The 112261-nt window shown below is 43.1% G+C and overlaps 1 protein-coding gene across 1 annotated transcript; it reads left to right on the forward strand.

Annotated features, from left to right (window-relative positions):
• The first annotated feature begins 19209 nt into the window (after positions 1-19209).
• Positions 19210-89063, forward strand: NXPH2 (neurexophilin 2). Its single transcript, XM_090045833.1, has 2 exons — positions 19210-19663; positions 83701-89063. Exons 1-2 carry the CDS (start codon positions 19610-19612, stop codon positions 84442-84444), a joined length of 798 nt encoding a protein of 265 aa, XP_089901959.1. The 5' UTR covers positions 19210-19609; the 3' UTR covers positions 84445-89063.
• The last annotated feature ends 23198 nt before the right edge of the window (positions 89064-112261 follow it).

The raw sequence follows: 112261 nt of genomic DNA on the forward strand, positions 1-112261 counted from the left end.
TGTGAGCCTAGCCCACTGGTTATACTGGGATGAAGTCTGTCTCCCTGGCTTTTCAGACATAGTTTAGGAGCCTAACTCCAAAAAAATGATTCACAGCTCAGGATGCAAAGTGAAGTACAATGCTTGTCTCTAGTCAGTCTGCCTCCGGAGCACCTAAACGTTTATACCTTTCCTGCTTTTTACTTCTGTGTAACATAGATAATGGCCTGATCTTCCCTCAGTTTCAGAGGTCACCTTTCTTAAGTTAATTCCCACTTTCCCTGTGTATACAGAGCAGAGAGGCCAAATTTATAGCTCAAGATGCTATTGCATGATAGTGCATCTAGAAATTAAGCATGGCAAGGATTAAAGACTATATCCCACAAAGGATATAGGTGCAGAACCCTTCAACTAGGATCTAGAACCCTATGTTAAATGATTAGGTTCATTATACAGAGAGTAGGGGTGTGCCTACATCAGGGTGGGCAATTATTTCAGGCAGAAGGCCGCATACTGAGTTTTAGCAAGCCATCGAGGGCCACATGACCGGCAGCAATGGATAGACAAATTTAATTTTCTAAATTTTTTAGGGGCACCATGGGCTGAAAAGAATGAGCTGGCAGGCCACATCTGGCCCTGTTCTACATTGTAACAGCAACATGCTTACCTACCCACACTCACTCATGTGCCAAATCCAGAAACCTGGCAATATGACCCTCAGGGTCATCAATTTGCAACCACTCCCAATACCTTGTTCTCTGACATGTCTGAGAGCAGCTGCTGGGATAATTTAGAAATATCCTGACTGGTGCATTTCCAAGTTTGCTATCTATGAGCAGAAGTGGGTGGATGGGCCACGACTGGGGACATCTGGGCAGGGGCACAGTGCTGCCACAGTGTCCACATTAAGTACTTCAGAATGTGATCCAAATTAGCCAACAGGCTGAGCAGAGAGCCACCTCAAATGCAGTAACAGACAACACTGAGCACAAGGGTGTGCCCGGAGTCCTGCCTTCTCTCAAACCTGGGCAGCTTGCTCCAGGTTGCAGAAAGGCACTTCCAACCAACGTGCATCCTCTCCTGAGAGCAAGTGCTGACAACCATTCTTTCAAAGAATTAGGGTTCACTATTTTCTCTTAACACATAGGTGAAGGAGAAGAAGGTACCTTTTGTTTATTTTACAAGGACTAGAGCCCAGCAATGTCTTCTCCCAGGTCACTGCTCTAACTACTAGGCTACAGAGACATGCTCTGGGCTTGTGCCTTCTCTCTGGTCCAATGTATCCTGAGTTCTTTGCTCTGCAGTGTCATACATTTCACAGGAAAGGTGGGCAGGACCCCTATCAAGAATGGTCCATAGCCTGGTATTTGGGTTTCTCTTGGAATATGGGAGCTGCGGGTCTGAATTCCCTCAGGCTGAGAAGACCATTGAATCCAGGACTCTCACTTCCTAGGTGAATACTTCAACCACTATTGTACTATATGAAATGTGGGTGGCACTACTACTGTCTCTTCTTGCTTTAAAGGAAAATAACAACAACTTCATCGTGGGACCCAATCTCATTAGTATGTGTTCTCATACCATGCCGAGCAGATTGAGCCTTGCAGACAAGTTTAGTGGAGGAATGTCTAATGGGTCCTAGCTGGGCCTGGCCAGGAGACGGGTAATGAGTCTGGGAAATCCTGAGCGTATGCAGAAACACGACTCTGGGGACAGAAACTTTAAAATCAAACACGGAGGTTTCTAAGAATACTTAGGCACCCGCTGGGTTAGAAAAGCTGAACAGACAACGTTTAGACATAGGCACCTCAATTCTACTGCTTTGGATACACAAGTTCTTTACTGGGTATAGGCCTAACTACTTTTGAGGATGAAGGTCATAAGGGCTGATCTGTTAGCCATTAAAGTAACTGGCAAAACTCCAGTTGACTTAAATAGTGTAGAATTTGACCAATACTGATTTGGACATAAGGCACTCTACAGTCTAATATGAGCAGAAAAAGCAGTGTAGAAGAACTGCTTTGAACTGAAGAAAATTGATTCTGTCAGTGTCCCTTTTAAATCCCTGTACTTTGTTTTCTCTGATGTTGCTTTTGCTTCAAACTGTGATTATTTCACCTTCCTGTTTTTCTCTGAATCCATTCAGTATTGGCTGAGTGTTCCTTTGCACAAATTAGGTAAGTTCAGATGTAAGCATCTCTTAATATGAATAACATCCCTTATTTTAAAACCCAGTTTACCTCTCTCCTACATAAACCAAATATCTCATTTTTACTATAAAGACTACATAGGAAGAATGTTATGATATGCATACTTAGGAGAATGCCAAATTTACAGATGCCTAACCAACCTTAAGTCTGTTTCTCTTGCGTATCTGTTCTGTGCACTGAATGGGGTTTTCTGGAAAAAAAGAGTATGTGATTATCAGCGACCCAGGTTTTCTGTTTCCTGCAGAAAAACACAGATTTTCTCCTTTGGGGAAAACAAGAAGAAAGCAGCAAGGAGCTGCTGTGGAGGGTGGTCCTGGTCCTCTCTCTTGCCACAGCTGGGGCCAGGGGTGCAGGGCAGTGTGTGGTGCTTCAGCCACTGCTTGTGCTTCCACATGAGGTGCACTGCAGGTTGGCAGTGAGAGACAGCAGCAGGGGAGGAGGGAGCTGTGACTTGGGAGTGAGGGGCACCGGTATATCCCGGCTGCCTCGCCTCACAAAGCAGCAGGGGAGACAGGGGAAGCTGGATCCGCATCCCGGTTAGTGAAGGGAACTGGAGGAGCTCTGACTTTCCTTGATTAAAAAAAAAATGAAATCAAATGCCAAATATATATGGGTACTTAGAATTTATTTTTTTATAATGATTGAAGTTTCCAAATTCCAAAACTTTACCTCCCTGTCTGACATCAGACACCTCCAGGGAAGAAGCCTGCTTAACCTTCACATCACAGAGCAACTCTCACAAAAGGACTCTGAGGAACCCAGGGGCAAAAACATTTACTCTCTACCTCCCCTGTGCAAAAATAAGTTTATTTTCTACCTGGGAGAACTTGTACAATCTTTGAATTCTCCTCAGCCTGACTAATACTCTTTGGACCCATAAGCTTACAAATAAATAATTTTTTGCCCCTATTTAGTTGGTCTAATAAAAGATATCACCTCTAAACGTTTTGTTGTCTCTATTTCTTAGACCAACACAGCTACAACATATATCCCAGACATCAACCATCTACCATCCACCTAAAGTATTGACTATATCAATGTGTGGCAAAAGAATGCTCTTATTCCATAGTTCCAGGAGGCAGAGAGGGGCAATGAGCATTGTTTAGAAAGGCATGTGCTGGGTTTAGGAGAGATCATGAAGAGTCCAATCTGTTTCTCTCATCCTTTAGATATCCCCACTCTAGTGTTGTTTAGTTAATAACATTATTCCCCAGATAGCTTTCCAAACATTGATCTTAAAAAAGGCTATATATGAAAAGAATTAATGCCACTTTGAACTCATGTCCTTTATATCCCATATAATATAGTTTCACACATCTTCAAATTATTAGATAATGTGAAACTATAACCATTTCAAACCCTTCTCCTAACCAGTGTCCTTTAATCTGTAACAACCACCTTGGATTATATATTTCTTTTCTATAAATTAAGTCATAATCTTCATGAATATTGTTCTAATCTTTTAAAACCATGTTGCAATTTCTTTCTGTCCTTCTGTGTTTACTTAGTACTCCTAATTAAGCATTGCATGAAAAATGTGATTGATGTTCAACATTGAGTATTCTAATCCAATCCTATTCTTTTATGAAGATGTTAAAAAGTAATGAGACCAGAGGGTTGATACAGCTATTCATTCTAATGTTTTCCTTTCTCTGTTTATGCTTTATCATCCAGTGGTGTACCCACACTACTCTATTTTTATTCATATTCATATTGTCCTACATTCTCAAAGATGGTCTACGTGCAGTTTTTGTACTGATTAATCTAAATTAATTTTTGACTAGTATAGTTCAATCAGAAGAACACTTTGTATAGAGTAGTCCTTACACTCTGACAGAAATGTGTGCAGCCATTATATGCAAGATATTAGATTAGACATATCTTTATGTATGACTTTCGTGGTTATTGCTGTGATCGCAGTTCAGGAAAGCACCTCTACCAAAGCAACCCCTTACGAACATAGTTCATTTTAGTTTTAATCAGTTTAAGTCCCAATGAAATTAATAAAATTAATGACCTACCTAAGTGCTTTCTTGAATACACAGCACTTAAACATGTACATATGTGTTTTCCTGAACTGAGGGACTAAATAACTAAAATCTTAATATATTAGGTCCCCTATTAAATATAAGTACTATGTAATAATACCTTTTTTTTGCCTATTAAGACTCAGATCCTGAAAACACCTATGCATGTTATTCAATAACACTACTAAGATGAATTAAGTTTACTCACTTGAGCTAAGGCTAAATTTTTGAAGTTGCATTTGTAGTAAAGAAAACTGATTTCTGTAGCATGGCTTCTTCTTCATGAAAGCAGACTTCATGTAGTCATCAAATTATCTTCTAGGCACCTGCACATCAATTCCTTTATTAGTTACTTAGATATTGTACTTGGATTTGACTAGTGAATTGCTAATTACTTGAATATACCTTCTTCTTCTTAAGTCTTACATGTTCATAAGAATTTTTTAATGTATTGATTACCATTATTGCATGCACCTTACTTAATTAGTAATCTATTAGCACCATGCTATTTAAAGTTGTGGCAGCACATCTATTATGAATCCTCTGTTTTCAAAGGTTTTTATTTGCCCATAAAATTTGATCTGGGTTATAGATTTGAAATCACAGGCAAGTTTTATCTTCTCTTTTTTAAAAGGAGTTCAAGATTTATCGGCAATGTACAATTTATTTAAAACGTTTCTCAAGCACAAGGTTTAATTTTCATTTTTACAAGTTAAGGCTTGATTCTGTAAGGCAGCGGTGCTCAACCTTTTCGTCCAGTGGGCTGGATGGGGAGTTCCTGAACCCTCCATGGTCTGGATCTAGGTAGTGGACCCAATCCAGAGCCTGGGACAGGCACAGTGGGGCCCCAAGTGGCCACGCAGAGGGGCAGTGGGGGGCAGCCCAGCCCTGATCCAACCATGTAAGGGAAAGAAGCTTGGCCTGGCCCCAACCTGGCCCCATGGGGAGGGAGTGGGTTTGGGAATGTGCATGACTAAGCTCTAATCTGGCTCCTTGGGGGGGAAAGGGTATGACCTGACTGCACAGGAGGAAGGGGGCATGGTCCAGCCCCAGCCTGGCTGGGAGTGTGGCCCAGCCCCACAGAGGGAAGGGGGAATGGCCTGGACCTGATCTGGCTGTGCAGGGGGAAGGTTGTGACCCAGCTTCAACACACTGCTCAGGGCTTCAGATTGTGGCAGCATGGAGGTGGCAGCATTGCTTCCCCTCTGCCAGATTTCTCCACCCTTGGGGAGCCCCATGGGCCAGATTTCAAGGCTCAACAAGTACCATTTGGCCCACAGGTCAGAAGCTGAGCACCCCTGCTGTAAGGCATTAAGTGTCCTCAGCTAATTTTGAAATAAAAGGAAGTTAAGGACTACCAATATCACCCAGGAAGCATCCAATATCTTTTAAAATTGGGCTTTAAATCTGAACATGTAATGAACAACAGGGCATAAGTTTAGGCTTGTCAGTGCTGCACCACAGACCTCTATCACTTCAGCTAAAGGAGTAATCCTATTAGCTGGTAATAGTAGACCATCATTCTCTACTAGACTAGTCACTAGAAGGAAGCACAATGCACACACACTGGGCCCTCCTTGGGAAAATAAATAATGTGTTCTTAACTCAGGATAGCTAAATGAAGATAACAACCACTCACTTGAGATAAAAATTCTAGTATGGATAAGACAGTTTGTTGTTTTCATGAGTTAGGAGGTCTAATTAAAGACAGCTTAATAATTGCCATATTCAAAATAAGGCAAATGAGGATATTATACTGGATAAAGGAATGCCAGAAGGTAGAAGGATGAAAAACAAAGAGAAAGAAAGTACTACTATAGATGACAGCTGTAGGAAAATGGATGTCACCACTGAGAAATTACTAAGATGTTTGTATACTGATGTAAAGAGTTTTGGAAACAATATGGGGTAAACTAGAACTACTGGTCTGAGGTTTTAAATGAGATATATAACTGGGATAAGAGAATTGTGTGGAATAGTTATCATAACTTGGACAGCAATTTAAAAGAGTATGTATTGTTTGGGAAAGAGAAAAATAAATCTAAAGGTGGTTGGGCAATGCTGGGCACATCTACATGTGCACTTCAATGTGCATTAGCCTATTTTAATGCACATTAATGCATCACAAAAAATCGTGCTCTTCAGCTTAAACACATTAAAATAAGCTAATGTGCATTTTTCTAGTTCCTCACAATGGAGGGCACTTTTACATATGCTTTGTAAGTGGGAGGGTGGCATTTTAATTAGAGTATCTCCAAAATAAGCTTTAATTAAAGTGCTCCCACCACCATTTTTAAGTAGAGGAACACTGATACATAAGGCACAGGAGGCTTTTGGAGCACACCAATTGCCATGCTCCAACACGCTGGAATTCCAATACATTGAAGCAGCCACCACACTCATGTATAGACACTCCTAAGTACTAGATTTAATGCGTATAACCTAAAGCACATTACTGAATGTATAAACATGCCCACTGTGTGTTAATGTTAAAGACTACAGAACTATGAAGAGATAGCATAATTAAAACACAATCCATTTCAGTCAAATCCACTTTCAGAAGATGATTAAGGAAGCACCAGTGGGCTTGAAACGGGGGGTCTCCTATGAGCCTGTGTGATTGGGTTTGGATATGGATAGAGATCTCTGTAATGTCCTTGGACTGGTGTTATTTAATATCTTCATCAGCAATTTGGATGAGGGTGTGGAGAGTACCCTCTCCAAGTTCACAGATGATACCAAGTTATGGAGCAAAGTTAAAACACCAGAGGGAAGGGAGCAGTGACAGGCTGATCTGGACAGTTGGATCAAAGGGCAGAATGAAATAGGATGCAATTCAACAAAGATCGTGTAGCTAAAAGGGGTGGGGCTGTAGCTTTCTATGTTAAGGAAAGCTACACGTCCCTGCAAGCTGATCTTGGCGGCCAGGGTGGACAGCTGGAGACCCTCTGGGTTAAAATCCGTGGGGAACACGGCACAGGGGACACAACAGTGGGAGTCTACTACGGACCTCCCACCCAAAGTCCTGAGCTTGACCAGGAGTTTACCCAGGAACTGGCTGAGGCCGCATGCTCCAGGACCATGGTTGTCATGGGTGACTTCAATTACCCGGACATCTCCTGGGAGGATCATTCAGCAAAAACTGAGTGGTTGCAAAGCTTCCTCGCATGCATGGATGACTTCTACTGGACTCAAGAAGTCTATGGGCCAACGAGAGGCAAAGCGCTGCTCGACCTGGTACTGGCTACTGGGGATGACCTAATCGGCAACCTAGTGATCGATGGGAAGCTGGGTGACAGCGACCATGAGCTGATCACCTTCACCATCCGCCGAAAAGCTGGCAAGTCAGTCAGCAACACAGAAGTCCTTGACTTCAGAAAAGTCGACTTTAACAAGCTCAGGAGGTTGGTCAGTGAGGCCCTAAGGGACCACGACCCCAGGGAGAGGGGAGTTTAAGAAGAGTGGTTGTTCCTCAAGGGAGCAATCCTCAATGCACAAGCTAAGTCTATTCCATCTTGGAGGAAAGGCAGCAAGAGGACACAGCAGCCCCCCTGGCTCTCCAGGGACCTAGTAGACCTCCTAAGGCTAAAAAGAAAGGCCTACAAAGGATGGAGGATGGGATTCACCTCCAAGGAGGATTATTCTGCACTGGTCCGGTCCTGCAGGGAGCAAACCAGGAAAGCCAAGGCTGCAACTGAACTCCAACTAGCTTTGAGCATCAAGGACAATAAAAAGTCCTTTTTCAGATATGTGAGGAGCCGGAGGAAAAGCAAGGGCAACATTGGACCCCTGCTGAACCAGATGGGGCAGCTGACAACTGACCCCCAGGAAAAAGCCAACCTATTAAATGGGTACTTTGCATCAGTTTTTCATCAGTCCCATGGGACGCCCATGCCCACTAAAAGACAGGAAGGTCCGAGTGAGGGAGATCCCCTGCCCTCCATTAATGCTGACCTCATGAAGGAACACCTTGAGAAGTTGGATACCTTCAAGTCAGCTGGCCCTGACAATCTACACCCCAGGGTACTCAAGGAGCTGGCTTGAGTAGCTCATAGCTCAGCCTCTGGCACGGATCTTTGAAAACTCCTGGTGGTCTGATGTAGTTCCTTAAGACTGGAAAAACACCAGTGTGGTGCCTGTCTTCAAGAAAGGGAGGAAAGTGGATCCGGCTAACTATAGGTCTATCAGCCTGACTTCTATCCTGGGGAAGATCTTAGAAAAGTTTATTAAAGAGGCATCCTTAATGGACTGGCCAACACCAACATCCTAAGGGATAGCCAGCACAGGTTGCTTGACCAATCTCATTTCCTTTTATGACCAGGTGACCTATCACCTGGACAAGGGAGAAGAGATTGATGTCATATATCTTGACTTCAAAAAAACCTTCGATCTGGTATCCTGTGATCACCTCTTGGTGAAACTGGCCAATTGTGGCCTTGGGTCCACCACGATTCACTGGCTGGAAATTTGGCTATGTGGTTGGACCCAGAGAGTAGTAATAGATGGAAGTCACTCATCATGGTGCCCTGTGACCAGTGGGGTCCCTCAAGGCTCTGTCCTTGGACCCATATTATTCAACATCTTCATTAATGATGTGGACATTGGAGTCAGAAGCAGACTGGCCAAGTTCGCCGATGACATCAAACTTTGGGGCAAAGCATCCACACCTGAAGACAGACGGGCGATCCAGGCTGATCTGGACATGCTCAGCAAATGGGCGGACAAGACCCTGATGGTGTTCCTGAGAACAAGAACCTGAAAAATGCAAGGCTCTCCACCATGGGGAAAAAAAACCCTGCAGTATCCTTATAGGCTCGGCAGTGCTACGCTGGCTAGCACTACGGAAGAAAGAGACTTGGCCACAGTCATTGACCACAAGATGAACATGAGCCTGTAGTGTGATGCTGCAGCTAGTAAAGTGACCAAAACGCTGGCTTGCATCCATAGATGCTTCTCGAGCAAATCCCGGGACGTCATTCTCCCCTTGTACTCGGCCTTGGTGATGTTGCAGCTGAACTGCATCCAGTTTTGAGCTTCACAATTCAAAAAGGATGTGGAGAAGCTTGAGAGAGTCCAGAGGAGAGCCACGTGCATGATCAGAGGTCAGGAAAACAGACCTTACGATGATAGGCTGAGAGCCATGGGGCTCTTTAGCCTGGAAAAGTGCAGGCTCAGGGGTGATCTGATGGCCACCTTTAAGTTTATCGGGGTGACCACCAGGATCTGGGGGAACATTTGTTCACCAGAGCGCCCCAAGGGATGATGAGCTGTAACGGTCATAAACTACTGCAAGACCGTTTCAGGCTCGGCATAAGGAAGAACTTCTTTACTGTCCAAGCCCCCAAGGTGTGGAACAGTCTGCCAGCGGAGGTGGTTCAAGCACCTACATTGAGCACCTTCAAGAGTAAATTGGATGCTTATCTTGCTGGGAGTCTATGACCCCAGCTGACTTCCTGCCCTTTGGGTGGGGGCTGGACTCGATGATCTCCCAAGGTCCCTTCCAGCCCTAATGTCCATGAAATCTATGAAAGATAAATGCAAGGTACTCCACCTAGGGAGGAAGAATCCCCAGTACACCTATAGGTTGGGGGAAGACCTTCTCAGCAGCTCAGTGGCTGAGAGGGATCTTGGAGTCATAACTGACTCCAAGATGAACATAAGCTGGTGGTGTAATGAGGCCATTAACAAGGCCAATCACACCTTATTGTCCATTAGCAGATGCATGACTAACAGATGGAGGGAGGTGATGCTCCCCCTCTTTGCAGCATTGGTCAGGCCACAGTTGGAGTACTCCGTCCAGTTTTGGGGGCCACATTTCAAGAGGGACGTGGAAAATCTGGAGTCGGTTCAGAGGAGGGCCACTCACATGATTAGTGGCCTCCATGAAAGATCCTATGAGGGGAGATTGAGGGATCTGAATCTCTTCAGCCTTCACAAGAGACAGCTGAGGGGAGACCTTGTAGCCACCTATAAGTTTATGAAGGGAGGACAACAGGGAATTGGAGAACCACAATTTACCAGAGTGCCCCTAGGAGTAACTAGGAATAATGAATACAAACTAGTGGAGAGTAGATTCAGGTTAGACATTAGGAAGAATTTTTTTACAATAAGGGTGGCCAGAATCTGGAATGAGCTTCCAAGAGAGGTGGTACTATCATCTAACTTGGAGGTCCTCAAGAGGTGACTAGATAGTCACCTGGCTGGGGTCATCTGACCTCAGTCCTCTTTCCTGTGAGGGGCAGGGGGTTGGACACGATGATCCTCTGTGGTCCCTTCTGACTCTACAATCTATGAATCTATGAATTAGAGATATAAATGCTAACAGGAGATTTCTACTTTCCAGATATAGATTGGAGAATAGTTTTTGTAATAATGGTAAGTTCCAGATACTCCTGGAAATAACAGCTGAGAAGGTCTTTATCTGAACCCAAAACAGCTGCTATTTTACACTTGGTTTTGGGAAATATCAAGGACATAACAGAAGAAGTGATCATAAAAAGTCAATTTGTGATCACTTGATCCAAGGTTATTCAGTTTAAATTGAATGGAAAGATAAACAAAGGTATGTCTGCAACAAAGTTTCTCAATTTTTCATGGAAATTTTGGAGAAAATAAGTGGAGTTGTTAAGGAAGTTAACTGGAGTGGAGAATTCAAGGATTTGAATGTGGAGGAGGCTTGGATTTTTTTAAAGTTTAAAATGCAAAAATCACATCTTCAACAATCCCTTAGTCAAAGTTGATTGTCTTTCATGATTGTCTTATCTGTGGGTCTAAAGATGGCTTACGACGTTGACCCAGGATCAATAGAGTCTGCTTCAACTCAAGAATCCAGGGTGGGTACCTCCAGATTCTGAATTTGGTCTGCAACAATTTGTATCTGCCGCTCCTGCTTTTCCATCTCATGTTATCGCCATAAGGTTTCAAGTACTGACACCCTTGCAACAAATTCTTCCTCCATTTGCAGTGGTCCTTGCCGATAGTCTCCCACAAGTTGATGTTACATTTTTCAGTTGGCCTTGAGGACATCCTTAAAGCACTTTCTCTGCCTTTCCCTTGAACATATGCTTTGACTGAGCTGGGAAAATAAAACTTGCTTTGTGAGTCTGGAGTCATACATTTGGATATGGATGCATGTCGCAGGGCATTAAGGTGCCTGCTTCATTAAGGGCAGAAACTGCCTAGAGAGAGGGCCCTAGCAGCCAAGCAGAAACCCCACAAGTGCAGGTTACTGGGGCAGCAGGCTGAGGAAATTAGCCTGCACCTGCATCTGGTCAGTTCACCAGAAGAAGGCAGGGCCCTGGGCACATATAACCCCCAGGGTTGGGACTAGAGGGTTAGTTCTCTGGCAGCAGACAAAGGGGAAGGATCTCTCATAGAGGAAGCTACTTGGAGATGCCTGACTGCCTGTTCTGCTTCTGGTAGGTTTAAGAGGCTCATAAGTGCTGAGAGAGTGCTGGTGGGGAGGAGGCCCATTAAGCTGAGAGAGGGATAGAGTGTGGACCCTGTGTTATTGCTGTGTTGTAGCCCAGTGGCTTGTGTTCTATGTTGTTATTTAAACCAGTGGACCAGGCTGAGGCTGTTGGGGAGGAGGCAGCCTCACTGGGGCACACTACAGTGTGGAGAGCCCAGCACCAGATTAGCCTCCTGTTGTTGTGCCCTATCTAGGTGGAGGTCTCATAGAAAGGGAAAATGTTTAATTGCCACCTGCAAGGCATGGGGCATGGTAAAGGGAAGGTTTTGGAGCCACATATCTAACTCATAAGGCTTGAGGGTATCATAAGACACCTTTTGAGTGTGGGACCCAATAACGGGTCCAACAACCCACAAGGTTTAGAGGAGTCTGCCAGAACTGTGACCAAGCAGCAACTCAAGGTCAGCCTCCCAATTCATCATCTAAACCAGCAAGACGTGGCTGGCAAGATTAGTAGGTGCTCATTGGGCGGAGCAGGCATGATCATGGTGCTCTAGGGACATCAGGCCATCCCTGGGGAGGTCATATCTTCACAATACAAAAAATCTAAGCTTAACTAGAATCTCAAATTAGGTTTGGAGACCTCCACTACTATTACTCTCCTAACTGGGTGAATAAACTCATCAAAAGTGGTTAAAAACAGAAAGTCTAAAAGCAATGGGGGAAAAAAAAGAATTGATCAACAAAAAGCTAAATCTGAGGGGTCACAAAATGTAGGGATAAAGTGAGAAGTGCCAGAAGTCAAGCTGGGTTAAGCCTTCCAAAGGAAATTAAAACAAACAGCAAAAGGTTATTCAGTTTTATAAATAAAAAAAGAACAAGGAAAGAAAATGTGGGACTACTGTCTGGTGAGGCTAGATTAACACTCAAAAATGATTTGTATACATACCCCAAACTAACTAAACACCTTGTTCTAATTTTCAATATGGCTAATAATATAGAACAAGGTAGCAATGGCAGGATAGTTAATAGTAATGGAAGCAAGTAAAAGGAAATTACTGAATCTAAAGTGGAAGCAAAACTCAAAATGTTCAATGTGCTTAAACAGGAGGAATGGAATAAGCTCTGTAAGAAATGACACATGAAATTACAGGTCTAGTAACAAGGATGGTTAATGAATCTGTGGACTGATATGTTTGGAGAATGGCAAGTGCATTCTTTCTTCAAGAAAAAGAAAACTGTGTGATCTAGGAAGTTAGAGGCAGGTTGCCCTGCCCTAAGTAATATATAAAGCTCGAAGGAGAAAGTGGTAATGCTGCTTTCAATCAGATCTTCAATCTGAGGCATTTGATGCCTACCCTATTTTGCTATCTTGTTTATTTTTTGGAAATCCAGGCAGGGGTGCATTGTTTGACAGATCTTTGGGATCATCACTGAGAAGCTTTGCCACTCGCTTCACATTTATTTGAACAATGCCCTGATCCAACATTTGATGCATTTCCTCTTTCACCAGTCCCTAGAGCCACCTCCAGCCTTCCCTTATGATTCTGTTAGGAGTCACCTCTCTGTTGTTTGATTAGCCAGGCAATCCCAAGCTCTTCCATAAAGACCTTGAAGAACTCCCACACTCTCTCTGCCCCAGCTGAGTTCATTGGGCATCTGATAGGCCTAGGGTCACTGAGGCCCCAGTCTCCTACTCCCCAGCCTGGTGAGCCAGCGGCAGTGTTGGTGGCAGGGCATGGGGTGGCATGAGGGGCCATGTTGGTGGTGGGGTAGGGTGGGATGGTGAGCGGTGAGTGCCTGCAGAAGCTGGCAGCAACCAATCTTCGGGGGGGGGGCACATGCCCCCCCATGCCTGCCTTACACATCACCTATGAGCATAGGGCCTCCCTTTTATTACCTCAGTTAATAGTTCATGGAATAGTGGCCAGTCCTAGCCCAGAAGCATGGGGTAAGGCAGCTTACAAGCCACACACACCAACAAGATGTGGGTATGTCCTGCTATAGTCATGCACACATTCACCTGATCATAACTTTCTGGCTTGCTGTGTAGGCACACCAGTGTTCATTGATCTATCACCTGTCCTGCCCCCACCCCCACCCCACCAACAGCCTCTGTTATACCAAGGTTTGCTCAGATTCAGAATCTGACGGCCAGGACCTGCTTCCCCTTCACCTAAGGCTCTGCTATGAGGCAGGCCCCATCACATATCTTGGATCCTCCTTGCTCTAAGGAGCCATCTAGTCTACAGTAGAGGGTTCCATCTTGCCTCCCACATTCTCCACCAGATTCATGGACCTGACTTTATCCTGTCCACCCCGGGGGCAGCTCCAGGTGAAACAATCCAGATGGCCACACTGCAAACATGCCCACCTAGGGCTGCCTAGCACAAGCAGCTTTTTATCCATGACCTCTTTTCACTCCAGTCAAAGTCTCCCCCTAGCTTAGCTACCTTGGCTCCTCTGTTCCTGACCCAATTCATTTTCTGCCATTACAACGTTTTCCACCAACCTGATTGCTTGCTCCAGGGTCTGGGGTTGGTAACTGTTTATCCAGTCCTTGACCCTTCTAGGTTCTAGACAAAACTTCAAGGTCCCAGACAAACTGTTCTAGGACTACCTGTTCCAGTAGTCCCTCCAGTGACCTTTCTTTGGAACACAGCACAGAGGAGCTGGCCTAGTCCACTAGGGCTGAGGACATCTGTCCCTTTTTTTTTTTTTTTTTTTTTTGCCCAGAACTGCTGCCTGTGGGTCTCCTCATACATTTCTAATCTCAACATGGCCTCTTTCACTTCACCATCGTTGGCAGCTTCCTCCCTAGGCAAAGCCCAATAGGTAGCTTAGGCTTCTCCAGCTAGCAACATTCCTAGACCCAGGGCCCATGTTTGTTTCTCCCACTGGGAGACTATGGCATACCTTTCAAATGCCTCCAGGTCATCCTCTCTTTAGTTATTTTCACTAAAGTGAACAGGGGGAGCCTGATTCCCAGACCCCCTGTGTTACATATGAATGCTTTTCACATTTCTTTCCAGTTTTCCAGGACTAGCATTTGCAGAGTTTCAGTGTGGTGAAACTGCAAATATATTGTATCTTTTATCTTCTCTTCCTGCTTCATTAGCCATAGCTTGTTAATGGGCTAGCAGCCATAACAACTGTTCCATTTCCATGCTTTTACATTGCTGAGCTTGATGGCTCATGTTTGGGTCCAAGGGTCCTTTACAATTGGTACAGCAAACTGAATCACCTACTAATCACACTTCCCAGCTAATACACCACTTGTAATGTACACAGCACTGGAGCAGCAAAGTCTCCACTCCTGACCACCACCTGGACCCTACCTCTTTATCTCCTCTGGAATCTCAGAAGGAGGTTAAGAGGCGTTTCTTTCCTGCCACACCTTGATGTTATAATTTAATAGGGAGGCTGCACCTAGAACGTAAAAAGTGAGTTTGGGAAAATTTGTCTGAACTGAGGCCCTCCCTAGCCATGGCCCACTTCAATCTCACTGAAGTGCCCAAGGTCCACTACACCAAGATGTCAGGCTCTCAGACCCCAGCTTGCCCCTTATGGGCTCTGAGCCCCTTGGCCCCCTGGTCTCACCTTCATAGGCTCATGGCTTGCAGTCTTTGCTGCCAGGTACTTAGTCCTGTGATACACAACTATCCTGTCTGCAGTGTTTGGGTTTTTGCCTTCATACAGCCCACTAGGCTTCAGGCCCTGGAAGTGCTCTTTGTTGTGTGCCCCTGCAGGACCCCAGTGGCTGTTAATCCTCCCCTTACAGCCACAACCAATCCTCCAGTTTAAATGCAAACCATGAACATCAGCTCTCACAACAAGAAGCTCCCTGCCTGGGGTTAATCTTACTCTTCAATAGCACTAGTCTGTTTCTGCCCATGGTGCAGGGTCTTCTCTGGCTCCCCTACAGCTCACAGCCTTTCTCTGCCAGCAGCTCACACTGGATCCTCCCTGAAGCTCTGCTCCTACAGCCAAACTCCATCCTCTGGGTCAGGCCCTGGGTTTATGAGCCTCTCCCAGAGCCACTTGACCCACTATTTCCATCACAGTCCTGTCAACCACTGCCTGCACCTGGCATAAGTGGCCACTTTACTGAAGTCCCCTTTGCGAGCCTATTGGAGGGGCTGAGGCTGGCACTGGGGCTGGCCCTGGCCATTTGACCCGGGGGCTCCCTCTCCCCCACAGTAATCGGGTGGAGGCCCAATTATGGAAGCATACCAACAATATCAAATTTGAAGCAATTATTAGAGGATGACTGGAAGATCATACAGAGAGAAACGAATAATTTTCAGAACAGGAATAGCAGAAACAGCACAAATGGCAATGTCATGCAGTTAGGGATCAATAACAAGTATTTCTACTTTAAACTGGAAGTTCCTCAATTGGAAACAACAAAGAAGGGAAAGCTTATATATCAATCTCAGAGGCTGCAACAGTGCAACCAGCTGCCAGTTGTGACAGCAACTATTGTGCACCTCTCCCTCCTCCCTCCCGCGCCAAAGGCAGTGCTTAGTGCTGCTACCCCAGTTGCCCTCTATTCCCCCAGTTACTTTACTGTCCCTGACTAGTTTTAAGATGTAAATCCATTTTTATCTACTGTTCTAGCTACAAGCAGGGACTGAACTTGCTGACTTCCAGGCTTGTATTCCTAACATTAGGAAGCAGAGTGGGAAAATGGGATAAGGCTGAGACCAATATTTTAAAACCAAAAGAAATGCATTTTGAGACTGTCACAATCTCACTCTTCAAGTACTGATTGGTTTAGGGTTAAATACATGTTCTAGTTGCTTGTGATCCTTGATGGAGAAACAAGACAACTACTGAGTGTTTTACTAAAGCTAGAAATGAGCAGTTAATCAGCTTTGTCCTCACCTGATAGTTGGAGTGGAGATGATTTAGGTCCATAAATCCTACTCTGGATAGTCCACTACCAAATTGTCTCTATCAGTTAGCCAGGAGAGGATTGCTCCCTGGAATACATGAATGTTTTAGTGTTGGATATAACCTTTGTTGTTGTATTTTCTTTAAAGCCCAATCAGAATATTAACACCTATGCCTTCAAATAACGTTTAAATATAACGTTAACACACCGAAGCAAAGGAATGCAAAGCTGAGACCTTGCTTGCTGTTCTTAACTAACATCAGAGTGAATTTTCTGGGAAGCAATATAAATAACACTTAATACTTGCTGTGTATAGTAGTTTCATCTTAAAAGCGCTTTATAAACATTTACTGCCGGTTAATTTAGGAGATTATGATTTAAGGCGAGCTTCTCATAGCTTGTGTGACAAAGTTAATGTCATTTAAATTGAGTCTGTTTGTATTTAATAGGATAGAACTACAGTACTTTAAATTCTATTGTTCCATTAAAAGCCAATTACAGAAATTCAGCTTTCCTTGAATTTATAGCACACAGCTTTTCCTCTAAAAAGATCTATCTAAATACTTCATCTGAGTTTAGTCTTTGTAATTCTAACTAATTGCATAACATTCTTTTCACCCTCCTGCATAATGTAACCCTCATGTGGAAATAAAATTTTTGCATTGTACTTGCTGGTAGTACTGCCTTTGAGCAGTAGATAGCGCTCCTGATGTTTCCATTTATTCAATGGAAGAGAGACCCTCCTTTTCATCCCTGTTCTGATAGCCACTGGGCAAATTCACACCTATCTAGCTCATGGGGGAATAGGATGCTACGTATATGAGCCATTGCCAGGCTAGAAATAGGTACTGTCTCATTGTTAATCAATTTACTAGATAATTTAACTTTTTTTTTTTTTTTATTTGTCTGTGCCTAAATATAATTTCAGTGTGGTGAAACTAGCATTCAAAATCCCCAAACAAATATGCAGTATTATTTATTTAAACTCAGAATGTGGAAATAATTTTCAGGTTCAAATCCTAATACTTAGATTACCTATTAGGTTACCTATCGTTTAAGTTGACTATTCCGTATTTTAAAAACATATACAAACACACTGGAGATCTGCTAAAATGAGCATACAATGGGGGGAAAAAATGAAAATATTCTGCATCTGTCATAAACATGATATTCGCATCCTGACTGAATTTTAAAATATCATCTCAACAAGCCTTTTTGAAAGTGTTTGTTTGGAATATTTCTTTTGTGTGTTCTTGTAATTATGAAGAAAATAAATTCATTCCACTCATTTTAGAGTTGACGAGTTAATCTTTTGCTGCTTGTTTACATGGATCTGGTGTGTGTTAAGACCCAAATGAGTAAGTGAGATTGATGCCCAGAACACAATTCGGTCTAGGATACAACTCCAGAGGACCAGGCTGAGGACCTGAGGGATACAACTACACTTATTGCAGTCATTACCTGATAAGATCCTGCCTGCCCTCACGTATAATAAAAGGATTTTCAAGGCTGTTTTGGTTTTTTTGTTTTTTTTTTCCTGAGGATTTTTAAAACTTGAAAATATTGGGCTGTTCAGAATGTAACTGGAACATGCACCTGAGTAATGAGAGGAGACAAGGCAACAGAGAATTAGGCGGAAACTAATCTGCAAATGACAGGCAGGGTTTGAAAAATGAAACCACTGCCTTCATCCCAACTCCAGCCTTGTAGCAGAGGTCACATATCATATCACATGCAAATCACCGATTAGAAAAATGTGGCACTGCCAAGCCTAAAACAAAAGCATCAATTAAAAATAAAGGCACTGCCAGCTCATGTCCCTGCAGCGCGGAAGGGCTGGGTTCTTAAACTGTTATTTCTTCTGTTCAGGGATAAATTAAAGAGCCCTTCCTTTGGGGGCATGGAGGAGGGGTGGGGAGCCCTTACTTGGGGGCACGTGGGTTGTGTAGCATCGGTTCCTACCCGCTGTCCTTTACAGATTGGTCCACCAGACAAGGTGAAATAGTTTCAGATCATCGGTCCGGCCCCCCAGCACGGAGGCAGGAAAGACTGCAGGGATCAAATGATCCCAGCAAGACGGGCATCAAGACGTTCTTTGGGTAGATGTGATATCTTTGATTAGCCCAACGACATTGTTGGGAAAACTGTTCTTTGCGAACTTTTGAGCACAGACACCCTTGCCCCACTTGTGTCCCGCTGCCCGCTCACTGGATCCTGCTGCCCCCTGTAACACGGACTTTTTTCCCCTGAAGGCTGAAGACCTGTGTGAACAAGGTGCCCTCGCCCTCCCTTTGTAGGCCCTGTCCTGGCTCCCAGAGGCGACTTCTCCAGCAGTTCACCACCGCTGGCTGTGCGCGCTGGCCCGGTGGAGAAAGTGGGAAGGGTGACTCGAGAGGATGGACCTTGTCTGTGCTGGGACCACTGGTGCAGCCACCTGCCCCCGGCCTCCCCGGCCCCGTGGAGCTGCGTGAGCGCCTGGCCACCCAGTCTTGCCGGGCCTCTCGCATCCCCCGGGGCCGAGGGAAACCTCCGTTTGCTAGCCCTGCTTCTGAGGGCCTGCCACCCTAGAAACCAGGGGGCGGGGGGGGCTCGCCGGTCTCCAGAAGCGAGCTGGAGCTGCAGGCAGGGCTGTGCTCCGGCAACGTGGCAGGGAAACCGAAAAAGGAGGCGATGAGGGAGCCGCACGGAAGGCAGGAGCCTTGCTCCTCGTCCCCCGCGGGAGGAGGGAGGGACTTTCGGAGCTGCGGGAGGAGGGAGAAGGGGTTGAAATAGCGGCTTCTTTTAAACCCCCGCTGCCCTCCGCCGCCTCTCCCCCGAAGGAGCTGGTGCAGGGGAGGCGGGGTGGGTGCGGGGCCGCGCGCACCGGCAGCCATGCGGCCGCTCGCCGCCCTCCCCCGGGGCGCGGGGCGCGGCGGGGCGCGGCGGGGCGCGGGCTGACGGCCGCGCTGAGGGGCCCGGGGCCCCGGGCGGGATGCGCGCGGGGCTGGGCTGGGCGGCAGGTGGTCGGAGCCGCGCAGTCCTGCCCCCCGACGTGGAGATGCGCGGCAGGCGAGGCCGGGAGCTCCGCGCCTAGACGGCCGCCACCATGCGGTCCCTGCAGCCCCTGCCCCTGCTCGCCGTGCACGGCCTCCTGCAGCTCGTAAGTCCGCGCCGGGGCCGGGCGGGCGGGCGGCTGAGGGAGCGGGGCGCGCGGCTCCAGGCTGGCGCGGGGCAACTTTCCTCACGAGCCGCGCCGGGCGAGCTGTCGGCGCGGGGGGCCGGCTTCGCCTCCCGACTTCGGCGGGCTTTGCTCCGAGTTGCCGAGCGCGGCTGCGGGCTGAATGCCCCCGGGGCTGGGGCGCCTCGAGCCCCGCGCACCGCGCGGAACATAGACACCTATTTTCATGTTTTGAAGCTCTTGTGGTGCTTTAAATGACCGTGATGCAGGGGTGGAGTTTGTTGCTAGAGTCGGCACGGGGCTTTCTGTAAGTTGGGTGTGTGTTTGCGTTTTAACCGGGGGGCAGAAATAGACACCTGTGTGGAGGACAGTCCGGTCCCCGCTACAGCAAGCGGAGCAGGGCGTGGAGGGGACTTCGGTATCAAATGTGACAGGACAAAGGATGGATTCAAGCAGGGCGCACTCTGCGTGCGGGATGTCTAGAACATAGAAATTTAAAAAAAAAAAATGAACCATGCTCTTGGGACATGAATGGTAGGAAATCAACAACCTGCTTTTTTCAGGCTAGGGAGGTAAGAGAAACAGAAAACGGTTGACAGGAGTTCGCCAGCCTTACCTAGCCTCGTGTTATGCTAATTGCATCCCCAAACGCTGCCTTTTCAGGAGCTGCTCCGTAATTCTCCCTCGTTCATGCTCCAGAAGTTCTGCTTCTCCTCCTCAGCTGCCTTGGATCTGCAAGTTTGTCACTGCAGTCAATAGGGAATGTGTAATAAACCTTGAAGGGATTAAACACCCTCCTTAAGAACTGGATTCTAGTATTACAGCAGGAGTTGATTGATTAGTTTTTGAGGAAGCTTATGTCAAATTCTAATCCGTTTTTGGATTGTGCTCGTCTTGTAATGTTTTTTTGCTCCAGCACTTTATCATAGCAATGAAGCACGGAGCTGCAGCCCTGCGATAAGGCACACATTTCTTTCACACTGCTCTCCTTTTGGACAATAAAAGGCTGTTTACATTCTTCACATTCTTACAGCACAGTTTCCAGCTAAACAACACACAGGGGTTAGGGATGTGAATGGAAAGCAGTAAATGGATTACAAAGTTGCTGAGCTGGAGAGAAGTAAATTGAAACACTTCCCTCCGCACAGCTCACCATGCCCTTTTCTTTTTCGTCTTCTTTTATTTTAAACCAAATATCAAAGAAAGTGATTAAACCTTATCCCAGCAGACAGCATTTGTGTTGCACATGATTATGGACGTTGTTGCAAACTTATTTGCTGCGTTCTTACAATGGTTTGTGTGAAGGCTCATCACTCTGAGAGAATCAAAAGGTGCTTTCTTTGATGTTACTGAAATCTTACTCAGTTAATACCTATTCTCAGATGATATAACCCATATAACTGGGGGGTGGGGTTCATTTTTCTGTTTTTTTTATTTACATCCTAAGCAAGTGACGTTTTAGAGGCACTTGGCCCTATAGTGTTTACTAAAAACTTACTAAGAACCTAAATCAGAACAAAATGAGGCTGTCTTTGATTTTTAAGCATAATTTAAGGGCGTGCTTTAAACTGAATACATTGTGGAGATATATAAAAAATAACTGTGCCAATACATTTTTCCGTGCTACTTATACCGCCACGTACCTTTAACCTTTGTATTCAGTTACTGTGAATAACTAAGCTAACCATAACTAAGCTACAGTTTCTTATGAACAGAATCCCAAACTGGCATTTGTAAACGTTTGGTTTCCATGGCCATGTATAGAATAGGTGTCCCTGTGCTACTGTTTGGCTTGGTGGTCAATTTTCCAATGACTAATAGCTTCTTGGAATCTAATTAGGACAGTATTAACAAGCTGGTGGTAGTTGTATTTTATTAGGTCTTACCTCTCTTTTGAAAACTAAAGATCAGCATAAAAATACTAATACTACACAAGAGGTTCAATCTTACAGCTCACGCAGAAAAATACAATTTTTAGAGTTACAATATAACAAAATGCTTCTAAGAAATTCTGTATAATCAGCAAACCTTTGTCATTAACTAGGTAATTTTCATTTTTAAAGGGAACAGAGGTGCTAGAATGCAAGAAGATTATAGTACCAGTGAGAATGCCAGATTCTTAAGGAAGTTTAAACTCCTTTCAAACCAGCTCCAATTCAAAGTTGATATTTGTTTTACTAAGACAAGTAGATGCGGGTGTATGTTATGCATACACATGCCTTATGTGCAAATATTAGGGGAACTTTACAGCTTGGAGAAACACTAGTGATTCTGACAGGTTTCACATTCCACTTGGTTAAATAGTGCTAGGCAGATATTTGTGCGCCATATCCATTTGTTTACAGTATGTATGAGTTGCGCTTCTAATACTTTGCTGTATTTTTCTTTACTAATATCAGGGTGCGTAGATTTATCTGCACATACCTACTTCCTGCATTACTCTGTATATTCAAGTATGTTAAATAAAAGAATGCACGCCACTGTATAAGATTACTAAATTTGCTAACTCATTACTCTTTGAATTTATAAATCAGTTTACTCTGTACCACGCCAGTCAATATACATCAAAACGATAATTTGCTATGTGCAATCAATACTCATCTGGGCAGTTATTGGATAAATAGCAACAAGGCAAAAAAAAGCGCTACTACAGATTATGGCTAATACTTACTTTTGGCTTATGTTGAGTATTATGTCAGTTAGATGCTGAATTGTGAAGTAATTTTTCAGTGCCACGTTAATTATATTTTTATGGAAAATGGAATTGTACATACTGAAAGTGGAAAAGACCTCATGTATTAGGGTTATCTAGCCTATCCTTTGTCATCACTGAATTGTTTCCTAAGTACATATGCCAAAATTTTTTAATTCAGGGTTTTAAGTGATGGAGTTTCCACATTGCATGTGAGATATTATTTTTCATTCTAGCAAATCTTGCTGCTGGGAAGTTTTCCTGAAATTCAGCATATTTTTTCTAAACTTCATAACATTTCATTATATTCCCCCACTTATATTTGCTGCTTAAAAATGTGTATTTATTTCACAGTATTTGCATAAGTCCCTAAGTTAAAATGCATTGAAAATCAGAAAGAAAAGAAAATCAACCACAAAGGAACGTATGCTGCTTTTGAACCAAAGTCTGATATTTTTTCTTTATCCCTGTAGAAATGGGAGAGTACTTACACTTCATTTCATTGTTTTACATTTATAGACAAATAAAAGTAAAAGGTAACTTAGTTTTTTTTCCCCTGAAGCCTTCCAGAGTAATAGTTTTAAAAGAATTATAGCAGCACTTGTTAGTCCCAATAGTTAAACTTGTGTCAGCATTACTATTTAAAAAAATAATAATTTCTAACCTAGCCATAAACATTATCATTTGGAAAACCATTACCAGGCCTCGTGTACACCTAAACGGGAATAACTTTACAGAAAATTTAAAGCAGTTAAGTAACTTTTAAGGTGTATTTGAGGAAGGACAAGTGATTATTTATTTAGGAACATCTAGTAGGACTAGGTAACAAAGCTTTCGTTTAGATAAACTCAGAAAGAAAGTTAGGTCATTTATGTTTATAGATTAATACTTCGGATTTAACGTTAAGAACATCAGTAGAATCCTCTAGTGTCACAAGACTCCCCACAAACACAAATGTCTTGAAAGCTAGAACAGTCCAAGTTAAGTCTGCAATTAAAATTTGTATTTGGGCAGTATGGAAATGCAGAGCCAAGATCCCTGAGACAATTTTCCGTCTCCCATATCTCTGTTAACCTGTGTCTCTTCTGCATAAATTAATGTGCACCTGAGTGTCATGTCAAAAACCATATTTACGTGCAGTAAAATTAGGCTGCTGCACATTAAGCATCACTAAAAGAGCATGTGCCTTTGCTGCTTCACATTAGAGGAACCTAATGCACATTTATTTAGTACTTTACATTAGAAGTACTAAATTTAATGTGCAGTAGCAAAAGTGCATTAATGAACATGTAGACATGTCCACTGAGTTCTAAATGTTACCTAAATTCAGATGTTCTAGCCTTGTGAAAGAGATGCATCGTATAATTTACATTGAACAGATACATACCTATGGAACAGGAAGGTTGTAGAATCTTTAAAAAAATGAAATAGGTGGCTAATAGAGTGGTACCGAAGCAACATATTCTAATTTGATGCCTATGCCTAATCCATTAGATCAAAATGCACTGCTTGCTTTCCTAAGCAAGCCATGCAACCTCTGTGCATCTTAATGTTTGCCTTGCTTTGTAAAGTGCTTTGAGATCTACACACAAAAATGTGCTAAAAGTTTTATTAACTAATAACCTAAATTGAGGAAGGAGAACCTGAAGTACAGTTAAAGTGAAAGAGTCTGTTTTTCAGAAGTGACTTGGGCACATAACCTGCCTAGGCCCTTCCGACATCTAACTAGAAACCTGTCATTAGAAACTAAATAGCTTTGAGAATCTGGTCCTTGGCATCGCTACTGACTTCTTCCCAAGTTACACAAGTGCTTTTGAAAAATGTACCCTAAATGCATAGCAGAGGTTTGGCAGTAAGAACTGTTGTGGTCTAGTGGAATGGATATGAACCTAGTATTCCCAAAACTACTTTTTTTATTCATGCATGATTCTGCATAATAATGTATAATCCTTCATACATAATAATGAAAATCTGATGCATATACGTCTTTAAAGGGTCCAGATACCCATAGGTACTGAATGTAAGCCCTTAAAAACTCTAATTAAGGTCATATGTGTACCAGCTGAATAACAAGCTTTTGTAAAGCATACATGCTGAGAAGATAACTAACCTTTCTTGTTCAGCCATTTAAGTCCATCAGGTCAATAAAAATTGCCTGTGTGTAAATATGTAGATTTTTATATTCAAGAATTATTTGGATGTTGCTGGTCAATAAACCACATTTTACATGTCTATAAATCTGTTTTCACATCAGCCGTATTTTAAAAGCCCATATATTTACCACAAAAGGTAAGGCTAAGGACTGAATTCTTGAGCACTGACATGAGAGATATTTCTGCTTTTTCCCAATGTAAGCTAGTTGATAGTTAACAACAAAAAGAGATTTTTACAAAAAAGATACATGCCATGCATTTAGATTAAAAGAGAACTGTATGTGCACGTCTCTTTCTTTTTTCCTTCCTAAAACTTGTTTTGCTATGAAGCAAAAGAGTTTACCTGGGATCAATATATGAGGAGCTGAGAAAAAAAGAAAAGTGTGAAAGCTCTCATGCTGACCTGGCCAGGAGCAATTAAAGCTTAGTTTAACTTTGAGACAAGTTAATTTCCTCATCCTTTTTCTCTCCTTACTCCGATGCCAGAGTAGCCTATTTATATTTTGAAATACTTCTAAAATGTCTGTATTATTCCCTCTGTCATCTTTACATTTAATTTCCAGTTATTGAGTCCAGTTGTTTAATATAACATAAAATATCTTTAGGGAATTTATGGACTCATGCCAGTTAAAAAAGAAAAGTTACCAACATGGTCTGTGTTTTCGCTAGTACAGTATTGCTTTCTACAGTATATTTTCCATTACTTTGTCTACTCTAGGATTAAATAACTCAAGAAATACAATGCCAGCCATATTTCTTAGAAAACCTTGTTCCACATATTAACAAAGGCTATATTTGCAAGTTTTCCCTGATAGTCAGCCTAAATCCTGATCTCCAGCCACTTTCTTCTAATTTCATCCCCTGACCGTTGTTTTACTCTAGATCAGGGATGGCCAACCTGTGGCACAGGGGCCAGAACCGGCGTAGGCAGCCTCTGTGTGTGGTGCATGGCAGATTATGGCAGCATTTCCCAACCGGTGTGCTGTGGCATTTGGGGCTGGAGCCACGCCCCCAACCTGCTGCTGCTGTGGACACAGACAGATGGGGAGCATGGCTCCAGCCAGGCAGGGGGCATGGCTCCAGCCCAAAACGCAGTCCGGCTGGCCGTGCACCACCACTCCCCATCGATGTCCAACTGGCCTCATGCCACCTTTCCCCTCCCCCTCCCCCCCGGTCAGTGTCTGACTGGCCACGTGCCACTCCTCCCCTCTCCCCACCTCCCCCGCCCCCCCACTCTGCGTCCGGTGTGCGGCCGTGCTTTTTTCTTTAGGTAAGTATGCCCTGGGGCGAAAAAGGTTGGTAAATGCTGGATTAGGGAGGGGACATGCAGCACAATGGCAGATAGGGCAGGGGGCAGAAAGCAAAGAATCACATCAGACAGGGAGCAGAAAGCTACTGCTTAGTTAGGGAGCACAGGGTAGCAAGCAGAGCAGCAGATCAGATAAGGGATTGGCGTGGCACTCAAGAAGGGAGGGTATGGGACTAATTTGTAACACGCCTGCAAAAAAGTTTGGTTCCCACTGCCCTAGAACATTCAAACAATGTATCACTGTGTTTGGTATTTACTGCAAATTCTTTTACTATTTAGTTTATAGTAATACCCTATAGGAAGTGGCTACATGACTGCCTGCTGTTGTTGCTGGCATACACACCTGAGCATGCCCCATCTACCCGCTTCTACTCACCCATGCCAAACCCTACCATGAAAGTTTAAAACAGAGATCTTGACAATAGCCACAGAGGAGTGTGAGAAGAAATATAGCAGACACTTGATACAGACACCCCTAAAATGTGCTGAGATCTCTGTGAGACTAAAAAGACAGTCCCTTTCTCAAAGAGCCTATGATTAAATGTCCCAAGACCTGAACCCTGTAAAGAAGTGCATTTGGCCAGATGCTATAGCTAAGTACAGATATTCAAGAAGTCTGAGCCTGAATTGATTCAATCTTTGCAGGCTAGTCTAACCTGTGTGGCTTGAACTGATTTGCAAGTGAATAGACATTCACTTTTGATTCTGGAAATGCAGGCACATGCCTGCAGTGGCTCAGTATAGAAGCCAGGGGGTGCTCGAGCAGCCCTCCCTTCCTTTTCAGCAGCAGCTGTAAGGCTGGAGGGAAGCTGACCGGGGGGGCGTGGGCAGGCCCCGGCAGGCTTCTGAGTATGATTAGGGAGGGGTTTAAAGCCCTACCCTGGCTTGCAGGGACTCCAGCCAGGGTGTGTGTCTGGAGGGGGAAGGGGGAGCAGCCCCTTGCAGGCTTGCCACCAATGAGGGGTGGGGGCATGACCAGACACCAGCCCAGGCAGTGCGTCAGGTAAAGGGGGGCTGGGGGAGGAATTATACTCCTCAGTCTCCTCTCTTTCCCACCAGCACAGGGACCCTAGCCATGGCCTGCCTGGCTTTCTGCCATGCCAGCAGCTCATGCAGTGGGAGACGTGGCCAGAGTCAGCCTGGGTATCACCTTACTGCTCCCTAATCCCCTCTCCCGTCTCGCAGGGGATCGTTCAGGAATTACCCATCTGCCAATGACACGTTATCAACACGTTGGATTGCCTGGCACTTGCTGGCTCCCTGGGACGGGAGCTGGGAGAGGTTTGTTGGGAGATGAGGATGACTCTGTGCCCTGGGGGTCTGCTCCAAACAGATCCCTTTGCTGCTTGGGCAGCTGCTTGTGTTTACCAGCTTTGTTCATGCAGCCAGGAGACTTGGGGCTGGTAGGGGCCAGTGCTGGCTCACTGTGAGCAGGACTGGTAGGGGCCAGTGCTGCCTGCTCACAGTGAGCCGACACTGGCCCCTACCAGTTAGCAGGCAGCTCTGGCTCCTACCAGCCCCAGATCTCCTGGCTACACAAAGTTGGCACAGACAAGCAGCTGCCCGAACAGCAAAGGGATCTGTTTGGAGAAGAACCCCATGGCACGGAGTCACCCTTGTGTCCCAACAGGCACTCCCAGCTTCCATCCCAGGGAGCCAGCAAGCGCTAAGCAATGCAACATGCTCATAGTGCACCATCAGCAGATGGGTAATTCCTGAATGACCCCCTGTGAAACAGGAGAGGAAATTAGGGAGCAGTAATGAAGTGTTCCCTGGGCTGGCTCTGGCCACGCCCCCTGCCAAGTGAGCAGCCAGTGGGGCAGAAAGCTGGGCAGACCCTGGCTGGGGTCCCCATGCTGGTGGGAGCGAGGGGAGATGGGGGAGTTAATTCCCCACTTCCCTCCCTTTGCATGAGGCTGCTGCCCGGGCTGGCACTGGCCACACCCCAGCTGCACAACCAGAGAGCAGGGGGGAAAGCCGGGCGGACGCGGCCTGTGGTTCCAGACGGGTGGGAGAAGGGAAACAGGTGGGTTTTATCCTTCTCCCTCCACCTAAGCCTGTTGGCCCATGCCTGCCACCCCCTCTACTTCAGCAGGGAAAACTCTGGCAGGGGCTGCTCTGCCCCTATCATGCAGACCAGGCTGTGCTAGTTGGGCTTCCCATCCCCATCACTGGTCATGCCAGGGAGCGGAGGAGTGGGACCAGTCCTGCCCTGCTGTAGCGACAGCATAGACCAGCCTAGGGCTGGGCATGCTGGAGGACTCTGATTTAACTTGAACCAGACAGGGGTCTGGACAGACTGGTTTGTCCTAAAATCAGTTAAGTCTGATACTATATTCAACCAGGTTTATCTTAAACGAGTTCCAGCCATTTTGAAACCAGTTTATGTGCACTGAACTTCTTTTCTGTTACAGGTTTAAACCAGTTTCTCATCACTTAAACCAGTTTATGTGTAACTTCTGTTCCTAGCCCATGTCTACATGGAGCCAGCTGATGTAAACGTAGAGCTTTTGGCAGGATTGAAACTTATAAGGCAAGAAAACAAATGAAGAGTAGAAGAAAAAGCGAAAACAAGAAAACCTTGCTTATGGATGCACAGTTAAGGCTAAGGAGTTTTGCACTAAAAGGAAGGCTTTAAGGACTTGTTATGTCTAGAGTACATTCTATTTTTCCCAGCATTATAATGCTTACTGTTTGAGTTAAGGGTTTACTTTCTATTAATTTAGGAGTAAATCAGTTAATTAGTTTGACTTAAATTAAAAACCTCTCAAAATACATTTTATCACCTGATCATCATCACAAATTGTTCTTAATAGCAGATGTCACTTATAGCAATTTGAGAAATCCAGTGAGAAGGCAAAAGGAAAAAAAAATAACAGGGATATCTCTAAAATCAGCTTTATCCAGTTTGGGACCATGGACACCAAACTCCCGAGTCATAGTAATTGTGCCATTACATGGCAAAGCATGTAAATTCTGCATTTCTATACTAAACATATTTGGATTTCATTGACCTTTATAAATTCAGGAAATTTAGCATTCAGTATTAATGTTTGATTTGGAGATGTCTTCCAATTTGTTTTATTTTAAATTACTGATATGTGATAGTTTGATGCATCTGTTGTCTGGAAATTTAAACACATGGCTGGACATTTGTTAGGCTTGCGTATTTTTTATTTTGTTTCTATAATTGCTTTATCATTATAAATATTTAGTTTTTGGGAGAAGCTGAGTACAGTCAGTGTCGAACTGAGGGAAAGGAAGGCTGGGGGAGAGTGGGGGGAAAAGGGCTGGGTCTAGTCCCCGAGATGTGTTCCTCCTGTTTGGTGGGGAGAAAACAGGAGTAAGGGATCTAGAGTCCCTATCTAGCCTCAGTCATAAAAAGGTGCAAGGGCTAGAATGCAAAGAATTTGGGGATTCCCATAGTGTTATGGATACTGCTTCTGTTTATCCCTTGGGGGAGCAGTCAGTAGGCTTAACAGTCCAGGTGTGTCCCTCTGGGTTTGGGTTAGGGTGGACAGAGAGTAATGAAAGCTCTTATCTTTCCTCTGCACATTTGGCTGTGAAAGGCTGCAGAAGGCTGCATTCTTAAAGGTGAAAGATTCCCTACAATTGGGGAATTTACATTCTTCCTCTCTCGATGGCTGTTAGTGATCCCCATGTGGAACAGAGGGGAAGATTGTTGCCTACACGGCAGGAGACTTCTGATTTATCCCCTGTGCTTTAGATGTGGCTGCCAGTAGTGGCCGTGTATAGATGAAATGAGGAGCATGTGTGCACAACACTTTAAAGAGGGTAAATGCTTTTGCACTGTTTTAATGATGTCAGTGTTTGCATGCCTCGGCAATGTATTCTGCATTAATTCCAGCCACTCTGGGAAATTCGGTGGCATAATGTGCTTTAAATGACTCAGGATGCAGCTTCTATAGCCACGGAGTAAAGCACTAAGCTCCATGCAGCTCCGTGGCTCTGCAGGAAGCCCTGCAGGCAGCCTGGCAGCAGCCCGTGAAGGCAGGCTGTGCCCCAGAAAAGTGGCAAGCCTGATCTTTTTTTCTTTTTCCCCCTGCCCTGGAGTCTGCCTGCCTACCTGAGCTGCACAGGGGCCTGGTGCTTCCCTGCACGGCTGAAGTGCTTTCCGGGACCCCCTGAGCTGGGTGCCTGCTGGTGGGTGAGGGTGCTGCCACTGCCACAGAGGGAAGCACCAGCCCCCGAACTGCTCCACCCACCAGCAGCTTGCTCTCCCCTCCCCCCCACTGGAGAAGCAGGTAAGTTGGCTGCTAAGTCGGTCCTAAACTGAAGCGGTGTTTTTTAAAAACCTCACCACTTCAATTTAGGGCTCTTGTTTCATATACACATGCCCAGTAAGAGCAAAAGTTAGGTTCCTTCTTTATTGCCAATACTGTGGCGAGGTAAAGACCTTACTTTTATCAGTATAAGTGATTAGAAACTGGTCTATACCCATTACAGAACAGAAGTTTTGAATGTAAAATTTTCCCAAATCGAATTTTCTTCCTAACTCAAGCAATTATCTGCCTACCAGTAAAGGCAGAAGTCCTGTCAGCACACAGTGGGAATCTGTGCCTTGTGACATAAATATTTTAACTAATATTTTTTCTGTTTATTATATACCTCGTTTGAGTCAAGGTATCTTTGGAGTCCCCCGGGCCACAGCCACCTCTAGGAGCCTCAACATAAAAGAGCATACAGACTCAGGATTGATTATCTTTCATCTTCCCCTTTGGCAGACTAGAGCAGAATGCTGTACAGCTCATCCACTCTTCCCATCGGAAGAACAGGATAGTGGAACATTGCCAAGGGGGAGGTTCACTTCCCTACTGAGTATACAACTGTGTATGTAGGGAGACAATCAAAGCCAATGACACTGCACCATTCCAAGTATAGCAGTTGTCCCTTCACTAATACACTGCTCTTTAATAATACCTGTTGCTTCTTCAGCCACTTCTAGTTCATTTGATACTGTCTATGTACATTTTAATTAACATTTCTAGTAGGATTTAAAATTAGATAGCCTTGTGATACGCTTTCCAAAACTAAGTTCTATTATGCACTAAAGAATAATAAATAGTTTGATATTTACTGTATTCAAAGACAAAAATAAATAGGTTTGAATAGAGCTAAAGTTGAATAGAGCTAAATTTTAAGTAAAAACCATTAATATCAGAACCACTTATTTAGAAATCCAGAAAAATCAGAGTTAAGGTACCACTGAAAATAAATCCAAACTTGTCATGCATGGAAATGCACATGTGGGGAACTAACAGCCTTAAATCTCCCCTGAAGTAACACCAGGAGGGGAAAATGTGGGGAACACAGCGTGAATGCCTTTAAAATTTCTTTTAACCCAATCTTGGACCAACTTCTTTACTGCCTTCTCATAGCATATACTAGAGAGCAAAGCTTACATTATTTGAATGCATTTTCTTACCTCAACATGCTTAATTTCATTTAAATGTAACCTTAAGTGTGAATGTCTGCAGCTTCTAATATTTGATAATATTATTGATGTCCTTTTTGGAGTTATAATATTTCTTCTTTCACTATTCAAATATTATACATGATCACTTAATAAACAAAGACAGTGGTGCCATATGATATTACTAATGAGCTGAAGGTATTAAATATCATCCCTAAGACTTTTTTTTTTCTTTTAAGGCTGGGTATACCCATATACCATAGCAGCACAGCTGCAGAAAAGTAGTGGTGAATTTGGCCTTTAATTTGTATTTTAATTTGTGGCTTAAAGGTCTGTATTTTCTAGAGAAAAGGTACTAATTGATTGAGCTATTTCTGTACAATGGCACCAAACACAAGTTGTCTGAGCTGTTGACCTGGCTCTGTCAGTAGCTTAAGTGGCATCACATAGTCAGCTCAACACTTACTAAGTATAGCTAAAATGCATGTGGAGGCATGTTCGAGTAGTTTAGCACATGTTAAGTGCCCTTGTGGTGCTGTTCCCTTTCAGGCAAGGGTCATCTCATAACACATACCAACTTTAATAGTCGGCTGCATTCCAATGACTTGCAATTGTTGCAAGTGAATCTGACACACCACTGGAACAATCACCAAGTTTAATATGTCCCAGCCTTAAAATGATTGCAGCTGTTGCAGGTAAACATGTGACAAGGCCCTAAGATAACCCAAACAGCTGCAGTAACTGTTCAAAACTTAATTTCTTCTAAAATAGTTTGTGGAATATAGTTCAATAATTATATAGTGGACTATATCAATGTTTTCTATCTTTATTTTCTTTAGTTCTTTACAGAAATCATTCAGGACAAGAAAGAGATGGACACAGATTCTAAATTTCTTATTGGATTGATCTTTAATTTTAACACAAACTTAACAGATTCACCTGGAAAATTCTCAGAAAGTTCATGCTGGGTACATTTACACATGTAAGTAATAGGATGCAATAAACTCCAGCACGTATTGCACTAGAGTTTATTGCTCCTGGGTGCACTGTTTAAATGTGCACCAGAGATTGCAGCACATTGAGCTGGGTCAGAGCAGCCCTGGCTGGCAAGGCACTTGGAGAAGAGCTTGCCAGCCCAGGGCTGCTCCAACCCAGCTCAGTATGCTGCAGAGGAGCTGGATGGGGCACAAGGGTGCTTCAGTGCAGGGCTAGCTGGCACTGAAGCACCCTTGTGTCCTGCTACCCTGTCAGCATCTAAACATTTATTGCTGCATGCTAAAGAATGCCACCGTAGGATAGTAACTTATTTAGAGCAGAGTTGATTAGTTTGCCTAACCTATGGCAGAGTGTCACGGCATTGGGTCCCCAGGGATGGCAGTGATGCCCCTAGGGCTCCACGACAGTGCCAGTCTTGCCCAATGGGCACCCGTTTTCTCTCCTTCCATGTCTTGCTGGTAATTATAAGAAATAGGGAGAATCATATCATAGAATCATAGAATAGGGTCGGAAGGGACCTTGTAGATCTTAAACTCCGACCCCCTGCCTAGGCAGGAGAAAAAACTGGGCTCAAATGATCCCAGCTAGATAGGCATCACCACTTAAAGACCCCCAGGGTAGGAGCCAGCACCACTTCCCTTGGAAGTTGGTTCCAGATCCTAGCCGCCCTGACTATGAAGTAGTTCTTACGGATGTCTAATCTAAACCTACTCTCCAACAATTTATGGCCATTATTCCTTATTATGCCAAGGGGCGCTAGGTGAAACAAGGTTTCTCCCAAAACCTTCTGGTCCCCCCTAGTGAGTTTATAGATGGTCACCAGGTCCCCCTCTCAGCCTTCTCTTGTGAAGGCTGAACAGATTCAGGTCCCGCAGTCTCTCATTGTAGGGTCTGCCCTGTTGTCCCCGGATCATGCGGGTGGCCCTCCTCTGGACCCCCTCAATGTTGTCCACATCCCTCCTGAAGTGGGACACACAGAACTGGACAAATTAATCCAGCTGTGGCCTGACCAGTGTTGCATACAGGGGGAGGATCACCTCCTTGGCCCTGCTTGAGATGCATCTGTGGATACACGACAAGGTCCAGTTAGCCCTGCCAACCATGACCTCCCATTGTTGGCCCATGTTCATCTTAGAGTCAGTAATGACTCCAAGATCCCTTTCTGCCTCCGTGCTCTCAAGAAGGGAGTTTCTCATCTTATAAGTGTGCTGCTGGTTACTACTGCCCAAGTGCAGCACCCTGCACTTGTCAGTATTGAAATCCATCCTGTTTTTGTTAGACCACCCCTGTAACCTATCTAGGTCTTGCTGCAGTCTTTCCCTCCCTACTAGCGTGCTAACCTCACCCCAAATTTTGGTATCATCAGCAAATTTAAACAGGTTGCTTTTCACCCTGCTGTCCAAATCGCTGATAAAGACATTGAACAGCGCGGGCCCAAGGACCGAGCCCTGGGGGAATCCGCTGCCAGATTCCCCCCAGGTCGAATATGACCCATCCACCACCACCCTCTGAGTACCTTCAGCCAATCTGCAATCCATCTGACTGTGTAGGCATCAATGCCACAGTCACCTAGTTTTTTTTAAATGAGGATGGGGTGGGAGAAGGTGTCAAAGGCCTTGCTGAAATCCAGAAAGACTACGTCCACGGCGACACCTGCATCCAATGCTTTTGTGACCTGATCATAAAAGGCAATCAGGTTGGTCTGACATGACCTACCCCTAATGAAACCACGCTGGTTGCCCTTGAGCATCATCTCTGAAGCTGGCCCATTGCAGATGTGCTCCTTGATGATCTTATCAAAGGAATTTCCCTAGGATTGAGTAAGGCTGACGGGCCTATAGTTGCCCAGGTCCTCCCTCCTCCCTTTTTTAAAAATGGGGACCACGTTGGCCATTTTCCAATCATCTGGCATCTGGCTCAAGCACCATGAGTGCTCGTAAAGCCATGCCAAGGGCCCTGCAATAACCCCTGCTAGCTCCCTCAACACTGTGGGGTGGAGAGCATCTGGACCTGCTGATTTGAACACGTCCAGCCCCTCCAGAAGCTCTCTAACCTGGTCCTCCCCAACCTGAGGTCTGGAGGCATTCCCCTTGAGTCTGTCTTGCATCACGGTGGGGAAGTCTCGGTCCCCACACAAGAAAACGGAGGTGAAGAATTGGTTAAAGAGGTCTGCTTTCTCCTCTGGCGCAACCACCAGATTGCCCAGAGGATCTTGCAGTGGCCCCACATTTCCCGGTGTTTTCTTCATCCTCCCTATATATTTGAAAAAGGACTTTTTATTATCTTTGACCTTGGATGCTAGTCCTAACTCTATGTCTGCCTTAGCTTTACTGGCAGCTCCCCTCCAGGCCCGAGCATTCTTAGAGATATGCTCCTCTTTGGAGGTAGCCCCCCACTTCCACCGGTTATATGTCACTTTTTTGGCAGTCAGGCATTCCTGGATGCCCTTGGTGAGCCAGGGGGGTTTTCAGGCATTCTTGCCCCGCTTGCTTCTTGTTGGGATGGTCACCCCATGGGCCCTGAATATTGTCTCCTTAAGGAACAACCACTCATCTTGGGCAGTGAGTTCCCCTGCTCTCAGGAACCCCAGCACCTCTCCCACTAATCTCAACTGGTTGAAGTTGGCCCTCTTGAAGTCTAGGGCTACTGCCTTACTGCAGGCCCTCGACACCCTGTACTGGATGGTGAATTCCAACAAGCAATGATCACTATCACCCAGGTGGTTAAGAACCTGGAGGCCCCTTACCAGGTCGTCACCTCTGGCCAGGACCAGGTCCAACAAGGCATTTCCTCTGGTGGGACTGTGCACCTCCTGAATTAAGTGGAGGTCCTGTATCTCGGCCAGAAACCTCCTGGAACAGTTCGACCTGGCTGACTGTTCCTCCCAGCAGATGTCATGGGAAATTTAAATTACCCGTGACAACTACATCCCTTGCCTTAAGTGCCTCTGCAAGCTGGCCTGAAAATTCCTGGTCCAGCTCCTCCCCTTGGTTGGGGGGTCTGTAGTAGACCCCCAGCATTAGATCCCTCTCCCCACGGCCCCCTTGTATCTTGACTCAGAGCACTTCAGCTTGCCCTTCCTCTGACCCCATTCTGCTGCCAGAGGATGTGTATTACTCCTTGACATAGAGCACCACACCCCCACCCTTCCTTCCTTCTCTATCCCACCTGTAAAGCCTATAGCCCGTAATGCTAACTGCCCAGTCGTGGGATGAATCCCATCACGTTTCTATGAGCCCTATTATGTCTGTGTCTGAAGTTGCTATTCTGAGGGCAAGTTCTTCCTGTTTGTTCCCCATACTACAAGCATTGGTATATAGGCATTTAAGGCCTTGCCTAGCTGCATGTGGTACCCCCCAATTTGGAAGACTGTCTGGACCCCCGTTTCTTACCTGGGCACTCCTTGCATTTGTCACCTGTCTTGCTCGGGTGGTGTCTCCTCATCTTCCTGTGTCCCCCTCCCCCGGCAAGGCTAGTTTAAAGCTCACCATACGAGATCAGCCAACCTGGAAGAGAAGACACACTTGCCTTTAGGAGAGGTGAAGCCCATCCCACCCCAGCAAGTCCCCTGCCCAAAAGCATGGATCATTATCTAGGAACCCAAGGCCTGCCTGGTGGCACCAACTGCGTAAGCGCCAGTTGACCTCACCAATGCAGGCCTCGTGTCACCATTGTCACCTACTCACTGGAAGGAAAGAGGAGAATACCACCTGTGCCCCCATCTCCTTAAGCTTGTCCCCCAGAGCCTTGAATTCCTTCATATTGGGGTTAGGGTTGCCCCTGGCTGCGTCATTCGTTTCCACATGGATGACAACCACGGGGTACTGGTCTGCAGGTCGGATGTAGGCCGAGATCCTCTCTGTGATGTCCCTAACCCCAGCCCCAGGCATGAAGCAGACCTCTTGCATCATGGGGTCAGGCCGGCAGATGGGACCTTCCAGTCCTCGTAGGATGGAGTCTCCGATGACGAGGACCCCGCCTATCTTCCTGCTGATGTTCGCTCTCTGCCCATTCTTTGTCATGTGCAGAGTGGCATCGTCCCCGCTGGAGGCAATTTCTCTGTCTTTCTCTGTCACAGCTGCCAGGGCATTGAACCTGTTCCCCAGGTGAACCTGGGGAGCTTCCACCACTCTAGGCCTAGGAGCTCTAGATTTGGACACCTTCTGCCACTCGTGCGTTGGATGCATCTCCTGTGGGGGCTGTACAGTGGGTGACTGGGCCTGCAGAGAACAGAGATAGGCATCAATTTCATCCTCTGCATCCCTGATCCCCCTCAGCCTGCTCACCTCAGCCTGGAGCTCCCTCACCTGCTCCTCCAGGGCCCCAAGTCATGCACAAGAGGGACAGGTAAGGGACTACCAACGCCCCCCACCAGGACCCCACCAAGCCCCCCTCCCCACAGACAGGGGGGCAAGGGGCCACCGAGCCCACCATGAGTTCTGTCTGGGTGGAGGCCTCAGAAGAGCCCATGGCAGGTGGCAGCACCAGGATGGGGCCACTGGCAGTCGCACTCTGCGTCTGCACCATGTACCAGAGCTGAGCCTACAGCTTATGCTTGCTGGAGGTGCCGCTTTTGGCAGCTACCTTGTGCCCACCTTACGTGAATGCTGGGAAAAATGCCGGCATGCCCTTACAGAGTGCGCCTGTTTGCGGACACGCAGCTCCCTGTTGGGCAACCTAAGAGGGCTCTGAAGGGCTTCCCCTCCAGATCCACCTCAGCTGCGCTGTGCCCTCTGTCCCACTTACTTTAGGGGGAATCAGCTATTGCTGCCCCCGCCACTGTCTCCTCCACAGCTGCTGCCTTTGCCGCTGAGGTAAGGGGGTACACGTGTGGCACACGTGTGCCCTGCTCCCTCTGCTCCTGCTCCCCAACAGGGGAGGTTGCCCTTGAGTTTGTTTGGACACGGTCCTGATGGACCCCACTGAACCCTGTGGGTTTTTGGACCCCTTTTTGGGTCCCACCCAAAATGGATGCCTCATGGGACATCCTCAGCCTTATGGGCTAGACGCATGGCTCCAAAACCACCCCTTTACCACACCCCATGCCTTGCAGATTGTAGTCAATCATTATCCCTCTGAGGCCTTGATATAGCTCAGGCTCTTCTCTGTCACTGGGCTCTCCACAGCGCTGTCTCTGCACCCAGACTGGAGCTGGGCTGTCCACACTGTAGTGTGCCCCAATGAGGCCTCTTCCTCCCCAATCATCTCAGCCTGGTCCACCAATTTAAATGACAATAGGTAACACAAGCCCCTGGGCTGTAAGGTAATACAACCAGTGCAGGGTGCACTCTGTCCTTTTAAAAGAGTCAAACTTCTCCCCAAGCATTAAGTGCCTTGTAGCCCAGGGTACCTGGTGAGCTCCTGGAGCCCCACTAGTCCTGTAAACAGCACATCAGGCAACCACAGCATCTCCAGGCAGTTCTTCTCTGCAGGCTCCTTCCCCTGGCTGCTGCCAGAGAAGTAACCCTTGCTGGCCTCAGCCCTGGGGTTTATATGTGCCCGGGGCCCTGCCTTCTTCTGTACCACTGACTGGGTGCAGGTGCAGGCTAATTTCCTCATTGGCCTGCTGCCCCAGTAACCTGCACCTGTGGGGTTTCTGCCTGGCTCCTAGGGTCCTCTCCCTAGGCAGTTTCTGCCCTTAAAGGTGACACAGAGTTAAGTAGTTTACTACAGCCTAACAGGGCTGCAGGTTGGGTTCACACTTACAGGTTAGGTTGCAGGCTGTAAGCTCCACACTTACAATTTTTTTTCTCTCCACAAGGGGAGAAAAAAATTTTCCCTCAAAGAAATGGGCAATAACCATGGATTCAGCAAGATAGCCTGGAGACGAGACTGGGCACCACCTAGACAACATAGCTATTTCAGCAGGAACTTTGTGGGCTAATGATCTGACTGCTAGCTGAAAACTGGTCCCCACAGAAATAACGGAGAGAGGCTCTCTAGCCTGCTCCTTCAGCCTCTCCCTGGGTGCATCTACACATGCACTTTACTGCAGCATTGTCTAATAAGATCCATAGTAAAATGTCACCATCTAGATGTGTGCCAACATTAGAGCACAGTAAGCTAATTAACTCTGCTGTAATATAGTAATGTCGCAGTGTGTAGACTCTGCACCCGGTAGCAGCTCACTCTGGCTCAAACTGTTCCTGAGTTTATTGTGTGGTGTTAGTGTCATGTGTAGATGCACCCCCCGTGAAGGTCTCCTTGCTGTGGTAGTGAGCTTGGGTGTGTAAAAGTCAGGGCAAAACTAAGTGATACAGCAAACTGTACTTCCACTGCAATGCACATATGCAATGCACATATTTCCTCTCTCAAAAAATAGCTTTTTGTTACAGCAATCCTGGTAAAACTACTCCTTTGCTCCTAACAGAGATTTTTCCACAGATTTCTGAGGTCTGGTCTCATCTACTCCATTCTTCTTCAATCTCTTAATTATTTTCATCTGTTAAGACTAAATGCACAGTTGAGTGTACCAATCTCAAGTCATCTTAAAATAATACTAATACATTCTGAATGTGTGTCATTATCTTCCCTTTTAAAATTCATCAGTGAGAGTCATTTCTGAGACTATTCTATTTAAAACAAAATGTGTTTAGAAATAAGCATCAGTAAATGTAAGACTAAAAGAAAAATATTGGCATGTTTTGTGCTCATATCCATATTATGATATGGATCTCTTAATCTGTTTATGCAGAATTTCATGAGTTATCTGTTAGTAATAATGGATAGTCTGACATTGCCAGGGCTAGGGAATTTAACCTAATAGTTTATTTACTAACACCTTTTCTGTGTATTAGAAGGGGATCTGGTACCGTGTACTTGCTTAGTCCATTCAAACTCCATGTTATCATTTTTAATAATCATAATGTTACATACTTAACTAGTCAGAAGGAAACAAGAGCCTTTGATATTTCCCAAGTAATATACATGAAGATATTGCTACTAGCCTACTGAAATTTACCTTCTCATGCCATTTTAATTCTAAATGAACATGATACTTTTATTTCTTGGCGGGGTAACAAGATTAATGTGGTCACTATCATAGTTTTGGTTTGGTGGTTTGGGTTGTCTCAAATTCAGATTAGCTTCCAGATTTTTAATTGGGTTTAACAAAGCTGACAACTATGAAGGAGACTTAAGTTTAAACCGTATATGAATTTTAAAGATGGAGTCCTTCTACTGCAAATAAGTAGCCGATTTAACTGATCTCTCCTTTGCTATTTATGCACTCAAATAAAATTAACAACAGCATAAAAGTGGAAATGGGTCTAACACATAAATACAAACAAGAACAGAATCTCACCTGAGATCTTGGACTTTGGTTTAGTCTCTTCTAGAGAGTGGAGGTCAAAACAATATTGATATCTAGACTCAGACTTTACCAAGATACAGTCTATTCAGTTCTGGGGTTTGGGTTCATGCCCCACTTCAATCAAATATTCAGTGGGAACAGGAAGGAAGGATTTTAATGGAATAAAAATGATCTTTGCATATAAACAACAGTCACTTTTTTCGTTTGAACTGTTCCACTTTCAAATGACCTCCTAATTAGAGGGGGGTTGACATTTTTTATAGAAAAACCTGTATCCATAAAACAAAAAGCTTCCCAGACTCCCAGGTACAAGATTAGAGGCCAAACGCCCAGCCTTTTGGTTAGTCTTCAGGGGAGGGAGCCTCTCTCACTCTTTGTGAAAACTTTGAAGGGTCCTGGTTTTGTTCCAATGGGAACAAGAACATATTTTGAACATGGAAGTTTTTTGGGAAGGATAAACAGCTTCCCATCTGTCTTATCCCTGGTGTTCTGGTCACATATTCCTGTTCCCAAGTATGGAATCACTATGTCGTACATGTTAGGCTTTTATCTAAACTAAAAAGTAAAAACATTCATTCGCACCTGACACAAAAATGTGGCCTGACAGAATCAGTCTGGTCTGGAAGTTGATTGTTTTAGCTGATTCTTGGTGAGCTGGGGGTAAAATAGTGGCTGCTCTGTTTTATGCTGAGAACTCTATCATGCATCAAAAAGTAGGCAATTTAGGATCTAAGCCAAGAAGTTTGTCATGTAGAGGAAGTTTACAGAATATACTGATCTCAGACAAGACAGAGAAAATAGAGGCATGGACACATGTCTGGTTTACACCGGTGTAATCTACCTTGAAAACAGCAACCTGAAAAAAGACCAATGTGTGACACACAGCCCTGTGCCAGTGTCACTTGCTTGAATTATCCCGGGGAAAATTAGAATAAAATTACAAAGGTTTAAGAGTCATGATGCCAGGGTAGCCATTTATTCAAAGCAGCCATTCTATTACTTGTTCTCCCTCTCCAAACACTATAATGCCTGTCTTTTCTGTGTAACTGTCCTGGGATACCTACTGATATAAGTTGCACCCACTGAGTCATTTGGGACTACATCCATGAAGAAATTTCACTATCACAATGGTGAGCATTACTACACCTAACTTTAGGAATCTGTATAGCCCTGAGTTAGGTTCCTTACTCCATGCATAGGGAACATTAAGTGCCTAAAAAGTGGCATCCACAAAACACAGAACACTAAACAAGAGCTGCCTGAACTAGTCACTAGGAAATGCTGAGAGCAGAGGCCTGCCTCAGACTTAAATGCTGTACTTTGATCCGCTCGGGTCAAATCTACATTACAAAGCTTCTGCCAGCAGCTCTGCTAGCTTTGCCATAAGGACATGGAGGCTTCTTGCCAACTTGGGAAAAACAAAACAAAACAAAACAGCACTTTATTTTAAACTCGGTGCACTCCTACGCCAAGCCCAGCTCATGCCCAGAAGAGGCATTGCATTACTTGGACCCAACTTTCTGAACTTCTGTATAGATCGGACACTTCAGTGCTTTTATCTAACAGCTGATTGAATCAGTTATTAGGTAAAAGTGCCCCAAAGCCCCTCTGAAGCACCTGATCTATACAGATGCTGTAGAGCCAGGTCAAAGTAATGTGCCACTGCTTCCAGTAAAGTGCGTTTGTGTTTTTTTCCCCCACATCTCTCAACGCCTGAAGTGTATCCTGAGAGGCACCAACTTCTAAAGGGACTGCAGCAGTCAGCCAAAGTTGGAGCGTGTCTACATGCATCTTTGTTTGGTGTCCAAGTGATGCCAGAAGCTTTTTGTCTTTATGGAGGTAGTCTTATGCTGCTGGCAGAGGAGCTATAGCTGAAGACACACTCACTGTTGTACCAGCAGAATCTGACTTCTGCTGGAAAAACCATGTTGTATAGACCAGACCTCAAAGTCTTGCACCCTCTCCTTGAGTAAGATGTATAAACCTTTTCTTCCAAGGACCAAGGAAAAAGAGAATGGGTCACCCCCATTTTATACAATAGCTCAGAGGTTAGAACATTAATTTATCAAGTAGGAGACATGGACTGCATTTCACTGTCTTTATGATGGGGGGTTGACCCCCCACATAGTGCCTTAATCACCAAGGTATATGGTATCCTGATGATCTTAGTCCCTCCCACTGAAGCTGTTCCAGTTTGCATTGGTGGTGGGGGAAAGAAAGAAAAAGAGGGGGAGGTAGAAGGGCAGGAGATGCATCTTTTAGTCTCCTGGGCAGAGTAGGGACCTCTGGTCTCTCAGGTGACGGATGAGTACTGTTACCAGTGAGCTGCTCACTGTGCCCTGCAAACATCTCCTTTGTGTTTGGGGCCTGCAGGTATAATATGCAAAGAATATCTAGTTTTGTATGCAGACAGTTATCTGTTTGTCAAGATGGAGAAGCAAGTCTTTAGACCTCTTAGGGAACTTTACTTTCGGAAACCTAAGTTGCTGTGGACTTCAAGTACCTTCAAGAAGATGAGTGGGGGTTCAGGACTTGTACATCTAAGGGTGTGCACACATGTACTAAGTCAACTTAAAATAAATCAACTTAACTAAGTTGACTTAAAATAAGCCATGTCAGAGTGTACACACATACAGCTCTTTGACATGGTGGCAGCCATCTTGTCAGTTAAGTCAGCTTAACTAATGCAACTCAAGATAATACTCCGCAAAGGTGTATTATCTTGCACTGCATTAAAGTCGACTCTGCTCCACATAAGTGTGTACTCTCTGACAGTTAGGTTGACTTAAAGTTAAGGTAGCTTAACTTTCAGAAAGTTAGTTTGTGTAGGCGTCCTAAAGTAGCAGGTGGGTGTCGTAAGTCCTTTTCCAGCTCTAGCCCTCAATGTCCTAACCATTCCTACAGCTCAGGGTGGTCTTATCAGTTTTCAGAATTAGTTCAGTTTCAAGTAATACTGGTGATGAAAATTATTCCTGTAAAATCTGCTTTCTCCCAAGTCATACAGCTCACCATAGAAGGAAGATATGGAAAAAAATATATCCAGTATCTTCCTGCAAATGCAGAATTGTTCCCTTTAATACACTATCAAGTAGTTTCCCCTGGCTTGTTTTAAAAGAACCAAATAATGGTCCCTATGAAACTATTCCATGACAGACTCTATCTCATTGTTGGTAAGTTTTCCCTAATATTATGCCTAAAGTTTCCCCTTTTTTAATTTCTTCTCATTATGCTTCACTGTCTCCTTTTATATCACTCTTGAGACAGTTTTGCTTTAGGCAGGATTATTTGCCTGCTTCTGGGAACCTATTCTTCAAAGAGCTGTGATGTGAACACTGTGACTCATGTCATATTCTGTCTCCCTTCCCCACTGATCTTTCTAGTGTCTCTCACACACATTTGGTGTGAGCTAGTCTTTTTTTCCCCGGTTTGTTTTTGCAGAACATCCTAAGAGAAAGGTATCCAAAATGCTAATTGAAACTATATTAAAACAGTGTGTCATTATTAGAAGACATCATCTGAACTGAGATTGTTAAAGAACTTGGAAAGGTGGCAGGTGAAAAGAATGGCTTGGATTCAAAAGAAGGGGGGAACGATGTTCTAAATGCTATATTTTACCAGTTCTCTTTTGGAGAAAGCAACCACTCATCATGACTAACTGTAGTGATATAGGCTATCTTGCACTCTGCGCTTGCTTTTTTGTTGACCTGATGGAGCATTCTCTTTCTGGCATGAGCGTATCACCATCTTATTTTGTATATCCCTGTTTGGAGCACACTTCTTCCATGCCTTCTCTTGGCCTTAATTTACCAATAAGCAATGATTCCATTCAGCCCAACACAACAAACAGTAATGCATTGTCTTACATCTTCAATTATCAGCTTTTTAGGGCAAGGCTGTAGCTACCCCATGTTCTGTATAGGCCCTGTCAATGCCCAAGAAATTAACAAATACAATGAATAGTAAATAAAAATGACTTAAAAAGACAAATAGAATCTAGGATTATATATATGTGCCCTATGACACCAAGACTGTTTTGTTCGTGCCTTCAACAGTTTTTTTAACATCAGCTCCTCAGAGCCACTTCTCTTTGTAAATAATGACAACTTTCAGCAGCTGTCAACGTATACAAAAAGCCTTTCTTGAGAAGTGTGGTAGAAAAAGACCATATGTTCTCTTGACAGAGGCCAGATATTACTGCAAATATCCCATTCTTGAAGAAAATAAATCTAGACAAATCTGTAAAATAATCCTCCCATACGACACTGCAACCTGCTTCTCTTACAAGTCATCACCTCTAATAAACAAACGTCCTATACAGAGCTAGACAAAGCTGTTCTTCTGGTTTTACTGCTTGTAACCAGAAATGAGATCAATAAATGAGTGGAGAGAGATTCATCAATTTGGCTAGAAATATCAAGGTATATGTCTGCTTGATATATACAGTCTGTGGAAGTGCCATCCTCTCAAAGAAAAAGCCTCAAGTATAAAATTATTGACCTTGGAGGAGAATGTACAGTAGAATCTTGCTAATCTGCACTTTGTTAAACTATTCACCAGGTAAATGGCGCTTAAAATTTACAGTCTCATCCTCCTTAGCAAAGATTTAATAGCAGATGTTGTAGAAAAATCTATTACTAAAATTTCATTAGTTTTATAAAATATACTATAGTAACAGTATATTTATGACTATATTGTGAAGTATTATATATAGCTACAATTAGCTACAGTTGACATGAGTGATTAAGTATATTTTAAAGTGCATTTATCTCCTTCAGGGTTGTACTTGGTAGCCGTGTTGGTCTGAGACAAAAAGACATACAAAAAAACTAGAACTCTTGGTGTCAAAATGATACCTTTTATTAGACCAACTGGAAAATGGCAAGAAAATTGTCTTTTTCTGCAAGCTTTCAGGGTCGAAGTCCCTTCTTCAGGCTGTGGGAAAAGTGTAGCAGGTACAAGATGGTAAAAAGTTCCCATAGGTAGGAAATAAACTTCATTTTTGCACAGAGGGAGCTGAAGTTGGAAGGTTGTCCATTTGGGTCTGTGAGGGTGTCTTTGTGAGCTGTGTTGAGTAGCTCTTTGATGTCTTGATCAGGTAGAAGTTTTATTTCTTCCCAATTTCTTTGCTTACTTTTTCACTATAGCCCTGAATCTAGAGGATCAACTAATTCAAATCTCTGCACCTATTCAGGATGTCCCTTTAGTCCTTGAAATATCTGCATAAGATGTGCACTAGCAGACCAAGTACAGGATCAAGGTTTCATAGATTCATAGATGTAGGGTCAGAAGGGACCTAAATAGATCTTCAAGTCCTACCCCCTGCCCTGGGCAGGAGAGAATACTGGGCTTATATGACCCCAGCTAGGTAATTGTCAAGCCTCCTCTTAAAGACCCCCAAGCAAAGAGCTAGCACCACTTCCCTTGGAAGTTGGTTTCAGATCCTAACCACCCTGACTGTGAAGTAGTGCCTTCTAATGTCCAACCTGAACCTACTCTCAAGCAACTTATGGCCATTTTTCCTTGTTACTTCGGGAGGTGCTTGGGTGAACAGGGTCTCTCCCATTCCCTCCTGGTCCCCCCTGGTGAGTTTATAGACAGCCACCACGTCCCCCCTCAGCCTTCTTTTGTGGAGGCTGAACAGGTTTGGGTCCTGTAGCCTCTCTTCATAGGGCCTGCCTTGCTGCGCCTTAACCATGCAGGTGGCCCTCCTCTGGACCGTCTCAATGCTGTCCACATCCCTCCTAAAGTGCGGCGCCCAGAACTGGACACAGTACTCCAACTGTGGCCTGACCAGTGTTGCATAGAGGGGAAGGATCACCTCCTTGGCCCTGCTTGTGATGCATCTGTGGATGCATGACAAGGTTTAATTCACCTGGGATCACTCTTCAGCCTCATAAGGCACTTATACATGAGCATGGAGTCTGCTCCGATGTGCTGAAATTCCAGCGAGTCTGCTGGACTGTGGCAATTACTGCGCTCCAGCAGCCTTCTGCATCTTGTGTATCAGCATCTGTGCTTAAAAATGGCAGCAGGGGTGCTTTATCTAAAGCTCATTGAATCAGTTTTAGTTCAAGTGCCCCCACCACCATTTTGAAGTGCGAGTACACTGATATATGAAACACAGTGACACTTGAATCAGAACAGTTCTCAAAGCGACTCTAATTAAAGTGGCATGCCCACACCTTCAGAGCACATGTAAAAGTGCCCATCATGACTGAGAAATGCTACTATATTTCTTGAAAAGCTGAATTCTTCATGGCATGTTGTTCTTCCTTTTCATGGTTCTGTCTTGTAACAAAACCCATATATATAGGCATCAAGATCTTCTCCTTCGGTATAAGCACAGACTAACTCCCTGTTTGGTCTTGATTGTTCTTTCCATTATATTCAAGACAGATAAGGTACGTTAAAAGGATCATTTAAGTGGCAAGATGCCAGTATCTTGTTTCCCAAAGGAACTTATCAAGGCTCAAATGATTAGTTAAAATTTCTGCCAGAATTTGAGTATTTAATTTAAAATCACCTTAATTATATTAGTTTTATTTGGATTGCAACCAACAAAAGGACATTTCTGAAATAGCGTACTTAGACCAGTGAGTGCAGTTTATTTCTCTAGGTGCTGTACTGTCCTCAGAAACCGAAACATGAAGTAACCAGTTCAAAACAAACAGCTTACAAAGCAAGAAAGAAAGATCTCATCCTACAGCACATTTACCATATATCAGCAAAACAGCTGCCTTGGAAGTTGACATGTTAAAATTATTCCATAAAATAGATAGTATCTACTACACACCAACCTGAGATTTATTAAGATATGTGTAAAATTGAACCCATCAAGAAGAGGTTTTTTCCCCCAAAAGATGTTGCTGTTCTGTGGCCATGGATTATATGGCTTGGAGTCAGAAAGAGTTTTATATCATATCCATAACATACAAGAAGATCTCATGCAGAAGTGATTGGAATGTGATGAACTGTTTTCAATAAAGGAGCCATAGGCCTTGCCCACATGAATTCATATTATGGGTTATGATAGGGACAAGAACAAGCTACAGAAATACTAAAAGCAAGAACTTAAATTCAATACTGAGTACTCTTTGTGTCCATAAAACTTAATTATTTTATGCCCTGGAATTTTATTTTACTAAATTAACTTTCGTGAATTTAAATTTCAACTTGTTTATAGACCCTAACTCATTTTTTTCCAAATCTGATACTAAGATTTCAACCAGAGAGTTTGATAGCAATTTTAAATAGGTAGATATATTTCATGTAATTTTCTTCATTTTGGAAAAACCTTTCTTGAAACCATCATTCCTAATAATTAGTATTTATAGCATGCCTTTGATTCAGTGATCTTGAAGCATTTGACAGCTAATAATAATTCAAGAAAAAAGTCTCATAAAGTCTGCCTATATGTTGTTGTTATTTTATCAGTTTCACAAAAGGCCATGTGGGGTGCTGGGAGGTCCAATGATAACTGGGGTCATGCAATAAGCCAGTGCTAATTAAAGAGTGAAATTCACAAGTACAAACACTTCAGATAACTGAATTTTGTTATATCAGGGCCAAATAAATCCTTCATTTTTAGTGTTGTATCACTGAGCTAGATGTTAGATTCTGCATAAGTTTTTTTAGTGGAAGATAATACAAAACCTAAGTCTTTGCATGAAAAGATAGTAGTAGTAGTCAAGACAAAATTCATAAAACTCGCTGCAAATGAGAAGTCTGCAGAACTCTTAGTCTAAAAACAATAGGCTAGCAAATGTATAGTGATCATTAAAAAGGGGCTTTCCAATGAGTCAAGGCAATTTTGTTTCCTTAAGGGAAATTTAAATTATGGAAGGCACATATGGTCATTGGGGTGGATCAAGAGGGGGGTGTGCACTGGTGCACTTGAGTTCCCCATTGGTTCCTGTTCTACCCAAAGTTCAAAAGCAACTGCCTAGTAGTAGCAGCATTTTTAGTCAGTAATGAGGTAATCAATTAACTTCATGGTTCATTATAATCTACCTGATCCCATCTAAATTCTTCATTCCATTGGTGTTAACAACACTTTCTTCTTCTAAATGGTCTTGATGTTCCACCAATCAAGCTATCCTTTGTTCTGCAGTCTCTTAGCCATCCCTGGTAATTAAGCTCTTATTTCACAGCCCTGCAGATTGTTTTTAATTCATTCCAATGACGTTACCTTTATATTTGCTTCAATCTTAAACTGAATAAGAGAGCCCTGGGCCTCTAGCATATTAGCAAAGCTTGTAGTTTTCTTCTGAACTTGATAAAAATGTGTTTTATAAGCGGTGATGCACCTCACCATCTGCACCCTCCTTTTCAAAATTCTAAATCTGCCCATGTACGAGTATGGTGCTCTAATATTGTTGGAAAGGCTAACTTGATAGACAGAAGGATTTGTTGTGATCTTTGAATTGAGTGCGATGCCCAAGAATGGGTTACCATTGAAAGGGAACAATCGTATTCATTCTCTAAGTGTATTTGAAAAAAATGTTCTTGAAGGGACTGTTCCCTTCACCAAGTCAACTTGTATGTGGCACATAGATTTACAATAATATAGTATAAGTGTATGATTCATGAAGCATGTCATAAAGTAGCATAAATTTGGGCTTCTGAGCCCAAGTAAATGAATGTATTCAATCAAGACAAATTTAAATATTATTATAATCTTTATTTGTATTCTATAGAGCCATACCCTTAGGTATAGACTTATTGGTGCTTATACTAACAACAGAAAAATATTTTGTGATTCTTACTAACCCAGTCATAGTCAATTTAACTGGCCTTATATATACTGCACTCCAGAGTTAACATAGTCCGACTGTCCTTAAAGTCAGACTGATTGTTTTTATTCTTGTAAAACTGATGCTAGTTTTTAGTTATGGGTTAATTTGTGTGTTATGTATCAAAAGCTTTTAGATGAAATATTAAACAGGGAAATTGTAGATGGTCAAACAGAAGATAGAATAATCTTAGAACTAAAAATGGATCCTGCATTTTACTGTTTTGCAGATGTTTAGGAAATTGTCTTTAACTACTGTTGAGTAGTTAAGATATCCTACTTCAGGAAAAGTCAATTTTACCCACAGTTTGTTAGTTTATCTAGTGACAAGTTGGTCAATTTAGGTAAGGATTTGGAAATCAGATTTAGCTAAGGATTTGGAACTTGAAACACCTTAGAGGTGTCATGCATTCAAAAATAGGATATGTTGTAAAACCTATTGCTCCTTTGATGTCCAAACATAACCTGATGGTGTTCTCACCTGTTGTCCAGCATGATGTTGCCCTCAATCATAGTCCAAGATAAATGTATAAAGTAAGGATTATTATTTTGACAGTGTCCCAAAATGAACAGTAAAAATAAAGCCAGGCTTTACACAGGGCAGCTGGAAAAGCTAAAAAAAAAACCACTTCCATCCTCCAACTTAGTCCCTGATGGTCTGAATTCCTGAGGGATGATGGGTATTAGTGTTTACTGCCAGTTTCTTGAAAAAAACACTTTCCTACCCATCCATGCTGTTTAACAGAGTGCAGAACTGATTGTCTGAGGAAGTCTTTAACTCTCTCTCTTCCAGACTTTAGGTAAAGCCCCCCATGTTATATACTAAAAACCCAGTAATACATTAGACTTTTCCTAGCAGAGACGTTTGTGCTAGGGTTTGTACTAATGCATCTTAATGGACGTCTGGGTCTATTTCTGATATTGCTAAAGAGCTGTATTAAAATGCATTTTAAAGAAAGAATTGCCAGTATCCATAAATGTTTTTTGCTCTACATTTAAATTGTTCTTTATTCCACTCCACTGTGTCTCAATGTTGCATCAAACACTGGCATAAGAACTATGAAAGATCAATAAGATCTTTATTGTGATGATTTAAGATGCTATAGGAAGTACAGTGAATACTGCAAATACTGGAATTATCTAACTGAAAATCCTTATTTAGTTACCAAGGGGAATTAGAGAGCTTTATGGACCATGACTGCACAAAAAAGACAGCATATGTGTACTTCCCAGCTGCAGAAGTATTTAAAAAATACAGGGATCATGCATCTCATTTTCCCCAATTTAAAAAATAAACAAACATTTTGAAAATTTGACAACAGCTTGATTAATTTATCTTCCCAGTTAGGTTTTTTTTTTTAATTGGAAGGTTAAAACAATGGAGCTGTGGAGTGAAAGACAAGCAGAGAAAGCCAAGTGAAAAATTAATGCAAGAAGACAGAAAAGTGAGCAGAACAGTGCAGAGATAAAATTATAATAAAATAATGTATTCATTGTATACCGATTATATATAGAAACATCCCTTCGTGCTGGCTTACCTTTGAACAGCAGGGGATAGTTCAGTTTCTAAAACAGCGGAGCATTTTTCCGTATAAGACCCATGCTTTTTCTAATTTAAATCTCATTTAAAACATACATGGGCTTGAATTTAAAGAGACTCCCTGGTTCAACACTCCCTTTCTATGAATTATACAGTCATACTGGATCTTTTCTCCCTGTAATCTTCACTACAGTAAAGAAAATCTAAAATCCAAGATGAAAGGGTTAAAAACGTGCACACACCCCTCCCCCCACCATCATTTAGTTACATTTGTGTGTTATGCATTTGTCTAAAGGAGTCAGCATACTGACTATACCATAAGGACACCCCTACTTTACATCTCTTCATACTGCACCTTAAAAGCCACATCAAAACTATGGTAGTTGCCTTTATTGGAAGAGAGACTAGACGGACATCTCAGATTCCACTGCTTTTACAGCAAGAGGAGTTGCAGTTGATTTACAGAGCTCGCTATTTCCTCTATAGGGCTGAGTAAAAATACATTTGTAGCACCCTCCCTGGCAAATGTGAGCTGGAAAATAAATCCATGTCAACTCCCTTGTGCTACAGCGAAGTGTTAATCTTTAGCATATGCTTTGCCTTTAAACATGTTTGTCTTCAAGGATCTCAGGTCGTACCTTTACACCGGATGCGTTTCTCTTTATCCCTCTTTCCTCTTAGAATTTTTATCAGAAATAGAAAAATAAAACTGGCAAAGCTGCTTAATTGAATTTTGTTATTGATGGCAATGTTTTGAGGTGGAAAGCAGAAAGAGAGCAATACTTAGCTCTTGCACTGTGTTCCCACTAGTGATCTAATTTCTGTTTGTGGATGAGAAACACAGAAAGCTACTTTATACTGAGATAAGAATTAACATTTTACATGATAAAAGTTATTACACATGAATGGGTTGCTTCTTGAAATCAATGAAAGAAATTAGACTCCCTGCTTAGAAGCATCTGGCACCCTTAGAACCGAGTTCCTATAATTATATCTCTGTTTATTAAAAAGAATTATGTAACAATATGGTTGATTTATTCTGATGTGATTGGCTTAGCAATTTAATTGAACTATGCAACATACCAGAGCAAAAAAAAAAAGTAATTTAATTAGCTGATTCATTTGAGGATGACTGAAGGCACTACATGCTATGCTTAACTTCTTTAAAGGTGTGCTATGGTTTAATCCTGTAAAATGCTGAGACTCTTTGTGTCCAGCATCTCACAGGACTGCTCAGGGCCATACAGAATCAAGTCTTTGGACCCCAAACCAAAGCCAGCGAGTGTCTTTCCCTTCACTCCAGAGAGCGCTAAAGGCTAAGAGGGGGCAAAAGAAACCTGCAGTATGGAACAACAGGACAAGCATTTGGGTAGAAAGAAATCAAGAAACCCACCTGGGTGATTCTCCCCCTGTAAACTAGTAAACAAACCCCACATTTCCTCTATCAAATACAGATATCCTCCGTGGTTTGGTAGCAATGAAGCAACATTGCAGCCATTATGGTCCAGGAAATATTCAAGAGGCAAAGATTTTTGTGAGGGATACTTTTTATTGGACAAACTGCATGCTTGGGATAGACTTAGACAAGCTTAAATAATCATTTTAGACAACCACTGAAAAACAGATTCACTGCCAGAGGACTGAAGGGTTGCCAGTGTGACTCCAATATTTTAAAAAAGGCTCTAGGGGGATGCAGGGAAATACAGACTAGTGAGCCTAACTTCTGTTCCTAGAAAACCGTTAGAAACACAGTCATTGAAAAAAAAAATCTTCAGCATATGGATGAACATGACCTCCTGGGAAGGAACGTACGTGGCTTGTCAAAGGGAAATAATGCCCCTCCAACCTATAATGCCTAGCTAATGAGTTCTTTGAGGGTGTCAATAAGCAGGTGGATCAGGGTGATGATACAGCTGACGTAGTCTAGTTGGACTTCCGAAAAGCCTTTGACAAGGTTCTTAATTGAGGTAGGTAGTCATGGGATTACAGGGAATATCCATTTATGGATTAGAAATTAGTATAAAGATAGAAAGCAAAGAGTAAATATAAATGGTCAGTTTTCAAGTTTTCAGGAGGGATAGAAGAAAACAGCAGGTTCCCCAGGGATCTGCACATGGACCAGAGCTGTTTAATATACTCATAAATGATCTGGAAAAGGGGATGAGTAGCAAGGTGGCCAAATTTGCGGATGACACAAAATTATTCAAAGTGGCAAAGACCAAGATAAACTATCAGGAACTGCAGAAGGATCGGACATGACTGAGTGAATGGGCAACTAAATGGCAAATGAAATTCAATGTAGATAATGTAGACTAAAGAGGCTAGGTTTATTCAGTGTAGTAAAGGGATACTGGAGGGGGGGCATGTTAAGGGTTTCAAAAAAGTAAATGGCAGGGAAAAAGGAAATAGGGATTTATTATTTACTAAATCCACAATACTCACAAGAACTGGGAGTCACAAAATGAAACTAGTAGGTAAACTAACAAAAGGCAGTTCTTTCTCACACAGCGTGTAATTAAAGTGTGGAACTCATTGGCACCATGTGTTGTGGAAGCTGACAGTTTAGGCACATGCAAAAAGGAATTGGACAAATCACTGGAGGAAAGGGGCATCAGTAGCTATTGAGCATGGGAGTCAGGGATCCAGCCTCTGAATCAGAACTTCCTGTACCTCAAATGCTGGAGGCTGAGAGAGGAACAGTGGAGGGGTGGGGGGGGAAGCCCCTGGATATACCCAGTTCACTCTCCCTTTCAGCACCCACTCTCTGCCCCTGTGCAACACAGGATGCTGGGCAAGATGGACCTACGGTCTGATCCACTAAATGGCACTTCTTAGGTTCTTAAGTTTAGATACCTTCCTTGGGGTGTGATATCCAAAAGCTTGTCTAAGCCTATCCCAATCATGCACTTGCTCCAATAAAAGAAATCACCAACAAAAATACTTGCCTTTAGTAAATATCATATTCCTTTCAATATGAGATACCCTACCATTTAAGACACTCTAATTTTTCTGACTCACAACTTAAAATGTACATAGATACAACATTTGTGATGCATAAAAGACCTTTTATCCTTTTTTTTCTTTTTATTGTAAGAAGTGCATCTTCTGTTTAAAGGAATACAGCACCCTTTTATCCAATATACCAGAAAAGCAACATCTTTTAAACTTATTCTGTACTGGGGCAGATTTTGTTATGACTGTGTGCTGGAGTGACTTCTTGTTCCTGAAACATATGCACATTGCTCCTATTGCTGAGCTTGAAAGTTTACTTCCTAACTAAATAGACATGTCTGATAATTCCATTGCATTTGACCATTCTTGTTTTTGGAACAGTATTAATATTGGCTCAAAATGGACTTTCTGAGTTTCCCCATTGCACACACCACTTCCATATGCCTCTCATTGCAAAGACTCCGAGAACTGATTTGGGGTTAAATTCTGATGTCACCTATGCTGATAACTAACACCACCAAAGATGTTTCAGTGCTCTGGATTTATACAACCTCCAATGATATTGGGAATCTGACTGCTGGTTTCTCTAATTGTTGCTGAATTAACAAAATCCTCCAGTCCCAGTTTCCATAATTAAGCATCCAGGAGAACCTAACCCAAAAACCTAATAAAAATTCATGGTAAGGATTTGACTTAAACCAAAAAAGAAATAAAGCTGAAACACTCAATGTATAGCACCCTATTGTATCTAGAATTTGCAGTACATTTGGTCCATGAGATAACGCACTGGTTTGAGAATGAAATCTGAAAGCAGCAAATATAAAATGAGTGTCTACATACCTTTAATGTTGGGAGCGTAGGCAGATCCTGTTTTACATTTGATTGTAGGGTCTTTTATTCAAAATCTTCTGTTTGTTTGCTATAGAATAGTATGAGGTTTAGGAGATAAAAAAGGGAATGGCTCTGTAATAGGTATTTTACAAAGGCCCTTCTCAGATTTGCTTCAGTAATTCCTGAAGTGTTTATGAAATACTCAGTTGTGACTGTGATATTCAGCCAAATATTAAAAAATGTGTTTGGGAGGGGATCAACCTGCATCTGCCACTGGAATATATTCACTAGGGGAATATATTCACCACTGTTGGACATTCACACATGGTCAAATACTGGATTTGAAGAAGTCTGACTGGTACTTTACAAACATGGGAACAAGACACATGACATTTTTGAAGTTTTTCCAGTCTATCTGGGTTTATTTAACTCCTACTGAAGTTCATGGGAATCCTCAAAAGCCTGATTTTGCAATACATATTTCCTACAATATGACTTTCCCCCATGTATAGTGGCTGGAAAACTCAGGTCTATTTTACAATAAAGAAACTGCCACAAGTAGGACGTTTTGTAATACTTAGATTGAGTCTTGGTATCTTTAAAGACATAATTATTTTTAAGTGTGTCCAGGGATTTGTGATTACAAAAGCAAAAAGGAATTGTAGTACATGCCTAACATTTGCCACAACTGAGAGTTATTCCTGTTTCCTATATTTGACATTTTGGCATTTAAAAAAAAAAGAATTAGCTTCTTGTGAATTTTCTTTTAAGTTTCTTAAATGAAAGTGGAGTATTACTCTATCAGTGTCCTTTTACTGATGCTCTTAAACTATCAGAGCTACAATGCCAAGCCAGTCCACAGTACATGATGATGTTCAGATATACCTCTTTTAAGCTAAGCTTGATGACAGTGGCAAATAGTATTTTAAGATATTGATTGCAAGACTGAAGAATCAGACAGGCTGAGAAGCTAAAAACACATGCAAGAATTTCAAGGCCCTTGAGTTAGTTTTTAAGCTAGAAGAGGTAGCTTACTGCAGAAGTAATGGGGGAAACAGCAGCGGAAGAATCACCGTGAGGAAGAGAAACATCAGCTGATGCCAGGAGGGGAAGAAAAAAGGTAGTAAAGCAAAGTCCTCTTACAAGCTGTCCTATGCCCCACAGTCAAATGTACTAACCAGAGGTGGATTAAGGTGTATTGGGGCCCTGGGCAAACAAAACAGGAGCTGGGCTGCAAGAGGGGGAGAGGGGCCTCTTCCCCTCCTGGTGCTGGTGGGGGAGGCTGGGTGGACCCTGCTGTGCTGGGGGGGGCACATGCCCCCCTCTTCTCCCTGCTACCTGCCAGAGCCAAATGTACACGCTCAGGCACACACACAGACACAGGCACTCAATCCACTCTCTTTCACTCTCTGCACATGGACACACAGACACAAACACACGCTTCCTGTCATGAACACAGATACACACGCACACATTCATGGGCACACACTCAAATAGGTACGGTGCATGGACACACACACACACACACAGATGGACACACAGAGACGGACACACGCTTTCCCTTCACAGGACCTCCCCGACTCTCAGTCATTGAGGCAGCCCCACACCCCCGCTATAAGGTCCCCACACCTCCATCTGGCTCACTGCCTGGCACCTATTAGACTTACCTGCAGGGAACTGCTGCCCAGCTGAGTCCCATACGTCCTTGCAGATGTGAGGCCGGGAGCGCCGCATCACAGTGCTCCCAGCCCGGTCCTGGCCACCCCTCCACCCTCCACCTGGCATGGCACTCCCAGCCAGCCCAGCCCCAGCCCTACCCTGTCTGAGCCACATTGGTGGAGGGGCTCCCAGAGAACAAAATGTGAAAGCCACTCTTTTAAACTTGGCGCCATTTTTGTCTCCCTGCTGGGAAACAAAAAATGGTGCCAAACTAACACTGTGGCTTTTGTTTCCCTGCTGATGAGGATCCCTGGGGCTCTGAATTGGCAGTGGCCCCTGGGCCCAGATCCAGCTGGCCCATCTGTTAATCTGCCTATGGTACTAACCACAAAAAAGGGTGAGGAAAAAGTTAAGCCATCTATAGTGCAGGCAGTCTGGAAAACAGCTAATATTTCCTCCTAAATATTGATCTTCATGCACTTTGAAAACTGTTAAGACAATTTTCAGATACTAGAATTTTTGCCAAAATTCACTAGATCCCCAAGGCACCTGCCAGATGTGAATGTGAAGGGGTGATGGGACCTGATGCTCAATCCACACAAATGTGTTCCACCATGACACACATGCTTGGCAGGAGGAGTGATTGTGGGATTGAGCATCAGATCCCATTTTCCTTGCACCAGCAATAAGATGAAGCCCAGGATCATGATCCCTGCACTGGCAAGTAGCAAATTTCCAAGGCTGGAGTCCACAGCTGATGGGGCTCTAGCCATGGGGATGTACTATGAACTCCTGCGGCTGGGAGCCACATCAGCTGATCTGGGCTCCCAGCCACAGGAGAACATGGTGCCCCCACAGCTGGGAGCCTGGATCAGCTGATGGGACTCCCAGCCACAGGAGCTCACCTGGCCACATGTTCAATTAATGGTGTGATAGGAACCAGCCACAGTTATGACTCATTTTTTTGTGAAATAACTTTGTGGCTTATTCCTTATTTTATTAATTCATTATTTGCTTTAATATGCAGTTGGGTCACAACTTAAGATGTGAATAACTGGCTAATCATATCTTAGGTGTAATACTTTAGGAAGAGCCACTTTGTGCTGGCCCCATGCTGACTGGAAGATCTTGGTTCTGTCCCTGTTTAGAACAGGGACAAGCGAAGGTGGTTATTTAGAAAGTATATTCAAGTGCCGTTCCATGAACAGAAGTGGTAACAAGATAATTAACCTTCCTTGAACATGCTTTCTAGGTTCTCCTCTGTCTTATCCACAAAACATCAGAAACTGTTATATATGGGTAGCTGCTCATACTTTTAGTTCTGAAGGTTCCTGTTTCAATGCACAGCTCCCGCTCCTCACACCTCTTTCTTGTGCAAGGTGAAGCAAGTTAGTTTTATTTTTAAATCAAATTGTATGAAACTCAAAAGAAATAATACTCCCTCCACCCGTTATGTGGTGACTATATATTCTTTTCCTGACCTGGTATTTTAACTATCTCACTTTCTCAAGATCACCATCCTGGTGCATTCCTGTCCTCAGCCACTCAGTAACCATCACAAATCATTGGACGTGCTGCAAGATAGCCTGCATTATGCAGATCATACTAAATGATTCTAACAACCACCCAAACCTAAACATCAGTGATTCATGCAGCCAATACTGTACGTCTCAGACTGGTATCTCTTTGCATTGCCCCCAGTCTGTCTGCTCCAGCCTTAGGACTCTCCTTTCCCTCAGAAAAGTCTACCCTACATTACCCCTTACCTTTGAGAAGCCCTCCCTGAGCTTGTTTGCAAAGCTCCAACTGCTTGCCTCTTCCAAGTCCCTCCTAAAAAGACTTTTTTTTACAAAGAGTATTTTTAAAAAAAAGAGAGGGCAAAAGAGAGGGTTTTGCCTAGACCTCCACTCACCTGAGTTATAGATTTGCCTTATCACCATCATGCTTGTCCCTCCATAACCTTCCCCACCAGACAGGTGTTGGTGTTCTGTACTTTGTTGGGCCATATCAAGTTTTGTCTGGGAGCTTTCTGGACTCAGGAAGTGTGAACCTGAATTGCAGAAGGGGTGAGTTCCCAAAGCCTTCATTTAGCACTTTTGAAAGCATGAAGCCAGCTGTCTCTCCTTGTTTGGGAAGATGACACAAATATATTTGGTACAGGTGCACCAGTACATTGGTCCATAACATATTGGCATAAAAGGATAATTGACATTTCCGTCAATCGGCTTTTTTTGGCTGATGTGGCTGATAATGCCGCTGATAAATGCCGCATGCAGGGGCACTGCTGCAGCATGCACACAGCTGGGGTACAGCCCAGCAGCTTGGAGACCAGCATCCAACCAGTAAGTCTGGGGCAGAAAGGATAGGGGGGCAGATTGAGGCCCCCATTGTGAGGGAGGGAGTAGGGCTGGGGCAGGAGCAGGGGCAGGGGTGGGTGCTGCACAGCTGGGGCAGGGCACCGGATAGAGCCAGCAGTTCATCTGGGGAGGGGTAGCTTCTGCCACTGTGCACACCCCCAGGCAGAGCATGTGCCCCCAAGATCTGTGCATAGGGCAAGGGCAGGCTGCCCACTGTGGGCTGGGGGCAGCGCCAGGCTCTTCCCGGCAGGGGGGATTGGGCCAGGGCTCCACTCGGGGTGGGCAGTACTGGCACTGGGAAGAGGGGCTATGAGGAGGAGGACTACAGCCACTCCAGAATTTATCATAGCCCTCTCCACTCCTACAGCCACCACTGCCTGCCCCAGTCCAGTCTCCTCTGCCAGGAAGAGCCTGGCACCACTCCCAGCCCACAGTGGCATCCTGCCCTCACCCTGTGCACACATCTGGAGGGCATGTGCTCCCCATGCCCCCCCAGGGGTGTGTGCAGCAGCTGGAGCTGCCCCCCTATACTCCCCAGACAAGCCACCAGCTCTGTCCCACACCTCACACCCCAGCTGGCAAGTGCCTACCCCTGCCCCAGCCCCAATCTTTTCCTCACCATGTGGGCCTCGACCCCTTCCTCCCCCAACAGACTTACCAGCTGGATGCTGCTCTCCTAGCTGCCAGGCTGCATACTGGTGATTGGATTGGTACTGGCCGATATAGCTCGTTAATAATCAGCCATCAGTATCAACCCAAAAAATCTTTATTAGTGTACCCCTAATATTTGGGTGCCTAAAATATCAAAAGTTACATTAATAGTATTAACAACATTAAGCAAAGTTTGTGTGTGACCTGGGCTATCATTTAAACAACAACAACAAACTCACCAGGGGGACCAGTGAAAAATAGGTGAGGCTCTGTTCCCCCCAGCACCACCTGGGGTAACAAAGAATAATGGCCACAAATTGATTGAGAGCAGGTTCAGGCTTGATATCAGGGGCATTATTTTATGGTTAGGACTTCCAGGCTCTGGAATGGGCTCCCAAGGGAGGTGGTGATCTCCCCTACCTTGGGGGTCTTCAAGAGGAGGTTGGATATATATCTGGCTGGGGTATTATGATCCCAGCACTCATTCCTGCCCAGGGCAGGAGATCGGACTTGATCTGTTCAGGTCCCTTCCAACCCTAGAAACTATGAAACAAAAAAACTGAGTTTATGGTCTTTTTAACACGTTCATGCCCACTCTTCTGCTCCCTGCTACACAATACTCTTGCACTCCCTACAGTTTTTCCACTTAGTCTCAAACATCCAGATGATTTTTGCTTTTCTCAGCACTCTTTACTAACAGCCTTCTTTCCTGGATTCTGCCTCCTTAATAATTATAGCTGTTAAACGATAATCCGATGAGATGGACAAAGGAGGCTTTGCCCAGTTAGAGCCTACATTTATTAGTTAACAAGGTTTTCTTACAACAGAGATTATTGACTCAGTTGTAGAGTTGAGATTTATAAGATTGTGTCTTTATTCACTATTGGCCTAGTCATGCATATACGTATTTACAGACTTAAAAATATCTCTCTTATTGATCAAGAAGAATGTTTTGTTCGATATTAGTAAATGAATAAAAAAATTCCCGATAAAAACTCCATCTGTATACAGAGGAGGAGATTTCAAACATTAACAAAGCCACTGCTTCTTTGACCATCACATGGATCAAAATCATCACGATAGACAGTTGGTTTGGATCTTCATTACATTAGGTTTTTTGAGGTTTGCCACACCTCTGACTCTGCTGCCAAGCAAATAAACCACAAACAAGAGGGAACAGATGAATTCCTGACTTTCCTCATTTGTTTCTGTTTATCTAATTGGCTTTCTTCACCTGGATGTCCCAGGGTCAAAAAAAACCCCTTACTGGAAAGTAGTGCGAGGAATGCCTGCGTGTTCAGTGTGTGGTGCCACAGATGGGTCTGTGGCACCAAATACTGCATGTCTGCATTTATCTGTTTGCACACCTAACAGTACAATTGTTGCACTATTAGACTGTTAGTGCTATTACACTATTATTAAAAGCTGCAGCACACCGGTTGAGAATTACTGGTTTGTAGGATAGAGGCCCTGGCTCTAGCACGTTCTCCATCCAGAATGTGACAAGTATTGTGTTGGCAACTCCTGTGATTTTTTTTTTTTTTTTTATGTTTTCATGAAAGCCTTTGCTCCAGGAGTCAGATGATTATGTGAGAGATGGAGCATTTTTTTAATATCAAATGTTTCACTTACATTTTCATATTTTTAAATTTTAACTATATTTCATAGCTATATACATGATATTTAGATGTTGTTTTACTTGAATGGTTCTACATTAAAAAGGAATTTGAGGTTTTGTTTCATGGGAAATTTCTAAATGTTGGCCATTTGTTACAAATGTTTTTGGAAGTGTTGAAATTTCCCAGATAGCAGAGAGCTGGCTGGAAAATAGAGGTTAACAGGGAGATTCTTGTTGCTTAGCCAGTATGCCGCGTAGGATATTTTCACAACTCATAGAAAAGGGGAAGAAGCCAGGCATGCTGGAGTCTTTCCAGGAGTTTGACCAGTGAATCTGTAAGGGATGGAGGATTAGAGACAGCATGTTTAAACCACTAATCTACATACTCAACAATAAAGCAGTGACCCAGATGTTTCAAATGGCTTAACCCTACTTCCACATGCAGATTAATAATTCTGTTCTCCTAATTCTTTGCCATAGACAAATGTTTTTTGCTTAGGCTTTGCTTGTCAACTCAGGATCTGACCCTTTGTGAAATAAGTGCATTTCCTACATGTGCCATCCTGTACACAATGGTGTGTACTGAGCAGTGAAATGAAAATCATTTGGATTCTTCCAAACTGGTACAATCAGATTTTAGAAACAAGGAAAATAATTACTGCAGAATGGGTATTTTTAGATGAGCAAATTCCATGTCTGAAGTTGGTATAATATATGGCAAAAAGCCCTGCACACAGAGTGACAGGAAAGAAATGCAAGAGGAGAGTTTAACTCTAAGTCAGTAGAACACCGATTCCCAAAGGATGGGCTGTGGAAGACTGTTACTTCATCAGTATCAGATCCAGCTCACAGTCATGCCATAGAGCCCACAAGGCACCCCACTGATTTGGAAATTTGGTGGTGGAGGAGCAGTGGCAATTAATACGTTTTTGGTTCCAACCATTTCTTGAGGATAGAAGTGTTTTCACCATTCTTGGGCAGTATTTCCCAAACTTTTGATACTTGGGGCAGACCTCTTTTCTGGATTAAAATTGGTGATATGCTTCACTGGTGCTTAATACTGCCACTGCTCCCCAGCCCCCCCACCAAAAATCCAAGCTCTGTACGGAGGGATCAGGTCTCAACCCTGTCAGCCCCTCACAGTAAGATTGAGCCCTAGCAACACCAACCCTGCAGCCAAGATCCAGTCCACAAACTGACCCAGCACTACTCATCCTGTGTGTGGGTGTATGTATGCATGCATGTGTCTGCATGGATTTCATAGACATTAGGGATGGAAGGAACCTCAGAAAATCATTGAGTCCAACCCCCCGTCCAAAGAGCAGGAAGTCACCTGGGGTTGTAGGATCCCAGCAACATTAGCATCCAATTTACTCTTGAAGGTGTTCAATGTAGGTGCCTGAACCACCTCCGATGGCAGGCTGTTCCAGACCTTGGGGGCTCGGACAGTAAAGAAATTCTTCCTTATGTCCATCCAGAAAATGGTCTTGCAGTAGTTTATGACCGTTCAACCTCATCATCCCTTGGGGCGCTCTGGTGAACAAATGTTCCCCCAGATCCTGGTGGTCACCCCTGATAAACTTATAGGTGGCCATCACATCACCCCTGAGCCTGCGCTTTTCCAGGCTAAAGAGCACCATGGCTCTCAGCCTGTCTTCGTACGGTCTGTTTTCCTGACCTCTGATCATGCGCGTGGCTGTTCTCTGGGCTCTCTCAAGCTTCTCCACATCTTTTTTGAATTGTGGAGCTCAAAACTGGATGCAGTACTCCAGCTGCGGCCACACCAAGGCCGAGTACAAGGGGAGAATGACATCCCGGGATTTGCTTGAGAAGCATCTATGGATGCAAGCCAGCGTTTTGGCCATTTTACTAACCACAGCATCACATTGCAGGCTCATGTTCATCTTGTGGTCAATGATGACCCCCAAGTCTCTTTCTTCTGTAGTGCTAGCCAGCATAGCACTGCCGAGCCTATAAGGGTGTTGCAGGTTTTGCCTCCCAAGGTGGAGAAGCTTGCATTTTTTGGTGTTAAACACCATCAGGTTCTCGTCCCCCATTTGCTGAGCCTGTCCAGGTCAGCCTGGATCACCCGCCTGTCTTCAGGTGTGGATGCTTTGCCCCAGAGTTTCGTGTGATCAGCGAACTTGGCCAGTCTGCTTCTGACTCCAACGTCCACATTATTAATGAAGATGTTGAACAATGTGGGTCCAAGGACAGAGCCTTGGGGGACCCCACTGGTCACAGGGCACCATGACCATTGACTTCCATCAACCACCACCCTCTGGGTCCATCCACAGAGCCAGTTTCCCAGCTAGTGGATCATGGTGGACCTAAGGCTACAATTGGCCAGTTTCACCAACAGAATCATGGGATACCAGTTCGAAGGCTTTTTTGAAGTCAAGATATATAACATCAATGTCTTCTCCCTTGTCCAGGTGATAGATCATCTGGTTGCAGAAGGAAATGAGATTGGTCAAGCAAGACCTACCCGCAACAAACCTGTGCTGGCTATCCCTCAGGATGTTGGCATCGGCCAGTCCATTAAGGATGGCCTCTTTAATAACCTTTTCTAAGATTTTCCCTGGGATAGCGGTCAGGCTGGTGGGTCTGTAGTTTGCCGGATCCACTTTTCTCCCTTTCTTGAAGATAGACACCACATTGGCCTTCTTCCAGTCTTTGGGCACTACACCAGAGCGCCAGGAGTTTTCAAATTCCATGCTAGAGGCTGGACTATGATGTGGGTATGCAAGTGTGTACATACACACACCTTTTCAAGTATAAGAGTAAGGCATGCCACTAATTTTATTCCATAAAAAAAGTTTGCCCAGGTATCAAAAGTTTGGTAACACTGTACTAGAATGGTGAAACTACTTTTATCCTCAGAAAGTGGTTGGAACCAAAACTGAAGAATCTCAAAAATCACTGATGATGAAGAATGTGGATGAGCATCTAAACTTGTAGTAGACTGAAACCCTCCCCTGAGTGATGGAAATAGCAAAAAGTCTCCTTTACCTCAGCAGGGGCCAGTTTATCCAAATTCTCCTCAATTTTTATCTTGGAGGCTTTGCAATCAGGGATACGTGCAGAACAGAGGCAGAGGATATTAAAATACAATGCATCCAATTGACTGTACTGTCCACTTTGACATAGGAGTACTATTGGTAACCAATAACCCTAGGAAAGTTCTCGCCTTTTAAATTTTTTCTTTATTATGAATCTTAAGCAATTGCTACCCGCAAACTTGTGTCTAAGATTATGTCATTTCCTGCATGAGGACATAAATGTTAATTCCCAGTGACTTTAAAACAAATAGAGATTCTCCTCTTCTTGATGATTATCTGTCTCCTGTGCTTATTTCACTGACTGCAAATATATTGCTAGTGCAGTTCTTTTACACAATTTGAAAGTGTTGCACTCAATAGAAATATGCCAATAAAAGAAGAAATGCATGCTATGAAAAGATTGAATCAGGACCTGGGGTTATACAGAGATACAGTATGTACTTAATTCCAAACCAAGTTTTATTCCTCATCTAAGACATGGCAGGGGTGGGGGAGAGTCACTTGTCTTGGAATCAGTTCAAGGTGTCACGGATGTAGGCAGTTCCCATGCCTCTGGCTCTGGCTACAACTCTTGAGTCAGTTGGAGCTGCAGCTGCCACCTGTCCCCCTGCTGCCTCTGCATGGCCTGCCTTGCCCACTGGCACCCCTTCCCCCGACACCACTTCTGCCTCCCTTGACCCTTGCTCCAGTGCAAACAAGCTCTGTCGTCACTAGAGCCTGCAGCATGGATCATGGCCCAGGCTGGTCCTGTAGCAGTGGTGCCAGCTCCATGCTGCTGCTATGGGCACTGGACTGGGGCTGTGCTCTGTGCTCCAGGCTGCAGTAGGGCAGAAGCATGCCAGGGCAGAAGCAAGGGTAAGCGGTGGAGGAATAAGTAGGGTACAGAGGCTTCAGTGGCAGAGATGAGGGGAAGGGAAACAGGGGTCCGAGGCTGCGGGGGAGAGGGGGGACAAGTAAAAGTGGGGGCAGGCAGCAGGGGGCAAGCTACCTGCTCCCCACCACCTGTATTTCCCCCTCCTTTATCACCTGTCCCCCACTGCCTGCAGTGTTTTAAATTTGTCCCCTCTGCCAATCCTCCAATAATAATAGATTCTATGCATGGAAGATTATACCTAATTGATACATTTTCCACATATAGAATGTAAGTATTGGGGGGGTTGTCTTGGATTTCAGTAAATGCAGCATTCTCAATAGAAATAGGAAGGTATGATATCAAACCAGCTAGATTCCCCTTTTTTGGCTTGATACAGTTTCTGTGGAACAAGCCAATGTGAAATTATCCTTTCATAAAACTGTGCTGTTGGGTCATATAAAAATCGTATTGTGTTCGGCATAGGTCTTGTCACAGGTGTAATGCTTACATCAAGGGGCAGATCCAGAGGAGGTTCAGTGGTGTGTCTTCACTCCCTTTCTGACCAGACATCAGGAGCAAAGTCCCAAAGAAGGTAATTCTCCCTTCTAGTTCCCCTCCATGCTCAGAGGAACATTCCCTCCCCAACATACCCCTTGCCCTTGTGCCTCTGCCAGTGTTCCCGGTGAGCTCCTGTCCCTCTCCAGCCAAGCTGTGCAGAGCATAAATTCAGCCCAAGACACTGGTGGTGATGGTGGGCAGATGGGTTCCCACTCCCTGCCAACTCATCCTCTCCCTCCTGCTCCCCACCCCCCGATGTTCCTCCTAGCTCAGAAGCAGGCACAGGGGAGGGGAACCTGCCTACCCACTCACCACCTCCACAGCTGTCCCATGCTGAGCCCAGCCTCTGTGCAACCTGGCTGGAGTGTGATAGAAGCTCACTTTGCTTCCCAAACAGTACAGACAGAGGGAATACCAGCAGCAGAAGGTAGGGGAGATGGAAGGGGAAAGGATGGGGCAGGAAGGGGAGGAGGCTTGGCTCTGAGCTTGGAGGGGAAGGGAGAGTGGGAATGCTTACCTTCTTTGGGACTTAAAATCCTTAGCTGTTGCTCCTGGGGCAGGGTCTACATCATGCTTCTGGCTTAAATTAGGTGCCGGTATTCCCTGAAAGCACATAATACTAATGTATGGCAATATGTCTAGGCACATTCAAGAAAGTCAAGGCCTGACAAAAGTTTCAGTACCATCACTTTGAAAGGTTTCACTTGTCATATTGGAATTAGCAGTACCTGTTCCTGGCACTAATATTCAGTGGGAATAATAATATGCAAAATTTTTCCAGTTAGAGATTGAGCATTTAGATTGATGACTAGATTTTGAAATGTTAGGGAAATGTCTCTCAATTTTAGAATCTACTAATTTGAGAACAACTTGACCAATTAATCTCCAACTTGGTCTTCCTGTGACATAAGGCTAAGCATATGGAACTGAACCCAGTGAACTTCCCACTTTGGTTGGGTGCATGTGTATAATAGGGGAGGGTAAAAAATTGAAAGGGATTAAAATGTGGTTTATAATGAAACTCTCTCACAAGCTTAAATATCCTACTGCACAGTAGTTCAAGTAAAAGCAATACATAATAGCTACAGAGGCAACTGGCTGCTGATAATAAAAAGGTAATGTTGTTTTGCTTTTAGACTTAAAAAGAAGACTCCTCGGTCAACTATTTTTTTCTTCTTTAAAAACGTAATTCATTTAAGAAAACAGCAGGCATGCGTGGATGGAGCCAGCGACAAGATAGCTAGAAATGCCCCAGTATGCTACCTCATGCTAAGTGATCTGAAAAGGAAAGGGTTTTAATTTAATTTTGAAAACTGCCATGGTCGTTCATGCATAATACAAAGAGAATAGTAACTGAGAGGCAGCATACCAGGCTACTGCACACAAGGTCAACAGAAGAACCTGAGCAGTACGTGTGCATGTAAGCAACAGTGTAATTGTTCCAAGTACTTATTTCTTCTTTTAAACTCAGTGAAAAGGGAAAAAAGTCCCTCATCCTTATCCCTGTGCAGTGGTGCCATCTTTGCTGTGACAGGCGAGAAGGGCAGGAAGCAGAATTGTACTTTGTATGCCTTGGTAAAGAAAAGGCAGCATAAGCTGCCATTAAGGTAAGTACTGTTACTAAGCATATTTAGCACTCTGGCTAAGTACAAACAGTTAAAAAGCCTGAGGCTGAACTGATTCAGTCTTTGCAGGTTAGTCTAAACCAGGGGTGGGCAAAATGCCGCCCGCCGGGCCATTCTATCTGGCCCACAGGGCCCCTAAAAATTTAGAAAATTAATAGTTATCTGTCCCTGGGCTGCTGTTATACAGCCCTCAATGGCTTGCCAAAACTCAGTAAGTGGCCCTCCGGCCAAAATAATTGCCTACCCCTGGTCTAAACTGCAGAGATTAAACTGAAACAGAAGTGAACAGAAATGCAGTTACATGCCTGCAGTGGCTCAGGCCAGAAGCTGGGAAGCACTAGAGCATGCCTCTCTTGCACTTAGCCAGCATGGGCTGTGTGTTCATTTCTTCTGCCTGCTGGCCCCAAGGACTCTGAGATTTGAAGTCCAAAATTACAGCAGCAGGACTCTGCAGGGTTGCTCATCACTTTTTCCTGCATCCAGGTGTCTCTGGGATTTGTAGTCCACAGTCACATCCAGCAGTAAGTTTGAGCAGGGGAAGGGGTGTATAATCCCCCTCCCTGGTCTCAGACTCCACTGGGGGTTTGCAGGGGAAGGGAGGGGTAGACCCCCTGCAAACTGGGCTGCATCCCCAGACAGGCTTGCCCTCCTTTTCAGCCAGTCCTTACCTCTCCAGCTAGGGAGCAGAGGGGCAGAGCCAGCCCTGGTGTCTGGAGCAGACAGCCCAGCCCAGCACAGGGCTGCAAAGTATGCTGGGATACTCTGATTTAACTTCAACTAGGAAGACGGCTGGGACAGAAGTTTCATAAACCAGTTAAGTCTAATGCTACATTCAACCAGATTTATCTTAAACCAGTTTCAGCCAGTTTGAAACTGGTTTATCTGCACTGAGCTTCTGTTTTGTTACAAATGTAAACCAGTTTGTGATCACTTAAATGGGTTTATGTGTAGCTTCTGCTCCTAGCTTATACGATCAAGAATCCATTCCACTTGCTGAAAGGAACCAAACAGCAACACAAATGGGCAGCAGCTGCTTGATTATCCTCTTCAACAGCAGATTCAGCTTTTTTAGAGAGACCCAGGGTATTAGATCCTTTTTCTGGATCTAGCAATGCTTTTGTCATAAAGGGACCAAATCTCTTGAATTTCAGGGCTGTGTCTCAGTGTCCCTGAAAAGCCCCTGAAATAGGCTTTTGGACCCAAATTTGACAAATTAATCCCAAATTGCCTGACCTGCATACCCCAAAACATTGCAATGGTACCAGACAGCATCATGATGCATATGTATAGGATGCAGCACAATATTGCCGACCCCCACATGAAGTTAGACTATTTCTGCTTCAAGAGGTAAATGCTCCTGAATGCAGCTATACTAATTAGTTCTGCTAAGTAGCAAAGTTAATTTGTCTGGGTACATGAATGCTGAAAAGCAGAGCTAATTGGTTGGGTGCAGGACTATGTGACTATGGCTATACTGCTTTCACCTTGGGAGGTAACAGTTACCCCCTGAGCCTAAGCAGTATAACCACATGTATGCAATGCTGTTCTTGAGTAATTAGCTCTGCCCTTCAGTACCACACTGAGGTAGCTACTCTAACCAGAGCCAGAAATAGTATACACTACCATATTTTCTTCACATAACACTCCCCACCCCCGTATGACACACTCCTTGTTTTTGGATCACAGAATAAGGCGGGGTGGGGGAGGGAGGGATTTTTCCAGAATCATGGCTAAAGTGACAAAGTCCTCCTAGAAACATATTGAAATTCCCTTGACTATTCCTTTCTCGTTTTGCAATGAATTGGCTCGGACTGTGTTCACCCCACTTTTGTGATCCAGAACAGGGGTGTCAAACTCCATAGGCTGGATGAGTGGTGTGAGGTTGGTCAGCAGGCCATGCCTTTGATATATCTAGTCCAGAACTCTTTCTAAGTGAAGACATTTGCCAGCAGGAGCGTTCCCTGAAACAGCAATTTTCAATAAACATTGGAGAATGCTTACTGAAAGCACGTTTGAATTTATGAATGATAATGGCCCTCATCTTTTCAGAAAGTGAGGCTGAAAGCATCACCAAGAGTAAATGAGCATGAAATTGTTGTAGTTAACAAAGCTTCAACAGCTGGAACTCCTGCAGATGCTTGGGATGACCAAAGTGTACCTCAGTGGTTAACCAGAGAAGGCAGCTCAGATCAGTATAAATCTTTGCATGCTAAGTCCTATAGACTTTATAACATATCTTTACCACTTACTGGGTACCTTTACCATTTTTTGTGTTACCTTACATTGAATTAAACTGACGTGAATTGAGCAATAATGTCCTACTATGGACACTCCAGGGCTCAGCATGTTCCATCTTAATCCAGTTTGTCAGGTTCATTCAAGTAACAGGAATTGGATAAGATCCCTATGACAATCAGCTTGGAGTAAAATGAAATATTTTAGAGCAGGATCATCTAAACATCTGGCTTTTTATTGTATATATATTATATTTTCCAAACTTAACACATGGTGATATGCCATGAAGTAAGATGCACCTAGCAAATGGAATTGAAATAAAGTGCAGGAAGCTTGCATTTCATTTTTCATTGTCTCTTTCATCACTACATGTATTACTGATACAGCCAACAGAGTTTGAGAGCACATGGTACCTAAAGGTACTTGGAATGTGTTCTTAATTATATCTTTCACTTCGGTGACATGCTGTTATGAGCTTGCAATGGGGCAACAGAAAAAGCTTATGTCTTATTTAAATAATGGTGTTCATTGCCAAATAAAATGTAACTACCTGTCTTAAAATAGGATTAATTAAAGTGTACAGGAAAAAAAAATGAAGTTCATTTATATTTTATGCTTGAACCCCAATGCAGACATTTCATAGCATCCCCAAAAGTAAGATTTGGGTCAGCCTGGTATCCTCAATATTGCTATCAAAAGCAGAGATGAATATAAAACCTGCTCTTTTCAAAAGCTTGGCTTAAGTATTGCCATTGTGAGACTCTCATAACATATTACTTTTGTCATTACTGTTTTGCAAGATAATTGTATCAGTGATCTAACTTTTGACGGCATCCAAAGTGGCTGGAAATGGTTTGCTCTAGCACCTTTGTCTTTTAAAGGCCATTTGGGGCTTGTTATTTTAATCCTTGTGCAGCCTGATTTATCACTTCAAACATCTGTCAGATGTGCTTTGTCTTGAAATTGATAGTGATAGTGTTACTGATTTTTCAACAGCAGCTGTTAGAGGTTCATTAGTTAGACTCTCAAAGGGTGTAGATAACTGTAATATTTTTCTTTGTTAATTATCTCTTATGCATTAAGGATTCTGGAATCCACCAGAAATTTGTAGCATCTCTGTTTCTAGTTCGCCAAGGCCCGCCATTTCCTTTATTTAGCCATATTATTAAAACCCTCTTCTTTACATAATGCAATACAACTGGAAACAAGTGACATGCTGGTGAGTTAAATAGGAATTCAGGGCAATATTTGATGTTCCGTATTTATGGCAAAGAAAATCAGGCAGGGCCACAAAGTTATGAACTGAACTCAAACTGATTTCAAAGTTCTGACACTTGAAGATTGAATCTATTCAGGCCCCTTTGAAGTTTAAATTTTCAAGCATAGAGCACACAGCTGACTACTAACAATAGGACAGATTGAGATTAGGTATAACCAATTTCCCATCTCTATAAACTTTTCTCAGTTGTTAGCTTTGCTGTTGTTGTTAAAATGCATTCCCTAAAAAAATATTCAAAGGTTGCTTCTATCCAAGTAACTCCTGCCAGAAACTCCCAGGGTCTGAAATATCTGTGAACTCTCCAGCAGTTAGGAATGCATGGACACTATTGCTAGTTCAACTAGCAATGCTAACCAACAGATAATTACAGTTTGAAATTAGTTTTTTAATAACTGATCTTAGCAAATGTAAATTCAAATCTCTCAGGTTTTAAGGCTAGGGACAGACACTCAAAAAGCCTGAGCCTGAACTTACTCAATCTCTGCAGGTCATTCTAACCTTAACTTGAACTGATCTGGAGGTGGATAGACATTCCCTTTTCATTCCAGAAATGCAGGCATATGCCTGCAGTGGCTCAGGCTAGAAGCCAGGGGGCACTAGAGAAGCCCTCCCTTCCCTTCTTCAGTGCTGATGGGGGGGGGCATGGTCATCCCCCCACAGGATGCCCTGATTAGGGAGGGGTCTCTCCACCCCCAGCACCCCATCAGGGAGTTGATAACACAGTGTTTATCAGTCCATTAAGGAAACACGAGCTTCTCTCATTAGTTCCAGCTCTTTTTAAACAACTTTTTCCAAGGAAGGAATGGAGGGATGCTACCAGCTGACCTGTTGATTAGCTCCAAAAAGCCCTAAGTCAACACTGTGCTGCCTGGCTTTGTCCTGTCTGCCACAGCACAAACTGTAGCCAGCATACGGTATGCTAGCTAGTGCTGAGAAGTGTCTGTGTAAGGCAGAGGGGAGGGGGGAAATCTCTGCTGCAGCAGGGAGTGGTGGGGGGGAAAGCAGGAGAAGCTGGGCAGAAGCCCTGTATGTGCAGTCTCTGCCAGAGCTGCAGCCAGAGAGCAGAGGGGAGGGTCAAGCCCGGAGAGCATGCCAGGATGCCGAGGTTCTCTGATTTAGCTTAAACCAGGATGGGGTCTGGGACAGACATTGCATAAACCGGTTTGACTCAAATCAGTTAAGTCTGATACTATGTTCAACCAAGTTTATCTCAAACCAGATTTGGTCATTTTCAAACTGGCTTATGTTCACTGAGCATCTGTTCTGTCACAGGCTTAAACCCATTTCTGATCACTTAAACCAGTTGATGTGTAAAGTCTATCCGTAGCCTAAAGGAATAAGCAGGAGGGAGAATTATTAACTAGATCAACAGATGTCTAGTCAGCAAGTGCTAGCATAGCAGGTAGGGTTCAAATTGCATGTTGACTGTTGTGGGGGGATCTGCAAAAGCAACTGGAATGCCTATCATGATGCCCTAATAAAATCAGAGACCCCTCCCCCCCTTAATGATTTTCAAATTTTACAGGGGGGCGCTCAACTTTTATGGGGGGAGGGGGACTCAGCACCCCCCCCCCCAGTTCCCCTCTAATTTGAACCTTGCTGGCAGGGAGAGTTTAGTGCCCCTGTTTCAGTCCACAATGTGGGAAGCTCATTTAGGAGCTAGCCCTGTAAGTTGTGGAGCAGCTTTTGCAAGTGGCACTGTGACTGCACCGCAGGCATCCTGGCATCTCAGAGGATCAAGGCCATAGAGGTGAATTGAAATGACTTGGAAAATTCAGCTAAATGTATTTTTCTCTTGAGGGACCAGTCCTGCAATTGATCCATAGGCAGGTACTTACATGTATGCAGAGCCCTGCCAAATCCCCCGCAGAATCCATAGCAGATGCAGACAACTCAAAAAGTATCGGAAAAATCAATTCCTCTTTATGTATCTGTCATAGTTCTGAGTGCTGTTTCCAGGGTATTGGCTAATGATACAGCTAGTTCCGAGTCCTGGGAAGTAAATTGCCTTTGATTAGTTCCCTCCTGAAATGTCTTAGTGGGTAATTTTACACAGATGGCCCTGGTAAAGTTTTCTGATCTTTCACAGAAGCCCAGACATATAGTAGCAAATGTATGCACACACACACACACCCATTGTTCCTATTTCCTTTATTTTTAATTGCAATAAACAATAGAACTTCAGTTGTCAACATTTTTTTTTTTAACTGAAAGAGAGGGGTTGCGGGGGGGAAAAGTGAGCCACCACATGATAATTTACAAAGAGCTTTTGGTCAAGGATTTTCACAGGGGACTTTGTACCGATTTAGAAGAGCAGCCTCCTTTGGAGTGAAAAATGGGGCCTGTTTTCCTCTGCACAGGAATACTGCATAGCAGGTTTGGACCAAAAAAAGTGTGAAGAACTGGTTTCCAACAGACAAATGAGTAAAACTCATTTTCTTTCAGTCCAAAGGGGAAAAAACCACCAAGAAAGGACAAAGATAAAGTTCCTAGAAAAGACTCAGTGTGCCTCTCCTTCAAAAGAAGCAGGAGCAGAATTAAATGGTGGTTGACTCTACACACAAAGAGACTAATTTAAAATAAAAAAACACATTTACAAGCTACACACTATAAACAATTTATCTAACTGAGCCCTTAGACATTTAAAAATATAACTGACTACTACAGCTCACTAGAAACTGTAATTACTTTCCAAAATTCATGTAATTTTTCCCCCCCAGAAACGATCTTTTTTTTAAATAGGAAACAAGTTTGTTTAAAATGCTTCTAAAATATATTCTTGTAAATATTTTCTTTTAGGAGAAAAAAACCACTGTTTTCAATTGAAAAAAGTTCTCAGACCTGGAGTAATTACTCATCTAGGACCCTAGCAAGGGCATCAGAGCTCATATCCGTGAAAAGGGCCATTAAATCATTAACGATCCTAAACACTGGCGTCCTGAGTTTTCATTACATCCAAAAGGCAGCACCTCCAGCAGCGGCATCCTTTATGCTGCAGCTCTGATTTGCTAATGACTCCTAAGATGAACGAATGCCGTGTCCCGAACAGCTGAGACCACGTTCTGAAACACACTGAAGTTTCTTTTGAGATTTCCTAGCCATGCAGGCCTAAACTCAGTTTAGTTTAGGAAGTGCAGTGAGATCACAGCTTAAATTGGCATGTCTACACACATATTTCCTGTATGTTGTAGCTTGATATTTTTATTCTTGGGCTGCTTGAAAGCTACTTTGTGTTACCATCAAAAGTAGAAAAATGCTTCCTTAACCCTTAACTATATACGTATACAAATAATAGACAGAGACACATTTCCTCTCTTAGATCTCTGAGGAAAAAGGGCAAAGTGCCTTTCCACAGTGCTCATAGAGACATGCTTCATTAGGTTTTCAAATTACTGGCAGAGATAGAGACAGAATTTGCCATGTTCCACATTAGCAGCAACAACGGTGCTGAGCCTATAGATTTGCTTTTATGCTTCCAATTTATATTTGTTGTGTTAGCTTCTGTGTTAGTTTGGCAACTTTTGAAAGATATCTGTAAAAGGCTAACTGTTAAATAAAGTTTCAGGCAAACTGTGCAAGGTTTGCAATTGTTTTTATGCTTCCTTCAGATGTTTGAGTTTGAGTTTGTACTTATCTGTGTTACTAGGTTTTCAGACAATGATGCATTACAGCAGGAAATACTAATACCCACAATTAATTCCTTGATGTATAGCTTGATTCTGTCATTCTTCATTCCCACTCTGTCACTTTCCTATTATACTGTTCTGACAATTCCCCAAAGATTCAGAAGAGAGATGGCTTTGGGGGAAGTCATGCCACTAATCATTGATAGCAATATGTTGTGCAGCAAAGATTGGTTTCAGTTTTGTCAGCAGGGTTGATACTCAGGTGCATCTCTACAGGGAAGGAAGTTCTTTGTGAGACTCATTTACAAGCAGAAAATTTAATGGGCTGCAAGGTTCGATCATGAGGGTTTTCTGCTGAAGCAAGCTTGTCATTTTAGTTTTAACTACAGGAGACAGGACAAAACGGTTAAAGCAATCCAATTATATAACCTATTGAACAGAACAGGGGATTTCTGGCTACCTTTCATTAGAGAAGCAAAGTTGCACTGGCTGTAGCTGCTTTAAAACTCTCAGGTGCAAAGGAATTTGCAGACCCCAAATACAGTAAGGGGGCTGATTTGTATTGTTGCTGGACACCCACTCTTTCACTGGCTTCAGCTGAAATTCTGGATGCTCAGCAGTTCTGAAAAATCACGTCCTAGATTTCGGTGTTCTGCTCATGAGATGAATCCCTCTGCTGAAACAGGTATTACTAACAATAATAATTTGTAGGAATTTTTAAAAAATGAGACTGCTAATCAGGCAAATGAACCCTAAAACTGGTGACTACTGTTAGTTTTTAACAATGCAGAAGGAGTAACTCAAAACTACTATAATCACCAGATGGATGTGGAAAGGCATCATGGTGGCTAGCTGTTTGCGTTTACAATTTAAGGGGTGAATGACAACGCTAAAATGAAAATGGTTGAAGCTTAGGAAGGTGAACAGAGTGCCCTTGCTAACCAGATTGCGAAGGGCATTTAGAGGGATAAATGCCAACCTCTTGTTCTACCATTCTCCACCCCCCACCTCTGATTAGTATGGGTGAATTGTGGCAGCAATTTGTGTGCAATCTACACCGAGGAAATAATTAGTTCAAAGATTTTGACAGATGTTTAACAAAACTCAGATTTCTCTGCTAATCAAGGTAAACAGAAAGGGTCTTTTGTGTTACTAGGGTCTAACTGATACTGTATCAGCCAATACAGGGCTTACTCCCTGAAATCAGAAATAATGGGGTTTGTTCAACAATTACAGCAGAGGTGTCAGACTTCCCACCAAAGGTATGTTTTATGTTAATGAAAAATCCTCATCTTTGCAAGTGGAATTATCTAGAAAACAGTGATGGGAAGTAAGTCAATATGGTTTGCTCTTTATAGCTAGAAGTATTGCCAGAGGTGTTGTTTCAAGGGTAGTTGGATTAATAATAGCTTTGTCATAATTAATGGGCAGCATGGCTCTATTTGCTTCCTGGTAATTCTTTGTAAAATGTGCTTTAAAAAGGAGAGCTTGAAATAAAGAAATGTGCAACTATAGAAAGACTGATAAGCAAAGGCAAAGCAAAACATTGCTGAAAGGAGGACATAGTGAGAAAGGGTGACCATTTTCAACCTCTGTCTCCAAAATAGAACCAAACTTTATTTAATGTTCCCAGTAGCTTTGATAAGTGACCTTTTGCTTTCTAATCAGCCTGTCCCTCTGCTGAAGGTTACCCTGTGCCAAGTCCATAGATCTCTAGCCAGGGAGCGAGCTGTGTCTGTGCTCACTGACAGGCTGTGACGTGCTCCCTGCTCTGCCTAGTGCACAGAAGTAGAGAAACATTCTTGTGTTGCAGATATAGCTCTCTGCTTTCCACACATGCATCAAGCAGAGGAAGGCGTTTGGTCCGTAGACCCTGCGAATTAAGGAGCAAAACTGTGACGGGAGAACAAAAGCCGCTGTAATCCCTGAAGGGGCAGGTGGGAGAAAGTGTTGCAGTTTCTGTTCTCTCAGTATCAGTAGGAAAAGATACCTTATAAAATGTGCAGAGGGAGGAGGCGGCAAGTATGGGCTAAAGGCAAAGGGGAAAGGGGAGGCAGGCAGGGCACAGGCTCTGGGCACTGACTTGGGGAAGGGGAGGCACAAAAACATCAGCCACTTCCACAACCGGTCCAGCACCACTGCCATCAGGGATCCAGCTGCTTCTATTGCCCCCACATTGCCACCACTATTCGGGGGGGCAAAACTACGCAACTACACCTCTGGTTAAAGGCCCCTGACTTTTCTCTCTGGGAGGTTTTTGGTAATTTTTTAAATCCTGACCAAACGTGCGTCCTTGTTCTTTTCATTCTTTTGACCAATTTAGTTCAAATGAGAGAAATGCTTACATTTGTGAACCTGTGTTGTTTGCCCCGTACATCTGTAAATGGTCTAATGTCATAAATCAATCTCATACCTTCTCCACAAACTAGGGCCAGAGCTTTGTTTTACTCCTCTGCAACATCTTCTTCCCCACCTCTGCCCCCATGCCTTTTTAAATAAATACAGAAGCTAAATGACCTGTTTTCAGTCTCTGACACTTAACCCCCGATTCAGAAACATCAAAATTCATTGCCAATAGTCAACCTGTAGTTATTTCATGCTAAGTAGATCTAAGGAGGGAAACATGGGGATGAATTCTGACAAGTGCTCAATGTCCCCTACAAGCGCTTTATGTCCTGAACTTTCATTGGCTCCAGCTACAGTTAACTTAAAGGGCGCTGACAGATGTACAGCTTCCCACTGTAACTCATGGTGCTTTGTAGGAAGTGCCATGAGTTACAGCATTCCCTGCAACCAACAAACCCCCCAGCCAATGAGAGGGGCGGGAGTTTATCTGGGTTTGCCCAGCTTGGGCTGGAGGGTGGGATGGGTGAATTGGAGCCCCCCTTCCCCAAGGTTACCCCCCTCCTATTCTGAAGACAGCACTAGGGGTAGGGCTGAGCTGTTTCAATCCAGCCCTCCTCCCAGCATGCACTGACAGACATTAATGAAGGTGCTTTGATTTGAAGCACCTTCATCTGAATGCTCATGTAATGAGGGTTCAGATTGTTGTGCTACTGGGTACTTTTAAAGAGCTCTGCAGCCATGCACTTCTGTAAGAGCACGGATGTAGAGCATGTTCAAGGAGCTGATTGCACGATAAATGTAACTTAGGTCTTCACCCACAATTTCCAGTGGGCAGTTGGCTGGGAACTAGAGTTTATTGAAAAATCAGAATTTCTATGCTGTGAGAGAGCCAGACATTTTGACATTTGTTTTGGTCCAGCCAGAATTAAACCTAAATTTGAAATATCAAAATGTTTCATAGAACAGAAAATGTAAAAAACTTCAGTTTCAATACAAAACTATGTCTGTCTAAGCTTCCTCTTCCTCTACATAGACCAGACTTTCTATTTGATTATATCTTCCCATCATGCACCATAGGATTTCAATTGGAGTGGAACTGTGCTCTATAGAGGGAGATATAGATCTACATGAGAAATCATGTGCTATAAGAGAACAGGGCCACAGGGTGTCTGATCTAGCATGTCTGTTGCGTCTCATGACCGTTGATGAAGATATGAAACATTTCAGTGCAGTTACACAAATGAAAGCGTCTGAATTTTGGTCGACCTGAATAATAATTTGCTTTGATTCTCTCAATGGAAAACAAAAACTTTCCAAAGGACTACTGAAAAATGTATTTTGCTAGGTAGGTACAATGACATATTTCAAACTACTGCTAATCATGTCAGGCCAACCGTACCCTGTCATGCATCCACAGATGCATCTCGAGCAGGTCCAGGGAGGTGATCCTCCCCCTCTATGCGGCACTGGTCAGGCCGCAGCTGGAGTACTGTGTCCACTTCTGGGCGCCACACTTCAAGAGGGACGTGGATGATATGGAAAGAGTCCAGAGGAGGGCCACTCGTATGATCAGGGGTCAGCAGGGCAGGCCTTATGAGGAGAGGCTACGGGACCTGAACCTGTTTAGCCTCCACAAGAGAAGGTTAAGGGGGGACCTTGTGGCCTGCTACAAACTGGTCAGGGGGGGATCAGCAGGTATTGGGGGAGTCCCTGTTCCCCCGTGCGCTGCCAGGAGTGACCAGGAATAACGGTCACAAGCTGGCGGAGGGTAGGTTTAGACTAGATATTAGGAGGCGCTACTTCACAGTCAGGGCGGCTAGGGCCTGGAACCGGCTTCCAGGGGAAGTGGTGCAGGCTCCTAGCCTGGGGATTTTTAAAAGGAAGTTAGATGAGCACCTTGCCGGGGTCATCTGACCCCGGTGCTCTTTCCTGCCAAGGCAGGGGGTCGGACTAGATAATCTACCTAGGTCCCTTCCGACTCTAGCTACTATGAAACTATATCAAATTAAGATTGCAGTTTGATACAAATATAGAAACATAAACCAGCCTGTTACATGCGACAAAAACAGATGAAAAATTCCTGATGTGATCTGTTGGTAATCCATACCTTCAAACAATGTAAATAATAGGCACTGATCTTTGCTAACTGGTATAATCCAATAATCCAACAATACCTAGTAGTAGTGCAAAGATTATGCACTAGTTGGTTAATTATCCACTCCATAGGCTTCTGCAAAGCGCTGAACCTCTTTTAACACTACATTTGAGTCTACCTGATATGTTATTAAGAGTTTAAGCTTTGATTGAGAAAAGCCCATAAACGTATTTTGCTAAGCAGGAATAGATTTAATCAAATGAACGAAGGTAAGCATGTGTTTAACTGTTCACCTGAATCAGGGACTTCTTTCCCACTATTGGTAAATGCAAATTAAATGGTCCTTATTATAATGAAAGCATGTGGGTTCACAGCAAATTTTGAAAAATACGCCTGTGCCTAGACAGAACTGAATATAGCTTTTCTGTATAGTCCAGCTAAAAGATGCTGCTTAATTTCTGAGTTCCTTACAGCATTCCTGACAGCAATCACATCTGCTACCATAAAACCCATCACAGCCTCTGCCTTTGGGAAAAACACATTTAATTATCAGTAAAGTTCAAGCTCAGCTTGTTATGATGAATTATTAGAACCTGTCATCATTTTCTTACAAAAAAAGGCTATAATGGAATACAATTTTATGTTTTTCCATTTAATTGATGAAGGTCTGAGTTTTTATTATTCTTGCTGGACTCAAGTGTAAGATGCTGAAAAAGCTAATATGATATCATTGTATCTAGCTAATGTGTACTCTCTGCAAAATTGATAAGCCTGTCAAGACATAAATTATTTAAAATTTGATAAATGTGTTGGAAATCATTGAATGTTCAAACAGATAAAGCAGAGCAATTTCTCTTTTTCCCCTTCTTCAAGCTTAGTTTTTTGTTCCCGCAGTTCGGCGATTCTGCATTATTATTGCTATATACGGCATAAAAGACAGTAGAAATACTGAAATTAGTGTGAAAAAGCCAGAGAAGTACTATACAGTTATAGTAGGGACTTGAATATATTCTTGTAAGATAACATCTCTTGAGCTTTATCACCAACCCATGGGAAATGGCCGTGTTCTAAGCAAGCTTGCGCAAGGAGCTATTTCCAGACATTAACTTCCCAGGCTGGTGGAGGTATAATGAACACAATTACCAAAAGAAGTAGTGGATTCTCCCTCTCTTGGCATCTTCAAGACTGGATACTTTTCTGGATGATATGCTCTAGGCAAACTCAAGCTATTGGGCTCAGGACAGAAGTAACTGGATCAAGTTCTGAGGCATTAAAGAGATCAGAAGAAATCATCTGATGTTCTTTTCTGGCCTAAAAATCTATGGCTTTGGAGAAATGGATAAAAGCACTTGTAATAAGAATGGGCCACTGAAAAAAAAATCAAACCAATTGAAGTGCACAAGTTCTCTTTCTTGACTAAACAAGTATTTTTCAAATGTGAAAGAACTGTTCTTTACTAGAAAACAGGCACTACAGCAGCATGGTGAGATACTGAGCAAGTCACAGTTTTCCAGCATGTGCTTCGTTCTTTTATTGCAGATTTTTTAATTTCCTGTAAATTGCTAACCAAAGTGAATAAACAACCTAACAAAAGGCATAGGACCATGCTTGCTAATAGCAAAAAAGCTGTCATCAAACAAGGAGCATTTACAATGTATGGAGGAAAATGGATCCTCAGAGGGTTCAGTTCTCTTACACTGTAAAACCTTTTGACTTAAAATAAAAGAATCTGTACACTAAAAATGCATTGTACTTTGAAAAGCACAGAAATTATTCCTTTTTCTAACAATCTCACCACATTTCAGCTCCCTGAGTTCCTCTAGTGTAAGCTCTGTGCATTGAGCATTCAATTCCAGAATCAAGTCATTCTTTGTTAAAAACAGTTTAAAAATGTTAAACACTTGTAAAACATAAAGCATTTCTTTATCAAGAGCTTGCATAGCTCATCTTCAAGCAACTGATTCACCTTAGCACTTCTGCAGCTCTTAAGCCTGGCTCTCTCAATGCAAGTGGGACAAGATAGCAATAGGAATTAGGTAGAGTCAGATATTAAGGGTTACACTAGATTCAAGAGGACTTAAGTCTGCAAACATTATAAATTTGGTAAAGTCTTTTTTTTTTTTTTTTTAGTGTAAAGTTTAACTCACCACTTACAAAAACATTTATTCCTCCAACTCAAAAAAAATATTCTTTGTACAGAAATATTCACTCATAATAAAATGATTTGTATAACCATGTGTTCACATGTTATGCAAAGCTAAATGGAAGATTGTCAGATGCAGTAATCGGTGAATGCTTGCTGCTGACATATATTTGATTATCCTATATGTATGCTGAGGTGCTTATTACCATGGAATAACCATGTTATAAAACAGGATATGTTATGTACCATGAGTCAATATAGATTTTGCTTAGCATGGTTTGGTGCTGTGGTCCAACCCCTCCCTCCAGCATGATAGTAATATTTTGATTTTAAAGACCCCATCAACTGTGTACAAAGTCATTATGCTCATTTAACTGCTGCATACACAGTTGCCCACGCCACAACATTTTGCATTTCCGTACCATGTTTGGACCAGCATATTCATGCTTGTACCCTCATTTCCTACTGCCTCATTTTGAGGTGAAGTGCCTTGAATAGGCATATACCAAGTGCTACCAGTTAGACAATGCTCTCTTACGATTTCTTACTTCCAAGGCCAGAACTGGTGCTGCCAGCAAAATTCACACTCAAAGCTGCACCGTGGCACCAGACTCTTTCTGCTGGCAGAGTTACACTACGTCTCTGAATGAAAGATGGCTTCTGCCACTGCCCAGCAGCTGGTAGAGAGCACGTGTACACACACTTGTACCTTCTGCCAGCTGCTGTGGTCTGATCAGCTGCCGTGCCCTCCACTCCATGCCCTGTCAGCACAGCTGATGAAGTGGAGCTACATGGATGCACTGGGAGCTGCATGGGGCTGCCACAAAGCCGTGGGTGCTTGTGCACTGGTTCCGGTAGCTGCTGTCTTTTGCAAGCTAAAGCTTGCAGTGTAGACAAGGCCAAGGAGAACTGGGAGGAAAGAGGACCAGGCATCTAACACAAGCATGGGAGCTCCAACACAGTGCCAAAAAAAACAGAAAACCCAGCAAAACAAGTGTGCTGAGGACAAGAAGATAAGGGTGTGCAAGCCCAGTTCTCAGCAAAGGGCAAATACCATTAGCTGGGCTTAACTTAATCAACTGTAAATACACTTGGTGTTAAGAGACACTCATGTCACAGATCCTTTCTAAGCCTCTTTTCTCAGCATTTCCCACTGTTGCTACCACCAGCGCAGCTTCCATTCATGGTCGCAACAGCACAAGCTTAAACTGGCCACCAACACATTTAATCAGCAAGTCCGTGAACCTTGCTGAAAACAAGTGGGGAGAACAGGTTCTGAATGTCTGCTTCTGGCCAGGCAGGAAACAAGGTTTAAAAAACACATATCACCCATTGGTAAATAGAGAAAATAGTTAGATTATTTATGCCTCTGAAAAGGTGTGGGTCAAGTTTTTACTCCAGGGATAGGTGAGGGTTTGCATCAATTCTTGTTTAATCCAAGCAATATTGCTTTTTCTGCAGCACGGGAGATAAGTTATTTTCTTAGCAGTGGTTATGGCCGGCTGCGCCATGAAGTCCTATTCCCAACATCACCCAGCTGCTTTTTAACTAGTGAACAAGATTGAAAGTGGCTGAAGAGCTATACATAAACATGATGTTGTTTCACGCAGGCTTTTCTATCATATTGACGGTTTTCCATAGTATCATTACAGCAATGCTGTTTGTGCTGTTACAGATAAGCATCTGTCAGTGTTTCCATTAAAATCCCCTATTTTTACGAGTTTTAACTCAGCCATGAAAAATTTAGTCCACAGGCAGAAACTTGACATACAAGGTCTCCATTTAGGAATGATCTTTATTGTCTTTTTTCTCCTTCTGCATCCAAAGAAGAGAAGAATTTATACAAGTTGAATTAGAGATATGAGCCTGACTACTAAATCCAGATCCAGCCCTCAAGGCTGGCAAGTGCAGTGTTTTTGGTTTAGGAAGTCAGATGGTAGTTTCAGTTCTAATTACAAATTCATATTGGGAATGCTTGCAGATATGATTGAGGGTTTCCATTCAAGTTTCTCTCAGCATTTACATGGCATGAGCAGCCTCCACATGCAAAGCAGATCAGGGAAGGAGCAGAAAGCACAGCAGGAGATCGGCCAGAGGAACGGGATCAGAGTGGTACTCAGAGGGTTCAGGGCTAATTTGTGGCATTGCCTGCCAGAAAGGTTGTCCCTCATAGATCTGTGTTATTAAGAGACCATGAATAGTAATTTCATGGGGTTAGGTTATGTTTTTTAGTTTTATTACTGTAACCAATGGCTTTATTTCTAAAAAGAATATTATAGTATAGACTAAGTTGTCTTAATTTTCTGTTTTACAAAGTGAGGCAGTTAAAGATTAAAAATAAAGCAGTGTACTGTACAGTCACAACACCAGTTACTGATCAAACTTAAGAAATAGCAGACCTACAAGTTAACACTATTGAAAACAACATTTTAGTCTGGTCTGACTTTAAGCATTGCCCCTAAATGATAAAAATAGCACAAAAAATCTATATTTATGAATCAAGTGTCATTTGGACTATTCTGAAGGAGAGTATACAGAACAGAGAGTATATAGAAATGAAAAATTAGCCCTTCATGCTAAACCTGCCAAAGTTATAAATTCTAACAGCTGTCCTCTGTATGTATATGCATAATGATATAGTCTATATCAGTGTTTCTCAACCCTCGAGTTGCAAGAATATATGAAAGGGTCGTGAACAAATTTAAAAAAAGGATCAACAAACTTTAAAAATAGATTCTCCTTTAACGGCGAAAAATGTGTGAAGCCGTGCCTTTCCCTTTGCAGACTGGCAGCCCCACACACCCCTCTTACCCCACACACCCACCCCCTGCCCCACACACTGCGGGGGTGGGACCTGGGGGCAGCAGGTTGGGAATGAGGAGCACTGGTTTGGGACTGGCCATCGATGGTTAGAAATGGGTCCTGGTACAGAAAAGGTTGAAAACCACTGATCTATATGATCACATAATGATTACATGCACAATTCACAGGCTCCCTTCCACACACAGCTCCAAGAGTGGATGCACAAAAGTGCAGAAAAGCTAGAAATCTAAATGTACTACTTTCACACATTTGACTTTTACAACCTAAAGTTCTCAGTTTCATCAACATTTAACAATAAAGTTATTAAAAGCAATGTTTTTGCTTTACACTCAGCTTTTCCTAGTTAACATTTTGAAATGAAGTCAGTGATTTTCTGAGCTGAAGACCTAAGCATGACCCAAGTCTCAGTGGATGAATTGCTTAATAGTCCTTGAAAGTCAGATAGTCAGATCCCCTGTAAGGTAGTAAAACTGGAGCATCCAAAATCATGGTTATTCTTACTTGTGTATCAAGTTGTTATTTAACATCTATCAACTTTAAAAATTACTTTTATATTGTATCTGCAGCTGTAGGTAGCGTTTTATTCATGGCAACAGAGTAAGGTTTCCTCTCGAACAGTTACAAGGTATGAACAAGTACAGCACAGCTAAAGGTTAAGACTGTCATGTGGACATTGTAATAAGCAGGCTTCAGGGAACAGCTGAAATGTGAGAAACGATTTCAAAGGGAAGGGTTAGAAAAAAAGATTAGATTGGAGGTTTTTAAGTGGGGAAAAATCCCAGACAATTTTGCTTCTTCCTTTCACTCTACTTTTCAGACACTATGCTCTTTGGCCGAGAAACAGACCTTTTTCCTCTTAGTCCCAGTCCAATAAAATCCTTAGCCTAAACTAGTAGTAGTCGTCTAAAATTAGTCTAAACTAATTAAAGTAGTCCCCTTGAATGAATTTTTTGTGTAAAGAATAATCAGGTAAGGATGGGACCCGATTTGTATAAAAATGAATGCTATTAATGCTGACTTAGTTATCTTTCCATTTTCATTTTCACTTTCTATAATCCTGTCTCTCTCTCTCGAAACAGATACTTTGTGACACTAAGCAAGTAGTGCATGCCACAGATGTTTTGGATTGGGAAGACAAAGATGCTGCAGAGACATTGGTCGACAATGTTGTCCATTCCAGGATCATTAATCCTTTACGTCTATTTGTTAAGCCATCACCAGTGTTGAAACATGGCCAGGTGTCATATTCAGACAGCATAGACAACTTTTGGGATTGGCTATCCAACATCACTGAGGTTCAGGAGTCTCTTGCACGAACTAAACGCAGACCAATTGTAAAAACTGGGAAATTCAAGAAGATGTTTGGCTGGGGAGACTTCCACTCCAACATCAAAACTGTTAAACTTAATCTGCTCATCACAGGGAAAATTGTTGACCACGGCAATGGAACCTTCAGCGTTTACTTCCGACATAACTCAACGGGTCTGGGAAACGTTTCTGTAAGCCTGGTGCCACCTTCCAAAGTGGTGGAATTTGAATCATCGCCACAGTCAACACTGGAGACCAAGGAATCCAAGTCCTTCAACTGTCGAATTGAGTATGAAAAAACAGATCGTGCTAAGAAAACTGCATTGTGCAATTTTGACCCTTCAAAGATCTGCTACCAGGAGCAGACCCAAAGCCATGTTTCTTGGTTGTGCTCTAAACCATTTAAAGTTATCTGTATTTACATTGCTTTTTACAGTGTAGATTACAAACTGGTGCAAAAGGTCTGCCCTGATTATAATTACCATAGCGAGACTCCATACTTGTCCTCTGGCTGATGTGATCCATGTTCTGAATAACTGTAGAAATTCAGCATTGGTCATAAACATAAGAGTTTCCTTTAATCTATGAGGACAATGCTTTCATATCAGGTTAAGGTCTTTCAAAACTTGTGGCTGTGTTTGTGCTGTATCGTAAATATTCAAACCTGTTTATGTAAAAACCATTTTCATTTGACAAAGTTGCATTCCTGCTACGTTGTCATTAATAAGGGAAGTGTCAAGCAGATGCAGGATAAGAAGAAACAAAATTATGCATGTCACAAACACTGATCTTGAAAATTATTGAAGCAGGTTGGAGGGCTGCTTGAGTTAGCAGATGCATTGATGACTTTTAGTTGATTTGTACAGCACTTACACATTAAGTTCTCAACACGGAGTGGGAACTGGAGACACAAACAATGAACAATGACAACTAACACTGCTACAGGATGTCCATATGAAACCCCCAGTAACTATTAACCCTCCCATTGATTTTGATGGTTATATAGGCTTGAAGAATCTAATCCTAACATTTGAAGAAAATGGTATTTCTATAAAAGAAATGAAAGGAATTTGGTTCTTCCTGGGCATTTCTAAAAGTAGGTGTAGGCATTGACACGAAAGAGTTCTTTCTTCAGCTTTCTTACCTCTGGATATGCAATGATATAATCAGACATTGCTAACCCTGTGAGACCCTGTCAGTACAGGTTTGGTGTAGATTTCTCCCGCCTGTGGTTGCCATTGCTTTGCTTTATTCTCAGGTGTTTACATATATACCAGTACTAGTTTTACAGTAGAACACGTGCACCTTGATCTGTGTTCAGTGAGTCCCAGAGCAACAACAACGAGTAGATGTTTCATTTAGAAGTAAGCATTTATCTTTATGTCTCGCCGTAGAGCCCCATCCCTATATTACATTCCTAGCTAACAGAAAAATATCATAAATTAAAGCCAATATCCCAAAAGGACACGTTTTCTTTTTCACGAGTCCCAGTTAAAATGGCTGTTTTCAAATTAATAAAAAACAAAACATAAAATCACTGAAAAACAGAAGGTCAACACCCATCTGACTATTGAGACCCTATGCAGATATCCAAATGCTATGGCCAAAGTCCAGCTGGCCTCAAACAATATGGCTGTACTGAAGCCAACAGCAGAATTTACTCCTGTGGCGCAGAAGTAAGCATAAACATCACATGGGCTTTCTTAAGTAAAAAGGCATGTAAAAAAAATGAAAGCCAACACTTTTTCATTTCTGATGTCACAGATTCTTGCCAAGATTTGTGGAAAGGAATTAGCTGGGAAAGGGGGGATCTTGTTACATGTAAGTGAACACTGATGAGTGCTGGCAGAAAAGTACATTAACATGAAAATTAAGTTGTGCTAACATGTACTTGTAAAGATATGGCAGTGCCTCTAAACAGACAAGGAGACAGACTAATGTCAAGGCAAAATGGACCTCACTTGCTGACTTTTTTTTTGTTCGTTTGCTTGTAAAGCGTCATACTGAAAAAGAAAAAGTTGAATTTGTTTTTGTCTTAAGGTTACAAATTTAGAAACGTGGTTTGGTTTTATTGAGAATCTAAAGGTTTCTGCTCACATCGTGCATATAGTCTCCCATTCTCAATAATAGAGTTTTCCATTTTTTAGTCTATGACTGCTAATGCCTTCATAATGTTTTATGTTCGGTAGGGCGTGCTCTAGATCAGGGGGGCCAACCCACAACAGACATGCCACAAGTGGTATGCACAGCCCATTTTTGTGGCATGTGAATGATCAGAAAGTGGGTAGGAAGGAGAGCAACGGCAGGCAGAGAACAAGTTGGGGAAGGAGTGAGAAGTGGATCAGATCAGGGAGGAGGTGAGAGGCAAAGCATGATCAGACTGGGAGGAAAACCAGTTAGGAAGGGAGGGAGAAGCAAGAGGGGAAGGAAGCAAAAGGCAAGCTAACAAGAGAGGGCTGGGAGCAAAGCAGCAAGCAAAGGTTGGGGGGTGGTAAGAAACAAGATCAGGCTAGAAGCAAAGCAGCAAGTGGAGAGGTTGCAAGAAACAGGTAAGATCTGGCGAAGTGGAATGGGGCTGGCAGCAAGGCAGCAAGTAGGGGAGGGAGTGAGATGGCTTATGCAGGAAGATCCAGTGAGGGAGAGCCTTTCTTCATTTACTCCCACAAAGCAAATAAACCTCATGTTTTGTGCACAATTCTTGTAATTTATTTAGTTTTAATTTTCTACAATGCTTAGTAATGTTGTAAAAGAAGATAAAACAATTATCACTCACCTCAATGCTTTTAAAACAACACCTGAGTAGATTTTCATCTCATTTTTTTGTCACGATACCTCAATGTCATGAAACGTTCCTTTTTTTATGAGCCTCCACAGCTGTGGGCCCATTGACTAGCCATGGGCTCTGCATTCAAATGCTACTCCCTGAAGCTGATGAAACATCCTTAAGTTCCACTGATTTAAGAGAATAAAAAGCACACAGTTCACATCATTGCTGAATTTGGCACAAATTGATAAACAGCCACAGTGATGTCTGCTACATTCTGTATCTGTCCTCATAGCAGGCTCATATTATTCCTTGCACCTTATTTTGATGCACAGGGTGAGGACATTTCAAAGATCATTTCCCATTTCCTGCTTGTTTTCACCTATGCACACAAACTGCTCTTTGAAATTCAGAGACTGATCTCTGGCAGACAAGGTTCTTTGGGTAAATCCAATATTTTTTATTAGACAAACTCAAATAGTTGAAAAAATTCTTCTTAGCAAGCTTTCAGGTACAAACACCCTTCATCCGGCAAGTCTGGGGTCTTTTCTGCCTGGAGTGTCCGTAACATGGAAGCAAGTGCTGCCAGGAGTCTACAGCCATGCAGATGCATGACTAAGGCCCCATATGCACATTACACTTGAGGCATGATTAACCAGTTAATCGCATCTTCTATTGTGACCCAGACACATTCAATCAATGAATAGCATGATAAAACAAGGAATAAGCCACAACGTTATTCTACAAAAAGAAAAAAAGTGTAATAAAACGTTGTGGCTTGTTCTCATCACACCATGAATTGAATGAACTTGGGAGCCCCATCAGCTGCCAAGGCTCCCATCTGTAGGGGTGCATCACCTACTGCCCTGGCTGTGAGCCTCATCAGCTGCATGGGAGCTTGCTACTTGCTGGTGCAGGGGGAGCCAGGGACTGTAATTATGGGCTCCCCTACACTGGCAATAAGGCACGATCGGCAAGCGTCTCTGTCATGGTAAGAGGTGCGATTGTGTGGGTTGTGCATCAGCTCCTATCGCACTTTTGCCTGAACGCCTAGAAGGGCTCCACGGTTAAGAGTGGTTTTCCACTAAGGCTGCCCAGCGGCATCTGAAAACAAAACAACAACAGTACATATTGTGATCCCTGGCCCTGCCAGAGGTGTGGAGAGCAGGGGGTCATTCAAATGTGAAGAGGAAGGCTGTTCCTGGGTTTTGCTTGCCTTTCCTTCATTCCTTCAAAAGCAAATAGGCGCTTCCAGCTGTTCAGTCAGAATCAGCGAGGCTCCTTGCCAGTTTGCCCACCGATCCCTCAGGGACTGGCTCCCGATCGCAAGGAGCCAGCAATCGCACCCTGTACCACGATGGTTCCCCAGCACCTGCTGCCACTTACTCTGCACACATGTGGGAGGGCAGGAGGTTTCTTTCTCCACTTTCCCTGCTGCTCCTGACTTGTCCTATAACTGCTGCTTCCTAACACTAGTCACACACTTTGCCAAGGTCTTTTCATAGGAATCTGACCCTCTTCTTCACCTGCTCAGAGGGAGATAAGCAGTGGGGAGGCAGTTGTTAGAAATCATGGTTTCTTGCTCAATATGTTCATCAGACTTCAAGAAAGGAGCTTATTTGTTTGACTTCCATGTTTGTAGTTAGTTTTCTGCTTTTTGAAACCATGCAATCCCAGGCAGTTGAGGAATCTTGAACTGCACAAGCCTTGTCACTTATTCCAGACCTTGCATACCTGGTATTGGTGATGTATAGTCTAAAGACATAATTATCTGCAGTATTCGCTTGCAGATACGCAGTGAAGTTATTATGAAAAAGTTTGTCATTCAGCAGCAGCAATTTTGGTTGCAGAGCGCAGTGGTCTCACTGGGCATTTAATATCTTCCCTTTAGAATCATCATGTTCCTGCAATAACACTTTTTATTGGTCACTAGTTGTTTCTCAATTGTATTAACAGAAACAAAATAAACCAGAGGTGATCAACCCATGGCATGGGCGGCCTCTGTGTGGCACACAGCGCAGAGGAAGGGGAGCAGAGTGGCACTCTGGTAGGGTGCAGAGCTAATCTTGTGGGCATGCCCTGCTGAAAAAAGGCTGGTTACCACTGATCTAGATTTAGGTGTATATTAGCTAGAAGTTATTGCTATATTCTCTGAGTTCAACGTTTGGTGCTTTTGTAACTTAGTCGTAAGCCATGACTTTATTGCCATGTATTTTTACCCAGCACTATAGAAAACTTAATAACAAACAAAACTACAAGGTATTTATTGTAGAGTATGTGAAAACCATAAATGTATATACACAAATATATGTGTACATGTAGAGAATATATGTGTACACTTATTTCTATGTAAATAAAGAGAGTTTGCTAAATCTGTCACTTGTTTGTTGCATCCTTTAATTTTAAAAAAAGATTTTGTTTCTTCTTAAATATTTTCCAGCTTGATTATTCACATGCCTACAAGTTTTGTTTTGTGTAGAACGTGTTCTTTTTCCAGAAGTACATCTTATGCAGCAGAATCAAGGAGGCTATACACCCAAGAAAACAGAGCACTATTAAGGTTTTGTAGCATTCACTTTGTTAGGCCTAACATGATACCAAACTGATTTTTATGCAAGGTAACAGTTCTTACCGTGACCTGTTTAAAAAGGTGTGCTTGTTACAAAGATTATTTTTAAAAATACATTTTGAGACTATTTTAAAATATGAGACAAACCCGGAAGTCCTAAATCAGATCTTAGTTCTATGAGGACCTCCCAGGTCCACTTCTCGGGTAAAACTTGTAGAAGGAACAGAGGCCTCACTGTTTATTCAGTTCTTGCTTAAACACCGTCCCAGTGAGACACTAATATGTGGATCATGGTCTCAGACAAATCACATCATGGTGGCCTGGGACAAAAGCACAGTTGCTTCAAAAGTAGCTAAACCTCTGTGTAGCCCTACCCAGGATATATGGGAGGTCCTGCATAAAGGGTCCCTCCATGCAGAAAATATTGACCAGACCATCTCACTCAATTGAGACCTCAGGATCTGGCTCCCTATTAGAAAAATCTCACAAATACTGTGCAAGATTGTGACATCCTTGAACATCTAGACAATATTTTGTGCATTATAGCACATTGGGATCTTCAGCAGCTTAAATTTACTGCTGAGATCTATTGGGTTAGAGTGCTAAAGTTTTTCATAGATTTCAGAGACTTCATAGACATTAGGGCTGGAGGGGACCTAAGAAGATCATCGAGTCCAGCCCCCCGCCCGAAGGGCAGGAAGTCAGCTGGGGTCATAGGATCCCAGCAAAATAAGCACCCAGTTTGCTCTTGAAGGTGTTCAATGTAGGTGCTTGAACCACCTCCGCTGGCACACTGTTCCAGACCTTGGGGGCTCGGACAGTAAAGAAATTCTTCCTTATGTCCAGCCTGAAATGTTCTTGCAGGAGTTTATGACTGTTCAATGTCATCATCCCTTGGGGCGCTCTGGGGAACAAACGTTCCCCCAGATCCTAGTGGTCACCCCGATAAACTTATAGCTGGTCACCAGATCACCCCGAGCCTGCACTTTTCCAGGCTAACGAGTCCCATGTCTCTCAGCCTGTCGTCGTAAGGTCTGTTTTCCTGATCGTGCACGTGGCTCTTCTCTGGACTCTCTCAAGCTTCTCCACATCCTTATTGAATTGTGGAGCCCAAAACTGGACGCAGTACTCCAGCTGCGGCCTCACAAAGGCCGAGTACAAGGGGAGAATGATGTCCCGGGATTTGCTTGAGAAGCATCTATGGATGCAAGCCAGCATTTTGGTCACTTTACTAGCTGCAGCATCGCATTGCAGGCTCATGTTCACCTCGTGGTCAATGATGACCCCCAAGTCTCTTTCTTCTATAGTGCTAGCCAGCGTAGTACTGCCAAGCCTATAAGGATGCTGCAGGTTTTTTTCCCCCCCCCATGGTGGAGAAGCTTGCATTTTTCGGTGTTAAACACCATCAGGCTCTTGTCCACCCATTTGCTGAGCATGTCCAGATCATCCTGGATAGCCCGTCTGTCTTCAGGTGTGGATGCTTTGCCCCAAAGTTTGATGTCATCGGCAAACTTGGCCAGTCTGCTTCTGACTCCAATGTCCACATCATTAATGAAGATGTTGAACAGTATGGGTCCAAGGACAAAGCCTTGGGGGACCTCACTGGTCAAAGGACACCACGATGAGTGACTGCCATCAATTACAACCCTCTGGGTCCGACCACAGAGGCAGTTTCCCAGCCAGTGGATCGTGGTGGAGCCAAGGCCACAACTGGGCAGTTTGGCCAAGAGGTGATCATGGGATACCAGATCAAAAGCTTTTTTGAAGTCAAGATATATGACATCAATCTCTTCTCCCTTATCCAGGTGATAGGTCACCTGGTCATAGAAGGAAATGAGATTGGTCAAACAAGACCTACCCGCAACAAACCTGTGCTGGCTGTCCCTTAGAATGTTAGCCTGGGCCAGTCCCTCAAGGATGGCCTCCTTAATAAACTTTTCTAAGATCTTCCCGAGGATAGAAGTCAGGCTAATGGGCCTGTAGTTAGCCGGATCCACTCTCCTCCCTTTCTTGAAGATCGGCACCACATTGGCCTTCTTCCAGTCTTCGGGCACTACACCAGAGCGCCAGGAGTTTTCAAAGATCCGTGCCAGGGGCTGGGCTATGACGCTCGCCAGCTCCTTGAGTACCCCGGGGTGCAGATTGTCAGGGCCGGCTGACTTGAAGGTATCCAACTTCTCAAGGTGTTCCTTCATGAGGTCAGCATTTATGGAGGGTAGGGGATCCCCATCACCCGGATCTCCCTGTCCCATAGCAGGCATGGGCATCCCATAGGACTGATGAAAGACTGACGCAAAGTACCTATTTCATAGGCTGGCTTTTTCCTGGGCATCAGTTGTCAGTTGCCCCATCTGGTTTAGCAGGGGTACAACATTGCCCTTGCTTTTCCTCCGGCTCCCCACATAGCTGAAAAAGGACTTTTTGTTGTCCTTGATGCTTGGAGCTAGTTGGAGTTCAGTTGCAGCCTTGGCTTTCCTGGTTTGCTCCCTGCAGGACCGGAACAGCGCAGAATAATTCTCCTTGGAGGCGAATCCCATCCCTCATCCTCTGTAGGCTTTCCTTTTTAGCCGCAGGAGGTCCGCTAGGTCCCTGGAGAGCCAGGGGGGCTGCTGTGCCTTCTTGCTGCCTTTCCTCCGTGTTGGAATAGATTTGGCTTGTGCATTGAGGATCGCTTCCTTGAGAAGCAACCACTCTTCTTGAACTCCCATCTCCCTGGGGTCATGGTCCCTTAGGGCTTGACCGACTAGCCTCTTGAGCTTGTCAAAGTCGGCTTTTCTGAAGTCAAGGACTTCTGTGTTGCTGACTGACTTGCCAGCTTTACGGCGGATGGTGAAGGTGATCAGCTCGTGGTCGCTGTTACCCAGCTTCCCATCCATCACTAGTTCGCCGATTAAGTTGTCCCCCATAGCCAGTACCAGATCGAGCAGTGTTTTGCCTCTCATTGGCTCGCAGACTTCTTGAATCAGGTAGAGGTCATCCACGCACGACAGAAAGCTTTGCGACCGCTCAGATTTTGCTGAGTGATCTTCCCAGGAGATGTCCGGGTAATTGAAGTCACCCATGACAACCAAGGTCCTGGAGCAAGCGGCCTCAGTCAGTTCCCGGGAGAACTCCTGGTCAAGCTCAGGACTTTGAGTGGGAGGTCTGTAGTAGACTCCCACCGTTGTGTCCCCTGTGCCATTTTTCCCACAAATTTTTACCCAGAGGGTCTCTAGCTGTCGATGCTGGTCGCCAACATAAGCTTGCAGGGACATGTAACTTTCCTTCACATAGACAGCTACACCCCCGCCCCTTTTGTTCAACACGATCCCGTCTGTACAGGGTATAGCCCTCTATACCCATGGTCCAGTCATGGGTGGAGTCCCACCAGGTCTCCGTTATCCCAATGATGTCATAATTCTTTGCACTGAGCAGGAGGATGAGCTCCTCCTGCTTGTTGCCCAGGCTCCTGGCATTAGTGTACAGGCAGGCAAGTGTGCCCTTGGGGGCTCTTGGCTTGCCCACAGATTGTGCCAGGGCTGGGGCAGGGGTGGGCTCCCTTAAGTGCCTTGGTCTGCTGGCTTTGCAAGGGTTGCTCAGCGGGCCAGCAGTGGCAGTAGTCCCCCCATCCCCCAGCGGGCTTAGTTTAAAGCCCGGTGGAGCAGGTCAGCCAGCCTGGCTGAGAAGAGCCTCCTCCCCAGGGGAGAGAGGTGGAGGCCATCTCTTCCCAGCAGCTCGCTGCCTCTCTCGCCAAAGAGCGGGCTGTGGTCATGGAAGCCAAAGCCTTCCTGATGACACCAGCGCCGCAGTCTTTGGTTCACTGCGTGGATCCTCCTCTCCCTCCTCAGCCCATAGCCTGAGACTGGGAGGATCGACGAAAACACCACCTGAGCTCCCAGACCCCTAAGCCCCGCTCCCAACTCCTTGTAGCGCCTCATGACCTGGCTGGGGGTGCTCTGAGCCGTGTCATTGGTGCCCACGTGAATAAGGAGCATGGGGTGTGGTCTGTGGGCCGGAGGAGCTGCGGGATCCTCTCCGCAATGTCTCGGATGCAGGCCCCCGGGAAGCAGCAGAGTTCCCGGGCTAAGGGGTCGGGGTGGCAGATTGCCCCCTCAGTGCCCCGCAGGATTAGCTTTAAAATAACGTCATACTGTACCTGAATGTAATATAGGCTATAATATGAGTTTAAAAGCAGATGTTTTAAAATGGCAAGCTAGGTATTAATACTAATTGCATCTATTGTAAATCTGATTTAAATCCATATTGGAAGAAATTCATGCTTTGTTCAGACCAGCAGAGACTCCCTATGCCTGCAGAAGGGTGACTGCAGCCTAAAACTTTTTTTCCAGCTACTCAGTTGGTCTAATAAAAGATATCACTCAAAGAGCCTTGCATGCTTTGTTCATACTTTCATTAAAATAAGATTTCACGGACGTTTGGTAAAATCAAAATAAATACGCAGTAGTTTTCAAATAGTAGAAGCAAATATCTCTTTACCTATAACTTTAAAAAATCCTAGTGAATGCCCATTTTCATTTTAATGAAAAAAACAATACAATGGGTTTATTCCAAATTATATCATTACAAGGAATTCCCTTTTTTTTTTTTTTTTTTTTTTTTTTTTTAACTAAAAGTGCATAATACAACTTTGCCTTCATTTTAAATAAAGGTCTGCAGAGATGTGAAATTCCTTTTCAAGATGATAAGAGCCCAATATACGTGTGCATACGGAGACAATCGGGTTTTCTTGCGTTTTCCTTTCGATAATGCAAGATCCATCTGTACTGGCACCAGTGGTCACTCGGACTCCTCTTCGCTGACCTTTTCAAAACAAATCTGTGAGCCGTTCCATGCATTTTCCTTTTCTTGTGTAGGAATTTCATCGTTCAGAACCAGATTTGTTTTCTGTATAGTTACATACTGTATTTTCTTGCATACAACCAGTTCCAGGGTATAATATGCACCTTGTTTTTGAAAGGCAGAATGAAGAAGAAAAATATTTTTTCCAGTTTTGGCTGCCAAGAGCAGGGACAGAACCTAATCTTCAGCTGACTCACCCTCCTATTCCTGCTTAGGCTAATAGGAACAGCTAGCAAACAGTAAAATTGCCCTAAAAAAAGAAATTGTGGATTAGTGGAACATCGAGACCATTAAAAAGGAGAGATGATTGTTAACACCTGCAGAGAGAAGAACCTGTGGAGTGCCATGCAGTCTATTCAGGCAGCTGAAGGCATCAATAAGTAATGTCACTACACTGCAGAGCAGGAATTAAAGCAGAGCACCAAAATCAGCTCCCCCACTTTAAACACATACCCCAATTTTCTGTGGGCTACTTTTGAGGGGAAAAGTGCTTGATGTAGGCAGACAAGGTACTTTGGGTAAATGCGATATCTTTTATTAGACCAACTAAATAGTTGGAAAAATTGTTCTTTGCAAGCTTGCACGTACAAAACACCCTTCTTCAGGCACAGGGAGAGTTGCATGTAATATGGCTATATGGTATTTGGTGGCCTAATCCTGCAGGGTGTCATAACCAGGAGGGTAGCATAACATCGATGATGAAAAAACCATAACTTTGTTTAAGGGATTAGACCAAGGCTCAGGATGTCAGCAGTCCCTCCCTACCTCTGACAGACTTCCAGTGTATCACTGTATACGAGGGCAAGTCAGTTAAGGCCAAATCACCACAAGGTCTTTAGGCAATTCAGTTCCTACTTATCAATGAGAGTTTGGGTGCCAAAATACCTCTTGGGGGTCTGGCCTTTGCTGTCCCTGTATCTTATCTATCAGATTGGGATGCTACATTCCTACATCACAGAAGTCTTGTAAGGAAAGATTCATTCATTAAGCCAAAGATGCTCAGATATGAAAATTAGTGTTACAGCCATGCCTACAAGTGAGCAGCTTGAGGTTCCTTGAGCCGTACGTTTTTCCTTAGACCTGAATAAGCTTACTTGGAAGTGGACCCCAACATATAACCCCTACTCCAGCTGCAAGAAATTTCATATTAATGGAATAGACCTCTTGAACACGGATCAGTGTGCCCATAGCTCAGCCTAACTCCATTTGTTTTTAAACTCTGCAAGATCAAGGATGCTAGAATTCCCCAGATTTTATTAGCTGTAATGTAAACTTGCACAATCTGGTTCACAATATTTTCTTGATAGCATAAATGCAGTTTCCCATTCTTACTAATCCATCTTCTGTTATGCAAAACTAGAAAGACCTGCAAGCATAAGTCACGCATCTCAAATAGCTCAAGGAAAGGCACCCAATCAAGTAGTGTTAGCCGCAGGATTCCTCATTCCTGAAATCCAGGCTATGTCATATCTCTCTTTCTCTCCATGGGTAATCATTACCTCCTAGGTACATTTAGTATAAGCAGTTTCCATTCTGTTGTTCTCACACATCATGTTGTGAACGTACTTAATAAAATGACACTTCTAATATACTGGCAACTTGCTTTGAATTACACTTCAAGAATATCGCCTACCCTGTATTTGTCACTGATAAGATCTAGGAATTAGTGTAATCCATTCTTGGGTTTATGGAAACAGTCATTCAAGAAATGCCACAAATTCATATAATGTCCCTGAGCGCTGGATTTAGGTCTCTGGAGTTTGCTAAAAGATGTTAAATCACATGTCAAACAGCTCCCTTCTGACTATGCATTTCAGGCAGCTCAAGTGCATTTGTTATTCTGCACATGCATGGAATACATTGAATCCAAAACCTGTGTGCTTCTGATATGCTAGCTTTAGATGGGATTTTGCATTGTGAGTGGTTGAAACAGTCAATTTAACAGTCATTTTAACAGTTTTCCAACACAACTGTTGATCCATTTTAAATACCTATACATTGTAGAGGATTTAGCAGATGCAGTATGTCCTGGTGGAGTGTGGCAGCAGTGCAGCACTGCAACAGCTTAGTGCAGAGCCTGCTGCTGGATTTTCAACTGCGTAAGATTTCTGTCCCTCTTATCAGCTAAATACTGATAGATTTAGGATCAGGAATGAGTCTCAAGCTTTTATCACCTCTAAGTGAGAGGCCCAGTAAATTGGACTAAGCATTAAAACTACAAAGAAAAGTCAACAAGAATTCAAAGACAAATTCAGGCACTTACTCAGCACAAATCCAATACCAGCTGTAGCCCAATTAAAAAACAATTAGGTGCATGCAAAAACACAGTTTATTCAGAACTGATCTACCCACATTAACATTTAGAGGCGGCAGCACAGGAGCCAAGTGTTCTGGGGTGGTAAAAGAGCATCATGTCCCTTCCAGTCTAATGATAAAACAATAGCTACATAGGTCAAATGGAATAATTTACTAAAATGAAAGACATTTTCTTCCACATTAAGAAAGGCCTTCCTGTTAAGAAACGTGTTTGAAGAGATCTTTGTTGGTATTTTATTTCCTTCAGTGTATTGAAAGCGCCTGTTCTTCCCTTCAGGGGCTTTCACAATAATTAGATTATGTAAATAAAACCACAACAAAGAAAAAAAGTCAATGAATTGTCTAGCTAGGGCCACGCAAATAAGCCCATGTGCAGCAAACCACTTAGTGCTACAACTAACACCCACTGTGTATGAACTAACTGCTGGTATGCTATGGGGAGAAAATCCAGTATCTGAGGCAGAAGGGACCTTGAAATGTTTGTTGCATGTGACTGTGAATATAAAGGACCACCCTCTCGGAGGCAGGAGAAATATTTATTCAGTGAAAAGAGGTTTAGGTTTACAGGTAGGGGAATGCAACTATGGGGCCCTTTCAAGGGGAACCCAGATCAGCACCTGCATAGACTAGGCTCATTTAGCATTTTAAAAATTATTTTTGGAATCTTCAAGTTCATCCATGTCTACCATGTCATCTGATGACAGCTACCCATGACTTGCTATTATGCCCTCAATCATGCATTATTCTATATAATATCAGGACAGGTGTCCGAGCAGGGTCCAGTACAACAGGACCTACAATCAGAATTGGATCTTGAGGGCCACGTAACACACAAGTAACAGTGCTTAAGTCACCCTTTCAGCTGTTGCTTTAAAAAAAAAAAAGTATTCCACTACTTTTTCTATATACCTTGTAGAAGTCAAGTGACAAAGGGGATGTTTGCACATTCATTATCATCCTGGCCTGAGGCTACTGTACTGGACCCTTCAGCTCATCACGTTTCAGTCTCATTCTCTTGGTCTGCCCTCAGCAGTTTTACACCTTGGCCACCTCAGATGCAAATCCAGTTTCTGTAGTCTCTTGCCTCATTCCCAGATGCAAGACCGTTTATGCTCTTTCATCATTATGCAGTCAATTAAGCTTTCAGCTACCTTATCTTAACTGCTCCAAATAAGCTGCTGATCTTCCTGAAAGGTGATATGTTATAATTGGTTCCAAATTAGAAATAAGGGAAAAAGGAAAATATGAAATGGCAAAGCCATTTGCAGTTAGCCTGAGATTTAAGAAAACAGCCTAAAATAGGCACATACAGTGGCAGACTATATACCAAGATCTTTTCAGATCAATCAAATTGGATTTAAAAAGACAATATTGTAACTACTTACCACCAAGCGAGGCTGAAGAGCTTTTGTTTTAGAGCTTCCATTGACATGATCAAGCTGTGAGTTTCCAAAGTAGGCTTACATTGCAAAAATGATGCCTTGAACATAGGGGGCTGGTGGAAAAAGGACTTGGGTACCTAAATCCCAATGGCCCTGCTTAGCAGTCGCCTAAATGGGGAGTCACTTTAATTCACCGGCTACTTTCCTGTTTCCTAGAATCCTGCTAGGCACCCAGAGCTTTGTTTCTGCACATAACTACGCTGACTTGAAAATCCAGAGGCCCATCTCACTCCTAAATCCGTTTGGGAAACTAACGCTGAGGCCTGCTCTAGTAAGTGTGCTCTGAGCATAGGTGGCTGGTAGGGAGGGCAGGGGGGAAACACGTGCCCCCCTGAGATTGGCCACCGCCGGCTGCTGCGGGCAGTCGTTGCTCACCACCCCACCGCCAATGCTGTGCTCCCCCAGTCTCAGGAGGCACCGGTCACCCACGGCTGAGCCTGCTGACTGTACTCTGACAGAGCTATGCCTCTCCACAAAATGCAGTGGTAGTCGCTCTCTCTTTAATACATGAATGGGGCAAGGCAGAGGCAAAGGCCTGCCCACCTTTTAAAAACAGACTGGATAGACTAGAATGCAAAATTCATGGGTGAGGGAGCGAGAGAGAGCAAGAGAGCAAGCAAGAGGGAGCCTGGCTAGCTTCTCATCTTCCCTCCCACTTGTGTAGTTTTCTAATAACTCTTGAATGTAAAATGCAGAAACAATCCCAGGAGCAGGGACTGGGACCAAGACTCCCTCCCTGTTCAGCCGACATATTATAAAGCATGAGTGGTGGCAGCAGTAGCTCCCTTACCCATCCCAAATCTCCTTTTCAACTGTGTTGTCTCTTTAGGACCAAGTTCCAGCTTCTTGATGCTGGGGGGATAGACGTACCAGCCCCCAAGTAAGGCACTGAACTCTGGAGAATGGTGAGGTTACAGACACCCCCCATCCAGGGCATTACATGGTAGATAGCTCTAGGTGGCTGCTGGCTATTTTGGATCCCATTTCTCTGTGAACTAGATACATAGCCATCTAACTCAGGGCTCTGGATTATACTCAGATCCCCAGGTACTGATATGATGGATGCCCGCGAGTTAGGACCCATAATGCCCTAATGAGCTCAGCAAGGAACTTACATTAAGCTATTCAGAACTGATCTAAGAATCTGTTCTTTTTATGACGTACTTCTTTGAAAAAAGTGATCTTGAAGACAAAGAGATGGCATGCAACTGGAACCCCTTTCTGACTGCAGGCTTTACTCATGTCCAAGCTCAACATCAGTAGTCAGGAAGTAAAAGTGCCAGTCTGGACTGATAAAAGTCAGCAAAGCTCATCAACAAAAAATTCAGGTCAGTCCTTAATTTACTGGCAAAGGAACTGGGGAGAAAATATATTTGGTACAAAACACCAGGAAGTAACTTTAAAAGAAGCGCAGCCCATTATTTAAAACACAAGTATTGAATTCTCATTGCCAGAAGTAGATTAATTGCAGCTTCCAGTGTAGGAAAAAACTCTGAGCTTATTTCACATTGACTTTTATTCCCACTTGCATTAAGTTCCTTATGTTACACCATCTCATTTGAATTTTTTGAATTGGTTTTACATAGTATCATTTACTGATGTACTATCTTTAATTACATAACACGTATACACTCTCCAACTGTATTATTAATGAAAGTGTTTTTAATTAAATGGCTCTCTGCATAATATTCACTCATTAATTCCACATGCTCTCTGTGTGGAGAGATTCTATTCTTGTGGTCTGGGGAAACTTTTTACTTTAGGTGAGGGATAATTCCAAAGTGATAGTTTTAAAACTGAAGTTGAAAATCATTATGAGGATTGAAATTACCCTCTCAGCAGCTGGCACTGCAGTTCCATTCTACCATGTATTATTAATTCTTCAGCTGAAATACTCCTTCTGCTCTTCTGCGCTTCATTGTTGGTGAATTTCAGATGCATCTCGCTGGAGTCATGTATACTCCAGAGCGAATACTGCACTCATAGTTGTCTTCTAAGAACATGAACGTTTGGAAATCCATGTGCAGTGACACCATTACCTGCATGAGCTGAACCCAGGACCTCCAGTGGAAAAGCAGCAATAGATACAACTCTCCCTCCTAGAAACATGCAAGCTCCACTTGTTAACAATGATGACTAAACAGTCCCTACTAAAGCAACTCAAGAATAGTGCAGATGTAAGATGAAAAGTAGTAACCTGGATTCCTATCCAAGCTTCATTGTACCTTGTCCTGCTTCCTGAAGGCAAACTAAAATAAAATAAAAGGAACACAACACAGGCCCTGCATGTAGCCCTGCAATGCTGTTGACTTGATGAGAGTCTATGAACACTTCTTGAGGACACGAGTTGTCCTTGACACAGTGAACAGCAAAACAATTCATTTTGCTTTCTGATATCAGATGATTCATCTCATAGTCTGAGAGAGTAAGTGAAGAATGACATCATGGAATAAGATGACACCGGAAGATTACTTAGCTCATTTTGAATTGATCCAATCCTGCTTCTCTTACCTTAAAGTTTCCAGCATATAGAGGCCTAGGAAATACTAATTTGAAGTCTGCAGCCCTGCTTTTACTTAATACAAACAGATGGACCTATCTTGCATGAATTTGTCCAATCTTCTTTTGAACCCATCAAGAAATATTCTGTGCAACTTACATCTGCTGTACTACTCTCGAGATCTCCTCTGGCTGAAGCATGTAATCACCATTAATAAGTGGAGTTTCCACATTCACTGGAGGAAGAGCTGTACACCTTCCTCCAATACCTCGATAGCAGTGATTCTTAACCAAGGTGCCGTCACATCCTGAGTTGTCGCCAGATCCTTTGACAGTGCCACAAGGTGTGAGGAGGTAAATAAGTGCAGACTCATGCTTGCCCCTGCCTGGCTGTCCAGAACATCCACTGTCTGGTCCCTCTGAAAGGCATTAAGCACTCTAATATATACATTAATTTTGGAAATTGGTTGCTACTCTTCACAGAAGGTATGGAGGGGTGATTTAAGTCCAAAAGGGTTGGGAACCACTGCTCGACAACCTTCTCCTCAAGTGAGAGCCAGCTCAGGGGGAAACATTTGATTGCAACAGCATTGCCTCCCTCAACATAACCTAGTGATTTAGAATGTGCTTTCTGAATGAGCCCTTTGTGGACCCTTGGTAGCCTGGTGTCCAGTAAAAAGTTGAGAACCAACATCTACTGGCAGACTATAGGCAGCACATCACCCTCTGTGAGGCTACTTAAAAGACCCCCAGATGCCCTCAAGAACTGGGGCTCAGCTCATCCAGCAATAGGAGCCTGGATCATTGTCTGTAAGTACCAAGCTGCTAGTTTGAAACCACAATCTTTGCCATGTGTGCAGTAGGCATAACCCAAATTTTAGTGCCACAGACATGACATGGGACCTGACAATTCTAGCATGACTAGCCAGTGTGACCATACCTCATGTCTACCTGGGACACGGAGCAGAGGTCTGCTCCCCAACATTCATTGATCAGTTTTTCAGGCAAATTCTTGGATGGACTGTTTCACTGTTTCAGGAACCACTTTGGTTAGGTGGTAAAGTAAGGACACACGTAGCATTTTGGTGCCTAACTATAGGATCATTCTATTTTTTGTTGGTACCAACACCACATGCATGTGGGTGAAGTTGATGTCTTACCCAGATACAACTGCAGCTGAAGGAGCCCACAATGATTCTACTAAGGGATCCAAATCCAGTCGACTTTGAGTTATTAAAACCTTGCGAAGTTCAGGGAGGGGATGAAAGTAGCATAAAATACCTGGAGTAGAATTAATGCTCAAGTGCTTGTTCTGTCAACCAAGACAACGCAGCCCCTCCAATTTCTGCAGCAGCGTGATCTAAACTGTCAATTAGAGACACAACATTACTAAAAGAATTGGCAGACATAATTGACCCATATTAGCTAGAAATTAGCAGGGAAATTAAATCAAGATTCTTCCTAGCTCGTCGCAAAATTTGTAGTGTGTTTGTTGGGAGAAGAAATAGGAGCATGGATGGGAAGGCTGGATGGAAGTAGCTTGGTTCTAGAGTTCACTGCAATACCATAGCTTGTTAATTTTTTACTCGAAAAGAGAGTTGTGCAAACACTTAGGAAAATAATATTGCTTAATAAATTCTGCCATCTTACCAACACTGTTCAGACTGATCAGATACTTCAAATGCTTCTAAAATAGATTTCAGAGAAGAAAAATAACTCATGTATTTTTATGCAACAAAACTAATTACAATATATGCCCATACGCCAAGCATTTAATGCCTACATAAAATATTGCACCATAATGAAGATAATTGAAAGTATGACTTTCATCAATATTTAATTAGCATTTGGTGCTAACTCATTATTTCGGTACAATTAATTTGACATCTTGCTGTATGTCCTGCACAGATTTCATTCCAGAGGGCTGTTTTATTGGTGGGACATAAGTAAGCCCAGACATGTGCACCTTCCCTGAGGCTTCTAGAGGACACACTATGAAATATGGATAATATGATTGACATTTTAATCTACTGCAAAATATGAAAGCATAATAGAGGACTAAATAAGCATGTGTATGTGGTTAATATAGTTTTGCAGTACAGGAAGTTTTTTTTATTAACCTAACATTGTCAGAAGAAAATCACATCATCATCTTTGTGTCTGATTTTTCCTTTGAACTTCCTCTACTACTTGTATATACCCGCTGAGATAAAGCAGTAAAGCTATTAGCAGAGGCTTACTTGATTTCAAATGAAATGTGAGTATTTCTTAAAAACTAGCAATTTTAAGATGGCTGCCATTAAACTTGCAGAACCACCATACCAGAAATAAAGAAAAAAGGTACTTTAGAATTTTTTTAGGGACCACAAACCTTCATTAATTCATACTAGTGACTGGGAGACTCTTCCAGAAAAGTAAACATTGGGGGAAGAAACAACTGCATCACAAAACATATTTTGGCAATATAGTCTTTTTTTTTTTTTTAAATTATGATGGTTCTTATTACCATCCTTTAGATTCCCATGGTCCCAAAACATGCCAGCTGTGTATGTGGGTAGATCCAGGATTTTATTTAAGAGGGTGTGGGAATATTGACTGGGTTACAGATATGGCTTCACCTCTCCCTCCCAAGCAGGCAGACTGCACCGCAAGAGCAGTGATGGGGTAAGAAGCCCATCCTCTCCACCTTCTTTCCTCTGTGTACTCAGTAGTACATCCCTCCCCACTTCCATTTGCCCCCTCCATTGCTACTGTCCCTGGCTGATGGGAGGGAGGAGGTTCTAGAGCTGCTTCTGACTCCCACCTAGGAACTGTGGAGGCAGCAGGTAGATTCCTCCTGTTTTTTCCTCCGAAGTTATTCCTTGCCAGCCTGGGAGGAACTGTCTCTGCTGTCCCCTGCTGAGCCCAGCTACAGACACTGTGGAGCTTCCCCTGCCTGCACCAACCCTGCCAATTCATTTCACAGGAAGAAGGTCTCCAGAGCTGCTGCAGCCAAGGTTAGCAGGGGTCAGGAGCAGTGGCAGCAGCAGGAAGTGTTTCTTTGCCCCACATTGGCTCCCGTATTGTTAGGGAACTGAGAGAAAGAACCCTCCTGTTCCTGGCTGCAGCAGAGCAGGAGCAGCTCTGGAACCCACCTCCCATCAGCTGGGAATGATAGCAGCAGCAGGTGGGGGAAGGGGTCAATGGAGAGGGGAGTGGAGGTGCTGCCGAGGAGAGAGGGGAAGGGAATGGGTGCTAAGAGCAAGTATGGGGGTGCGGAAATGGGATTCTTACTTGTATTTGTGGACTTAAAGGAAGTCCCTGCTGCTGCTTCTATGGCACAGTCCAAAAAAGCGGGCAACATCTGTAGCACTACACACCTTCTGGATCCAGCCCTGGCTGCTTTCTACATGAATACAAAGATATTACTGATCCACAAAATTTGCATTGGATGGTAAACATGGTATTACAACAAGTGAGGAAGAGATGGCAATGTAATGAATGTATGATTCCTGGAAGTAAATAGGCCATAAATGGCATGCTCAATGCTTGGGGTAGAGATTTCCCAAGGAAATCTAGGGAATAATGACATTCTGAAATTAGGGCTACCCATCTATTTTCTGAATCAGAACTGATTTCAAATCCCATCAAAAAAAGACATAACTAGTGAAATGATATCTTTTAGAGAGGAGATAAAGCTGGGGCCCCGACTACTATTGATGATTCCACAGCACCGTACTTAGAACAATGGATGCATTATTCCTAGTTGGAAAATATATGCTTAGGTGCTTTGGCTAAACTCCACAAGGTCCTGATCATAAAATTTCAAGATAAGGTATTCTTTAGACCCAATCCATACCCGTTTACATAGCATCACTTTGTGCTGGCTAAGCTGCTAAATTCTGCCTGAGAGATGGCTGTGTTTCATTAATAGGCTTCCCTTCTGCATCTATGTTAAGTAACACAGCTTGCACCACGTTTAATTATCCATCATGAAATTTAAATCATTACATCTGTGTTTGATGGCGGAATACACACACTCATATGATTCCTATAAATTAGTACTGTACTTTTCTGAATTAAATAAAACTAGAGATTTGTAAATAAAAATAATAATAAAACAATACAAAGTGGTTAAAAGCCACCATGTAAAGATGATTTCATGCTCTATTTAAACTACATAAAGCGTTCAGTGAAATGTTCTTTTTACACTCCAGCCACTGGCAACCCAGCCCACCACAAACAAATTGGATTATACCTCCATTTACAGGCATGAACCAAAGCAGGAGTAGCAAAAATCATAACATGAAAAGCCATATGGGCATTACTATCATCAGTAATTTTTGTCAAATCCTGAACCACAGGGCTCAGTCCTGGCTACCAAACTAGGGTTACTTCTTTGGCTACTCACCAGAAACAACTTTCCAGGGCAAAATTCACAATAAATACAAGTAGACTGGAATCATAAAGACAAGGCAGTGCCACTTCTGTATAGCAGGCACTCCCTTCTTGTATTGCACTTCCTTAAGGCACATCGCTCCCTTCTTGCATTGTACTTTCTTAAGGCACATGACCACCCTTCTTTGGCTAAATTAAAACTCAGATACTAAGGATTTCAATAGTCTGTATTAAATAACTGGCATTTTTCATCTGCTGATGTCAGAGCCCTTACAAAAATTAACAGAGAATCCTACTCTATTCAATAAGGCTCAGAATTACATTATTACTGTATTTGTTACGAAAGTGATCAGAGGCCTCTAAACAATATTGGGGAATACTTTCTGCTGGGTATTATGTTAAATAATATCTTCATCTCAAAAGGTTATCTAAGAACAGCATTTTAAGGCCAGAAAGTAAGGTGGTCAAACTAAGAAGCTGTATATACAACCATATACAATGCTTGTTTATTTTAAAATTACATATAGGACTCATGATTTCAGGTATTTGGTTTGAGACACTGTAATCATTGAATCAATGAGTTGGAAGGGACCTAGACAGATCATCGAGTCCGACCCCTGCCATGGGCAGGAAGGAGCACTGGGGGTGGGAGGGGTCATAAGACCCCAGCCAGGTGCCTGTCCAGTCTCCTCTTGAAGATTTCCAGGGAAGGTGAGAGCACCACCTCTCTGGGAAGCCTATTCCAGGCTCTGGCCACCCTTACAGTGAAGTCGTTCTTCCTAATATCTAACCTAAATCTATCCTCCCTCAGCTTGTGGCCATTGATCCTGGTGACTCCAAGGGGGGCCCTGGTGAACAGACTTTCCCCGAGTCCCTGCTGCTGGCCCCTGATAAGGTTGTAGGCAGCCACAAGATTCCTCCTCGGTCTCCTCTTGTGGAGACTGAAGAGATTCAGGTCCCTCAGCCTCTCCTCACAGGGCTGGCCACAGAGGCCCTCAACCATACGAGTGGCCTCCTCTGGACTCTCTCCAGGTTCTCCACGTCCCTCTTGAAGTGTGGCACCCAGAACTGGACACAGTACTCCAGCTGCGGCCTGACCAGCACCGCATAGAGACCTCTCTGGACCTGTTAGTGATGCCCCTGTTGATGCATGACAGGCTGCGGTTGGCTCTGCCTATTGCTTCATCGCATTGGCGACTCTTATTCATCCTGGAGTCAATCCTGACTCCAAGATCCCTCTCTGCCTCTGTGCTGCTGAGAGGGGCAGCCCCTAGCCTATAACTATAATGGGATTCAACATTCAGAAATCGCTACACAGATGCTCCAAAAACTAAAACATACTGAGTGCTTCTCCCCTCTGCATATTGGGGCTTTTTTTGGTGAGGAAGGGGTGCAAACAAACTAAGACACCAACTCAAAAAACAAGACATCCATAACCATCACTCATTTTTTAAAGATTTGGCCATAAACTTCAGTAAACATTAGGAGAGTCAATGGGGGTTTACATGTGTAGAAGTTACAAACTAGATTCTAAAAGACATAACTTGGATGCTTAAGAAGTCCCCCAAGGGCCACCCACCCCCCCGCCCCATACATACATTGTACCTACTCACTTTTTTATTGAAAATAATTCTCTGCGGCTGACAGATTCTTGGAATTTTCTTCACTTCTAAAGATGTTTTCTACCATGTATTTACTGCATATTTTAAGGGATGAGATGCTTTTCTGTTTCATTAATGATTTTCAAGTGCAGCCAAATACTTTACAGACAGAATCTATAGCCCTCACAAGTGACAGAAAAATGCACGATTTAATAAAATTCATGTATAGCATGCTAATACAACTGCATAAAGAAACCCCCCCCTTCAATGTATTGAACATGCTCTTTTCAAACTAGTATCCGTTACTTTTCACTAACTGGAATAGGCCTGTTTCTTAAATGGCTATGGATAATGTCATTTTTAACTTTACAGGCTCCTGTGGGTGTTTCTCCAAAGCCTATTACAAGGTTCCAAGAGGCGAGACTTGCCCTACATCAAAACATTATTGCTGAGAGAGATCCAAAGAGAAATTTCTATCCCTACTTATGAAAACTCATCACTGAATAGCTTGTTGTGATCCTAGCAAGGGTTCTCCTCTTAAATTCAACCCATAGAAGATAAGATAACATACTAAATACACTTATTTTCTATCAGTAATTAGAGAAATTACTGCTCAGTGGGACCTTGCAGTCACGCACAAATGTAACGGTTTGTACAATATTTTAAAGAAAACCGCTAGCCCATGACTGCGTTGTGGTTCCATCTATTCACCATAATTTGCATAAGACTGGGCATGTGTTTGAGCAGAATTAAAGTGTACTTTTCCAACTCTATAGCAAAGTACTAGCACATCTATGTCTACTATTTTGCTGTGCAGATTGGAAATGCATCTCAACAAATGTTAACTGTAGAAACATGTGGCCAGTAGGTTGCACTCTCTCCCTCCACCCCTACCGCATTCCCACAATTCCTTTCCTTCTAGTGCTTATCAGAATTGGTTTCTGTTCCAGGGCTTATTTTTTAATATTATTGCTTCTGAATCGCGAACAACTGTTTTGTCCTTGGTGGAAGATGGTCTCTAGAGCTCTCAAGACTCAGTAGACATAATGCATAGGAAGCAGAAATACAAATATTTCTGCAGGGTACTGTAAGGGTCTCAACCTTTTTTCCTCTGGAAGGTGAAATGCTTGCTCAGTCTCCAGGGCCACAGTCTGGCTTGTAAGACTTCAGGACATGTTAGATAATACCAGTCGTGCTGATACATTTGTGGTGGGATACCTGACAGAGACAAGATTGTAGCCTTACTTCTCATATGGCTTTACTTTCAGTGTTGCTGAACACTGAATTACCGGACTGGTTTAGATCTGAAAAAGTTCATTTTATTATTTTGAGTCTAATGAGGGCAAAATGTAGTTTGTGCCAGGAAATTTGTTGTCTTTGTTACATCACATTAAAAAGAAAATATTCTCTTTTAATTTAGTATATTCAGACCAACTCCTCTATACAGTTTTACAGCAGCACCAGAGGAAATGATTAGTGGGAACTTTGCAAGCAAGCAGAGAATGAAGGTCACTACATTGTTGATAGCACTGACTTGAAGCAAGATAACAAGTAGAATGGCTGCAACCTAAAAAAGAATCAGAATTCAGGAGGTAATTATTTTTTCCTTCTGATTTACGCAAGATCTAGCTTGGAACCATATCTGATCTTATTCCAAGTGGACTTCCTGAAGAGCTGATTATTTGATACACAACTTTTCACAGCTTAACATCTCCGACACCTACACTGGAAGGTCCTTCCAAATGGAAACAATTATTGGAAATGTGAGTTCCACCCTTCATTTCTTTTTTGATGCACATACAATATCTTCAATTAGTGGTTAATGGCTCAGGACAGTGATGTGAAGATTTCTACATGATACACAACTCACCTAGCTCTAGAGTCTCACATTTCCTGCAAAACTTAACATTTTGATACTGATGTGGTCTGAAACTCTCACCATGATCAACTGCAAAATAGGGAAAACGTGGCCACTGAAGCTCTTGGTGCAATGTCTTAGCTGGTAATTCAGTCAATTGCACTGAATTTTTGTAAGCTCCCATGTTGTACGGTGTTATAGCCTCCAGACACTTTTGTGCATTAGTTTTTAAGCATTCCCTTTCATTGAATTCAACTGACAACTAGACCAGACATCAAGATTTTAATTTTTCCAGGGTGAATCTTCATTTCCTGTCATGATGTTTTTGCTACAGGTTTTACATACTTATGTTTGAAGTCAGTTCAAGTAGGCAAGTGCCTGTCACAAAAGGCCAGATGGACTAGAAATTGGAACCAAGCTAATCACCCTTGAAAGTGCTTCAGAGTTGAGGTAGGCTGGCAGAACAAGCTTGCACTTGCATTAACTTTACTGTGAGCACCTTAATATGGACGATCTCTTCACAATCCTGCAGAAATAAAATTCACTTTGTGCAAAATTCAGCCTCCACGGGCAGAGTGCAAGGGTAAAAGGAAAGCAAAATGGAGCATCCAGAAGGCACACCTCTGGAAACAAACCAGGACATTTTTAAATCTCCTTTTTAAAGGGGGAAAAACAGGTTAAATTCATTCTAATCAAGCCAAAAGAAATTGGTTCATTTGAAAATATACAGCAGCAGTGCAAAAGATAATCTTAAGGAAAAAAAAAAAAAAAACAACCTTGCCTGCCCTCATAACAAATCTGCATTTTTCAGAAATACTGGAGCCTGAATATGTAAATGATAAGAATGTATTAATTATCATTAGTCATTCCTTCACAAAGACTAGAACTAATTGGAGAAATAATTTGAGAAAATTGAGGTACATGACAGAAAGCATTAAGATTCATCAAGTTTCAATTCTTTGGTTCTGTCAGCTTGTCAAGAAGTAGATGTCGGCTATTCCGGCATTCCTAGTAAAACATTTCATATTTTCCTAAATTGATATACAATTTAGATTTCCTTTATAAACTGCTTCAAAATTAACTAGATCTGGCATGGTACATTTTCTATTTAACGACCAATATTACCAACAAGATTAAAAGAAACAGAAGCAAAGCAGCTACATCTGGGAATCTGAATTTGTAGTGATCCTCACTCAGAGCAGATGAAGTATCTTCTATCATCATAAATAGTGTGAAAAATTCCATCATATAAACATAGCAAATATGCAAATACCCTGGAATTTACACTGGAAGTGTACATACAGGAGATGTTTATATCTACTCTTCAACTATTCACCTTGATTAAAGACATAGGTGACTATGTAACAGCCTTCCAGATAGCATTTACCCTAAGATGAGCGAAGCATTTTGATATGATCACTTCAATTTTTCAAATTACAGTAAAAAAATGTTTAGAAGCCTGCCCATGCATGCAGCTACATAGCTGCAATTTTAGGATTTCATAACTGGAATTAACAAATTCACCACAAACTCACAAATAGCTTTAGTTGACCCAACTGCTGGTCAAATACACTTGCACTGCCCCAACGGAGCCATGGTCAGGTTTCCTCTCTCTCAACTGGGGCTTGTTGCCAGGTCCAGGGAAAGGAACAGTATGAAATACTACTCCAGCTACAAGCCTCTATGCCACAGCAATTCTTGTATGCTTATGCTAGTTTTTTGGGCCTGCGTGACCCAGCCCAGTGCAAACCAGCACCAAACCAGGAACTGGGTTCTACCCTTCCTCAGAGGTTACACTACTGAGTACTTTCCACCATCTCCCCTCAGGCTACTCCTACCATCAAAGCAGTACCAGGACACAAAAATAATAAAACAGAGTACATATCTTAGTGATGGTATTTCCTTTTTGGAAAACTTCACACAGATCTGTTTGGTAGGGGTAGGGTAGTGATGATGACCCTGCTGTCACCAGGCTAAAGCTTTGAATACTCTCCCCTACCATTTCCCTGCTCCCTCCCCCACCCCCATAGGGGTTTAAGTAGCCGGTTATCACCCTCCAGTCCACTACCTGTGAATTAGCAGCTAAATTGCTTAATTGATGAATTATTAGGCCAGCAGAAGCAGCTATTTGCTTAACTGAGGAATCCTTAAGCCACCCATTGTTTTCTTCTTTCTCCCCCTGCTGTCGCTCCTTCTCCAATAACTGGGGCAAGGGTTCCAGTACAGTCCCCTTTCTATAAATTTTGATTATTACTGATGGAAATATGTTTCTGTCGGTCTGCAAGTGTAAGATGAAATTGCTGTTTATGGTTGTTTATTGATAAAAATTGAATCCTGCCAAACCTACATGCATATAAATAATGAGATGTGCATGGTCATATTGTGCACAACGAAATATGACTTCATATGAAAGTATCAAAGGTAACTGTTTGACAATGGTCATCTTCTATTTCCAACACAATCATGTACTCTTCTGGCAGTATCTGTATACAATTGTAATTGTGGAAAGGAAAGTGCCTTTGCATCATACATCTGGAGTGCTTCATTCCTTTTCTCTGTATTTCGTTCAGCTCCCTCTAGCAGACAAAAGAATGAACCTTCAAAACAGATGACAATTGAAATAAGTTCTTATATGTAGAAAGAGGAAACTTTTAAAAAGTTTACAGCAAGATAAGCAATCTAAGAAATTTGATACAATTTGAACAGCAATTACCGATGTCTCCCCAATTAGTGTACAACCATAATTTTAAGTGCAAAGTCATTCTGTGCAGTGCAAATAGTCAGTTGTATCATTAATACCATCTATGTAAATAAACTCAGCAAGTAACATTTGTATTGGCATTTAATTATGCCGTAACCTCATGACATTCATTTCAATATTGTTTGTAATAGAAGTTCAGGCTGAAAAACTAGAAAAATGCAAAGTTAAAAGGTTAATTTTCTCTATCTGAAATATAAGTCAACCATATATTTGATTAAAAGTGAAGTTACATTAGAATCCAGAACCAAATCAATATTTATGTTTAAATTATATTTTGCCTATGAGTTGCATGCACCCGATTTGCTACTCTGTTTTTTCACTTAAAAATAAAGTTCAACATGCTGCAAGTAAAGAGTAGTAAAAAATTTGAAGAGAGTGCTGCTAGTAGAACTTTAGCTGAGATAAGGTCCTGTTAGATCTTTACTACAGACTATCTGAGAAAGAACATTCTTTCTCTTCAATATTTGTAACTGAAATGTGGGGCCCATTTAATGATTTGTTTTATAGTGACTTGCACACACTGTACGTTAAATTTATTTTTGTTTGTTCTACGGGTGAAGCCAATATGTTTACCTTTAAGATAACTAGATGTGGAGATCTACCATAGCAAATGAATGAGTGGTGGGTTTCAGAAAGAATCAAGTGAACTGAGTTCATTAGGTTTAGTCATTACTACGATACTACTAAAAACTTTAGGTCACAGGCAAAGAGGGCGAGAGGACTGCTGAACTGTGGTGTTCAGGCATATGCTGAAGAGGGGGACCTAGGCAGTACAGGACTTTTTTGTTGAAACGGTCAGTATTACTTTTCTCACAGTTGCTTGATGTAGTAACTTAATCTTGCAAGTGCCCATTTCTAAGTGCCCGGCTTCTTAATATTTTAATCGTTTTCCTCTAAAGCCAAAAGGAATTTTCTATAAAGCAGCAATACAGCGGTTCTACAAAGTTTTGACAGTATTAAAACATACTGCAAAACATCTATGAATACAATAAGCTACCCATTCAGGACAAAAACTAAATGTTTCCCCAAAGCCATGATATACTGGGGATTTTATATAATGGTCAACATGCACTTATATTCTTTATTCAGTTGAAGTTCAAGAAAATGGTCTCACGGGATTGCGAATAGAATGGCAGGGGACAGCATGGAGAATAACAGAGAGCTTCCACTACAAAAAGATTTAAATTACCTTCCCAGCGATTCACTGTTAGTAGGTACAGCATTAACAAGAGGGTTATTTCTCAAAGAGTCAAGTCTGAAATTATTTGTAACTTTATAGGTCACAACACTTAAAAATACCCAACTG

The sequence above is a fragment of the Crocodylus siamensis genome, chromosome 4, assembly GCF_052110815.1.
Source record: "Crocodylus siamensis isolate JL-2025a chromosome 4, ASM5211081v1, whole genome shotgun sequence".
Classification (NCBI taxonomy): Eukaryota; Metazoa; Chordata; order Crocodylia; family Crocodylidae; genus Crocodylus; species Crocodylus siamensis.

Excerpts from the sequence above, each read along its gene's own strand:
- NXPH2 (XM_090045833.1), top strand. The coding sequence starts at position 19,610 with ATGCGGTCCCTGCAGCCCCTGCCCCTGCTCGCCGTGCACGGCCTCCTG. Across the intron at positions 19,664-83,700 it reads TGCACGGCCTCCTGCAGCTC|ATACTTTGTGACACTAAGCA; the intron begins GTAAGTCCGCGC and ends CTCTCGAAACAG.